Source organism: Tachypleus tridentatus, chromosome 2 (assembly GCF_004210375.1).
Source record: "Tachypleus tridentatus isolate NWPU-2018 chromosome 2, ASM421037v1, whole genome shotgun sequence".
Lineage (NCBI taxonomy): Eukaryota > Metazoa > Arthropoda > Merostomata > Xiphosura > Limulidae > Tachypleus > Tachypleus tridentatus.
Window position 1 is genome coordinate 105,444,174 of NC_134826.1, and position 144,179 is coordinate 105,588,352.

Below are 144,179 nucleotides of genomic sequence, written 5' to 3' on the forward strand. Positions count from 1 at the left end.
ACTATCAGTTAAAGATACTTACAGAATACTTAGAAAGCCTGTAAGTTATGATAGTAATTTATATATGTAAAAACGGCTCGCTTGGGTTGATTTTTTTTTTTAACGTAGATGAGCGAGCAACGTTTCGACCTTCTTCGGTCATCGTCAGGTTCACAAAGAAAGAAAGAGGCTACTGACCGAAAGCTGATTACATGTTTGAAGGGGGTCAGTTACCTCTTTCTTTCTTTGTGAACCTGACGATGACCGAAGAAGGTTGAAACGGTGTTCGCTTCTCTACGTAAAAATAAAAAAATAAAAAAACTCAACCCGAACGAGCCGTTTTTAGATATATATTTTTCTCTACAAGTGTTTGTTTGTTTTTGGAATTTCGCACAAAGCTACTCGAGGGCTATCTGTGCTAGCCGTCCCCAATTTTGCAGTGTAAGACTAGAGAGAAGACAACTGGACATCACCACCAGTTACTGCCAGCTCCTGGGCTACTCTTTTACCAATGAATAGTGGGATTGACCGTCACATTATACGCCCCCACGGCTGGGAGGGCGAGCATGTTTAACGAGACGCGGGCGCGAACCCGCGACCTTCGGATTACGAGTCGCACGCCTTACGCGCTTGGCCATGCCGGGCCTTTCTCTACAAGTGAGTTTTCTAGACATCACTGATTATGATAGTAATTGTTGTTTATTCTCCATGTTATTATTTTGTGTTCTAGCCTGATAGACTTATTTCCAGCATAAATACTGGAACTGGCACTGACTCAATATACTGTTGCTAATTTTTCTTAATGATTTAACTAAAAAGTAAATCGATATATATATGTAAAAACGGCTTGTTTGGGTTGAAAAAATATTTTACTTAGAGGAGCGAACAACGTTTCGACCTTCTTCAGTCATCGTCAAGGAATGAGCATCAGTTATCTTTATAATACTACTTTTCAGGTGAATTACTGTGTGGTAATTAGGTGGTTTATTCTGTTGAAACTGAAGTATAGCCAATCTAATACTTTGGTGGTTGCGTGGGTTATGGAATCGGCCGTGTACAGAAAGAAATAATCTGCACTAAGTCGGCTCTCAATTTCGAACGGTTATTAAGCTAAGTATCTTAAAGAGTAAGTAATTAAATTTAAAATATGTATATATAAATTTTGTTTTATTTACTATTTCTGTCACAAAAATCGCGGACGTTAGCGTGCTTGTTCAAGTGTATGAACAACAGGATTTTTGACAATATAATTTGTTAAATTTAAGATATAGGCTTATAAAACTATGTATAAAGTAAAATGGGAGGCAATTCGGCTTATGCATATAATTTACATTTTAAATTAAAATAAATGATAAAATGAATGTGAACATTTTGTTGATTTCCTGTAGATACCGAGATGGTCGATTGTATTAATGTTCGTATTTTACATATATATATATATATATATACGTGTGTGTGTGTAGTTTAGGTTTCAAACATATTGATCTTTTAATTTTAAGCTTGGAACATCTATAAACAGTCACGAACTTCTTTATTTTATATTTTTATTTGTGATGTTTACAAATAAGAGCAAAACTTAATAAGGACACGGTTCATGCGATTTGCTTAGATTTAAAAGTTTTTCATTCAGCGAAGTTGAGATAGCTCTATTGGTGATACAGGATTATATTGATCCCTTTGAACTACTTATTTACGTGAATCAGTTAGTTTTCACAAAAGGACAAGGTGTTTAGGTACATGAGAAAAGTAGTAACTGGCAATGTTCCCGACCCTTTGCATTGTGTGAGAAATACTGGATTGAACTATACTGAAATTAAAATTTTGATGTTAATTTAAGTAGAATGAAAGATTAAAAGTAGATAAAGTACCAGCAGCAGACCATTTATTTTGGCGGGGTTTTATAGAAAGTCAAAGATCAGATACTCAAGTCTCAATATTGGTAGGTCAGTCAGTATATACATCTGGGAGAGAGTTGGTTTTGTTAGTTCTATTTTTAAAGAGGAGTTATAAGAGGTACCATGAAAATATAGGTCATTCAATTGTCCATATGTAATGAGAAAAATTCTAAAACACGATTAAAGAAGCTGTACAAATTAATGTAGCCAACATTTATCATACTAATCTGTTATTTTTCTCTATGGTTTTACTTATTTTCTAGACTTGTATATTTAGATTATCAAAAATCTTGGCTGGGGAAGGACTGGTTAATTATGTTTTAATATAGTAGTTGGATAGGAGAAAGGTTTTTGTTAATCCTCATCAGGATTTAATGTTTAGGGCTTTGCTCTTTCATATTTGCATTAATAATGACAGAGACATAATTAGGCAAATAGTAACAGTACAGTTTGCTGATAACTTTATACTCTTAGGTATTCCTAGCTGTACAGAGGATGATTACAAAAAATTACAAAATGAATTAAATAGTAAGTTGTACAAATATTTAGCAAAGAATTAATTGTAGTGAGTGCATATTGTCTGTCAAAAATAATAGGGAAGGTACTACCATCCCCACTCCATAGTATACCCTAACCTCACATTTCATAGCTAACTGAAATAAATACATTTTGCAAAATTAAACCTGACATGCAAAGAGGAAGAAAAGTGTAGTTGAGGCATCCAAAGATTGGTGAATTTTTTTTTGTGTGTGTTAATAAAAATTAAGATTATTTATGAAATGAATTTGTGACCTATTCATAGAATAATTATTGGTAAAAATCATTGATAATTATTACTAACTTTTAATGTATAGAAAAGCCCGTGCATTTTCATAACTCTACATTCCAACAATGGCTTTTATGTCATGTTGCTAAGCAAGAAAAGTGTAGCCAAATATTGTTTGTCTGTTCACTGAAAGTATAAAATGAACTGTTCAGACAAACAGTACTGGAAAAATATTTGTTGATTTCTTAATTTTGAATCTTGGTTGATTAAAGAGGTTTGTTTTTGTTAACAATGGCATTGTAACAGAAAATCGCTCAATTCAGAAATGATTTAGGTTTAATATTGAATTATTATTTTTACCTTCTTGATAAATTTTATGAACTTTGCTATAGATTTCCCACACTTTGCCTGAATTTAGGCTTATCATTATCAACACTCACTACACTTACAAGGTTTCCTGGCATATCCCTGCTCTCATGGTCTCTTTTCACCTGTGTCACTAATATTGTAATGGGCTGACAGTAATCAAACTGTTTTAGTTGGATAAATGTATTTTGGCTTTTATAACTCCTCCTATTTAAAGAAATCAAGCATGATGTGACACACGCTAAATTTTATATAGGTTGGATACCATTGGTGGGAATGTATTTGTATTGTGTGTAAAGAAAATCTTGTTATAGTGGTGGATAAGCCATTGAATTCTTGTTGTGCTGCTTGTAATAATGTTATTATGTCTTTTCTGAGAGAGATATTGTTTCTTCTTCCGAACAATTTTCAATTGACATTCATTTTTTGCAGATTGACTTGAAACTTGATAGAGCTATACAGTGGTCAAGTATGTCCAGATGTCTTTTTAATTTAGATCTTTTTAAGGGTTTTATGGGGTGAAAGGTCAAACAACCCAAAATGTATATTTTTGGCTCTTGTATGATCATATTTACAGCAATCAAGATGAAAATTTTCAAAAATATACATTTTCATGGGCCTAAAATCTTGACTTACAAAACATTTGATTTGTCCATTTAAGAATTTTTAGGGAGTCAGAGTTTACAAAAAAAGAAAAATTGAGGATTTTGATCAATTTTTAGGCCATACATTGACCAATTAACATGGGATTTGGTATAAAGATACTTTTCTACAGATCCCACACATTGGCAAACAAAAATGATGGGCTTACCCATTTTTTATTAATTATACAGAGGTCAATATACCAATGGGTGACCTTACCCAATTTAGTAATTATAGGGGGTCAAGATACCATATAAAGTATAACGTTAGGATTTTTTTGACAATTACTCTGCTATATTTTTGCCAATTTATATGGAAATTGTAACAAAGGTACCTTCTTGCTGGTCTCAACTTTTCAATTTTTGATTTTCACAATTTTTCTAGTGTCAAATTGGCCATGTTGTAATCACCTGTGAATGTAAGCCTCTTTAAAATTTAATTTCTGTAATACATATTGGAGTATAAAAGACATTAATTCTAGAAATAAATGACTTTCTAACAGCTGTTTAGCTTGTTTATTTATTTAATTGGACACAAAACATTTCACTTTACAGCTTCTTTTGGAGAGTTTTTTCTAAAACACAAGTTTTAAAGCTTTTTACTATGAGTGACAATTTGCATTTTAGAAGAACACCTTTGAAGAAACTGTAAAGCAAAACATTTAGTGTTTAATTAAATAAGAATAAATAAATTTGTTATATGGTCATTTATTTATATAATTAATTGTAAAGTATTAGGATTTTATAATGTACATTTAGACATGATCTGATTACAAGTCAAAGGAGATAGTTTTCTTTACACAAGTCATAAGTTAAGCCTCATGTGAATACTATATGCAGTTTAGTCTCCTTATTTAAGAAAAGATACTAACTTATTTGAAAGGATTCAGAGGAGAGCTATTACAATGATTTAATTCCTGGAATGAAAGGGTTGGCTTACAGGACTAGTGTATGATTTTAACTTATTTACTCCTGAGAAAAGAATGGTCATGAGTGATCTTATGGAAGCTTACAATATTTTGTGGGTAACTGATAGAATAAATGCCCAAATTTATTTACTATATCCTGAAGGTAATAGGATGAGAGAGTATAAGTTGAAGATATGGAAGGGACAGGCTAGACTCCATTCAATAGTTTTATCATTGTAGTAATTAATAGTAGAGGTTGTGATGAAACAAAAAGGCAGCTATAAACATTTACCATTTTAAAACCACTTATAAAATGCCTGAATATTAACAGTGACTCTTTCACAGTGTTGACTAAGCACTATTTCAATGAATTTTCATCTAAGTAAGTGTCTTTTCCAGATAAGCTCTAAGTTTTTCTGATAACTTTTTTATCTGGGGTCCCAGTTGTTTTAAAAAGGAATACTAGTATGTATATGTATCTATACAAGATGGATGTTGTGCTGCTTTGGGCATATAATTAGATTTGAAGGCAGATTTGAAAAGATCTGGACAAGTAGTGTAAATGAATTTGGTATACTTATTATCCAAGGTTGGTATTGCTGGTGCAAGAAGTATATATCCAAATGAAAGGAAACAAGTATAATAAAAACCTTTTAAATTTTGTAAAGATTTAGGGATCAATATATATGTAACCTGGCTAGATATATTAAAGTAGAGGGTTTTAATGCTATGAAAACTGAGTTACTTAGAATTAAAAAAAAAAATGTTATCCCTACTTTGGCTCAAATTTATATAATTACAGTGGTTTGCAAAAGTGAGGATACACATTTTAAATCTTAAGTAACTTAGTTTTTATAGTTTTGACTCTCATGTTTCAGTTCTTTTTGTATCATTAATATACTTTTCTATATTACTATAGCTAACTAGGTTATGGATATCTTATTCCCTACTTATGTTTACAAAATTTAAAATTTTTCATTATACTTTTTTTTTTTATAATAGGATGAGTGATTATGGAATGAGATGCTGTAAGAACTTGTGGAAGTCTGTACTTTATAGTAGTTTTTGAGGAGAGATAATTTCCTGAAAAGTAAAGGGTGAGCTTAAAATGTTAATTTTAATAAAGGTGGGTGTAAAAGGATGGCTATAAAGGGCCAAACAATCCCTTGTTGTTCATAGGTTACATTTTGTTATGAAGTAATTTTTCTGGCTGTTATAACAAAAATAAAGTGATAGAAGTTTTTATTAATAATGTTTTGCTAGTTGCACTGTATATTTGAATAATAATTTATTTAAGTATAGTTTAGTCATGTGAATTCATTCATTCTTATGTTACTAAATTCTTGAATATGTATATCTGTTTCTACTCTAGGTTGCACAGTGTAGGTGCCCACCTAACCAATGCCCACATTCTTCCAGTGCCAGTGTTTTATGACTAATAACATATATCTTCAAACTTATAATGTTCATGTAGACTACAGAGACAGTGAACAGTTTTGGAAAGATTATGGTCAAGTAAGTTGATAATGTGTCCAAAAATCACTTGAAGAGATACAAGCAATACAGTGGGACATATCTATCAAGGTCCCAGTACACTTTACAAGGATATTTTATGGAAAGGATAGTGTTAAGTGAAGGAAGTGGCATGGGGAGGATGTTAACACTATCATTTCTAAGATTACACTAAAGGATTCTTGCTGTATTATAGTTAAATTATGAGCATATGTATTTTGAAGAAATTCATTCTCTGCTGGAATTATAAGTATGGAGAATTTCTCTCACTGCTGGTGTTCAGTGGGGAATGACAAGTAGTCTTTGTTAGGCTCCAGAAAGTAGGGAATCTTGGCTGACTTGCCCTATTTATCAGAGCAACCTTTCCTCCATACTTGTCCAGCTTCATTTCAGATGGAAGATTGTCATGATTTGTGAACTTTTTTTTTTTCCTCACAGATTCCAGTTTATGTTCTCCCACAATCTGAACCATATGGCAACATGAATCACTACAAAAAGAAAGGCTTAGTTCTGTAAAAAAAATGGATTATAATTAGTGTTAATAGATGTACTTTTGTGCTTTGGTTTTGTACAGTAATGACTCTTAAACCCAAATATTCTTTTGCCCAGTTTTATTAGGGTAGAAATGTATTTCATATTCTTTACTCCATGAATGGGAGATATAATGTGGTTATTTTAGCTTGAATATATTTGGTGGAAGATATAATAAAAATGCATCACACTCACACCTAAGTGTAAATAATAGATTGTCAACCAGAAGGTATAGGGATGAATCAGTCTTAGATAGGAAAACATATATATGCAATTTGTAGAAAGGGAGATTCTGTGATTAAACAGGTTTGGGAAGATAATTTATTTTTGAGCAGGAGCTGGTTTAGAAAATAAGGGGATCCTAGTGAAAATTAGGGGAGTGACATGTATGTTGGGGTAACAAAGCCCTGTGAGCACTTTGCCTATATATAAAGCAAATAAACTTGAATTGGTTTAAATGGAGAAAATCATTATAAATTATAAGAAAAATTAGCTGTTATTGGGATGTGGTTTGTTTGGGTGTATAATACAATTAAAATCTACACAAGCTTTTGTAGTTGATAGAGAAATTTCATTGAGTTGTTTGTAAAGAAGAAAATAGCTGGTGTTTTAAAAATACTTTTATTATAAGGTTTCAAAAGAAAGTTTAAAACAATGCAGTAGTTATCATTTTAAATTTTCAGCAAAAGAAGCTACTATGTTTACTTCAGATGTTAAAGTTTTGTTTAACATTGGTTCTTCAAATGTGGATGATTTGAATTTCAGATTATGCTTCTGTGTCACCATAAATTTTGATTTTGATAAAAACAAGACAACCTTGGTATTAGATAAAAGTGTATTAACTAAAGAGATTTAAATCTTAATAATTCTTATGAATGATACATTATACTTTCTGTCTATTCTAAATGTGAGGTATATTTTACAGTCTTTAAAGAGCATGGGATGCCGCTCTGAAACTGACAAAAGAAAACTTATAGAAGAGGTAAGTTGTGATACAAAGTGTTATAAAATAGAACTGTTCATAGAGAAAAATTTTAAGATAATAAAGAAAATTAAAGAGCATTAGAAAATACAAGTAAAAAATTGGATTTAGAAGAAGTAGATCAAGTGAAGAAATTTGACACAAAATTAAGGGTATAAACATTGTAAGGAAAATATTGGACACCACTGTTACTTTTAGTCAGGAATTAAAACTACTTTTGTAATCAATTTTCAGGTTTAGTTAGATTAGGTAATGAATTATCTTTGAAGAAGATAATTTTTACTGAAAATATATATTTTTTTGAAAGTTGTGGTAAATAATCTGTTAGAGGTGATTATATTAATCCTTAAACAGTAGGAATGTTGTAGGCAGCAGCATCAATTGATAATGGTTGCTGTTTAAGAGTTACTCTTGGGAGGTTCACCTACATTTAGAAAGTATTAAGGAACAGTTTAGTTGTCTTGGGAACATCATGCAACATATTATGTTTGTGATGCAGTTTTAGTTTATAGGTGTAACATTCTTTATGTAAAACTAAACTTTGTGTATATTTACCTGTTGACCACACTCATCAGTAAATATTTATAGTCATTGTGAAATGGACTGGTGACCAGACGTATGTATGATGTTTAACATAAGTGGATATTTGTGTACTTTTTTTAAACTATACATATATATGTGAACAAACAATTATATTGTAAGGTTTTGACAGAAAGTTGAAAACAGTGCAGAAGTTGTACTTCTGAGTCACAACAATTTTTGGTTATGATGAAAAGGTGACAACCACAGTATTTAGTTAAAAGTGTAATAACTAAAAAAAATTTAAATCCTAATAATTCTTATGATACTATATAGTTTCTGTTTATTCTGAACATGAGATATCTTTAATAAAAACATTATAGATTTTAAAGAGTATTGGATGCTGCTTTGAAACTGATAGAAATAAAATTACAAAAGTAAATAAGTTGTGACACAAGTAAAATATTGTTTATAGAGAAATAGTTAAAGAAAAGAAAGCTGTTAAATAAAGTAGGATTGGTTAGAGAGAAACAGCTACTGATGAAGTATGTTGATATAAATTAGAACTGTATACAGAGGTTAATAAAGAAATAAGTTTTGATAAAATTTAGGACTGTTCACAAATAAGTAATTACTGAATACTAAGGAAGCAATGAGACTATGAATATTATGACAGGATTTTTTATTCTCAGTGTTTTAAGTACAAGTATTTTTCACAAGATTATGACTGTTATGTCTTACAAGGGTATTTATATAAATTTGTCCAAGTTAAATTCCTGGTTGCTTTATCTTTTTGCCCTGAGATTGGTCCACTGTTGCTGTCTGTTTACCACCACCTGACAAATGGGCATTCTGCTCTCATTTCACCAGGCATACTCTTAAAGCTAAAGCAGAAAGCGAGGAACATCATGGAAAGAAACAACGACAGCAGACTGGATGAGAGAAACAAGAAGGTCATAGTGGTACCCAATGCCCAGATGCAGAGGAGATAACAAAAACAGGAGTAAAAATAGGAGTGGTGGTACAGGACAGAAATACACAGCATACAGCAGCATAGCATAATAATTCATTCCACGTGGTGGATCCAATAAAATCTACATTGGTGAAAGTGTTATGGGCCTGGCAACAAGACTAAATTAATGCAAAGCAGATGTCAGAAGACACAACAAAACCAACATAATAGCATCACATACAGAGGAAGCAGGGAATCTGTCTAAACTAATGAAACAAAAATCATCAACAAAAGAATAGACAAATAATAGAGGAAAACAATGATGGCTGTTTACATCTTATTAGAAAAGAACTTATGCATCACAGTGGTAGTCTACAAGTTGGTGGAAGCAGCTGCAAGCCTGGCAAAATCAGAGCAGAATGGTGGTTGGTAAGGTGGTAGTTGACAGATGGCAATATTGGATTAAGGCAAAGTGACCAAAAACTTAATCCAGGGAAATCTGTGTAAATACTGTTGTAAGGCACCATAGTATCATAATTTTCTGAAGAAGATTTGTAGTTGAAACATTGATAATTAAAGATCCTGTAATAGCATTCAGTCTCCTTGCTACCTTTGTATCCATTTGTCAACATAAAATAGTTATTGCCTTAAGAGAAAAAAGATAATTAAAGCAAACAAATGGGTGGAGGTAAAGGAACACTTCATGCAGCAAAAACTAACAAAATTAAAATGTTTAAGAAGTGTTAAAAGTTTTAAGATAATTATTTGGCAATGCTGTTCTATCCGTCTTACTTTTAGTTAGGAGTGAAAATTATTACTTTAACTTTTGTTTGTAGGTTCTGTAACACTTTAAGAAGAAATGTATTACTTGACTGAAAATATTACATGCTCTTATTAAAATTGTGAGGAGTAATTTGACGAAGATGATCAGACCAGTATTTGGAAAGTCTTAAGGCACAGTGTAATTAATTTTCTTGGGAACATTGTGCAACAAGTTAAATTTGGACTCGAGTTTGTCTGGCAAATCGAACTGAGATACATTGTTCTAGTTTGTAGGTGTTCTTTTATTATAATGATTTACTATAATCATCAGTAAATATCTGTAGTCACTGTGAAATAAACTGTAGTAAGAGATATGTGTATTAGCATAAACTATGTTGGGTGAAGTTTTTTTTAGTGTTTTCATAAATGGTAGAGAGAAATATATGCTACAGATTTTGTGTACAGTTATTTTTGTTGTAAATATATGTGGATAAGGAGTAGTGGTAGGGTTATATGTTGGAAATATGTGAACTTAATGGTTTTATTCTTTATTTAAATAGACAAGTTTCATAGTTCATGAGCTAAAGATAACAAACTATATTATTTAAGTAAAAGTAATTTTAAGCTAGATGTGATGAAATTTGTCTGGTTTTTAACATTTTGTGGTTGTTCCATTATATTCTGCTTTTCTTTTAAGATTCATAATGAATTACAAAGGCGTTCAACATTTGACTTTGATTGCCATAAAAGGAAACAAATAATTAAAGAAAACTACATACCTCTTCATCCTTATCTATATCAATTAAAGGTAAGCTAGAGAACAGAGGAAGTAATTCATGTTTATTGTTCCAGATTTATGAACTTTATGTGTAATAAATTGTGCTAAAACTAAATTTTGAACTTTGTGGCAAATGGCATTTGATTAGTGTTTTTAATTAACCCTTTTGTGTTGGGTCATGCATCAAAGGCCATGTCATCGTATTTGTTAACTTGTATTCAAAACTTTATTGAACTACTATTTTATGAACTTATGTCTAAGTTTGGAATCAAATTGTAGATTATAATTCAAACTTATAAATTATTATATACAAGTTAATTTTTAATTTAAAAGTAAATATTAAAATAATACACCTAAATATAGATTTACTGAGTCATGTGGTATGTTGAATACAGCACTGTTTATGTATAGTTCCTTACAAATTACTAATATTAACAAGGTAGAATATAAAATAACAACCCAATATCTTTTTTATTTTGCTGAGATGTGGCTTATGTAGTGAATCAAACACAGTGGCCCTGTTCAACTCTTTCCATTTTTTTGAAATGATTCCTCATATACTCTTACTTCAATATATGATGTGAATAATTAGTCAACAGCTTAGAATATCTCCAGACTGATTTTTTTCAACCATTTTAATCTGTGAAGAGTCTGCCACTTTCTTTCAATCCAAGTTTTCTTTAGTCTGCTTGAAGTTTCACATTTCATTAAACCTAAGTACATCTTAAATTACTAAATTTAATAAATTATAATGGAATTCATTGGTATCAGTATAGGTTGTAGCTAGAAGAGATAATTGTTTGCTTTATTTCTTGATTTAAAATAATATATATATTAGTGAAAATAATTGAAGTGTGACAATATTAGAAAGTACTAGTCCACTAAAACACAGTCAAGACAGGGAAGACTAAAGGTTAGTTTTATATTACTCAATACATACCATGAGCACATGTACTGTGTCAGTGCATGTTATGTAATGTTATCTAGACATGACTGGAAGGTCAATATAGTAAATAATAATAAATATATAACATTATAAGACTTCAGCTACTTAGACTGAACATTTGTATTTTTTTCTTTATAATATGTAGTCATTCTAGCATGAAAAAACTTAATTTGTATTTATTTCCTAATATTTGTTTTTATGATTACCAGGTTAAGTGACAGACCCCACAAAGATAGAGTATATAAAATACCATTATATATAAATTTTACTGAAAACAAACGTTTGAAATGTATTTTGAATGTTTTTGAGATTTTTGGGATGAAAAATAGTTTTTTTTAATTATAACATGAAATCACTTTCCCCTCAAGACCAGTAACGAAACACTATTTTCACAAAAGTCTTTTAGCAAAAGTATTTCATTAAAAAAACACCTGATTTTTTGTATACAAAATCATGTAATCTTTACTAAAATCTACTAAATTACATGCTATATCAAAAGTTAGAGTGCAACTACTTACTGTACAAATGTGTAGATGAACTCATGTATGTTACACCAAAATCCTAGTGAAAAGGTTAATAACAAAAATTTGCTTAGTGTTCCTTTCAATTAAGACATTTTACTGTGTTTTGTTTCTTCTTTCAGGAAGACTTTCTCCATATGGAGTTTCTCCATTTAGTTGACCAATGTAAAACTAGCCAGACCTTGATGTCTGTGAAGCAGTATTTTCACACTATTTCTGAAGGTTCGTTAGGTATAAAGTTAGTCTAAGGTGTTGTATTTAGTGTTTCAGTGGTAGTTTATTATTAAATTAGGTTTCTATACCATTTGTAGGAATTAATTTATTCTTAAGTTGTATATCTCAACAACATATGGGTTTCTTTAATTTACTGAATTAAGTGATAAACATTTTATATGTAAAATATTCTGGATAATTTGATGGGTTACAAATAGTTAGAGAATGATTATTTTTAGAATATTTTAGTAGTAATAACACAATTCAACTGAACTAGTCAGATTTCACAAAATGTGAATTACATTTAAAAAAAAATAATGTAATCTCTTAACTGTGTTTTATATTATGTGATTTGTTTTCATTATCTGTCTAACATTTTAAGTTCATTTTCAGGTTATTAAATTCAGTAATAAACTGAAAACCAGAGTTCAAGTTTTGAACCAATATGTTGGTTTTACATATAAAAGTAAACATTTATGGATAACTGTGTATCAAATATCATATAATGTTTGTCATAGCAATTTGGTAGAAAACCTGCTTAACTAGTACATTAAAAAATATGCATTAGTTTAATTTTTAGAAGGCATGCATCACTGAGTATACATAATTTTAAGCTGATTGCAATATTAACCCCTACTATTACAAACAAATTCTTTTTCAGTTTCTCACGTCGATTGCATGAAAATGTTTTTGTGAAATACATTTTGATAAGTTATAAATGTGTACCTTAACTAGAAGTAACATTAAATGAATAATTAACACAACTAATTATATTGTTTATTCAGAGTATTACCTGGAAGTAAGTGTATTTATGTTTTTTAAGCATCAAAAATGGATTTATCTGTATATTACAATGTGGAATAGAGAATTAATTACACATATTACCATGCTTTGTTTGGTTTTTAGTATTTACTATAAATATGAGGAAAATTAAAATGAGTTTTAAAATGTCAGCAATGGTAATTCTGGAAAGTCTTGATCTTTGAAAAGTCCAGTAATTCTTTGTGAAGTAACCAGTTTAGTTTTCAAAACAGTGTTAGTAAACAAGGTTTATTTAAATCATATGCTTTGTATAACTCAAGACTGATAAACAAAAATGCAGGTTTAATCCATAATGGCAAAAGTTAAGAATCATCTTTTTGAAAAGTCTGTATGAATCCTAGCAATGTATTCTTTTATTTCCATGTTGTACTAGGTTTTATTGTTCCTTTACATTTTACTGGCACTTACACTAAAGCATAATTAGACTACTTCTGCTTTTTTACATACAACAGTTTCATTACAGTACACTGAAAGGATATTGTAAAAGCATATAATTGTCAGTTGATGTTTTACAAGTTTCTTTGATCCATTTGTGTTAATCCTTATTGCAGTGGAAGTTCCTTTAAACACTTTTCTTTGCAAATCACTGTTACATTCAAAATTTAATTAAAAACTTTAATATTAGTGCATGTGAATGAAATTAGTATTATAAAGTTTGCTATAATTCCAAGTTTTAACACATTTATTTCAAAATAAATTACTTAAAACTTCAGATATATTGTGACATACCAGCAAGCTATGAAAATTATCTACTTTGACACTGTATCTTCAATGAGATGCTGTAGATAACCTTTTGGCTCCTTCATTTCAAAAGATTTTCTGAATGAATACAGTTAAAACAAAAATTTTCAATTCTTCACAGCTGTTATGCCAATATTCAACAGATGTGTTTGAGCTTTATAGTCTCCATAAGTGTTCATTTTATATATAATTTAACAATGGTTATTTTAAAACTGACTGATTAGATATAGCACTTACAGTTGTTTTGTACCTAAATATGTTGGTTCTATGGAATTTCACAGCTGCAATTTCGCACCCAACTCTTGGCAGCCAACATCACAACAGAACTTAGGTGTTCATTTCCTTCATTTTTACATGTTCAAAATTTTTAACTTTTAACAATATATTTTAATTTCATTTCTATCATTATGTATTTTCACAAATGTTTAAACGACAAGATACATCTTACGGAGTAATAGTGAGTTTATCAGAATACCCGAGTTGATGAGAAAGAAACAGAGAGGCTAGTAATTATCCTCCAAACATAACATGATCTCAAGGTATCATCTAACCTGCCCTAAGTAGTTCACTGGTAAATCTTAGTGCTCATACTACTAATAATCAGGTTCAACAATGGCAGTGGACCCACCATAAATAGCCCATTCAGTAGCTTTGTGCTAAATAAACACACAAAACAACCAAGCTTATATATTGAGGTTCGATATAAGTGGTGTAGCTATCACAGCCCATTCATCCACAAACAAAAATACAAACATTCATCGACATTTTCGTAAACATAATTGTTTTAAACAGTGTGTTAACAACAAATTATAGAAACAATGGATTGATTATAAATTATGTAGCATGAAAACTATAATACGAATAACATTATCGAGAGATAAACTATGATATTAATAGCATTATCGAGTGATGAAAACTATGACATTAATAGCATTATTAATATCATAGTTTTCATCATTAGATAATGTTATTAGTATCATAGTTGATGTAAATACTTGGCTGGGTAATCATCCACTGCCAATTTTCCTAGGTGTGAAATTGTGGCTGTAAAATCTCGGGATACCAAATATGTTATAGTCACATTTTAAATATATGTTATACCCTGCCATATTACATGGTGAAGGAAAATTTGCCAAAGTTGCACGTTTCACAAAGAAACTGTAATATGCCTTGAGAGCACCATTATCTTCTGTCAAAGTGAATAATAAGGACAAGAACAGAAAATAAAAATTAGAAATTAACTACATGTGAAAGCTAATAGACCTGAAATTACAAGTATAACTAAACAATATCAATAAAGATAATGTACTAAAAACTGAAAAAGTATGTTTTTTTATTTCCTAATTTTAATTATTTCATTGCATTGCAGTTAATAATAGCTAGAGTTAGTAATATAAAGAAAATGAAAAATAAAATAAGCATTTACTTTAAAAAACTTTAGAACTTTCTAAAATGACATCAAGTGGTTATGCAAATGAAATATGAAAATTACGAGTATTTTATACTGATAATGATAATCACTTTTCACTCAATTTTTAATAGTTTGAATGTAAGTACGTACAATAGAAAAATAACATTTTACTATAAAAACGTAAAGTACAAAGCTGTCATTATTTGTAGACAAAATACTTATGATCCTTAAAATGCTAAAGGTTTTTGAAAGAGTATGTTATGAAATCTTAGATTTATTGTGCATATTGTTGTACAATTGAAATTTCCAACTCAGTAACTACAAGTTATATTGGACACAGCTTAATTTCTTTTTAGAATTATTTTACGATGGAAATAAAAGATGAGTTATGGTATAAAAGTTGTAATTATGAGAAATGTCTTCTCTTGACAGAGAAGTCAATCTTCATGTTTCCAGTCTTCACAGAGGAATTTTGTACACAATTTCTTGAAGAGTTGGCCAATTTTGAACATTCACTTCTACCTAGAGGTAGACCCAATACAATGAACAATTATGGAGTAAGTATTAAATGACACATTTCATTTAGAACTGTTTTTATCAGGTGATATAAGAGCACAGAGCTCTCCTAGAATGAGATGTGTTTTATAGCACTTGTAACTCATACAGCTGAAGTATTATTGTGGAGGAGTTGTTTAAATTGTTTCTTCACTGAACCTCAACATTTCAAAATATTAAAATGAAGTAGCAATTTGACTTTCTACTTGTATGTGGTAACAAAAACATAGTAAGGTATATAGTTATTCAGTACACCTCCCATTTTGGAATGTCGTTTGCTAGACCAAATGATATCTGGAACTGATTGTGTTCATGTGTTATTTGAATTGAGAGGCTGAAATATCAACTCAGTTTTTCAAAAAATTATCAGCTGGTACTTTTTGGTTTTACCATTTCTTAGAAAAGTCGCACATCTTTCTAAAATTTGATAAATACCTTTCACCTTGAACATACAAAACTGTGTTTACTGAGGAACAGCAATGTAATTTTTGTTTTCTTGTATGAATTAACATAATCTCTTATAAACAGGTTTTGCTGAATGAATTGGGATTTTATGAAGATTTTCTTAACCCGTTGAGAATCCACTATTTACAACCAATAATCAAACTTTTGTTCCCAAAAGAAGGTGGTGGTAACCTTGACTCGCAGAAGGGCTTCACTGTCAAGTACAAGGTTGAAGAAGATGTTGATCTTGGTTATCACTATGATAATGCTGAGGTATGTATTATATTTTATGTACATAAAACGTAACAGAATTTTAAGAAAAACTTTTTTTATGAAGGCATAGTGGAGTTAAGAACCATTATGGCAGCATAAAGATTAAATGTTAGATTAGTCATAAAGCTGTCTTGAATATCTTGTTTTTGCTAAAATACAAACAGGTCACCCTGAATGTTTGCTTAGGAACCCACTTCACAGGTGGAGAGTTGTACTTTGGTGACATGAAGACTGTTCCTCTTTGGAAGAGCACCTGTTCTGTTGTGGAACAGCAACCTAAATTTGGAATCTTGCACAGAGGCCAACAACTTCACGGGGCACTTCCAGTTACCAGTGGAGAGAGACATAATTTAGTAATCTGGATGAGATCTTCTTCAGTTCGGAATTCCTTGTGTCCAATGTGTGACCAGATTCCTGTTCTTGTGTCTTCTGAGGACTATGGTGATGGTTTTACCCAGGAAAAGCAAACAGTGGATGTTTGTGGTGTTTTGTAAAACAAATGTGTCTGTAATGGTACTAGTTAGAGAAGAGTTTTTAAAATAATAATGTTTCAAGTTGTAAACAATTTAACTTGAATTATTTCTTTCATGCAAAACAGGGCCTTAGTTAACTACTCTGCCAAATGTTTGAATAATGCAAATGTGCAGAACTAGCTTTTAATTTTAGTTTGTGGTAATTTGACACACATTGTTATCTGGTACCTCATTTTTTAAATAAAAACATGAAATATACACATCTATTAATTAAATTTTGAAAAAAAAATTAACACAGTACCAGATATAAGACACTTTATGTAACAAGCAAGCTCACAAGTATTTAGAATAAGTATTCTACTGGATCTGTGTAATAAGTATCTTATTTAGATCTTTAGTCTTCTTCTCCACTGCTAATCCCTTCTTCTTCTAGTTCAGGCATTGGAAACCTAAGGATGGCTGCCACACCTGTTAACTGCTCTAGTTCTGTAAAAACAAAATTGACTGTGAACAAAAACTTGCCAAAAAATCTAGAATAATTTCAAAAATTTCACAGCAATAACATAGCTGGTTAAATGAACAATTACCTTTCTTTTGGTAGCAGAATCTTCATAATAAAATATTACGGAGTAAGCATATTTGAATACAAAATTTATTAAGTGTAGAGGCAGAACTGTGTTTTTAAAGTAATTAAAACAGTTAAGTGACCTGCCTAGACTACTTGCTTATGAATTAGATAGTTGTGTGGGGCACTTCAATGACTGCAAGATTAAATCTATTTTAACATGATATCTATCAGTCAAACAAAATGGTCTGATAAACATAAGAGACACCAGATCTAGCAGTGTTTTCAAACCTAGAGTAGCTGGGGGTAAGTATTAAAACTCAGCTTTTAAGTGACTATAAAGAAATGAAGAGATTCACACACAAAACCTTAACTTATAAGCACGGTTGTCTAAGAGAAGGCTCTAAGGGGTGATAAATCCATTCCTTTCGCAATGCTTAGTGTTATCAAAACCTCTCTGTCATACAGCGTGAGGTCATTTGTACTTTTCTACTTTAATGAAGTTGAAAAAGATTTCCTCCTCCATGCACACAGTATATTTTTTTAATTATTTAGATTTTTGGCAGTAGGTTTATTTATGAAGCAAAAGTAAAAACTCACGTTCTCCCGATATGTGTAGGCTTGAAAATAGTTTTACATCCCCTCCACTCTCTTTGACACTGTCCACAAGATTCACATAGCACTTTCTCTGGGCCACATCCTGACATCTGGTAGAAAAATAACTTTTTTAAACATTATTTAAAACGTTTAATCTCAATTACAATAAAACCAAGACATTTTGAAACTGTATCTAGTTACAGAATTGTTATACTCAGTCCACCTTAATTAGTGAATGAAAGAACAAGCTTCTCTCTGTTTTAACTTACCTAAATAAATTATCAGAAATAAGAAGTGTTTCTATGGCTTGAGCTTTACAAGCTTTCTCTACATGTTTTATACCATAGAAAGCTCTGTCTGGCTCTGTCTGTAATATAGTGTAGAAACATTCAAGAACCTTTACTTCCCCTGCAGCTTTGGTATCAGAAAGCTTATTTTGGACAACTGGATCCTGAAGAATTTCTACAGAAAAAAAACAACAACACTCTACTAATGTTTTATGGAAGAAGAAATCAATCATATAGAACTAATTTATATGTAATTTTATTTATTCAGTCACCTGACATTTTCCATTTCAGTTACTCTACCTCAATTGTTTTGGAAGACACATAAAAGGCCACCCTATCACTGATACACAAGGACGTTAATGCTCTATCTGTTTAGTAATAGAGTTTTGATAGTTCAGTCATTCTGTCTTACCTTTAAGTGAATGTTTGAAACCAGAAGAGGAATGCACTAGCACAAACATGCTTTTGTTTTCAAGCAGGACTTTGTTCTCCAGTTTAATGGCTTGTTGAAAAACATAGTCATAAAATTGGTCCTACAAAGATTGATGGTAAGTTTAGTTCAGATTACCCACCATTTGATGTAAGTATACACTTTTGTCATGAAAAAGATTAATGTCAATTACTACCACAGTATGAGCAATGTGAAATAGTGACACATTAACAGAGTAGTGTGACAAAGGTATATACTAGTTTACTTAAAAAAAAATTCTCAAATACTTACTGATGTAAGTAAGTATATCATTTCTTATATGAAATAACCATAGAAATTGTAATGTTACAGAGATTAGTACTTTTTAAAAACTGAGCTTTACTGTAGTTCAATTTAAACATTTTGTAGCCCTAGTCAGATATAATTATTTAAAAAGATAAAACTACATGCACAAATGTTATATTTTTATTATGTATCATTGTTAGCATTAAAAGCACAAACATATTCTAACAATTTACCAACATTAGCACTATAAACAAATTTGGTATTCTGACGTTGCTGCAATGTTAGCACTATATAGTACTTATTACCTTCACAAATCCTGGACTTGCAATAAGAACACACTTCACAACTAGAAAAATAAGAAACTTAGTATCAAGAAAGAATATTCACAGCAATCAAATCCTTGATGTGTAAATGTCAATAAAAAGTTCCAGACTCAAAATTTGCATAGTATGTATAAGGCAGAAATACCAGAAACTGCACAATATCTTTGAAAATATGATTAAAAATTAGTGTTCTCAAACATGCTTTCAAAAGATGGGTTTAATTTACAAAAGGGGAAAAAAAAGGTTCCTTTATATTAAAGAAATGCATATAATGTACGTTTAGATGATAAACTGTTAAAATTCATATTAATGGTTAAGTCCTACAGTTCTTACAATGATCCCCATTGCTCTTGTTGAATAATGTTAGCATGACCTTTATCTTTGCGACTTCTTTCATTTATTGGTATTCACGTGGCAACTGATTCATGTTTCAATTCCTCTGGATTTAAAAAAAATACAGGCAATCCCTACCAGAAGGTCAGATCAAATGCAGAGAGTGGTCACAGCTGTACTGTTTTTTTATACATGAAAAAAAACCTTTGAGAAGGAAAATAAAATGACTAAGACAAAGGAAATCCTAGCTGATCACATAGAGCACTTGATTTCCAAGTTTTGCCCACTATATGAGAGAGAGCCCAGAAATATTTTCACCATGTTCACTATCTCCTCATATGGTGTTGAAGCAAGAGGTACAAATCCAAAAATGCTTTAATGATGTTCACCATCTCCTAACACGTTGCTGAAACAGTTGGTAGGAGTTTAGAAACACATTTATAATGTTTACCAAGCTCTACAATTATACGTTTTATGGTGTGGCAGGTAGTAGAAGCCCAGAAATGCTTTCACATTGTTCTCCAGGCTCATGGATAGCTACTATAGGAAAGTTTTAACAAAAATAGCAAACCATGCATATTTCATTAACCCTTTCACTTCAGGTTGTGGGCCATGTCATTGCATTTGTTGACTTGCATTCAAAATTTTATTGAACTACTGTTTTATGAACTTATGTCAGTAAGTTTGGAATCAAATTGTAGATTATAATTCAAACTTTAATGTTATACATGAGTTAATTTTTTAATTCAAAAGTAAGTATTAAAAGAACACACCTAAATAACGATTTTACTGAGCAATGTGGTATGTTGAATGCAGCACTGTTTAAAATTAGATGTTTGTAATTTTTTTCAAAATAGTAAGTCTACAGTTTCATACAAATTAGTAAATCAAGTTACCAATAACAAAAAGCTAGAATATAAAAGAACCTAATGTTTTTCTATTTTGCTGAGATAAGTCTTATATATTGAATGAAACACAGTGGCCCCATTCACCTCTTTCCATTTTTGGTAACAGTCCCCCTAGTGGTTTTCTCGATTTTAATCTGTGAAAAAGCTACCACTTTGTTTTAAACTAAGATTTCAAGAAGGTAGGTTGTGTCTTTAGTCTCCTCGAAGTTTCATATTTTTTAAACTTATATACAGCTTAGTTTCTAAGCTTGATAAATTTTATTGTATCAGTATAGTTATTTATGATTTTTTGATTATTCAGCTGTATATTTAAATCCTAAAATTTTTTTTTAATATCCTCCACATGCAAAATTTTAAAAGGCTTAGCAACCTATGTCCAGTAGAAACTGAATTCAAAGGTTGTAGCTAGAAGAGATAATTGATTGCTTTACTTCTTTATTTCTTCTTCTATATTTTAAGAAAAATAAGTTTCATAACTTATTTTTAAATAGTAATAATCTATGTACACATGTATAATAATTGAAATGTAACTGAATATCACAAAATTACTAGTCCACTGAAACACAGGGAAGATTAAAGGTCAGTTTTATACTATTGGATACAGTAATATGCATAAATGTACATTATGTAATGTTAGTTAGGCACAACTGGAAGATAAATATAAGAAAGAATAATAAATATACATGTAAATATATAGTGTTATGAGATTTACGCTACTTACTCTAAACATTTATATTTTTGTTATAATATGTAGTCTTTCTAACATTAGAAAATAAATATAAATTATATTTTCCCATTTTTTTTTATGGTGGTTATGAGATTTGTCTTTTGACAGACCCCATGTAGTTAAGGTATAGAAAATAACATGGTATATGAAGTCTTACTGAAATGGGTTTAGGAGATATTAGATATTACAGAAATAGTATTCGAAAATTTGGGATAAATAAGTTTTTATTTTAATCATAACATGAAACCTCTTTGCACTCGGACTAGTACTGAAAAAGATTCTATTTTCACAAACAAATCTTTAGTGAAAGTATTTTATTAAAAAATATCTGATTTTTTTTATATACAAAATACTTGTAATCTTTACTAAAAGTCTTCCAAATTTTGTGAGGGTACACGTGCTGTATCAAAAGTTATAATGAAAATAGTTAAAGTGTAGATGAACTTGTGTATATTATACCAAGCCAATTGTGAAATGATTTATTGTGTGAAAATCAACTAACTCTGGTGCATGGAAAAACACAGAGAAGTTGTGTTTTGATCCCACATCTTTAACAGTGTTGATATTTACAGTGACGTCAAAATCTTTTCTAACCAACAGAAGTTAATAATACCCTAAACAGACAGTAGAATAACTATAGAACTTAGTGGAAATCCTGTTGGCTGCAATAAAAACAAGCATGTGTTTTAATATATAAAAAAGTAACAGTACTACCTATGCTTAAAAGTGAAATGATCACAGTATATTGGCCAGTATTGTGTTCTTTTAATATAAAATTCAAACCATTTTTTTATTAATTTATATTCATTAAGGTTGTGAGAAGTCTTTCTTCAAGTACTGATGATGAAATGACAGTGTGATGGAAGTTTGTGTAAAGTAGTCTAAACAATTATATCTATTGAAGAAAAATATATGTTTAATATTTAAAACAGTTTGTGTGCTTCATTATTCACACTGTAGCCTGTTCTGGTTTTTAGTTCAATATTGAGAAAACCCAAGCATTTTATTTGTTTAAAATGTGTTGGGCCTGCTTCTACAGTATTTTGCTGGTTTGTAAGCTATGCATTAGATGAATGCTACTCATGTAATGAAGTGTTAAAAACATTTAACTGTAATTTGAGTTAAATAGCAATAACTACATTGGCTAAATGTGATAGGCATGGTGTATGAAGTTTCACATGTAACAATACTGCTTTGGTGTTTGGAATTTTCAGGCTCAACTTCATCAGTTTTTTTCAGTTGAGGACCAAACATATCACTAAGAGCAAGGATACACAACAGGTGATCTTGGGAAGAGTGGTAACAGAAGCTTTTTGTAATTTACCTGTTACTCATAATTGAGAAATTTTATTATTCAAAAAGCATCCATACTTATCACAGTTTTTGAGAGAAGAGGACCCACTTAAAGAATTGCCAAATGCTGCCCTAAATGGTTGTGATAGAGGTTATTACATGATTACCTACTTTACCTTGCTATAACTTGGGTTAAACCAGCTTCACTTGTCCGAGAATCCAAGCTAGGTTTTACTTATATAGCTATGATGCAAGTTAAACAATAACATGAAGTAAACTCACTTTACCTAGCTGTAATGAGTAAGAAAGCTGCATGGAGCTTTGATTTTAGTTACTTCTAGTTCACCTTCCCATAGCCATAAAATATGTTTATTTCATTTAGTGACAAGGTAATACTTGTTTACTTTATTTGAATATAATGCAGATGTGAAGACTCCACTAAAAAAGTAGTAATATTGTTGTGCATCTTACTAGAAATAACTACACAAACTAATTTATCTTTTACTGAAAATGATTGTGTCAGAATATTAATACTTTATTGAAAGTAGTTGATGTTCAATTTGAAGTTCATCATTTGCACACATTACATGTTATTTCATGAAAGGGTTATTCTAAAACTCTTCTGCAAAAATCAAGTTTTACTTTTAGTTTAGACAAAGGAAAAATACTCACTTTCAAAATTAACGTGGCGTAGAAGAGCTTGCATAACCGATTCAAAAAATTTGTTCAGACCCTGAAAAAAAAGATCAAAATTCATATAATTAGAAAACAAGCATTAGTTTTTTTGAGATATTTGTTTAAAGCTATATGAGGGCTAGATGAAAATATCCATCTCTAATTTTGAAGTGACCCACCAAAATGAAGGTAAGTAGTCAACAGTATCCACCATCAAGTTAAGGGCTATTTTTATTTAACCAATCCTACAGGGCCACCACCCAGTGGCATTGTGAAGGTGTCTAGTACCCATGAGCAAAACATAGTTTCATACCCCTCCTCCAACATCCTTTACATTTTTACTTTCTAACTGTACATGGCAATCCTATGTACCATGGTACTGTATTTTATTATATCGTCATGATCATCTGGTTTTTGATAGGCAGTTGCTGGTTGAATAAGTAATAGTGGCACAGAATACAAAAAACACTTAATCCCATGGAAATGGCATTGGGGGATTTCATGGTTAAAGGGGGTATTTTTCATATGATTATTTAATTAAAGATTTTTATTAGCTTAAAGTTTTATTTTGACTATTTCATGCTTCAATATGGTGACATATTAGTGTGAATTATTTAGACATAGGGAAAGTAGCATGTTTATAACACTTCAGTTCATTGACCATTCACTTAAGTGCTTAACTCCATTCAATACAGTATACTAAATCAAAGATGAAAGGACACTAAATGCCACTTCACAATACAGTCAACAGTCATATAATATGACTGTTGTAAGTAATGTATTAATCATACATTAATACGAAAATGCACCACAGCTCTTCAGATTGGCATTATTATAGAATGAATAAATCTGAGATAGGATCATTTGGGCTGCTTCAAATATTGCTTCATCTTGTTAGGTATTCATAAAACTGCTAAATTTCCTATCAACTACAAACTGTCAGTGTTTTAATAAAAAACATGGACTTTTCTTATGCATAACATATCTATTGATACGTAATATTTGATGTAAATCATAAAAACATTTTAATGAGCTTCAATCTTATGAAAATAGGTAAACTGTTTGTTTCCTTGGTACTCCAAAATCCAGTGCCTGGGGACAAATGTCTCCACCTTCAATATGCCACTGCCACCACCATCCTAATAGCATGGAGATAATAACTGCAGAAATGAGATGCAAACCATGAATCCTCAGATTCACAGTCTAGCAACATCTTCAAAAGTTAATCTGCACTACGGAAAAATAACTTAGAGAAAATACATTTAAAAGTGTAGATATATATATAGTGAAATTAAATAAATACATTTAAATGAGTAAAGCAGTAAATAAAATTGTGAGGAAGGACTGCAATAGAAACAACAAATCCCAACCTCTGATTAATTATATTATAACCATAGTTTTTAAAGCCAAGACAAAACACGTTAAAATTAAAGTACACTGCATATTTTAAAAAAAGATTTTAGGGTACAAGCTGCCCTGTGGGATTGTAAAATGTATCCTAGGTTTTGCAGGTGACTTTGAAATTAAGACCCACATTGCTGTGGGGATGCACAGTCTATCAGTCTTAACCTCCAATTTACTACTCTCACATAAGATTAGAAATTTGGAAAGTGAGATGCGGGTGCTCAAGCCCAGAACGTTCCACATCTATATCACCCTTCACTACCTGCAGAAATTTGTGGGAGGGTGACTGCTCTTTCAACTTAAAATAATAAATAAAGATAAAAATAACAAATAAGGAAATAAGATACTACAATTTGGGGGTAAATAAGATGAAACTTACCTCTTGAAGTTAGCATTCTTGCCCCCAATATGGGAGAGGCACTAACTGACACGACATTGAACCATATCAGTACACTAAGTTTATTGTAATTGTCATGCTTTTATATGCGACTCAAGGCGTACATCTGCATAAAGTAGTGCCAAGTTCTTAAATTAACTTATTTTTTAAAAATGCAGCATATTTTGTTTAATTTTTTGTGTGTTTTGTTTTGGCTTAAAAATTATGGTTATAATATAATATATATATATATAAAGTTCTCATCTGAATCATATTTACAACTTTACCACCACTACTAAAGTAAGATTTAAAGTTTTTATGGAACATCAAAAAAGTGTCCATTACAAGTAAAAAGTAGTTCTGTTTTAGTGAATTTATTCAAACTTATCTTTTTGAGGAAAGTGATAAATTTGCCAAAACTTTAATGAAAGTTTTGTTGCATCGTTTGTATAGTGCAAGTCTTAATATAAATTTTTTTACAATAAAGGACACTTATTACATGTTCAAATTTAAAAATCTTATTTGGTCTGTTGTTTTCTTTATGTACAAACACTGATAGACAATTTTAATTTAATTTTAAATAATAACAGCTGTGTTTTTTATTATAACTTGTAAAAATTCACCTTTTCATGTTGGGAGCATTGTCCTTTCCGTTTACGAGGAATATTCACATCAATCTTGGCCTTTACTAATGTCATACTAGCTGTAACCAAACACACATTTGCTAGGCCTTCCTGCATAATGATTGCAGCTAGATCAGCATGTTGAGTAGGGTCACACGCCATATCTTAAGAAAATTATAGCTTATGTACATTCAGAAGCCATGTTTAAAAAAAACATTATGTAGGACCATAAGCTATGTCTCAAAAATAATATGCATTTTGAAGAAAAAATACATTAGGAAAAATTATGTGGTATATCTTAAGGAAACAATACTTCCATTCACTTAAGAAAAAAATACATGACATGCTGTAATAAAACAATTGTGTTTATATTGGGGAACATAACAGATATCTTAAGAAAAAAACACTTGAGTTTATGTACAGAAAAACTGTATAGCATACCTTATGGAACTAATACTTCTATTTATGTTAGAAAGAATTACAAGGCATACCTTAAGAAAACAAAGCTTGTATTCATGTCAGGAAGTAGTGTTAGGATGTGACTTGTAAGTGAAAATTTAGTAGAAAATTGTAAAAACTGAAGAGTTAAAATTGAACTAAAGTACAAGTTCAACTACTGTATTATTTTATGAAACAGGATGCACAAAATAATGAAATTAATCAAGAAACACCACTAGTGCCACCTTAATAAGCCATGCCATCAATTATAACAACAAACTAACAGAACTATGTTTGTCTTGAGAATGCATCAGTTATCTTCTTGATCTACTGGCTGTCACACAAATAAAATTTTGTTAAATGGATTACAACTGTTTATTAAACACAAGTACAGAGGACGTCAATCTATCAAAGTATAAGTAAAGTACAATTTTCACTGAATATATCAGGCTTATTATGAGGATTTAATCAGGCATCACAGTAGGTGCCTTTGACTTTATTGATAAATTTAAACAATAAATAAGTAGCATAAATTCACTTGTTTCAAAATAATTATATATATTAACAAATATGTGCCACATTGTTGGTTATCACTTGTATCCAGAGCTTTAAAGAATTGTCTTTTTCTTCAAAGTTTACACAGGTTGGTTCAGTTGCTTTAGAATTTACTTTGAAAAGACAAACTATTTTTTCTTCTCTGTAATTACAATGCAATCTGTGATGATTTCACCTTAAAAAGCCCTATTATCTATTCTTTATGGCTAAACTCACAATCATGTAGTCTACATCTATCTATATTGAACTAAATTTTCATTGCCTATTTATACTCCAGCAAAGGTCTAAAAATTATATGCACAACATATATAATGTGCCATATCACATCAGATCTGTTGAAGGGGGAAAAGTCGTAAAAGCCAAAAACCTATTTATCCAGATAGAAGAGTTTCATTACTGTCTGACCATTATGATTACATGAGATCTTTATAAGTGTAGTGAGTGTTGGTGTAATAAGTTTTAAGAAATGACATAGTGTGGGATTACCTAGCTAAATACATGAAATTTATCATGAAAGTAAAAATATTTATTCAAACTATTATGGGATGCCATATCATCATCAGTTAATTGAGTATTATTGTATCACTAGCATACAGCCCATAAAGAGTGGCTCACAATGGAACTTACTGATGTTTTACTGCATCGACTGCACTTTTCTGCCTCTTTGTTAGTCAAGCTTGATTTCACAAAATTTATTTTAGTTATATGTGAAATGTGTGGTTAGGGTATACAATAGGGTGAGGGTGGTAGTATTTGTGTGTTTTCTTATTGCAAAGCCACATTGGGCTATCTACTGAGCTCAACGAGGGGAATCAAACCCCTAATTTTAGCATTGTAAATCCGTAGACATACTGCTGTACTAGCGGGGGGCTTGTAGTACTTGCCCTATCACTTTTAACAGCTATATACTAATGATGCAACAATACTCAAATAGAACAATGAGAAAATCTTGAAGGGTTCTAGTAACATGACACAATAGTATAACAATCACCAATTCATAACTATTTAACTACAGAATGTATGATTCATAAACAACTTCTGATAAACTAAATTTATACCTGTTACATTAAATGTAAACTACAACAGTCATGTATATTTAACAACCGTTTTGTCAATGGTAGGTCTAATGGCTTTAAAAACTAAATAAATCATATTCTCTAGTGTGTGCAGTTAAACTAGAAAGTCACTGTAATAAGTTCTTCATTAAGTTAAGCAAGCCCAGATCTGTTTCTCAAAGCTACTGCAAGGCATAGTGCTATTTCAAACATCTTTACTGCAGGAATATAGAAACACAACTGCCAGTACAGGCAGATACTGCAACAAGATTTGCACTGAGGAGTCCTAATAACAGTAGCATTACTGTTAAGTACTCTATGTTTGCAGGAAAATTCCAAATTCTACTCTTTAAATACAAAGTTTACTGTGATGTGTGCTTCAAAAGCACTAAGCATTATGAAGACAATGATGGTTGCAACAATGTATCATCTTATATGAGCAGTATTCAGTAGTATTTGGTATTAACAGTGAAAACAGCCTTAAATGACAACTCAAAAAGTATTTGTAACATAAAAAGGACTTCTACCACACCACAGTTTAATGTAATCAGATGGTTTTATCTGTCAGTTTTGTTTGTTCATGTTATTTGGTTGGTTGGTTGATTTAGCATTTTATGGCACAAAGCAGCTGGGCTATCTGTGCCAAACATCCAGTAAAAAGTTAAAATTAAATTAAAATTAGGAAATTTATAAAAGGAATTTAAGGTAAAATAAAACAAAGCATAAAGCCTCTGTTTACATCTAGTTTTCAGCATTAAGAGAAAAACTACAGTAATATAAGTGGTAGAGGACTTTTTGTAGCATAATTGTATTATCTGAACTCGCCTGAAGGCTAACAGGTAAGTACAAAAACCACCATCAGTCACCTGAAGTTGGTTTTTTCAGTCCTGGTTCTGAGTTATTTCATATTATGGCCATTTTCAAAAAGTAAAATAAATTTTAAAACACTTGTAGCAAAATTTTAATAATAAATTGCCAGGATGTCTAACAGGTAATTTGAAAAGCAGCGTTATTCACCTGAAGTTGGCCTTTCCAGTCCTGGTTTTAGAGTTATTTGACTTTACAGCAATTTTCTAATTTCAAATCAAACTAGATGGACTGTGATTCTTAAAAGGGAATCTCATTAAAAAAGGTCTAATGTATAAATTAAAAAACTTAAATAGTATTAAAAAGATTGATGGTTTTAAAAAAAAAAAAAATTTCCAAGGTGGACAGTGTCACCATCACCAAAACCACATCTAACATTATGGACAAACCTTTGACAGAATATGGTGAAAACAGCACTGTCATTGAGAGTCATAATGATGTCAAGAAAATAAAATGTGGTTCACTGTGACCTGAGTGTTACACAGACTACACACTGGTGCATCAGTTACAGATAAAAGAAAATGATGAGTTAAAAAACTGTGACCAATGCGCAGTCTAGTTAGAACAACTTCCTTTTTCCAATCCTTATGGAAGCAAGACAGCCAAAGTCCAATAGAGGGTTTTATTTGGAAAAGCTTGTTGTCATGTTGCTCATTCCAAGTCAACTGCCAATTGGCACAGGGCTGAGGCCTTGAATACAGTGACCATAGTCCATAGTATGGAACTGGCACAGTGGTGATAGTGCCAGAGCAGATAGATTTAGCTGTGGTGTCAGCAAGCTCGTTTTCACAAATACCAATGTGGCCTGGTATCCAGAAAAACTGGATAGAAGTAGATGGTAAAGATAATTGGGCCAGTCGGTTTTGAACATCAGTGAGAATAGGGTGTAAAGTAATGTGAAGCAATTCCAGGGCCAGTAGAGAACTAAACAAGTCAGTATAAATAGTGCAGTTTGAATACAGCTTAGCTTCTATGTGATCCAGGGCAAGAGAAATGTCATACAGTTCAGCAGTGAACACGAAAGCTGCAGAGGGGATTCTGCGTGCAACCACCAAACCATGGCAGAGCCCACACAGTCACCTGATTTTGAACCATCTGTATCAATAGGAGTGGAAGGATGGTTTGAAAGATGATTAGCAAATAGCAGACAGTATTTGCAATCAGGAATATCTACTTTTCTCAGATGACTTAAAGATAGGTCACATTTGCAGACTGTAATAAGCCATGGTGGGATGGGCCAACCAGTGGATACAGCAATGTTATCCAAAAACAGACCCAATTCATCCAACTGCATCTGGATATGAAGGCCAAAAGGAGCAATGGCAGATCATCTATTCTGAAAAAATATGTCCCACCGAGGAAGGAAAACACAATCCCAGGTGGGATGCTTTGGTAAGGAACAAAGTTTTGAAGCATATAGTAAAGACAGTTGTAAACATTGGAGGTGCAAAGAAGATTCATGAGACTATGTATAAGCTCTAAGCTAAAGATATATTGTGCTCTTATTTGGTTGAAACTTGATTAAGGATCACTGGAATATGGGTCTGCCAAATAAGAGCACAATATATCTTTCTGCATCGATCAGTTCAGGTGGTGGAAGAGAGGACACAGAGAATTTTCAGTGCTTTTGTACATTTGACTTGTAACTGCTTAATGTGTGGTGTAAAGGTCAGCTTATGTCAAAGATAAGCCCCAAGAACTTTGTCTCAGGGACCACAGGCAGCACAACTTTCCCTATACATAGTTTAAGATCAGGGTGAATGCCCCGTCAGTGGCAAAAGTGCATGCAAACAGTTTTAGAGAGAGAGAGAAGTTAAAGCCATTTGCTGTGGTCCACTTCAGTAAACAACTGAGGGCAGGCTGTAGCTGCTACTCAATATACCTCATGTTCGACGACTGACAGGAAGTGTGAAAGTCATCGACATACAGGCCATTTGCAACAGTAAGAGGGAGTTGTTCAGTGATGGCATTAATCTTTATACTGAAAAGTGTGACACTCAAAACACAGCCCTGAGGGACTCCAAGCTCTTGTGGAAAAAAACAGGAAAGTGCTGAACCCACACGAACTTTTAATAAAAATGGGCAAATGGCCATGTAACCCATACATATGGTGGTCTCGCAAAATGCCATAAACTCCAAGTTGTGTAATAAGCCTTCTCAATGTCAAAAAATACTGATACAAGATGATGTTGTTTGAGAAAAGATTCTCTGATGGACATTTCAAGTCGAATCAGATGGTCCATGGTGGAGCGTTGTCATCGGAATCCACACTGAGTGGGTAAGAGGAGGTTGTTTGATTTGAGGAAACAGTTGAGATGAGCATTAACCATCCTCTCTAAGGTCTTAGAAAGACAGCTTGTCAAAGCAATTGGACGGAAGTTTGAAGGAATCTTGGGATCCTTCCCAGGCTAAGAGAAAGGTAGGGCAGTAGCCTGGTGACAAGCATCAGGAAAGACATTCTCCTGCCAGATTCGGTTAAAAACAAGCAGAAGAAAGATGGCACAACATTTCATAGTGTACATCACCAGGTCCAACTGATGTACTGCCAGTTTATGTTCCACCAGTATAAAGGGACAATTATAGCCAGAGAGACAATTAGCTTGAAAGGTTATCACTTTGCCTGAGTCTTGATGGCTAAGAAGGTGGAGGAAGAAGCAGAAGTGCTAGATACCTGGCAAAAGCTTTCACCTAGAGTATCAGCGATGCTCCGGGTATCAGCTAAATCCTGGCCAACACAGAGCAAAATCAAGAGGGGGACAAAATTATACTGCCCACTCACCTTTCGAATCTTGTCCTATGTGACTTTGGAGCTGATGGTAGAAAATATGCTGGTTGTGAACTTAATCCAAGATTCCTTCTGGCTTTGATGTCATACTCACCGAGCAGATGCACAGGCCTGCTGGAAAGTGATGTGGTTTGATACTGTGGGACATCTACAGAAAATATCCCAGACCACTTTTTGAGCCTTCCATGCCACGTGGTAGGCAGAATTCCAACATGGACAAGGATATCATGGAAAATGTGTCGAGGTTTTAGGAATACACTGAGCAGCTGACTGTATAATAGTTAGTTACCACTAACACAGTTGTCTATTGATGGCTGACAGACAATGGCAGGATCACATTCTGCAAGAGCAGTGAAAGAGGGCCAGTTTGCTTGATCCAGCTTCCACCTGGGCATGTGGGTCGAATGGTGCTGACCACAGCCAATCTCTCTCAAAATTATAGGAAAATGATCACTGCCTTGTGGATTATTGTCAACACTCCAAAAAAAATGGGAGAATAGTGAAGGGGAGCCAATTGAGAGGTCAATAGCAGTAAAGGACTGATTAGGTGCATAAAAATAAGTAGAAGAACCAGTATTGAAAGAAAAAGGTTGTGATCAGAAAGCATATGCTCTATCAACATGAGGGGATGATGTCCATTAAAGTCCCCCAGGATTAAAAAGGAAGACGGCAACTGTTCAATGAGAGCATCATGGTCTGATTGATCATAGGTCACTCCAGGTGACAGGTAGAGAGAAGAAATAGTAATGATACGACCCAAGAAAACATGGATGGCTACAGCTTCCAAGGGTGTGTTGAGTGGCAAAGACAGGGTGGGCAAATGCTGATCAACCAACAATGCCACCCCTCTATGCTTTCGTCTATCACACAGCTTGTCATTTCTGTACAAAGAAAACTGCTGAAAGATAACTGTATCAGCAGGTTTCAGAAATGTTTCCTGTGAGGAGAGGCATACAGGATGGAAGGAAGCAATCAGTGTTTTGATGTCATCCAGATTATAACGTAAACCTCAACAGTTCCATTGTATGAAGGTGGCCAATTTTATTTATGTGTAGGTAAATTGGGTGGAGAACCCTTCTTGTCTTTTTTCTTTATTCGAGGGAGGTCAATTGACCTTCATGGATCCTGCCCTAGGTTGACTGGACAGGTCTTTGCTGTTGAAAGAGGATTCCAGTGACTGAGGACATTAACAAATGATCATTTTGCATTGTGAGGTGGGAGGAAACGATGTACCCAAGGAGACACCTGTAACCAAAACCAAAGGAAAGGAATCTTGGGATTTGTTGGAATGTATGGAAGGGACAGAGATGGATGTTGAAGTTGATTCATCAACCTTTTTAACCATGGAGGTCAAAAGACTTTTCATTTGTTTTGTAAACGATTCTTTTGGAGGTACAGAGAGATCCATCTGCATTCCTACTGTAGTAGTGGAACAGAATGCAGCAGGCATATGTCTGAGATGAAGTGGTGGACAGCAACTTTTGAGTTTCAGGGTAAGTTATGTTTTGAATCATCTTCAAGTGCTGCACCTCTTTTTCTTCCAACCATTTAGAGCAAGAACAAAGGTAGGATGACTGAGAGCCATTGCAACTGATGCAATGAGGGTCCATTTCACACTCACAGGCATCATGGTCCTTGCCACCTCAAAGAGCACACGTCAAGGAACCACGATATGATGTCTGAGTGACCAAACTGCTGACACTGGAAGCATCAGAGAGGATTTGGAATGTATGGCCATACTCTGCAATTAAAATAACCTGCCTTGATGGTGGCAGGTGGACATGGTGATGTACATGTGAGAATGAGGACATTGGTTGGCATCATAATTCCATCTTTGCGAGTGGATATACATATCACTGCAGAAACTCCTTGGGTGGAGAAACCAGTAAGAATCTCTGACTCTGGGATGTTCTTCAAATTCCTCTCAACAATAACTCCTCATGATGAATTCAAAGTAGCATGAGGTGTAACCTCAATAGGTATATCCCCAATTGCCTTTGAATGCAAGATGAGTTCACTGTGCTGAGACATGGATGTTTTCACCAATATGTCACTAGATCGAAGCTTCTTTACTGACTTTGGAGAGGTAACAAGTCTCTCTAGTCCCCTCTGAATAAAAAAGGGAGACATTTGCCCTAACGGTTTGTCTGAAAGTGAATGCAGTAAAAGAAAATGAGGTACAACAGGTGGTACACATGGTGAGGATTCCTGCTCAGAATCTTCAAGGCATGGCCATTTAACTATAGGCTGTTTTTTCAGTATTTTATTAAGATTTTTAATTGGAGTATCCATGATAAAGAAAGGGAAATTTCAGTGCCCACTGACCCCACCCACCATGGAGCCCTATGAGGGGACACACTACAATGTCAAACAAGGACATTGCAGCAATGCCAGGGTTTTGTGAGCACTATACCCAAACACCAGCATCAGATACAATACTCACAACACCTGATGAGAACATCCAACACTGGTACTTGGTTGACCCTAGCCTGAGTGGACCAGCTAAATGACCCAGGAATTCAAGGCCAAAGTGGTGTGTTAGGGTTGGACCCCTCAACCACCAGGACCCTCACCTCCCCTTCACGGGTTGCCATGCACGGTAAACACGTGGGTGGATGTTTAGATCTCAGAGGAGTTAAACTGAAAGAACAGAACCTTTCCTGGGAGGTCCCCTCATTATGTACAGGAATCCACACTGAGGGGATATGTTATTCATGGTAAGGACACTGAATCTAGTAAGCCTAGTGCCTACTCTCTTAATATAGATCTACACCTAATGTAGCAATTCTGTAAAGTGTTTACTAAGTATATATTAATATAAATCTGTTGGACCTAGATAGAGCCACATAAGATCTGATTTTTCAGACAGATAGAGGTATATATCAATATAATTATAATATGTGTCATAAACTTAATAAATTAGTCAAGTTTTAATATCAGGGGTGTAAAATAAACAACAACCAAAAATGAATACGTAGACCCACAAGTGATAGTAATGTTTGAACGTTCACATGTTGTTTTAGTGGTATATCAGTGCAATCTGTGAATGTTAAGGTTTGTTTAGTTTTAGTTTGTTGTTTTCAATACAGGTGTGATAAGTTATCTCATGTTAATACACTTTTTAAGTTAGTAGTACCATACTAGTATTAAGGTTACACACATTAATAAACCATCACATAAAAATGATTAAACCCATTATGCATATTCACATTTTTTGTAACCCACATGCTATTGCTGCTATGAATAGCTTGCTAAAGAGAGGACAAGGTAATTTAAGCTCTCCCCAAAAAAATCACTGTAATTTTTACTTAAGATTATTGTTAGGGTTTTTTGTTATTTCTTTCATCAACCCACAACTGCTAACTTTGGTAAATATAGGCCTAGATTTACTTCAGCAAAAGCCACAAAGAAGCTGTTTGAGGATTTCTTGACTTGGTTTGTTGTTGATATGAACCTTTCATGACAATTGAAAAGTCAAAATTCAGTTACTTCTTTGCAAAGAATTTCCCATTGCAAGGTACCTTCAGATGTATCCTCAAAAAATACACTTAACAAAGTAATCAAAGTAAAAATCACCTGTCATTGAAGAACTGGAACAACTAAAATATTGTTGTTGGATGGGTGGAGTGACAAATATATTGGTACACTATTACATTATGTAGGTCTGTTTATTTGTTATAACAGTAGTGACTTGAGATAAGAATTGGGAAAATATTTCACCAACATTAAGGACAAGCAGTATTTTTGGCATTCATGATGTGGTACTAGTAAAGAAGACAAGTAGAACTATGAAGTCCCAGTGAAACAACTGCAGTGCAAATACATTATATTTTTTCCCTATAATTGATGGTATCCCAAAAGTATCCAATCTGAAGGAACTTTTGAAAAAGTGTTAGGAGTTTTTTATGTTTTTCATTATAAAGGGCAATTGTTGCAGGAAGTAGTTCGAAAATTCTTGTCTAACTTTCAAAACAAGCATAGGATAGGTAAGAGGAAAGCCTCACAGTTAAGTACCTGGATGAAGTTATAAGTGTATATGGAATTTTTGATAGTCCTAAGAACTGACTTTCCAGACCAAATATAACATGAAATAAATCATATAATCCATAATAACTGTTTATTATATGTATATTATACAAAAGTATATACACATATGACTACACATAATGGGATATAGATTTACAATTCTTGTCTTTCCATCTTTGCAATTTCTTCATTAAAATTTTTAATTTGAAAGACTTTTATCATTGGATTGAAACTGATTTTGTGAAATCAGTCATATTGCCTCGTATTTTGTCCTCTTCAATAAGATCAGCAGCAGTCTCAACTAAGGATGCTATATTTTTTTCAAATCTTTTGCATTTAGCCTTAGGTTTTGCAATATCTTTAAGGATAAGTTTCTTTTTCTTGTCTTTCATTAATCTTAGCCAACTTCCTCTGATGGTCAAGGTATTGGTTATATTTCTGTCTACCACTATGAGTAGCAGTGAGCAGTTCCTTTGACAAAGGAACCTCCAGATTGATTGTATGTAATCATAGATTAACTGCTGACCAACAAGTGAAACATCATTCATGTTTCAAAGGGTTAATCCTTCATTCACAGAAAAGCCCTTTTCAATACTTGCTTGGCCAAGATAATGTATCAAAATGAGAACTTGTAATCCATATCTTGGTCCACGTGTTTGAACAAAAAGCAGTTCAGCCTATTAGTTTTAAGGTCAAAATCACTGAAGGTGCAGGAATTTGGCTTCACAACCTGAGACAAAAACAAGTCACACTGTCTGATTAAATGATCACATCCAGAGATGTTTCAAATTCACAAGTGAAAATGAGTCTTACTATTCATTGCACCCGAGGCCAGTTTAGAGAAAGAAAGATGAAATTATTCCAATGGACATTTTACTAGTAATTTCTCAATTACACAGATCAAAACAGAAAAACACACTACAAACAATCTTGGAGTTGCCTTTTTTGTGGCAATCAATACTTTCATATTTTCTGTTTCACAAAACCAATACTGACATGCTTAGCCTATATGATGTTTTCAGCATTACTTAAGTACATTTTCAACAACTTAAATGCAGCATGTATTTTGGATAGCATTTGAAATTATGAGAAGATAGTGGATCCTCTTCCATGAACAATTTAATAAGTCTATATTTATCAAACAGAATGGCTATGCACACCTCAACTGGATAGTGGAGCATCAAGCCTGAACCAGTATTATGAGTAAGTTCCTGCATAGGCTGGAACCACTCCTACTGAAATCTGGGGAAAACATCCAGCAACCTAAGTAGAAGAACTTCAAACTTGCCTTTTTTCCCAAAAGTGGAGGAATTCACTCTAACACTCTGGAAGGAAAGCCTATGTTCACCATCCCAGTGACTGGAAAGCAGTTGTGGTAGGGACTACCTAGCTCCAATAGTAGAATTTGGGAGATAATGTGCACTAGGGAGTTCTGTTGCAACATGTATAAAGTATATTGAATTAGTGACTGATAGGACAGAATTGGTTTAATAAAAACACACTAGTCTGAGCAAAACTTGCCAGAGAGTAGGATCCTATGAAAACAAGTTAAAGAATTCTGAAAAGTAGTAATGAAAAGACTAATCCCTCTGCATACTCTACCAGAAATGTTTAAGGTAGCTACAAGGGGGTTGGGAAAAAATCCTCTGATGAAGAGACTGCCATATCAGGCAAATAATGCATGTTAAAATTATTGGATCCACATAAAGTTTGTACAAGTAAACTCCAGCAAGCAAAAATGACCAGGCCACTAAATCTAATTAGATCTGACTTGCAGAAAATCCTTGCTTTTAAAGAGAGCACAGAAGAAAAGTCATTGTCTAGCACCTCTAAAGGCATTAGAGCAGACAACAAAACCCTCACTGAACACGACCACGATTGAAATCTGACTGGACAAAGAAATAAGAAATAGTGATTAGATGTGAAAAGGACTTCAGCCCCTTTCCTGATTTTCAATGTGTTAGGGAACAAGAACTGGTCTGAGGATGCACAGAAAATGACAAAATAGCCTGTGGACAAATATTGCAAATCACTCTGAATGGTGATGTTAGTAGGTCAGCAGCCACAAAAGTAAAGAGGATACATGACATACAAGAGTCAGGACACAAACAGATGTCAAGAGAGACCATGTACTGTAGTCTTAATATACCTGTTAGGTAGCTGGAATGTTCACTTGGGACCTAGGACACAAAGCTACTTGTAGAATATGAAAAGTACTGAGGACTCAAAAGTTATGTTATCATGATAACTGAATGGTGGTCAATAAGGCCACCTTAAACAGAAAAACTGTAAAAGATGCAAAAACCTTTGCCAAAGAGCCAGGCCAAAAATGAGTTATGGTTGGTACTTCTGCTCAAAATAGGTTCAACCTCCTCTCAATACCTCATTGCTGATATGAGCATCATTTCTGTTGACAAATGTTGATCTTGGTGGTGTTGATCCATGATTAAGATTACCACATGTCCAGAATTATTTGAGCCATATTCTCACAGACCCTGAATGTATACAATAATAACCAAACACTGCCAGTTATCCAACCAAGCAGCAGAATCTATTTTGGGTAACAATGTACCATGAGGCTGATGTCAGGGATTGGGACCCATGAACAGGGGTAGAACTATGACCCCTGTAGGAGCCAATGAAATTCTAGACTTCAGCAACATCAAGGAGAAATGAAAGGTAGAAGCCAAAAACTGAACCAACAAGCACACTAACAAGGAATCCATCTCCTTAGCAATGAAGTTGGTGATCATGAGGGTCTTCCAATAAGTGAAGTAAAAGGGAAACAAAATGGTGGATTTTAGAGTGGGAAGACTGTAGACTTACCCCATCTCATCTGGGGACATAGATTTACTCAGGTTAATTATAAACTCTGCCACAGAACCACAAAAATTGACAAGTTGGAAAATGCATCCATTTGGTGGTGGTAGGCTAAAATTACAAAGTTCCAGAAATGTGTCAGATAAGGCACAACTGTCCTTTCATGTAACTGAGAAGTAAACCTTTCAGCATGAACCACAATATTTGTGGATGGAGAGAAAAATTGAAAATGTGCTCCTAGACCTTTCAGCCATCAAGTAAAGAGGCAGGATTTAAAGCAACTGGGAAGAAGCTCAAAACATCACACTCAAAAAACCAACAAAATAAAACCTTTTTGTTCTTTTTCATTTTCATTATAGACTGTTTTAATTACCAATGATTGGAATAACATTCTGTGAGGTAATGTTTTCTTAGTGCACAGAAACATTGGGTCATCTTCCACATCTGCCCGAGGAAGTTGAACCCTGAACTCCAGCACTACGAGTCAGCAAACTCACCACTGTCCCATAAGGGGACTGAAAAGCCATCAGACTAAAAAAGTGACAAGGAAAAGCAAAATTTTCACAGAGTTAAAAGATTGCCCTTAAATGCAGATTAAAAATTCCCTGAATGACCACCACAGATCCAAATATATGTCACCTTATCATTACGTACAAATAGGATCATCCCCCCCACCAACCTGAGTGTTATGTGATGCTAGATATCAGAGGTGGGGATAGGATAGACCTTATTTTCATCTGTATTGGAAATAATAATCTTGGAATGAATGCCTTAAATTGGCTTGCCAATTGGAATTTAAAAAAAAAAAAAAAAAATTAAACATTCATTATAAATTACTATTATGAAAATCAATTAGATAACACTGTTAATGGTAACTATATCTCTGAATGACCATAATAGTAGGAAAACATTAGTGATACTTTGTTGAGAAAAAGTGGTAACACCTGAATGAGGTGCTGCTCATATACAGTACCTAGACAGAGGGTACACTGACACAGGTGGAGAGTGTCATGAGGCAAATACTGTCAAGGGCAATAAAGTCAGGTATGAAAGATTGGAGCAAGTGAGAATAAATATGACTAATGCTTACATGGGCAAAGGAAGAAACCCTGGCAATTTAGTAACATAAGTGGGAGAAGTGGTATGAATGTATTGAAATAAAATCACAGGCTTGAGAACTGCTTTCCTTTGGGTAATCAAATGAAATTAGCTTCACATTTTTTGCTAATATAAAGGGCTATATTAACAGTTTCCTAAAACAGACGTGATACCTTGGAGTCTAAGGAAACAAATAAGCAAATAATCATTTCCTCCATCTGATGAACATCAGCCTAAAGCTTGGGATTCCACAATCATATCAATGTTGGCTTCATCTAGCTGCCACAAACTAAAATGATGGAAGAGAAACTTTCATTTGATATACAGTCTCACTTTTTTTCAGAGGAACATGGAACAAGTTTGCTCTACTGGAAAAATATAGCAATTCAGGAACTACTGGTGCTGTTAGGTGAATGTCACATAATACACCTTTTGTACCATTTGAGGCCATGTTTTCCAAAACCAATTTCATGGTTACTAGCAGTATATCATTATATCTTTGATAAACTGAAACACAGTTCTTTTCACACATGACAATTAAACACTATTTTGACATGTGTAAAATAAAAACTTGTTTTGAGTAAGCCATCATCATTTTTCTTTATGATAAATTGAGAACTTTAATCTTTTTTTTTTTAATGGTGAAATAAAAATCTATTGATCTGTTTGGTATTTGACTATGTTGTTCACCAGTTTCACAAGCATGAATCTTATCTAGAGCAACACTTAATTTCTGAAAACATAATGCTGTCTTTACTTACTGAGTAATACCCATTACAAGGATAGAAACATCCCTCTGCTGTAATGGTATATGCACATTTATCATGCAATCACCAATCAGTCCCCATTTGTTAATGGAGTTGTCATATATATCTATTTTAATAATGTCATTAATACTTCTTCATTAACCCTATCTGCTGAGCATCATTTACTGTGCATGTTGCAAGGTTTTATTGGCTTACATTCAACATTTTATTAAATACTTTATGTTACACAAGTTAGTATGGCATAAATTATAGCCAATAATAAATATTTTAATACTTTTTACATTTTAAATTCTTAATTTTATAAGGAAATATTTTTTAAAAAATCCTAAACTTCCCCTAATGTGAGAAGTGTGATACATTTTCTTTTAGCATCCCATATTAACCACCCCTCCTGTAAGTACAATATTTAACGTAAATTACTCACTATAAAATTATCATTGTCCAGATAAACCACAACTTTTATAGGTTTTAATTTTGTTCAGTTACAGAGCCATCAAACAGAATATTAGACTCCTCTTTCCACACCTAATTGTCACATCCTCTCTTTCAGGTTTTGTTAATACAGGGTGTTCGGAAAGTCACTGTGCACTTACATATTTATTAACAACATGTTTCTATATAGAATACAGGTGGTAAATACGAATGACAATTATAAACAATGTTGAAAGTGACCCCAGTTGGCATCAATACAGGCTTGGATCCTTCTTATTTTGTTTCTAAACACTGCTAACAGTTGCTGGCTTGAAATAGACTGAATGAATGCTGTTATTGCTGCTTTCAAAACTGCACAGTGACTTTCTGAACACCCTGTAGTTCTTTCTTGTATTTAATTCTATATTATCTATAACCAATTGGAATCCAAGGTTTTTAATCTGTCAAGTGACATATTGTATTACATTGCCAAATTCTCTTTTAGTACAAGCTTATTATCATGGAAAAGATAAAGACAAGCTTGGATGAATTTTTGACAGCTGTTGTTGCATAATTATTAAGCCATAACTGTGATAGTTAGAGGAACTTGTATGCTTTTTGCATTTTATTATTTTGTGTTCTTTGGTTCACTATTTAATTAAATGAATATTATTTTGTCATTATTACTATTAGTATGAAAATATAGAATTAAGTACCATTGACAGTCAACAGCAGAAAAAAAAAAGACAGGTAAGTACTTTATGTATTGTTTGTTATATTTATTCCTTATATATTATCAAGTCTTCCCACAAGTAATGTCCAAAAATTTAATACAGCAAGTGCATCATAATTTGTCTTTGTATAAGGCTTTAATGACTAAAATATGTAGTATGATGTGCATAAAAATGTTCAGACAAATAAAAGAAACTAACCAAACTCCACTTTTTCAAATCATTAATCAAATAAACCCTTATGAAGATGGATGCATCTGAGGAGCACATTAGGCATATAATGCTTTATGTGTTTAAAAAGGCAATAGTGCAGCAGAAACTATACGAAACATTCATGGTGTGGAGTCTCTCAATGAAAGAAAATGTCGAAGATGGTTTCAGATGTTCAGATTAGGTGGCTACAGCTTAAGTGATGAGCAACATTCAGGTCGTCCTGTTGATTTTAATGATTACTTGCTGCTGACTGCACTTGACAAAGATTGTACTGTAACAGTTGAAGAACTATCACAGAAGCTTAATTCAACAGTTTAACGTCATCTGCAACAGCTTAGAGAGGTGTCAAAACTTGGAAAATGGATCCCCCATGATTTGACAGAATCCAACACTAAAGCAAGAGTGGACTTTCATGAATGTAACTCACCTTTTTTGGGCAGGTTAGTGACTGGAGATGAAAAATGGCTCAGTACAGGTAAAATGGCTAAAGCACAGCCCAAAATGGACCTCTACCCTAGGAATGTCTTTTTAAGCACTTGGTGGGATATTGTTGGTGTGATCCATTTTGAGTTGCTGCCACTCAATGTAAAGATTACATAAGACTTCTATTGTCAACAGTTAGAGTACTTGAATATTGTACTGATAGAAAAGAGGCCTACTTTAATCAATCGTAAAGGTGTTGCATTACACCAGGATAATGCACAGCCCCATACAGCAAGGATCACATCTGCAAAGATTGAAGAGCTAGACTGGGAAAAACTTCCACATCCTCCTTATTCTCCAGACCTTGCCCCATCTGATTATTATTTGTTCTGAAGTTTGAAGAACTATCTTGATGGAAAAGAGTTTGGAACACATGAATATTTCAAAACTTTCCTTTCTACATTCTTTTCCTCCAAACCCCAAGAATTTTATAGAAGTGGCATTCAGAAGCTTGTGAATCATTGGCAGGAAATAATTAACAATAATGGAATTTACATTATTGATTAAATAACATTAAAAGCATTTGAAATCATTTCTCTTTTCCTGAACCTAAAATCGGACATTACTTAAGGGATGACCTGATATTATAAAAGTAACTAAAATGTAAAAGTAGGGATTTCTTTAAGTTAGTTATGGTTGGATTAGGTAAAATTAATAATAATAACAATGAAAATATTTCACAAGGCATACATACTAGCAGCTCACAGTTGCTCTTCAGTAATGTAATTCAAAAGCTTAACATGAGCTGTTAGCTCCCCTGGTGATTTACGACTTGTAATGGCACCAATAGTAGTTAGACAGGGTCAAAGGCCAATAAAACAATAAAGTGTAATTATAAATAGATGTACACTGTTACAAGTTTCAAGTTACTCAAGATCAATGAATGTAGTTTGATGTCACAATTTGAAGTCATTCTAGAAAGAAAAAAGAGGTAATTTAGATTTATTTCAATTTTCATTTTATTTTTTTGTGGTTATGAAGTTAGTCAAACTAACTAACCTTGTACAGAGTTAGGGTAGAGAAAATAACAGATAAAATAAGTTTCTCAAAAATCAATATTTAAAATGTATTTAAAAGGTTTTAGAGATTACACAAATGAAATTTGAGATTTTTGAGGTGAAGAAAAATATTGTTAATCTTAACCTGAAAATCATTTTGCACAAAGACCATTCGAAACAAATACTAAATATATCCAATGGACAGGGCAAATCTTTCTTTTGTTTATTAAAAATGCTTCACAAATTTTTTTTTTTTGTATCTGAAAGACTGACACATTTTATGAAGATATACCTGCTATTTTTAAGTTAGTAGTATCAAATCTATAAAGGTTTGACTGACTATAAAGAAGTCACATGGTTGTTGAAATTGATCAAGCTTGTACAAAGAGAACTAATACTCCCATTGCTTCCCTACTATTGAATGCTTTCAACTTCTGAAAATAGAAACCCAACATCTTGTGGCATATCCTGCTCAACAAGTAATGGATGAGAGATGAAAAAAATTGACTCAGATGGAATGAAGTGAGTCAGAAATACACTTGTGACTGATTTCAGGAACTATTAAAAAGAATTACATATTATATCTTAAGAACACTATTAGTTTAGGAAGAATTACATAGCATACCTTAAGGAAACAATACTTATGTTTATGTTAGGAACAGTTACATGGTGTTTATGTTGGGAAAAATCATATGGTACACCTTATGAAAATAATACTTATCAAGGTTCACAGGTTGATATAAAATAATTGCTATTTATATCAAGGAAATGCATATTAAATTTCTAAATTTTTAAAAATTTTCTCTGGAGTCAATTCTGAGTCCTTTTGAAATATTTTAAACTATTTTTCACATCTGAAAGCCGAATAATTGAATTTAAGTTTTTTCTTTGTAATTAAATATATAGTCACAGTATTTGTTTTTTACTTTTCCTTCATAGTCCAAAACTTGGTCAATGTATTATGTGTTTCTTTAATTACTATTCTCTACAGTGAAATACTGAGTCCCATTTTTGTATGTATCTTTTATGTCAAATATTGAGGTGTGATGTTATCTTACATTAATTTTACAAAGTGTGCTTATGAATTTGAGTCCAGGAACTCTTCAAATTTCAAAGAAAGGAAGAGCAAAGTTGGTAGATGTACTCAGAATAGGTTTGCAGGGTCACTGAATCTAAATCTAGAATCAAAGTTTATATTCCTGGCCGTTATGTGTGAAACTTATGTTCATAACCTCGCTCACAAGTTACTGGACCCAAACACTGTTAACAGTTCTTTCTTATATTTAATTTTGTTATCTATAAGCATTTGGAATCCAAGGTTTTTATCTATCAAGTGGCATATTGTATTACATTGTGTTCTGAACAGAGAAGTCTCAAATTCTCTTCTAGTACAAGCTTCATTCTCATGGGAAAAATAAAGATAAGCTTGGATGAATTTGTGACAGCTGTTGTTGCATAATTACTAAACCATAAAAACTGTGACAGTTATAGGAAATTGTCTGCTTTTTGCATTTTATTATTTTATGTTCTTTGGTGCATTAAGGTGTCCTTACAATGATTGCTTTTTTGGTATGGATGCTTTCCCCTCCATGAATTGTAAGAGTACCTTCAAATCCCACAGAAGAACATGCGTACTTTCATCTTGCCTTTTTATTTCTTTTCTCTTATCAAATATTAAGTCATTATAGCATTTTTGTTACTTCTTCTTTCTGATCTAATTGTGAGTTACAATACTGTTTCACATTATTGTTTTTTTCTGTCCAGTAAAATATTAAGCCATTATTATGTTACTGTAATTTCTTCTCTGTAGTCTAACAGTGAGTCACAATACTACATATCTTTAGTTAATTCTATTTAGTCAAATACTGAGTAACTGTAGTTTTTATAACCTGACTACCAGCTGATTTACTTGTAAAGTGAAAATTTCTTACCTAGTCTGTCTAAAGCAACACTATCCCAATGAGCTTTCACCAATGTAAACTTTCTGTTTAGTTCCAAATCAATCGTATGGTAGGCTCCCATCTGCAAATTTTCTTATAATATAAACACTACACTTTTGAATTTTTCTACTTACATCACCTCACACTTTACTTTCAAAAATTAACATTAGAAAAAAAATAATACAGATAACTACTATTTTTGCCAGTTAGTGTGATAAAATTGTTAGTTTTTTTTTTTAATTTTCATATAACAATCTCCATCCCATGTCTAAGTGAGGATAGCTTACAAGATTTCAGTCATAAACAGCTAGGGTAACAGCAGATATATTTTTAAATTTAGTATCTGTGTCTGACACACTAGTTTAGTTATACACAATCAATAAATTTTTGAGGCACAATGAAGAACACAATAGGCAAATTAAAGTGTAATGTTTTTGATTGGAATGTAAGTCTTCAAATCAAAGTATCAACTATAACATGTGAATGAAAGTTGTAATATTTTATTTTCCTCTTGAAATATAAAATAACCTAATAATAGTGTACCCAGCTAAGAGAAGCCTCAGAAGATTATTTAACAGTAAGTGTAGTTGTAGAGATGTTTATGCTGTGTTTTACTATCCAAAAGGAATCTAAGATCAACTAACAGCAAACAGTAGTTGCCGAGATGATACTTACATAAAGCAAAGCAACACACAAAACCATTAAAATTAATGATAAACAAAAATGCATTATTGGAACATCTTTTTTGGAATTTGTTGGATTTAGTTTAATGAGTATTATTGCTTCTACATATTAATTAACTCTATAATAAAACAAAACAAAACAACAAACTTAAAATATCATTTGAAAGACATGAACATAAATGAGTATGAACCTATTTAGATAATCATAACATATAAGTAGCTCATTTAACATTCATCTACTATACCTTAACATACTATTATTTTGAAACAGAAACCCTTCTCTGTCATCCTAACAAATAAATATGATATTAAACACTTATTTACTACATCTTAACATTAAAATTTTCCTTATCTGAAAATTTATTTCTAATAGATAAACTCTTCACACAAAATAACCTGATTCCTAATGCATCTGCCTATGAGACTTGAATGTTAATAGCCTTGAACTAACTCCCCCATAAAAATCATCATATAACAATAGAAGGGCAACACAACTTCCTTGAGCACTAACTACTCTTAACCCTTAAAACAGTAGGAATGTTGTTGGTAGCAACATCAACTGATGATGGCTGCCATTTAAGGGTTAAGCACTTGTACTAAAAATGACTTCATTCCTAAGTAAGGCAAGAAGAAAACACACCAGAAGTGGGTGGAAAGGTGTAAACAGGCAATTATTATTAAAAATACATTTTCAGGTAGGAAAAATGTTAATTTCAGAGACAATACTTCACCTCCACATGCAGAATAGCTGGAATACCACATTGAAATGGTTGAGTGGCCAGTGCAAGCATTAAACTTAGATAAGCTCTTATCTAAAAGCCCAAGGAATATGGCTCTTATTGGCAGTGTCATCATAGAACACCTACAAAAGATCACACCTTATCTCAACCAGGGTGTACTATTTGACTGGAAGGATAAATTGGAAAGACACAAGAGTCCCAAGTATCACAGCAATAGGGAAATTTGTGCATGACCAAATGAGCACCCACAAGCAAATGTTTGGCAAGTCTAGAAGTGTAGTGTGGCTAGGGCAAGATCAGACTGTGTTGGGTGTGCTAGACGATGAATTTAATGCAGCAAAACGTGAAAAAGACTGCAAGCATTAATATTTAGTAAAAATAAGAGACTCACCAAGTAAGGATATGAGGCAACAGATCCCTGGATGAAAAAGGGATTCTGAAAGGGATACACTTGCAAGAAATAAAGCTGTACAGCTTGAATCACACACAGAACACAACTTGGGTATGAATAAGGATACAGGTAACAGGTAGAAGGGAAGGATATAAAAGAGAAAGAATGATCTTCTTCCTGAGCAGCTAAGATCTTGGAAAGAAAAGCCTGGTCTCAGTAGATGAGTACACAAGTACAGTGGAAGAGAGTACAGGACACACTAATTGCATATAGATCTGAATGGCAATGTGTGCACAACCTAAGAGAATGAGTGGTTCTAGAGAAACCAGTTTCCAAAAGCAAAAGAATCTTGCATGAAAAGCATAAATGAGAAGTGCAATCCTGGTGATATAACATTTAAGCACAGATAGCTACATTGCTTTGCCATATAATACTAAAGAAAGAAAACCCCAACAACAAATAAAACATTCCATTGCTCACAGACAAGGAGTAAAATGATTAGCCCAATTTAAATGAAAATTGGAGAACATGCCCAGAAGTACAAAATATTGGGCAGGTGTAAGAAAAACTTGGAATGCTTGACTAGCCAATCTAAAAGCCCTTCTGAATAAGGAACAAGGAGAAGCCAGTTGTCCATGTAATAATGTAACCTTGGCCCAAATCTATGAATATGGCAGGTTAATGCTTCCATGACTTGACTGAAAGGGTAAGTGGTGGATACAATGCCAAAGAAAAGAGAACAAAACTGGAATATTGAATTCTGATGGATTAAATGGGGAAATTGTCTGGAAGAAAAGGCATTTTGGAACATATAAAAAAATCATCAACATGTCACCCTTGGTTATCTATAGACCAGGTGAAAAGGACCACCAGAAAGAAAAGAAATCCCCCATTCAGAACAGACAACGAATTTACAGTAGTCACAAAATCTACATTAGTAGCATTGTCCTCCTTAGAAGTTACTTTCACTTGAGAATTCATAACAGAAGGAAGCACTTTTTCTTGTTTTTTAGTAAAAAAAAAAGAAACAGTTAAACTTGAATGAAGTTCACACCCTATAGATTATTATGAATCATATTTAAGTAATAAGTTTAAAGCATGTCTGTTTTAGATAACACTAATGAAAATAATGAAGTTATTTCAAGTAAGTGCTTAAGGGAACTTAAAGCACAAGGATGTCATGTCACCCTTTGATGGATGGATAGTGCATTTCATGTAAAACACATGATTTTATGTGGGAATTAGTACAAATCTAGTGGCATCCAACTCTCAAAGGCAGATGCGTGTGGAGGTATTTCCTCAGAAATACTGGTCTTCTTGAACAAGAACTAATCTAGTTCTTAACAAATAATAATCCCATTTATTTAGTATACTTTAACACACAAGTATGCTTGTACAAGAACTGGTCTACATCAACAAACAAAGTAACAATTACCTACTATACTTAAACATACTAGTTTTCTTGAACAATAACCTGCTGAGATCATCATAATACGTACAAATCCTATTTAATGTTTATCTACTGTACCTTAACATATTGGTTTTCTTGTATGTTCCTGCCTTTTACCCGCAAAACACATGCTTGGGTGTCAAAGTCTACATTTTCTACTCTAACAGTAAGTGTTGTCCGAACACGGTTGCTGCCCACACTACCTGTTGAGGATTCTGTTGTCACCTTTCTGTAATGTTGAAAATTACACATGTGAAAGCTATTATTTTATACAGAGATAAGCAATCAGATAATACAATTAATGATGTATCTGAAGATGCTGGTATTGGTATTAAAACTTTTATTAACATAAAGTAAAGAACATTGCTTTGACCTCTTCAGGCTATCTTCACAATTCCTTGCAGCATGAGCTGTTGTTTTGTGTCTGTGGGTGGGGATATATCAAATTATGTTTAAAATCAGTTAATTCTATACAAGACATAATTATAAATAAAATTGCACTTAACTAATAAATTATAGTGGCTTTTCACCAAATAGATATACCTCATAAAATTTTATGTGTTGTTATTCTTAAAATAGAAAGAAAATTTATTTATATAAAGACTGAGAATTAAACTTATTTTAAAATAATGCAGGTATTGAAAGTATTATTTCAATGACAGTAAAGAAAGATATGTTGCACGAAAAGTTTCATCACACAAACCCAAAGATAACTAAAACTTCGGTAAGTGTTTAAGATATAAATAAACTTGAGAATTCTATTATGTATATGAAACTGTAGAAAGAGAAAGGAAATTTACTTGTAGTAGTAAAATGATTAACCCAGTGTTTATTACATGGAAAAAATTGAAAACTGCAATAGCTTTCATATATCAGCTTTAAACAGAAGTTAAAATGAAAAGGTATGAATATTTTAATGGATATAGATTGTTACTACTATCTTACTAGTCACCTTATAAAAATGTTATTATTAATATAAACAGATTATTGCTTTTATGAAATGAGTTACTTAAAATTAAGTTACATGCTTTTTAATAATTTAACAACAGTATAACCAAAACAAAGAGAAAAAATAAAACTTTAAATTTTATTTTAATTATGTTATAGCGATATAAGTTGCCACAGCTTTAAATTTTACCTTAATTATGTTACAATGACATAAATTGATACAAATTGAAATTCAATATTGAGTATGTTATAGTGATAAAATATAAATTGTAGTTTCATATCTTGAATTACTGATAGGGTCCATATAAATACCCACCAAGCTTTTATACATTTTTGTACACTATTTAGGGAGTCTGTTGCTTGTGGGCCCATGAATTTATTGCTACAGAATTTATAAAAATAGAAAGTCACATAAATATTAGCATTTCAGTTAATCCCTCTTATATTTTTTTCACAGTTTTTTACACTAAGAGTTGTTAAAATAAACATACAAAATATATTTAATATGATATAATAGGTTAAATCCTTCAGTACAAACAAATCTCTTTAATTGATTATTTAAATATCTATATGAAAGTTTCTATAATAAAATGTATTACATGGATCGGATTAAACAATAAAACTTCTATATGATCTTTTAATGAACATTTGATCAATGATTTATTTCTTCAGCTGTGATGAGTCCACCACTGAGTGAAACTTACTAATATCTAGAATCATATGTATGTACCACTGTGGAACACTTATCTCTACAGTGAGTATTATAGGGCAATCAATAGATGGTGCAGCTTTGAGACAAAACTTATCTGATCAGGTAACACCTGCCCCTGAGTGAGATCCCATTATCAGTGGCAAAAAAAGAGGCTACCAGAAAAGAAACATAAATGAAAGTGATAAGACACACTTCAGTCAAAGGTGAATGAATGTGTGTAGAGTCATCATGGATGAAAGAAAATATCTACCTGAGGAAGACATGGCCAGACTGTACAGGTAATGAGCAACAAATGTGTTGGAAAGAATCCATATTTACACCCTGAATGATCTTCTCCAATGGACGGTGAAGATGAGAAGCCATGATGAGATGACAAATTTGATGAGAAAAACAGTGTGGAGATTATGATTTTCCGTGGATAAGTCTAAATATGCAAGCTTAACGAGTTGACAAACACAACCAGTGAGTACGATAGACGATAGAGTATGGGAAGAGGAGGAATTCCAGGGAATAAAAAGTCATGAACTCACAATGGAGGCAGTACATGCCACATAATACAGAACAAACCAAGCAAAGAAGCCAATATTAATTGAAATGGGATTACAGGTATGAGATGGAAGGTAAAACAATAGGTGTAAAATCCAAACCACTTTTATCACAGGCAGCACAGATCATAGGAAAAAAGGACCAATTGGGATATATGATGACAAAAGAGGAACAATAAAAGATGTAGTCAATGTTAATGGCATAAATATCTGATCAACAAGTCCATAAGAAAGAAAAGGAAATAGGTTTTTGAGGAAGAGATGGTGCATGAAACATGTAGACCAAGGCACAAATGGAGGACAGAAAAGGGCATAAAGAATTACAATGAAACTTCAACCAGGTATATCAAAGGATCATGGAGGATGCACAACTCAAAAGGAGCAGAAAAGAAGGGAAATGACTGGGAAAAACAAACCCTTATGAAACTAAAAGAAACAGATAGTGTGTGACAAAGCTGTCAGCTAGTCTGACACAGTGAAAGAAGAAAAGCCTCTGACAAATATCCAGGTAAAGAATCTGGTAAGAAGAGAAGCAGAAGGATGGAAACCACACTGAATATACCAAAAGGCTGAAGTAATGGACTTGATAAAAGACATGTGTGAATATGGAGTGTGGTTAGGTCTGAATGAACAATGTTTGATTGAGGTTGACAGTGTAAAGACTGAGACAGACGTAAGGGTAGAGGACATTGTACAAGGACATTCGAAAAATAAAATTGGTGAATAAATTGTTTAAAATTTGACAAGAATCCTCTTAAAAGTACATAGTTTTAGAAAAAAAACCCATTTGATTTGGATTTTTCTTCTATTTATAATAAACAATTTACTTAATATAGTTATATGCACACACACTTTGAATAGCTCACCTGCAAGATGATTTTCATGTGAAGTATAAAAATGACATTTCTTTATCTTACAAGTTTCTCATTTTATTTGTATAATCTCTAGAAGCTTATAAATTAATATCAAAACTTTTTAAGGTAAATGTTTACATTTCATTTTCCATTTTCTCTACTATAACACTAACTATATCTATTATCACCAGCATACAGTGCAATGAAATACTTAAAATAAATAAATGGAAATATGTACATACCTTTCAACTCTTCATAAAATCCACTAGAATATTTTTTTCTTATATGTGTAATTTCAAGTCTTTATCTTTTCTCATAAACTTTACTTTTTTTTTTCATTTCACCCATATAACATTTATGCCCATATATTAACTGATTTTTATGACAGTATTTCAATTGGAAATACTTGTTGAAACTTGTTGTTGAAACAAGATGGCACTTACACAAGCCATATGGTTTATAAACTTAAAATTCAGGCAACAAGTTAAACTTATAAAAATCATATACCCATTTAAATACAATTTTTAAAACATGTATAACACATAATTAAGTTAAATATAAATATAAGACCTTAAGACAATTTAACTGTCTCTCTAACCACAACACATTTAGGTTACAAACTACCTTATGTGTTGTAGTTGATCAAGCAGCAACAATACAAGTTGTAGTTTCATGTACATTGTAACTAAAAATGCTCACTAATTTGAAGCTAACCATTAATAGAGTAGAGTATAAATTCAGCTCTCTCTAATGACTATATACACTTGTGTCAACTAACGAGATGGATATTGTAGATCTCAAAGCAAAATATAGAAGGTTGTTGTGATAACAGTTGAGGGCTTGAAAATTTATATGTTTCTCGAACAATCCAGCTTGCAGAGTTAGATTTCAGATGACAATTAAGTCAAACATCTACATTTAGTGCATAAAAATTCCATATATAACAGTTTGTGTGTCTATGAAAGAAACTGTGCTGAAGTTGAGTTTTTCAAAGCTTGTGGATCATGTGACATGACAACTGCAGTTTTATTTTTAAAAGCTTCCTTTAAAGCAAATTAATTAAAAGTTAGATAACATGCAATTCAATTTAATTTTCATATATTTATATTATAGTAAAGTAGTTTAATTAAATTGAATTTAATGAAGTATCACATGCAGAAAAGTCTTGAAACAGTGTTAGGAGCCATAGAGTTAACTGTAAACATTTGTTCTATGGTTACATAAATGTGTAAAAGTTGTTCTGTAGCTGTAGAAATGTGTCAAAGGACTTTGAAAATGGTGACAAAAGTCATAGGGATAAATTTGAAAATTTGGTCTAAGGTTACATAAGTGATTATGCATTGTTCTGTGACAGCAGAAGTATGTTGAATGTCAGTACTTCTTTATCTGAAAATGTTTTTCCAACAGAAGTGAGAGATCAACAAGGAGGAAAGAAGCAAAGCTGTACACTAGAAAGTTAAGCTCAAGGTGCTCAGACAATCTCATGTGACGATGAATCGATGTTTTGACATAAAAATGTGTGTGGTTGTACCAGAAGGGATAGAACTGAATGGAGTGGAAAGGGGGCTTGGTAAAAAAAAAAATGAAGTAGTGGCAACCAAGGTTGAGTTTGTCAGAATACAGTCATCAACAGTACATGGGGAAAAAGATGAAAAGGAGGATAAACTCAGTGAAAGTGATCAGACTAGTCCTGGCTGAAAGCAATCACAGACCAAGGATGACTAAAGAACAACAAAGCAGTAAATAGGATGTTTGACATTAATGTAGGGTAGGGGTCAATGGACATGTCATCATGTTTGTGAACTTATATTCAAAATTTTATTAATCTACTATTTTATGAAAGTATATCAATAAACTTGATATTAAACTGTAGTTTATAATTCAAATTTTAGCATTATATATTATTTAATTTCTTAATTCAAAAGTATGTAATAAAATTGCTAAATATCTACAGCTTTTATGAATTAGAAACTCAAATTACCTGTATTGACATGCTAACACTTAAAATAAGAATCTCCTGCCATTTCTATTTGCTCAAATATTGTAATATTTAGTAAATCCAGTACAGTGGCTCTACTCACCTCTTCCTTTTTTAGAAATACTTGTTTACCTATGCCCAATTTTCTCAATTACATGTTTGTAACTAAATGAAAGTACTCATTTTGAACTATGTAATTCTGCCAGTCTTTATAAAGAACTTATGCAGATAAAGCTGTCTTTTCCATTGCAAGTTTGAAGAGTAGTATCAAGGTGATTAGAAATGAGATTTTCTAGACCCAAATACGGCTTACTTAGGAAGCCTGATATATTACAATGAGATTTAATGGTAGTGGTTAATGTTTTATTTCCAAAAAACATATGTAAAACCTAAAACAATTATTATTTTTTACATCTTTATGTGCAAAATTTCATAAGGCTTAAACAAGTATGATATGCGAGTACAAAGAAATTCATAACATTGTTAGTAGAAGAGATAATTATTTTCATTTTTTACTGTTCTATGTTTTAAGAAGAATCACTGAAATTTAAGAATTTATTTGTAACTAGTAATAACTGTAATATATGATAACTGAAATGTGATTGTATTTTACAAAATATTGGAACACACTACTACAACGTTATGACATTTGTACTTTATAAATGCCAATTTATGCTATTCAGTACAGTAACATAAGTTGCATGTGCATTCCATGATATACAACTTATATGGTGGTATTAACAAAGATAATTTAAATGCTAATAAAGCAAAAATTAATAAATATAAATAGATGTATACTCTTATGCAATTTATGTTACTTGGAATAAACATTTGAGGTTTCCAGTTACAATTTTAGTGATTCTAGAACAAAACAGGGTAAGTTAGATCTAGTTCATAACTTTTATGGTAGTTAAAAGGTTAGACAAATTGACTAAGCCCATCAAGAGTTAAGATAAAGAAAACAACAATCCTAACTGAGGGCATACACAACCCAAAAATGGTTGAGGAACAGGAGAGCAGAAAAGAGAAATTTGCCATTAAGGAAAACAAACAAAATGTAATTGTACCAGAAGGAATAAAATAGTGCAAAATGGAAGGTGGACAATGCCAGTTGTGAGGAGAAGAATGGGAATGGTGAAGCACTTTTGTCTTAAGGTCATAATGTTTGGAATGTGTTGGATAGTAAAGATTCTAAAAAAGAAAATTCATGAGCAAATCTTTAATTAAAAAATCTTAATACTTAATTAAAAATTGATATTTAGTGAATGAAAACCTTGTAATATTTACTGATAATCTACATAATTTCCTGAACATATGTTTACATAATAAAACGTTATAGTATGATTACTCTTATGGTTACTTTGGCAGTTATGTTGTGGGTAAAATGCATTCAGGCCATAGTCAAAGAATAAGGTGAAGGAACCAGTCTGGAAGAAGGATATGGTCCAATCAAGAAAAATGATTTCCTGTGAAGTTTAAAGCACCTAGAATTTGGCAGGCAATTAAATTTACCTGACAAGATAGGGCTCAATAAATGAGTCTGGTAGCAGAGGGTCCTGGAATAGGCACTTCCTTATTGATTGATGTGCAATATACGAAGTTGTTCATGTGAACTGTAACTAAAAGATGTATCAGAATGGGAAAAAAATGGAACAGCACACAGTTCTAAGGCTTTAATATATTGAGCAAAACTCCTTTGATAAGGCAAGTGAATGCCAGAAGTGTTTTGGAGTAACCCAGCCACCAAGCAAGATCCTCGAGGAAAAGCATAGGAAGGAGGATCCCTGGATAAGTCCTGTTGGCTATGGTATATATATATATATGTGTGTGTGGCAAATTGGAAGAATGGGATCCAGAGAAGCCGCAGTCCTCAAAAGACAGAAATTTTTGCATGCAAGAAGAAATGGCATAGACTTTGGTGACTAGATACTTGAGCACTGCCTAATAAGTGAAAGTTCAGTAGAATTAAATAAGAGGGAGTCATGAGCATCAGGATTGTGTGTCACACTACTATTAGGGAAGGATTGTCACATAATGATTTATGTGTGAGACACAGTTGAACCAAGAAGATTGTGGAGTATGTGGAAATGTAGGGCTTGTGGCATGTGAAATGTTTACACAGATAAACTCTGATATGGTACAGTACCTCTATGACTTTTGAAATGTGTCCAAGTTTTTCTGTTACTATGGAAGTATTTTTAGATTATTCTGTGATTGTGCATATGTCTTGCAACCACTACCTTAGAAAACATTTTCATTAAAAATTAAGAATAATTAGCTTGATGAAAAGACAATATATTTACTCCATTCTGTATAACAACAGTAAAACACTACCAACAGTAAGTTACTTAATGGTTGAGGCTTTGGGATGGTCTCCTTCTGGTACAAGATTATGAATTTTATATACCAGCCACATCAAGTTTTGAATAGCAAGAAGTACTTAATGTTCGAGGCTCTGAGACAGTCTGCTTCTACTATGAAATTACCTGTATTCTATGCAATAACAGTATCAAACTTTGAATAGCAAAAACTGTCTAACAATTGAGACACTGAGTGTCTTCTCCTGCTACAAGATTATATATATTCTCTGTACCAACAACAATATCAAATGTTCAATAATAAGAGTTACCTAAAAGCCAAGGCTCTTAGACTGTCTGCTTCTGCAAAAGAATTATATACATACTTTATACCAACAATATCAAACTTTCAACAGAAAGACTTACCTAATGGTTGAGGCTCTGAGACTGTCTCCTTCTGCTACAAGATTGTATGCATGCCACATATCTTCGGATTCTTCAGGAATAATGGTTACATTTCTAAAACAATGAAGAACATTTTAAGTGTCAGAAACTTATTACACCAGAGCATTTAAAATAAAAATAAATTTTGATAAACCCACAATTCAAAACCCTGTAAAGCAAACAGAATAATTCATATAAATGCATTTAATTAAATAAGGATACCAAAAAGATAAATTATTCTGTAAGAAAAGCCAAAACAAAATAAATATAATCAATAAATTTCCATAATGAAACTACCATGCATAGTATGAGAAGACTGTCAAGTGTATGTTAGACAGTTGTACATTGTCTTCTATCACACCACTTTATACATACTTCAAATGGTAAGCCTACTCTGAAGACAATACGAAAGAAACATCGCTCAAAATCATACTATCTACTATTGATAACTCATGTAAAATTATTTTTCTAATGATTTATGAAGTGTGACTGATGATACCACAGAAGTAAAGCTTAATATTGTGTAAGTAAACTATAAACTAGTACTGGTGTTCTTAAGCTTTGGGTTGTGAATAAGTTGAAAGGTCACAACCATTTTTTTAGAAATTAGAAGTTTTCTTTTTTGTAACTACTAATATGATGAAAAAATTTCTTTTTGTTCTTGCTGTCTGGTTATACCCTAGGGCAAGTATTACATTTAAGAGTTTCACATATTTATTTATTTATTATTTACTAGAGTTGGAAAATTAGTGGATATATATAATTAATTAATCACTTGTTTTCACGTGTGACTTAGAGTTGTAATAATTTCTTTTTGCTTGTTTAGAATTAAACACAAAACTATACAATGAACCATCTGTGCTCTACCCATCATGGAAATCAAAACCCAGTTTCTGGCAGTGTGAATCTGCAGACATACTGCTGTGCCACTGGAAAGCACTGGAATAACTAAAAATAGTAATAATCAAAAACATCGATCTTGATTAAATTGAACAGACTTAAAATAAAAAAAATAAAAAATAAGAATGAGAAATCATATTAACAATGATATTTCAGTTAGTCATATGTATGATTTTCATCAATTAATTGTAATCTTGATTAGTCTACTATATTACATCATATTACTTGATGTAATTAAATTTCATAGGTAATTAATTATATCAATAAACTGAGTTACTTACCCAGTTTTAATATACACACATATAAGCCATTTACTTAATCTACTTTGCATCACAATACTTGTTTACGAAAACTGATTACACAAAGAGCAGGAAGATCACCACTGATAGGACATGATATTGAGTAAAGGGCCTTACTGATGCTGGATATAGTAGATATAGTGTGGTTGACATATTATTGTATATTCTTCTTTGCTTTCATACATAAACTTCTATAATAGAACAGCTATTCCTGATTTTGAACTAGACTAGGGAGAAAGCTGCTTGTCAACAACCTCCACTGCCAATGTTTGGACTACTCTTGTGTGACTGTATAACAAAATATGGCATCAGTTTTATAATATACTCATAAAACCAAAGTTTCTACAGCAATGGGATGCAAAGTCGTGAATTCATAAAATCATATTCCATGCACAATAACAACCAGGCAATGTTTGATCCTTATTTCCAGTACTCTTAATATATATTTTATTTATTTATTTTATTTAAACTTATAGTGCAATTTAAAAAAAAATACATTAGAGCAATCAGCCTTGTTATCTATTAGCATAAATTACATTGGTTAATATTATCAAATAACAGAAATGAAATATTGCCATTATGATTTCTGTTACTTTTGATTGTTTCACAGTTATTCAACTTAACTGACTAGTTTCACAACTCAAGACAATAAGGAGCTAATACTGAGATTAGTATTTCCATTAATTATATATTAGATTGTTCCAACTATCCAAGCCATATGTAAAAAATCAATTAACTGAAGCCATTAACGAATCCAACAATTAATAATTTATCAGTTTCCACTTATCATCCAGTTCTAACTAATGCCTTCTTTTTCATATGGTCATTATTTTCACTTAACAAAGATAGGGATCTTGAATATTTACATATCTCACACTGACAACATTATACCTATTAATGAAAATGCCAAGGTGTTTTGTTTTTCAGTTTCCTAAATAACATCTGTAGTTTAAGTCTGATCACATATATTAGGCTTTTTGGATTCCAGTACTTCATCAGCTTTCAACATTCAAACCATAAGTTACTTTCTTCAACTGCATATACAAATAGCAGTTCACATAAACTTTTGTCTGATCATTCATTAAGCTGAAGAGTTCTTTTGTTTGCTTGTATGTTAAGTATAAAGCAATACAATGGTCTATCTGTGAAGTGTTCACCACGAGTATTGAAACTTGGCATTTTGGTGCTGTATGTCTGCAGACTTACTTCTGAACCAAGTGGGAACTGGAAGAATTTTAATACTGAAAAAAAACAAAACCCTCCTATACAATGACACATGAGAGAGAAGATATAGGTTTGAAGTGCCAGTTTTAAAAATCTTTAGTTTGAATGTCGTTAGGGAAAAGTTTCTAAAAATGTGCAAAAACACTGCAGTTTAAAATATCTCTATTACAAATATTAGACTTACAAACTTATAAAGATGTTCAAGACAAAAATATGTATACTTCACAACACTAACTACCTGTATTATAGTGATGCCAAAAAAGCTTACTTGTAGAGAAAAATATATATGTAAAAACAGCTGGTTTGGGTTGAGAAAAAAAAATTTCTCAACCCAAACCAGCTGTTTTTACATATATATTTATCTGTACTACACATATACCTTCAAGATGTAGCAGAATTATTTACTTGCACTAAAATGTATAACCAAGCTTTAACAGAATGACTATCTGCACTACACAAAGATATCTTAGCTGTAACTGAATGATATATTTGTACCACACATATTCCTACACTTGAACAGCAGTATGGACCACACACAAACATTCAGGTTTTTACAGTAGAACATTATATCCAAGACTCTAACTCATTGATACGCATTCCCAGGAACAAATTAGCAACCCTTATAGAATTCTCTACCACCAAAACTAACTTTATGTTCATTAATCAAAACTACTTACAAATAAATGGTGTAAGTATGGAGAATCCTGTGTCACCGGTTCTAGCCAACATTTTTATGACAGAGATTGAATTACAAGTGATCAATTCAGCCTTACACCCATCACTATACTAGTACAGATATGCTGAAAATACAATTGCTGGATTCACATCTACAGAGCACACACTTAGTTTTTTCAGCCATGTTAACTCCATACACCCCAAAATTACGTCCACCTGTGAACAGGAAAAAACTAACCATATAGCATTTCTTAACTTCAGGATCACTAGAACTGATACACAATTCAGAACAGAAATCCACAAAAAATCACCCAGATTGGACTACATATCCCCTAGGACTCAGCAAATGAAACAAAACAAAAACTCAACATATTAAGAAACCAAATAAACATAGCCACAAAACCATGTTCAACTGATAAAATTAACAATAAAATCAACAAAATAAAACAACACTTCATCAACATCAACAAGTTTTCTCCAAGATACCATTTAAAAAATTATATGCACACACCAAGATCAACAACACAATTAATAACAAACCAACAATAATAAATTCCAAAATACAATAAACTACAAAAACCTTACAATGATGCGTACCATATATACCCAACATCAGCAAAAAAACAAAACAAAACTTATAACAAAACACAACATTCCAGTAAACACCAAATTTATTCAAAAACCAGGTACAAAACTAAAGTCCATACTATGTAAAAACTACACTGACAAACACAACACCAACATTATTTATAAAATATAATGCAACAACTGCCACAACTAATTATATTGGAGAAACAAGCAGACAAATGGAAACCAGATTCAAAGAACACAAAAAAAACACCTTCACACATTTTTGAACACTTCAAATCAAATAAACACAACTTAATGATAGAAAACACTCAAATACTAAGTAGGGAAACAAATATAAACAAATGCAAAATCAAAGAAGCCCTATGTATACAACAACTAAAACCAAAATTAAACCAATATAAAAGAAAATCTTTATACCTATATTAATTAATAACCTAACATTTAACTACAATGCTACCTACAATCCCGTATATATTTACACTCTTATCCCTAAGAAGTACTCATGAACGGTCAGTTGCAAACTCTCTCTTTGTGAACCTGAAGATAACCTAAGAAGGTTGAAACATTTTTCTCTACTTTATTTTAATAAAAGTTTTAATACCCATATCAGCAATCTTGAGAAACATTAAGGTTTTTAAAGAATGTCTAATGCATCTTATTATAGCTAATACCAAACAGTGACCAATGTTAGTATATATGTGATGAAAATGATTTATTGGTGTGTATGCATACAATATACAAGTAGTAGTAACTGCCTATATCTAAAGCTTTCACACAAAATGTGCATATTTCTTTACATTATCTCAGTTTTCCATAATTCAACAATTACTTCACTCTTTGTTCAACTGTCTTAGCATCTGTCCTCTTTTTGCAAAATAAAGACCCAACCAAGATTCAGAATGAAATCTAAAATGTTATTTTAACTCAAGAAGATAAGCAGAAAACCTCGGTGAACCTAGCATACATAATGAACACTGTCTAACTTTATTTTTAAAAAACTACATTATTTCTGTCTGAAATGTATGGTATGGCCTATAATAATTAAAGGTATAGCAATACAGCAATACCATACAAATATCATACCATGAAGCTGTGATATGATTGTACTCGTACATCACCAAATAAATTAAGGTTTATGTATTTTCACAAAATTTGGCACACTTTCAGTAAGCATTAAAAATTTTTATACAGAAAAATTAGAATTACCAATAAAATTATTTTTACTGAAAATTAATGTTTCAAAAAAGAAAAATGGATATTTTTGTATTCATTTATCAAAAACATTAACATGTTAAATAACATACAGATATTTATTTTAGTTAATATGTTATGTTACTAAACACAAAATATGTATCTACCATGAGAGGGAGCATTATGTGTTGTAGCTAGTCAGGACTGAGGCTACATACATGACCTGCATGTATAAGTTAAATGAAAATAACACACAGTGTATTATGCAGACAATTTATAGTTTTGACATTGTACCTATCTTCTCTGGAACATTATGTATTATTAAGTAATACAAGTTAGCTTATCATAATCTAACCTTGATGATATACAAAATATTGCATTGATATTTCTGACAATCATAGTTCTTTTAAATCCATAAAACATTTTGTCTCAAACAAACACAAAAACATATAACAAAGAAACCTGCTCAAGGTAAGAAAATCAGTTGTTTCATGTTAGATTTGAATGTCAGCATTTAGTATCTTAGAGCTATGCCTCTTACTATACCAAACTCGTGTAGCACCATATGCAAATACTTATGAACAGAGCAATCAGTGTAGACATGTACAAATTACTACAATATTTACAAGTATTTGTACAACCCTTATCTGTATACAGTTTTGAACAACAGATGCATATAGTCTCTACCATCTGTTGGCATAATTCGTGAACAGTAAATTTCCAATACTTTATTACGCTATTATTATGAAATAGATACTTTTACAATCTAAATACTGCATATACCAATACAATTTCTAACTCTTTAAGAACTCTTTATTTTAAAACTAATTTCAATGAATAAATCTCAACAATGACGATGATAAAACTAAAAGGCGACTGATAAATGATTAGTGCTAACAACGCTATATTATTAATTTTTATTATTTCAGTTTGAAAATTAAAAACTAGGGCCAAGCTACGATTTATATATTTACTACTAGTAGTAGTCATGCGTACTATTGAGAACTGTGCGATTCAGCTAAATAAGTCTAATTCCAAGGATAAAGATAACAACTGCAAATCCTGGACGTCAAATCCCTTTAGTTAGTTTTGAAACTATATATACATTTTTTCTCACCCTGTTCCATCCTTATCGATTTCTTTGGAGAGTAATTTCATCGCAGAAAAGATTTGTACGGGCAAATTAATATCTTCACTCTTCTTACTCTGTTACATCAAAAGTAACCATTGCGACCCCTGACTAAATTATATTTTAACATGTACAATAAGACTAATATTTTTATTATGAATATTAGGCCTAGGACTATGAACGCGTATTTCCTTTGCTGGACAGCGGTATGTAGTAGATCCGGCGCTCGAGTTACTTTGATGGATAAAGTAGATAACCCATTGTAGGCTTTTAATAGAAACAAACAAAGAAGCGGTAAACACGTATACTCACAAAAAAAATCAGATCATATATTCGCCCTTGATTTTTATGGATTTGCAAAGTGTTACGGCCCGGCATGACCAGGTGGGTTAAGGCGTTCGACTCGTAATCTGAGGATCGCAGGTTCGAATCCCCGTCGCACCAAACATGCTCGCCCTTTCAGCCGTAAAGGCTTTATAATGTGACGGTCAATCTTACTATTCGTTGGTAAAAGAGTAGCCCAAGAGTTGGCGGTGGGTGGTGATCACTAGCTGCCTTCCCTCTAGCCGTACATTGCTAAATTAGATAGCTCTCGAGTAGCTTTGCGCGAAATTAAAAAACAAACAAAAACAAAGTGTTACTTATAAACATACAGGGATCCAACAAGATACGTTATTGCTTTGTATATCGTAATATAAAATAAGTAAAATTTATTAATAATTTTAGGTAAACTTTGCTCGTATTTGGAATTATTTGTCGTAAAATTCTGTTGGTAGTTGTGGGAGCTCATAATATTAAAAATCAGGTTTCGACATTTACGGTGGACAGAGTACAGGTAGTCATTGTATAACTACATTTAACAACAAACAAACATCCTTGTAAAATGCCTTTCCACACATTATGGCGCGGGCCTGGCATGGCCAAACGCGTAAGGCGTGCGACTCGTAATCCGAGGGTCGCGGGTTCGCGCCCGCGTCGCGTTAAACATGCTCGCCCTCCCAACCGTGGGGGCGTTATAATGTCACGGTCAATCCCACTTTTCGTTGGTAAAGAGTAGCCCAAGAGTTGGCGGTGGGTGGTAATGACTAGCTGCCTTCCCTCTAGTCTTACACTGCTAAATTAGGGACGGCTAGCACAGATAGCCCTCGAGTACCTTTGTGCGAAATTCCAAAACAAACAAACACATTATGGCTCAGCGGTAAGTATGAGGGCTTATACTGTCCAAACTCAGGTTTTGATACTCGCGGTGGGCACATCACAAATAGCACATTGTTTATTTATGTAGCTTTGTGCTTAACAAACATACAAACCTCGTAAAATTGATTCTTTCAAACTTTACCTTACTCGAAGCTAGTTACACAAGGGAAGTAAAGAATTATCAAAACCTAAATTTTTCATGGGAGGAAACTACGTAGGCTTGAAGTAGTCATTAGGAACTATATGACATAAATTATAACAATGGATGATTTCTTTTGGACTATTTCATTGAAAATAATGTCATGTCTACACCAAGTGAAGATAAAGAATTAACTTATTTTTTCATTAAAAGTTTTCTACAGCTATTTTCACTTGTAGAACTACTTTAATAAATAAACTTTTCTACAAAAGGTATGAAACTAATTTCAAATACACTGTTTAAACAGAAATTTCAAAAATGAAGATACGCCTAAATTACTTATTACAGTTATGAATTTGCTTATAAAATTCTTCACCAATTAATCTGAAATACGATGCTTCACCAATTAATCTACTAAAACGATCATGAATGATAAATGCGCTATATTTCATTGAATTTAATAACCTTTTGATATTGTCTATTTTTATACATATTCGTATTTCTAAATACTATCTCAAACTTGTCGATTCTTAACTTTCAGTTTTCTAACTTTCTGTTGCTTTCTATGTTATGAACAAACATCTACATTGAAATACTTTGTAAATGAAGCTCAGAAAACTGTTATTTTCTATTCTGTGAACACTTTCGAACAGTTCTAATATACACATAAAACAACCATTCACCAAGTCGTTATGGTGTTGTTTTTCTTTATTGAAACGGGATGGCTTCCCGTAATTTATGCCACTGCCAGTCATTGAGAAAGTTATCATAAGTTATCTAGCAAATCCACTGGTTAACCTGTCTTGGGCAATCTTCTGGAAAGCGTTTTTACAGGAACCCTGAGCTCTTTGACAGGGTGACTTTCCACTGGAAATTTCTTCTCTGATTATATTTACCTGGCCATTCTATCACTGAGATGCTTTCAAAGATGATCATGGTAGATGAGCTTTGGTTCAGACCGCCTGTTCTTCTGCAACCATGATACTGACTATATTTTCAGTACAATAAATGTCCCTTTCAAAAAACAGCTTACATATGAGGTTCATTGTTTCTTTTGACAAGGATTATATAGCCGTTAAATGCCATCTTAACGGAAGACAGTTTTATCAAAATTAACATCAAAATGACTTTTTAGTTTAAAACTAGCTCATTTAATTTTTTTCAAGTAAAGTAATGTATAACATCAATAATGTTCTTTATTCCCTATGCCTATTTAATGCAATACTGTGAATCAAATATTATCTGGAAATAAGTATAGAAGGTCTATTTTCACTTTAAATTATCTCTGAAACATCGGTAATCATGATGCGTTGCCTCTAATTTCACGTATTTCTCTTCGATAACTCAAAAATAGCAGTGGAAGATCTTGATCTCACATTTTTTCGTGTTCATCCATATAAATTGTTAATTGATTAAATTAAAATTGTATAATTGTGTCTTTGTATCATGCTATTAAGGACATTCTAAGGATCTGAGACATTTCTACAAACAGTGCTGATTCAAAGTTTTGTTTCTGATCTCAATGTGAAGTTCAAGATTAGGGAATCTTGAAAAAAATTGTTGAAGAGTTTTTGCTTTCATGTTAAAAGCAGCGTATCCTTTTGCCATTTTGTAAAATAGTCCATGACAATCATGATGTATGCATTCATACTGTTTCTTTATGACAGAAGACTAAGCACATTGCCAACAACTCTCTCAAGTATTTCAACTCAATACTTTGTAGCTGACCATGTATTTCGTTTGTGGATCATTTCGCTCACAATATAGCTGATATACTTTATTTTTACATTCCCAGCATCTAACCCAACAGAAGAAGTTTCTTTCGCGTTCAGCTGTTGATACGTTATGGAAATAGCAGAACACTTCAAATGTAAAGATCACGAAATTACCAACTGGCATTATTGTTTCTGTAGGTTGGTATCTTCCCATTTCCGACACAATGATTGTTTGCCATAAACGGATTTGCATTGTTCTTGATTCACTGAAAGATTCTTTTCAAACTCGCATCTTTTATCCAAGCATCTTTCAGATGTTTGTTGAATCACATCATTGCGTCATCATAACTTATAGACGCTACACTTTGAATTCTACTTTGCTGTTTTTAGCCTGATCATATTTATTATTTGTGTTTTCATCTTTTTTGTGTGTCTTCACTTCAATACTGCACGATCTGTCTGGAACGTAAAAACTCTATTTATACAAATAACGATATAAATGATTTAGGGCTCGAATAAAGTACCTGTTTTCAAGTTAAACAATACCTCCTTCCTGTGACTTTCATTGCTTGCTACAGAAAGCAATCACGTATTCTTTTCCATGTTGTACTTGTGTTAGCAGTTCCAACCACTGCAAAATCACTAGCATCTGTATGTGAAATTGGTATATCTTCAATATTTGGGTGTGCTAATACAGAAGTAGTTAATATTTCTTTCTTTAATTTGTTGAATTCTTATTCGCAATCATTAATCCAAGAAAACATTTGTTTATTTTTCAAGTAATTTGTGTTGGGATAAACTATGTGAAAACATTATTTTACAAAACAACAAGAGTAAGATCATAGTTTGAGAAATCCTCTTACCTTATGCAAGTTACTTGCATTAGATAATTCTGAAAATATTAAATTTTAGATAAGTATGATCTTGAGGTTCTTTTTTCCCTCAGCTGATCCAAAACTTTCCTTGGTCCGTCATAAGCACTATTAAAGTAGTATTGTGTTATCCCAGCAGATGAATAAAGCGTTACAAATTAAATCAAAGAGCGTAACTACGGAAATCATTGAAATGTAGCATGTATATTACAGAATCCAACTATTGAGACAACACGTCTGGAGTCCATTCTTGCAGTAAAGAATACCCTCTTTCTACCTGCTTAATTGATTCACACTTTCCAATAATTACTCTTATGATCCAATATCGTAAACAATTTTTATTCAGATAAAGAAGTTAAAGTAGAATCAAACCTAATTTGTTATTTTATTTATCTTCTGATAGTTCATGTGAAACGTTGTGGATACACACTTCTTTGTCACAAGTACAATAGGTGATGTTGCTGGGCCAGTGCTCCTATTACTTCTTATTATTTCATGGTTTCTATCTCTTTGAAATATTCAACTTATTTAACAAGTGGAAGTTGTCTGGCTAACATATATCTTGGAGCTGAATCTTTATGTGTTATATTTGTTCATCCTAAGTGATGAGGTCTGCTAGACAAGGTATTTTAATGTTTCGTGAACAACTCATGTAATCTAAGATGCTGAACATTTTAAGACCTCCGTAGCTTTAGTCATACAGCTCTTGTAAGTGAGACGGTAATTTGTCCATATGTAAGAATTCTGCAGGAAACCTACACGTCCTGCTTGAAAGATGAGTTATTTTGATTTTCTTCGGCATAAAACTGCTACTTGTATTACAGACTCACATCTTACAATGTTCCATTCAGTCTTAACTCGAAATTTATATTTTTCTGTGTTTGTGGCCCTAATGAAGACAACTTTATTCTCATATCTATGAGAGATCTTTCAACTAATGTTAAAAATAATTTTGATTTAGATAAATAATACATAGTTAATGGACAGTGCTTTGTTTGATTATGCCCTAGGTTTTACATGTGTATTTATTCCTAATAGATCGTGATATGAGTATTTCTCTTCTCGCTGGAACAATAACAGCCCTCTTTGTTAATACTGGAATTTCAATCTCTGGTGTAGTAATTATCATGTATTGCATAGAAACCTCGTGGTCAAAGATTGTGAAGTTGTCTAAATGGAATATAAACTTAAGTTCAGTATTTTTTATAATTTAAATTTATTGTATTTCTTTGGCTTAGCTTCGTACATCAGATGAGTGTTCTACCAAATGAGCTGAAAGATTAACCAATCACCAAAAACTTAACTGAAACAATACATAACGTGAATAACACTCTTATTTTTCACTTAAATATTTGTTGGCATATGTGTAGATGAACGTTTTACATAATCTAATGTCATAATGGGAACCTTGACGCCAAGGACGGCATGTTTAACACCGACACAGGCTTAATTCACAACAAATTATTGACAATTCAATAGAGCTATGCCCATTATGTTAATGGTTTCCTAATTCTATCATTCAAACACCATTGTTTGTCATAAAATACCAGAAATATTTATGGCTCATCGATGTGTAATTATTAAACAATAAACAATTATAAATTGTAAGTTATATAGTGTTGTAGTTTCTTAATATTAATAATAAAAGACAAAAGTAAACTATTATCAATAGTCTCATCAGCTTCTACTTGTGCGACATTTCAAACATGAACTTTCTTTAATTTCAGAGACTTGGCAGTCTACACAGATTTATGATGGTAACATTTCTTTTTGTAAAATGTACCATAATCAGTGGTTACTAAAACTCCCTTAACAGGAATTTATCAAAATAGGTCTTTTTAACTGAAACGTTACTATCAGAAATTTCTAAGTCCAGAAGTTAGTTGATCGAAAAATTCCTGACCTTCAAGCTTTATAGCTATATCAGATAGACCTACTAGAAAGCAAGAGATTTACTGAAGGTATTAATTACAAACTAATACTGAATCTTTTATTAACTGAGTCAGTGTGAAATATAGCATTAAGATTAAACAAAATAGTGTAACAACAATTAACAGTCTTTATCAAAACATTAAACACAAATAAAGTGTGTGTTCTTCCTTGAATAAACACGATATATTGCTACCCCGGCTAGATATTTTCAGCTGATGGCTCTTCAGGACCCCATTCCAGACGTTCGTTAGCATATAAGATATCTAAAATTAATCTAGGGCTACCTTCACAATCTATATGATTGATCATTCTTATTACAACAGAGGTGGGGCCATAACAAACATTTTACTTCCATTTGGTGCCCCCAGTGGCACAGCAGAATGCCTACGAACTTACAGCGCTGGAAACCGGGTTTCGATACCCGTACTAGGTAGAGCACAGACAGCCCTTTGTGTAGGATTTTGCTTAACTACAAACAAACCCGTTTGGTGTCCAGGATCAGAACATTATACAATTGGACAATGTGTTATTGTTAAGCGATATGGCAGTCAACTGTTTCCATGTTGTAGTCCAAGAAGATGATGCACTATAACAAATTACGTTTAATCTAGATAGTGAATTTTCTATTACACAAACTGCGGCGATATTGTTTTATAAAGAACACAACTTCAAGCAGTGATTTATTTGTGTATAGTATGCGAATTCTAAAGTCATGAGCAACATGACTAGCATATATACAATTACACTTTCTTCTACTCTTCAATTACAATATCACGATTCCATTGGCACTGGTATTGGTGTCCCATGGGAACTCACTGTTCTATTGTGAATAATGTCAGTGTTAAGGCATCTACTAACTGCATTTCGGTTTTAATGAAAACAGACAGTGTTGCAGCTACCTTGTAGAAGCTAATCACAAAACATTAGTATTGTTACAAAAATGTGGACTTTTCGCTTAAAAATGCGATCTTAACATGGTTTGTAGAGATACTTCTCCCTGAAGAATAACCAATAAATTTCATTTTTTTCCCATGTGCAAAATTTTTGAGATTTTAATTTCAAGTGTTTTATTCATTCACTTGAATATTATTTTCAGTTTCTCAAAAAGAGACTCGAATGTATACAAAATACCAAAACATCGTAATGTAGACCAGGCATTGAAACCTCTTCAGAGTAAACTGCATCAAGTCAAATGACACGATGAAGAACTTATGAAAACGATTTTTCACTATGAAAACACTTTTAGGTTTGTTCTAGTAATCCTGTTTTGGTTTTATTATTATTCTAATGCGATATACACTCATTTTTTCGTGGTAAACTTAATGTCAGTTATCACAGCCACGCATCTAAAGTCAACTGAGAAACTTGACATATTTCCTTTCTTCGTGAAATCACTACTGGTGGCAATCAAGCACATTCTCAAGATTCTATGACTTTTGTTCTTCAATAAACACAGTAGATCAGTGGTGGGAAGTCTACAGTGCTCTAAAAAACTAGTTTTTATTGGTGCTTTATGAGATTTGAGTCACCATTATTTGAGCTAATCATCCATCTACTGCAGGAAATACAACCAACAAGTTACTGACTTTGCTTTCTAGATTTTTTGCACAATGCTCAACTTGTGATACTAAACTGTTTTGGTATCCTAGTATGCTTTAAGCTGTCGTGTGACAGTTGTTATTACTGCTAGCCTTAATTCACTTACCATCCCTTATGGGTATTCCAGCTTAAAATTGAATAGCCGATAATCAACAATTTTAGACATAAAAATGCACTTCAGAATATTTATATGCGTAAAACAGAAAAATAACAAGATTTAAAACTATTCTACGTGCATGAACATTGTTACAGATAGAGGCTAGAATGACAAGCTATTAACATTATGGAGAAATTTTTACCTTTTAGGAGGAAATATTAGTATCACTATTAAAAATATTTTAAAACTGGGCTAGAGTAACGAGTCATTATTATTAAAATTAAGGTTAAACACAGACAGACTGGAGTAGCAAATCTATAACATCGCTATCAAGTTTAAACAGACACAGATTAAAGTAATAAACCGTTATTGTCAGCGACAAACTATTGTGTCAAGTCACCGTCATGATTGATAACATTTGAAAGAGACTGGCTACAGTAAAAAGTGTTCTATCGTGTTTTAAAAGAGACAAACTAGAGTTACTAGTACAGTCTCGGTCAAAATAAATGCATATTTTGTAATAAATGAGATCATTATTATTAAGATGGAATACAAATATGTTTAGCTAGCACTGTTAAACAAGAAATGCATGTTATTGTAAATATATATATCTGTCATTTGTAAAATGAGACAAGTTCTATGGAAATCAGCAACAATTTTTTAGAAGAGCAAACGGTTTTATCGGACACTCGTAAAAAGATGAGCAATTCAATATTTCACCTACTATAACAAAATCTTATAAATTACATATAGCGACAAAATATAACAATGTATTAATATAAATAATGTCTGTAACCTTATATTACTTCATATTAAACATTCAGTACTTATTTTTCCTCTATGATATTTTAGTTACTTCCACAAAACGACATGACATGCTTTCATTGAGATTATTGATGTAATTTTAACTTGTCATTAGAAGACGCTGGAACTCATCTGCAATAGTTGGTTTAAGATCGTAGCTACTAATATTCTGGTTTAGTTGTGCCCCACGATTCTCAACAGGATTACAACATGGAAACTTCTCTGGCCATGGCAATCTTGTAACGTCCTTTTGGTCGAGATAGTCCTATACAATACGAACAATGTGAGCAGTAGCCTCTATGAGGCACCATTGACGTTTTCTTGTAGGATATGAAGAGCAGTTTTTCTACCATGATGAAGAGCTGTCTAAATATGTACTACACTACCTCTTGTGTGTTCCCTGTGAGAAAGGCAGTATTCCATCTTCTGTTTTCCAAGTAATTGAAGAACGTGGATCCTACCACCACATTTAATAAACCGGAAACAGAACTCATCTGAAAAGATGACATGTTACCAGTGTCCTAGTTGTATGTTACTATGCTGCCTTGCCCAGGAAACACAGTGAAGGCGGAATTTTAGTTAATGTCGGTTTGCAAACAGCCCATCTTGTAAAATAATCTTGTTTGGTCAGTCTCCTATTTACCATTCTTCTGGATACCCTAAAATGAAAATGTTCATGCCATTCCTGTCGTAAGGTGTTGTAAGACCTCTTTCTACCTTCACGTGTTAACTTGAAAACACATCATCATCTCGGGCAGTAGTTTTTCCGCGCTTATCAGTAGACTTTCATGGAACAATGTTTCCTGTAGTCCGATGATATCTCAGGATTCTAGATACAGCACACTAGAGATATCTTACTGTTCTGGTATTGTTCAGGCATTTCGTACCATTTATTGACAGTCGAAAATATTTACACCTTATAAATTTTAGCGTTCAACAAGGCATGACTCTACACCAAGTACGGAGAAACTGACTGAAGAAAACGTTGATATGTTTCGAAAAATATTATACCGAAAGCACATCCCTTTATATAAAACAGATGTTTATGTGTGTTTTGATGAACAAATGCTCAAAACAGTTTATACAGTTTAGAAAAACAAATCGTAAATGTTTGTCAGTAGTCTGTCTCTTTCTTCTTCTAGCATTTTGTGTGCTATTTATATAGAACGTTTTTTGTCTCAGAAAAATCGAATAGTTTGTTAAAATTAGTTTTTATTAGAATATTGAGATTATTTAGCAAGCTTTTGGGTACTTGCAAGTACTTGGATTGTTTAATTCACTGCTTATATTGGGTAGTACTTTAATAATAGCTGATTTACAAGTAGAGATATAGTAGCCAGATATAAGAGAGAAGCTATACATTGCGGATAGGTGGGATAGGGCTTACTTAGTCCGAAAGGTTTTTTACTATATTGCTCTTAGTTCTATCTTCCTTGAGTGTAGTGCGTTTTAGTTTTTGAGCGTTGATTTTAATACCTGTTAGTGAAATAAGTCATGTGATAATATTGTCAGGGTATAGGTTGTTAAGCAGTGTAACTAGAAACTTGGAAGTTTATATGTGTTTGTTAGTGTTGACGTGTTTATCCATGTATGCAAAGTGTTGTGGGTCAAATGAATATAGATTGAGAGTTGTGAAAGCAGTTTTGTAGTAGAGGGCGAACAGACTAATAGATCTTTAAAAAGAAACAAACATGGAGCAGTAATTTAAGTTGAAGGGAGAGAAAGCAAGCTTGTGTGTCGCCTGCTGTTTCCAACTGTTACTCTTCTTGAAACCCACATATGAGATTCCATTGCTTTTGTGATTCTAGTTTTAACTTGTGCTTATTACTGTAGTAATAAAGAAGAGCTGTAGGAAAGCTGTGAAGAAAGTCGGAGAAGACTTTAAAGCTGGGTTTAGTAGTTGTACAAAATGTTGTTTGCTTAATCCAGTCCTAAAGCTATCGTTGCTGGGAAATAGTTTGTTAATACAGATTTTAATAATTTCATTTACAGAGAAGTGTTAGCGAAAACATTCCATTACATATTAGTCACCATCAGGATATTGAGAAATTTCACGAGCGAAAGGAAAGGAATTTTTGACAACATATGCGTTAGCTGTAAGAGCATTTTAGCAAGTTTGTAGGTATGTGTGTCTATGTTGGAAAAGATGTGTCTGAGTGGGAAATTGTGTATATGAATTTTGGTAAGGCCAAAGATAATTCCAGTGAAAGAACCTAAAGGATGAAGCTTAGTAAAAGTGTTATCGGAGTTTGTTTGTTTTTTTAATTTCTAAGTGCACTTTTCAGTTTTTCTTCCCGTTAAATGGTTAAGTTAATTAAGTTTGTGTTTAAAAGTTTTAACTAATTGGTTTCTTGGAGGGTTTGTTTAATTTTGTCAATGCTCCCCAGTGACACAGCAAAATGTCTACAGACTTAGAACGCTAGAAAACGGGTTTCGAGAAACGTGCTGGAGCGAGCACAGCTGCACATTGCTTAGCTTTGTGCTTAATTCCAAATCAACAATTAGTTTAAAATTACAATTTAGGTACTCTTGTCGGGTGTGATAACAATAATATTTTTATCGTTAGCTAGTTCTTTATGAGCTAAAAATTATTCTCTGGACAGACGAGAGAGAGTCCTGTGAAAATCAAAGTCGTAGAAAGACGATAAGGCAATGTTCTGTATTCCATTTTTAATTATATTACTATAATCAAGAGCGTTAGCACTTTTAAAAACATATTCAGATTATAATTACCTGTATGTAGTCTCAATGGGATAATAAGATACTTAGGTATTTCTACATGTAACTGTACATTCATCTACCTGGGCAAGACTTCTCACTATTTACAAAGCAGACTTAGTACAGAATATAAATGAACTCCTGATAAACGAAAGTTTACGCATTATAAATGAAAATCCAAGCCTCAGTAGAAATTCTAACTCTTTTCCCCCTGATTTATTCAAATAGCTTTTACTCTTTTCTTAAAAATTGAATATTTCATAATTTCTTAAGATTATTCATTGCAATATATATTAGTAATTATACTAAAGATTGTTCAGTTGGTTGTTATCATAGATTTGCTAAAGATAGAATATATGTAATTCCGCAAAGTTTGTTAAAGATGTTTACAGTTATTGCTGGGCTTTATTGTTTATTATCAGACATCATTTTTTACTGCACAAATCTTAGCTGTCAGGTTTTACAGCGACTGACTGATTAGAATAAGAAGTCGTTTTAATAACTATCAAATTTCTACCGAGACAGTCTATAACTCCTAGCCGTTATGATCACTATAGAAATTCAACAAAAACAGTGTAGTATAACAACTCGTTATCACTACTGTAAAATTTAACACAGACAAGCTGGTGTTAAGCGTGGTTATTATTACAGTCCCATTTTAAAAAGAACAGCTTAGAGCAACAAATCTTTATCATCACTCTCAACTTTTAACAAAGATAGATTATAAGGTAAAAAGTTATTTTCATCACTATCGAGTTTCAACACAGTCAGGCTAGAATAACATTGTTATCATTGTGGAGTTTCAACAAAGAGAAGATAGAGAAATAAGTAATTTTTATCATTATCAAATTTCAACAGGGAAATACTACAGTAAAAGTTCATTATCTTCACTGACGAGTGCCAACAGGATAGAGTTGAGAAATAAATGTGTCATTAGAGTTATTATCAAGTTTCAAAAAAGACAGCGAAGTGTAAAACAATTATTTTATCTATTAAACTTGATGAAAGAGGATTAAAATTAAAGAAATACATCGTTATCAACTTTTAAAGAGACAGGCTAGATTTAAAAATTGTTATCACAATCACTGTGAAGTTTCAACACAGATAGGCTAGAGCAGGATTCTTTATCATCACTGTCAATTGTTAAGTTTTTAAAGGACATTCTAGAGAAATAAATCATTTTGATCACTATCAGGTTTCAACAGAGACAGTCTAGAATTTTGAGTCATTATCACAACTTACAAATTTTAACAGATGCAGACTGGAATAACAAGTCATTATCTTCACTGTAAAATCTAAACAGAGCCAGAGCTTTAAGTCTTTATATAAATTTTAAGTTTCAACATAGATAAACTAGCTTATCAATTCTTTATCATCACTGTCAAGTTTTAACTGAGACTCTTTTTGATTGCAAGTCGTTATCATTACTGTTAAGTTTAAACTTCTGGGTTCTCCTCAGCAACATCATCCTTAGATGAAACAATGATCGGCTCTCTACCCATTTTGGGTTCAACAATAACTTTTCCCTCATCTAAATATTCAGCAATAATGATACACCCTTAACTGGCAGATTATATCTTACTCCAATCACAACTGGTCCCTAAACTAGGCTGATACTAAACAAATGTTATAAAGAGGAAAATTAATAAAATCACCCTCAATATCTTTAGCCATAACAGACTCACCAGTGGCAGAACTCAAATCCAAAGGCAATACACCTTCTAACAAAAATTATTGAGTCGCTCCTGTATCACGTCATACATATCATTATGTGATTAGCAGTGCCATTCGTCAAAGACAGAACCAACAGACACAAAAGGTCTAAATTTCTCCCTAACTACATCAAACTTTTTATCGGTGATCAAATCAACAGCATAGGGTGATCTGGTGAAACCACGTCCATACGCGGACACTAATGCATTGGGTGATGTCTCCTTTTCATTCTTCTTTTTCAAGCTCCAACGATTGGGCATAACATGCCCAGGCTTTTTACAAAAATAACAGATAAACTTTGATGGTTTTGATAAAGTTTCATCATGACTGTCTGAATATTTCGAACACCAAGAGCTGGATTTTCTCTAAGAATCCCAACTTTAGTGGATTGGAAAGAAATTAGGGTTTTGCTGAGATGGCGAGAATTTCTTTTTATAAAAATTGGTTTTATGTGATGAAGGGTAATCATCAAAAAGAGTCACTGCTTCCTGTAGTGTTTCAATTTTATTTTCATCCAAATGGGTTTTATGTTTATGTTGTACAGCGTTGAAATGTTAATGTATATCAAATTTATTTGCCAAGGAGATCGATACATACAATTTCCTTTTTTAGCACAAATATATTCTAATATACAAACATAAAAATAATGAAATTTATAATAATTGTTATTACTAATAGTTATTACTAATGATGGTTTATATACAAGAGTTTTACAAACTTACAAACTATTCTGAGTCTCGTATCTGGTCTAGAACTAAATATTTTATCGACGATCCAAGCATACCACGACCAAATTAATTCTTCTGAGTTGATATTGTTGCATCTTGCTCAAGCTAACGACATCTTTTCATGACTAGCCTCACACTAGCCTATTAATTTTCCGATTAATAGACGCTAATCACAATTACAGCTTCCTAAGCGTATAGCACACCGGCTGTAGCTGTCCAATAATATTCTCCTTCACTGTCTCTCGGCTGATTGCTTTTTATACAAATCACGCAAGACTCCAGAACCTTCACCAAAGTTCGCTTTCAACAATACTGTCAATTTCTAGTATTGTATACACACATAGTATATTGTTCATCTTTACTCAAGAATTCTCTACAAGTTTCGAGAACAGGCGAGACTTGCACAATTCATATTCAATATACTTCACGTGCAAAACCTAAACAGAAACATGCGTAAGCACTAAAATAAATGTACAATGATAAATCCGTTACAACTGTCATGTTTCAACAGAGACAGGCCAGTATTACAATTCGTTTTTGTCATTGTCAAGTTTCAATGAAAACAGTCTAGATTGTAGAGTATGACCAGTTTAACAGGATAGCTGTTAACGTTTAAGGCATGCGTTACATGTCGTTTACATCATATGCATAGATAGGCAAACGGTTGTCGAGTATTACTTGTTATAGTCATTGTACAGCACACAATTGTTATCATCACTATCGAGTTTCGACAGTGACGCTTAAAGAATTAACTTGTCATCACTGTCGAGTTTGAACAGTAACAGGCTAGAATTGCTTGTCGTACGTGTAAAGAAAACTTAATAGCTCTGTATTAGTTGCGATGGCCACCAGTATATCCTGTTCCAGCTTCGCTCGCAGGATTTATGGATGTGATATGGGACATTTGTAGCGATCATAACATAAATTTTATTATGGACTGAACTAATATAAAAACTGAGATTTGAAAAAATTAACCAAAATAAGAAAATATACTAACAGGTATAAGTGTTTATTTCTAAGTTTTCCCTCGTACTAGGTTTCAGATTGCAGATATTTATTTCTATTGGTGTATAACCTTGGAAGTATTTGATTTAGTTTTTCACATAATATTTCAGTTTTTATATTAAAATAATACTAAGACTCCAAGTATTAATTGGGAACCTGAAAGCCCCTATCACGTCAGAACTACTTATTAGCTTGATAGTCGTCTCACGTTCCAGTAAACCTGTTCCACGTTAAATCTTTTATCTTGCGTCATGACTCAATATGCATTGAAACAAACAAACAGTCTCCTGTCCTGTTATATGTATTTTTTTTATAATTAATGTACTCATGACGTGTGTATAGTTAGAATATATTTAGTGAAAGAAAATACGTGCGTGTGTGTTATAGCATAAAAATAAACATCAAGTAAGGTATGTTTACATGAAATAGAAAAAAAAAAAGCTTGCTTAACAAAGGAAACACCTGTTGGAAATGACGTAGCACAACGACTAGCGTTACTATTGGTCTACATAGTCTATAGTGCTCAAAGAACTTGCAACTGACTGAGAACCTTTATATTAAACAGAGCTTAAGGTCACTCAACATGGAAACGTAAAACACTTCGTTAATCACTTAAGTCACCTCGAAATAAAGTATATTTTTAAAGCCACGACAAAAGTTTACTAGGCGTCAGTAGAAACTACCGATGTTGAAGTTCATTAATACAGCTTGCGCACAAGTTGCTGCGTCCTGGAAGTTAGTCCTTTTCTTCCTGACCCCTGTTATCCTGCTGGCTGTTCCTTTACACGTCCAAAATAACGTAAGTATGAACTAGATATTTCGTTAGTAATTGTAAGACATTAGAACTTCGCTACGCGTTACTACAACGCAAAAGTACGGTAAAATATGATTAGTATAGAAGACCGTACTAACTTACCAAGCTTTGTTGAAATATATAACACAGAAAGTCGTTTACATGGTAGACGGTATTGCTTTAACATCAATAACTAAATATTTTTAGGAAACATAGCTCAAAACATGATTTATACAGTGCACAGCATAAGTTTACTATATGTTCCAATAGTTTCTTAGAATACGTAGCAAAAGCATGGTTTATTTAGCAGACGACATTGATTTACTGAGGGTTTACCAAGTATTTTAAAACAAATAACACAAAACATGGTTTCCATAGCAGACTGTATTGATAAATCAAGGGTTACTAAATTTTGTTAGAAATCATAAGACAAAACATGATTTACATAATTAATGGCATTGATTTACCACGTTACCAAATTTTCTAAGAATACATAATACTAAACTTGCTTTATATAACAGATTGAATTGCTTTACCATCGACCATAAAACTTTGTTAGACTACATATTGGCCCGGCATGGCCAAGCGTGTTAAGACGTGCGACTCGTAATCTGAGGGTCGCGGGTTCGCATCCCGGTCGCGCCAAACATGCTCGCCCTCCCAACCGTGGGGGCGTTATAATGTGACGGTCAATCCTACTATTCGTTGGTAAAAGAGTATCCCAAGAGTTGGCGATGGGTAGTGATGACTAGCTGCCTTCCCTCTGGTCTTACACTGCTAAATTAGGGACGGCTAGCACAGATAGCCCTCGAGTAGCTTTGTGCGAAATTCAAAAACAAAAGACTACATATTACAAATCATAATTTATGTAGTAGACTGTTTGCCTTAATACCGGTTACTAAAATTTGTCACAATACTTAACACAAAACATGGTTTGGGTAGCAGAAAGAATCGATTTAACGCTGGTTCCCAAATGTTACGACTGTTTGTCAAATAATATTAGAATACATTTTGTTAGAATACTTACGCAACATAAAACATGCTTTTTATAATTGAATGTACTGGTTTACCATCAGTTGTCATACTTTATTAGAAAGAATAACACAAAACATTGTTTATATAGCAGACAGCATTAAGACAGCTGTTAGTAATGTTTATTACAGTACATAACACAAAACATTCTGTATACAGTAGATAGTATTAGTTTTGTACGGATTACCAAACTTTAATAGAACACATAATACAAAACACGGTTTATATAGTAGACGTTAATGCTTCACCGACTGTTGCGAAATTCTATTAGAACAAATAACACAAAGCGTAATTTATATAGAAAATGCTATAGCTTTACCATCGATTACCAAACGCTGCTAGAGTATATAACCACAACAACAAATTGGTTTGTATAATAGACGATATTTCTTTATCTTCGGTTGCCAAACTTTGTTAGAATACGTAGCACAAAATTTCGTTTGTATCGTAAACGGAATTAATTTACCATTCGTTTCCAAACTTGATTTCTGCACACAACACAAAACGTGATTTATGCTGTAGATGGCATTGCTTTGCCACGGGTTACCTAATGTTTTTAGGATACACAACACACAAAACATTTAATATAGTTTTTTTTTTTTTTAATTTTGTGCTGTACAAGGCGTTGCCTTAGCACGGGTTACCAAATTTGTTAAAATGCTTTGTTTGTTTGTTTTGAATTTCGTACAAAGCTACTCGAGGACTATCTGTGCTAGCCGTCCCTAATTTAGCAGTGTAAGACTAGAGGGAAGGCAGCTAGTCATCATCACCGACCGCCAACTCTTGGGCTACTCTTTTACCAACGAATAGTGGGATTGACCATCACATTATAGCGCCTCCAGGCTGAAAGGGCGAGCATGTTTGGTGCGACTGGGATTCGAACCCGCGACCCTCGGATTACGAGTCCAACACCTTAACACACTTGGCCAAGCCGGGCCCATGTTAGAATGCATAACACCACACATGTTTCATATAGTGTGATCTACCATCATTATCAAACTGTTAGAATACATAACATAAAACATTACTTATATAGACGGCACTGCTTTACCACCTTTGGTAGAATATGTAACACGAAACATGATTTATATAGTAGACAGTATATCTTTACCTCCGGTTACCAAGTCTTATTATAATAAAGAACAAAAAACTTTGTTTATGTGGTAAATTGTATTGTTATACGACGGGTTATCAAACACATCATTCAAAATATGCTTTGTATAATAGAAGGAACTGCTTTACCATGTGATAACAAAACATGATTTATAGAGTAGACGGTACTGGTTGCTAAACTTTCTTAGAATTTACAGCATAAAACGTGATTTCTGTAAGAGACGGTATTGCTTTACTACAGATTACAAACTTGTTAGAACACATAACACAAAACATGACTTGTATAATAAATGGTATTGTTTTTCCATCTCATATCAAACTTTGTTAGAATACATAGCACAAAATATCATTTGCATATTAAGTGGTGTTGGTTGTTAAACATTATAATTATATGTACGTATGTATACACCACTGTGCATAAGTGATAGGAGAGGAAAATATTTTATAATTTCTTCCATTTTATGGGGCTAACTGTTTCATGCCATTACAGAACGTAAATTTCAACACCATGCTAATGATCGTTCTTTAGAATACCTATATACTTGTACCAAGGGCATGTCCTATGAGTTCTGCTCGAATGAACATGCAGATTAAATTTAGGGTGTGAAATAACTCTCATGGTACCCCATACAGTGTCTTAATTACATAAAAAGGAGCTAGCAAATGTTACTGATATCTGCTAAAATAAATCAATTTAATAGCACTCCACAAGTAAATCTTGATAAAAAAACAAACAATCTTTAACACTATGTATTAAGTTTTGTTGTCATGTTACGGCACGAAAATCATAGATATTTGCCAGTAGAGCAGATAATTTTGTGAATAGGAAAAGTAGAGGTAGAATATGTAAATTCAATGATTCAGATGTTAAGTATCTTCGTTTATGCAGTCTTTGGAACAGAAAGAAGACTGCCACTGATCTCTAACGTGAGATAAACGACCATGTACCAAATGACAAAAGATTTCCAGATCTATGGTTTCAAGAGGATTTAACTAGAGTAGAATATTTGGTCCTGAAACTAAAAACCTTTACTTTGATCTCCAAATATTGTGAAGAGTCTGAAATTTGTAAAATGTACAAAAACTGGACTGTTGATGATTGGAAAATGGTGTTATGGACGGATGAGGCCAAGTTTGATATATTTGGTTCAAAGCATAGGTTGTATGTCTGGGGGAAGAAAGGTGAAAGATACATACCATAACATAGCACCTACCATGAAGCAGGGCCCATGGTTTTAATGGAGGCCCATTGATAATTTTATTCCATGTAAAATTACACGGAATATAGGGATACATGATTATCCCTGGTCCCACACAATCTTAAATCTGGCACTACCTGAAAAACTGCCTGCAGTTATTAAAGCAAAAAATGGACACAAAATATAAACTGTTTGCTAAACGCAAGCACTTCCACTGCATAGCATAGCAACAAAAACGCTGAGTTGTTCCTGTTATACTAAATATGATTATTAATAAAATGTTAACGTTTCACCTGTGATCTACTTTCTATTGTTTTTTTGAAAGTAACCTGAAATCTAAGTTTTGAGTTTGTCCTAACACGGCACGGTACTGTAGATTTGAAGCTGAAAAATAGATTGATTTCTTTTCTTAAAATTTACATTTTATCCCGGTTCTGACTTTTTGTGAGACAACAACGAAGTAGTTAATAAATCGTATTTAGAAGTGTTCTTTGTGTATCTTAACACGAACCAGCATTCCCAATGATATAAATTACCGGCTTGTTACAGTTTGGTAATTTCGTCCTTAAGAAAAAAAAAAGTGATGACGCATATATAGTAGGAATGATATATCACGTGAAAGTACGAGAACTCAGCTTTATTTCACTGTTTGTAACTTCAAAAAAGATTAGTTGTACCTTTGCGTCTTCAGAATGGTTGGTTGCAAACAATCCACAGGATGAAACAACAAAAAGTAAACTGTTTAGTTTTCTTAAATACAGCCAGTGGACTGAAAGTGAAAAAAAAGGAAGAAGAGAAAGTTATCGGTATTACGTGACAAATATGCTTAAGATAGAATTAAAATATTAGTGTGTTTACTGTTTAACCTGAAGACACTTAATATAAATGTTTAAGATATTGTGTTAGTGTAAAAGTATTTATTTTTACATCAACCCCTCTAACAATAATGATTAAAATATAATAACAGTAATTATGTTGTCATGAATTTCTTCAAAAAGGTTAACAACAGTGTTAACAGTCATGACAGTGTTAATTAGTTTACTGTTCTGCCTCAACATACTTAACAACAGTGGTTAAGATATAATGTTAAAATGTTTGTTCTTTTATATCACTACCCAGTTTGGTAAAGTTTAAAATGTAATAACAATGCTAACGCGTCTATTAGTTTACTTCAAGATAATTAAAAACGATATTTAAGATATAATAAAAGTATTAATATATTTATTGCTTTCTCTCAACATACTTCCCGACAGTTCTAAACATATAATGTCCACCTCAATGTATCTACTTTTTATTTGACAATACTCGACACTGCTTAAGATATAATGACATTATTAATGTGCTTTTTTTGTTTTATCTCAACATATTTATAAAATTGCTTAAGAGTTAATATTAGTTAATTTATTTAATTTTATATAAACATACTTAAGAACAATACTTAAAATATATTGACAATTTTTACGTGTTTAATGTTTTATCTCATTACACTAAAGAACACTGGGAGCGTTAGAATGTGACGATCAATCCCACTATTCTTTGGTAAAAGAGTAGCCCAAGAGTTGGCGGTGAGTGGTGATGACTAGCTGTCCTTCCTCTACTCTTACACTGCTAAACTAGGAACGGCTAGCGCAGATAGCCCTTGTGCAGCTTTGCACGAAATTCAAAACAAACAAACAAACAAAACGATCAAGGCAAGCAACCGACTTGGAGAGGAAATCAAAATTCAGTCTTGTAATGGCGTAGATAATTAAATATAAATTTCTTAAATTCTTGTTTAAAACGATTAGACTGTGTTCTTTCATCAGCTTAATATCTTTGGTGTTAACGATATTTTCGGCCACAGACCCAATAATATCTCATGATATTCGGTTACCATAGAAGATTTAGGTTTGTCCTTAGTACATCTATTAAGACAAGAATGAAAAAAATAATCTATATAACAAACGTATAATAACAAATATAAAAAACATTGAAATTAGTCATATTAAACGTTCGAATCATTTTTGCTAATGAATGTTACAATAAAGAAATAAACCTTCTTCAAGAAACACACTAACACTAGATGTTGGCTTGAAGTATTTAGTAAATTTAATATTTGTTAAACGATGCAGATTAATATACATATTGCATAAGCAAAACGTTACGCATTTCTCTCTAAAAAGGCTTTGGAACTAATGAAAACTCATTAAACATCTCTGATAGTGTAACTTGAGAGGGCGTGACGACTGAGCACAGTTACTACGACACATTTAATAATAACATGTGAGGTCGAGGCGTAGGACTGCACCAAGAGGCAGCAAAAACTAGTGTTTATTAAAATAATAAATTAAATTTAAGCCAAAATAATCAATAAGTAACAAGAATACTACCTCGGTAATTGAAATATATCAATGCTAACTTTAATAATAAAATGTTAAACATACTATGAGGTGTGTCTAATATAGCTACTCTCATTTTATTATAATATAATCGTATTTTTCTATCATGTTTGACTTTAAGTATGGTTATTTTTAACATTGTCAGTTATTTGAATATGATTTAAAGTTATTACTCTTTAATATTTTGTTTATTGGCCAAAACACAAACACTAAGGTCCTAGATAAAATACTAAGGAAAAATAACTTTACAATCACATATGAATATCCTAATACCATTAAAATAACATTATTCTTACTTTTCATAACCTCTGTCATCTAACAAGCGACATGAAGCAGAAAATAATAAATAACTTTAATTTTTTGTAAGTCAAAAAGAAAACAAAGTAAGTGTCTAGAAGTTGAGTATTAAGATTTAGAAGGGGAAGTTACAACAACTGTACACTTGTAAAAAAAAAATTAAGAATAACCAATGCGACTAAGCTAATGACGTAATGTTATACTATATACACAGTTGTTATATAGCTAATATTAACTATATGTAATAAGAGTTTAATAAACAGGAGGTAATATCATTAGTGGTCAATAGAGTCAAGTGGTTCGTCATTACCATAAATGACTTCCGCAGAAATTAAAGTGTAAACGTGAAAGTTTTTAAAAAGTTGTGATATTTTGTAAAACTATGAAAGTTGTAAACAGTGAGAAGACAATTACTGAATTTTTCATGTAGTTGAATGAATTTTGTGATTAAATGTGATAGCAGAAAGCTCTTTCATGAAAAATACGAATGGCTTTACAATCTCTTTTGAAAACATCTTGTTGCATTTAATAATCTCTGAAAAGTAAACACTTTTCATAACTAATTTGTAAAAAGAAAGTTTATGAGTTTGAATTTGAATGTTTGACTAATGATGAAGATCGTTCGAGAATGAACAGCTTTTGTCTCTCTCAGGCACTATAGTAAATATCCTTTTGGACTGAGAATGTTAATATTTCTTTTCTTTTCCACTAAAGGTAAAATTGTAAAGAGAAGCTATTGCATAGAGGCCATACCTTCTATCGCGAACTGCAGATTTGCTTATTCAAACTTAACCAGAACAGTGTAGGTCAGAAAACCAAAATGTCATCATGTCTCTTACAATGGTGAAGTGTATATAATATGCACATGAGGTTTTTGAGTTCTTTTTAACTTGCCGGATAGTGGAAAATAATAAAAATCTTTGTTTAATATAGTTATATAATCATCAAACATTTGATCTGCTGTATAATAGCGAATAATGAATTAGATAAATTGCCATAACGTTACATACCTAAACTAATTTAGGTTACTGTATGGTGAATTTAAAAAGAGAAAAATACACGAAATGTATTAAAACAAACAGCTTTACTCTCACACAATTACTATATTAAATATCCTTTTTGACTGATAATTAAAGCTTTACTTTAGCAGAGATATTATATATACCTACACCGTCTGCTTAATTAATTTTTGTAAAGTTTTGTGTTGCAGTCTCCAAAATATAGTCTCTAATGAGAGCTTTCAACGTACTAGTTGGTATAGAAGTTGTGTGCAGTGGATTACTGATAACCCAAGACTACTAATATTATATTATGGTTTTGACATCTGTGGAAATATTTCACTTTCCAGAAAACACGTTTAGTACGTTAAACGTATGGAATTTAGAAAACCGTAAAAAACCAGAGTAAGCGATGAATCGAATTAAAGATTACGGGAGCTATAGTAGATGACAACTTGTTTATTATGAGGTTTATTAAGAACTATTTTTTTAGCATATAGTTGTTTCAGCACTGAAGCTATTTGAACGTACAGATGATAGATAAGGACGTCCTGATTAAGCAAAACAGTTGACAAGCATATGTTAAATATTAGCTACGGAGGTTACTAAGGAACAATCTGGGAAAATTGGTGAAAAGTCGTTACACGTTCAAAGAATACAGAACACTTATATAGTTTTTTTTTGTTACACATCATATTCTTGATGACAAGAAATCTACTTGAAATAAAAATGAATCTCAAAACGGCTGGTATGGGTATTAACACTTTTATTGATAAGCAGAGAACAGCGTTTCGACGTTCCTTTAGGTTAACAAAAAAACAACACATACACCTGAAGATGACCTAGGAAGGTCGAAACGTTGTTCTCTTTTATCAATAAAAGTTTTAATACCCACACCAGCCGTTCTGAGATATATACACAACATATATTAGTATTTTTTGCACTCTGAAACTTTAAACAATACATTACTCACTGTTACTGTACATATACAACACATATTACTCATTGTTACATACGCAAATAAAACAGAAGTATCACTTATTGCAGTTACTTATTAGTTTTGATCAGCAAACCAAAATATGTCATTCGGTCTCTAATAATGGTAAAGTACATATATTATACATATTACATATCTTATTGTTTCACATTGATATTCTACATAACACAGAGCATATATCTTTTTTTTTTACATGCTGAAACACGTGTTGCATATATCACTGTTTTATTTTTTTTGCTTTAAGAACAGATAACATAATCGTTATACTATTTTCACCAGTGTCTTTTATACCAAACGTTTTTTTTTTTTTTTAACCAATGGAAGAGACAGGCTGTGAAAAACCTACATGGATAACGATACTGCAAATCGTGATGTAACTGACATTCATTAGAAGGTGCTGAATGAGTTCTTCAGTTAAGCATGTCAAAAGATCAGATTCGGTGGTAATATGACGTTCTAGGAATTTTAACACATTCTTCCTTTTCTCCAGCTAAGCTGTAATCGTAACTCATTCTACGTCAGGAAAAATGGTGTCCGACAAAACATCTCGATTTGCTCGCTTAAGATTGCCAGCTTCTCTATGGAAACCTATATGGACGGTTCTTTTTCCAAGCGTACTGTTTCCACTATTAGTTTTTAACAACACTCAGGTAGGAGAATTAAAACTCTGCTTAGTTTGTAACAACACTCAAGTAGATGGTTGAAATTTAGTTTATTTTGTAACAACACTCAAGTAGATGGTTGAAATTTAGTTTATTTTGTAACAAACACATAGGTAGACAATTGAAATTCTGCTTAGATATAACAATAACTAGATAGAACAGCTGAAATCCTGCTTAGCTTGAAGCAGCACCAAGACAAAACAGTTGAAATTATATTTAGTTTGTCAACAATGCTAAGTAGGATAGTTGAAATTCTACTTAAATTGTAACAATACATAGATGGAAAAGATGAAATACTGCTTAGTATATAAAAACAACTAGCTATGACAGTTTGTAACAGCTACCAGGCGACACAGTTAAAATTATATTTAGTTTCTAAATACTGCCAGGTAAGAAAGTTGAAATCCTATTTTGTTTGTAACAAACTTTGTGTAGAATAAGTGAAATTCTTAGTTTGTAACAAGTGACAGGTAAGACAGTTGAAATTATATTTAGTTCGTAGGACAATTGAATTTTTCTTAATTTGTAACAGCACCCAGGTTAGACAGTTGAAATTTTGATTAGCTTATAAGAACATTCAGGTGAATTGGTTGTTTTGATTTAAGCACAAAGCTACACAATGAGCTATCTGTGTTTTGCCCACCACGGGTGTCGAAACCCGGTTTTAGCGTTGTAAGTCCGCAGACATACAGCTGAGCCACTTGGGGGCCATTTAGGTGAAACAGTTGAAACTACTTTAGTTTGTAACAGTACAAATCGTGGAAAGATAACTTTCGATTTTTGTAACAAAAGTATTTGGGGTGTCAACATTATATTTAGTTTGTAACAACACTGAATTTGAAAAGATGACTTTATGTTTTGATGAGTCGACAGCATATTTTGTAAAAAATACTTATTTAGGATAGTTAAAATTATAAGTTTGTTATAGTAATTAATTTGGAAAATTGATATAATATTTAGTTTGTAAGACACTGAAATTAGGAATTAGACATTACCTTTAATTTGTTGCAACAGTGAATTTTGGTATTTGAAATTTGACACAGTTTGGGGGGCTGACATTACGGATAGAGAAATACTTCCATTTGGGGCTGAGATCAGGTCCAGTTTCACTCCTCTGCATGTTTTCATAATGCTAAGTCTCCAAACATACTCAATAATGAAATGAAATATCACTTCATCTCCAAAGTTTCCAATTAGTAGTGGACGTAGAACAATACTGTAATGTGAAGTATTAATTATATTTCTTAAACTATTGGGTTGAGGAATAATTCGTGAGCGTTTTTCAAGTTAAAAAAAATATATTCATAAATGAAACGCTTTCGCAAAATATACTCTTCAAAACAAGAAACGCAAAAGGGATATTTTTGTTATTTTAAAGAGAAATACAGTATACCCTCACCTGTTCGCGGTTCCCCATTCGCGGCCCCGCATATTCGCGGGTTAGGCTCTTAACCCTATCGCATCGTATGCCGGTATACCGGGCTAGCGTCATAACATCATAAAAACGAATGCTCGGTAAACCGGGTTTTTGCAGGTCATAGAGACTAAAAGCGCTTTTCGAGGGTATGTCTGTATTTACTCTCTCAAGCAGTTTTATCGATTGACGTCTTTATCGAACAATTATTACTGAATTGTACTGTACTGTATTATTATTACCTGAACTGTGCGTACTGTATTTATCTGTCTAAGTTTGCCTTTAAATTTGTTCCACTTTCTGTCAATTCTAATACATGTGTTGTACGCATAGAAAATAACTTTACGGTACAGCAATACAGTATGGGTAACTATACTATGCGGTGTTACTGTCCTCCTGTACTTACGTTTCTTTTTGATTAAAATATTGTTGCAGTACAAAATTAAAATGTGTTTACATTATCATTACTACATTAGTGAAATACATGACTGCATGCAATATTACTACATTGTTACTGTATTAATGAGTAAGAGTGTCTTTAGAAAGTGTCTGGGAAGCATTTAGTACCGTATATAATCTCATACATAGAAGTTTTAAAACTGCATCCAATATTCGCGGTTTTTCGCTATTCGCGGGGGGGGGGGTAAGAACGTAACCCCCGCGAATAGCGAGGGAATACTGTATATGTAATAACGTTACAAGCTCAGAGTATGTGATGTTACACGTGTTAAGGCACTGATTGTCAGACCAAAATGACAATAAAAGTTGTGCACTTTGAAAACGGAGGAAAACATCGGATTTTTCGCCAAAACGCATGCATGTCTAATAAATTTGTTTAAGAGATCTGCATGTTCTGCAAGTGCAACATGTGCAAAATCCCTATAAAAGTGACGGGTTCTCGGTTTCCATAGCTCAGTGTTAAGCCACCGACACGCAATACAGTTACGCCAAGACTGACTGAAGCACAACGCAACAACGCCATTGGTCGCTTGGAAGCAGGCGAATTTTGATCAGATGTTGCCAGAGCTTTGAATGTCCACCCAAGCACCATCACAAGGCTATGGAATCGTCACCAACAACATGGATCAACTCGTGACCGTCCACGATCTGGCAGACATCGTGTGACCACGCCCGCATAAGATCGCAACATCCGGTTACGTCACCTTCGGGATAGGACCACCACTGCGACGTCTACTGCCTCAACCATACCAGGGCTGCGTAAGATTTCCGATCAGACCGTACGCAGCCGTCGACGAGATTCTTAGGCCCCATGTGCAACCCATCATGGTGAACGTCAACGACGTTTTTCAACATGACAACGCCCGTCCTCACACAGCCCGACTCACCACTGTCTTCTTGAGACACCACAACATCAACGTTCTTCCCTGGCCCTCCAGATCACCAGATTTAAACCCCATCGAACATCTTTGGAACGAGTTGGACCGACGTCTGCAACGGCGACAACCTCAACCGCAGACTCTACCTCAGCTTGCAGCAGCTTTGCAGGCTGAGTGGACAGCCATTCCACAGGATGTGATTCGTTATCTCATCGCTTCTATGGGCAGGAGATACCAAGCAGTTATTGATGCTCACGGGAGGCATACTCGTTATTGACATTGAGTGACGTTAAACTTCACCTAGTGAGCATGGACTTCGCCTTTGCAGACTTTGGATGTTCAGCAGTGAATGTGCAAAGTTTCACACATGTCATACAGAACTACCCGGAATAAACTTGTTAACAATTTGTCTCATATTTTGCCTTTTGCGTTTCTTTTTTTGAAGAGTATATTTCATGTCTTTTGGTAGATAAATTTTTGCTCTAATAGATGGTGTGTTTGATTTTCATATGTCTTTAATTTTTGCTTTCATTTTCAGCTCATTAAATGAAATGTCAAGTGGACAAAATCGAGCATTTTCGACACCATCTGCTTTTCGCATTTAATTTCTTGCAATTTCGTTTAAAACAATGCATACTATATACCTAGGTATTACATGAAATAAAGTATCATAATAAATGTTTTGGGTGTAATGTGTTCATGCATTGAAGTATTGTATAGTCTTGCATGTAATGCTTGAATGAAATTATTTAAAAACGCTCACGAATTATTCCTCAACCTAATACATTAGTATTAGAATAGTTTGAAAAAGATGCTTATGGTATTTAATATTGTTAACCATTGTCAAAGGTGATTTAATTTCTTTATATTGCTTCAAGCTCCACAATGCTTGTGTCTATAAAAAATTTTCAAACATGATAAATATGTATAGTTTTTTGTAAAAAAACAACAACACACACACACGTATACAAGCTACCTTTCAAAATAAAGGTATTTCATCGGCTTTATTGATGGCCCAGTAAACTCCAAATCATCGTTACACAGCGTTGACTGTATGCAGTCTTCAAAAAATAAGAAAATATATTTATCGCTATCAAAGAACAACAGCCTTTTTAGTCAGGAAAATGAGGAATAGCAATCAACATATGTTCACCAACTTTTATCAAAATCCGATCATTTTTTACTGTTATAGAGCAAGTAATGATTTTTTAGATTTTTGTGACCTTCAACTCCCAAAGCTAATGACTTCTAACTGGGGTCATAATCCAAATGTATACCAACTTTCGTCGAAATCCATTCAGCTGTTTTCGAAAAGTTCATCTGCCACACGCAAATACACTTTGAAATTAAATACAGAATACCCCTCTCCTTAAAATACAGAATACCCCTCTCCTTAAAATACAGAATACCCCTCTCCTTAAAATACAGAATACCCCTCTCCTTAAAATACAGAATACCCCTCTCCTTAAAATACAGAATACCCCTCTCCTTAAAATACAGAATACCCCTCTCCTTAAAATACAGAATACCCCTCTCCTTAAAATACAGAATACCCCTCTCCTTAAAATACAGAATACCCCTCTCCTTAAAATATTGACTGTACCTACAGATGGTGCTATTATTATCCAGGTCATTCAAGTACAGTGGATTGTTTTAACACCTTGAAGTCGAAATTTCTATTTAAAAAACACAAATATTCTTTGCTTTTTTGTACTTCTTCTCCTCAACCAAGGGCCAATAGAGAGGAATTTTTAATTTTTAAAGATTATAATGTAAAATCTAGTATGTTTTAGGAATATTTATTTGTTCCCGATAATTTCCTGTGTTACTTAATTTTCATTCGAAAAGCACAAACTATACGTTATAAACATATGTGTGTGTTTGTATTATTCCCGAAATAAACAGTTGATATTAAGCTCCGGGTACGGCGTGAAAACCTCTCTTCTTTTCTCATCTGAATGGCGATCGTGGTCAATACTTAAAACATATAATAATCTAGGTACTCTCTTTAAAAGGAAGCCAAATGTGCCTACGTTATCATCGTGATGGCGGTGTTCTGGATGACAGAACCAGTTCCTCTTCCTGTTACAGCTCTGATACCCATAGTCTTATTTCCATTGCTTGGGGTAGCCAATACTAAATTAGTATCACAAGCTTACGCAAACGTAAGTTGTTGTTTTTTTGCTATTTTATAGTTTTTCATAATATGGAGATTATGTAGATGCTAATTAATAACATATAGACATAGCTTTATGTAGACTATATAAGTCAAGTAATTTACAAAATGATATCTCGTATTAAAAAGAATACGATGGTGGTAATGAGTATTTGCATTCTAATAATAAAAAATATGCATTTCTCTGCAGAAGTGGTTAGAGTTCTGTAAACCTAAAAAAGACAAACTTTATTATAGCTTAAAATCAGACTTTTAACTATCATTGAAATAAAATTAATTTATTCCTTTTTATCAAAACAAATAAGTTTTTATATAGATATTGAAACAAACTAATTCACTAATGTTTATTCAAACAGATAGGTTTTTTAATAATCATTAAACCAATTGAATGTTAAATTATTATAAGTTGTCAATTATTATTCAAGAAACCAATTTTAGGATACTACATCAAGTTAAAAGTATTCCAGTTACGATCTATACCTGATGATCCATGTTAATAGTGGTAATGAAATTATATATCTACAAAAAGATATTGAAGCAAGTTAAAGTAATTTAAGTTGAAATTTATACCTTAATTATTTACTGTAACTGTATGTAGAAACTTCAAGAAAACAATTTTCAATCTGTGATATTTCATTTGCACAAGTAAATAACTCTCGCTTATGAACTTTTAAATTTATTGCAGAAAACATTGATGATGTTCCTCGGAGGACTACTCTTAGCTATAGCAGTGGAACAGTGCAACCTGCACAAGAGGATAGCACTACGAGTGTTAATGTGCATTGGTACAGGCGTCAGATGGTAACCACTCACTGTATTTACAATGCTAAAGTTATTTTTGTCTCTTACGATACGTTTACTTCTGGATGATACTTGACGGACATGTGTTATAAATTGGTTCGTGCTTATAATTCTGTTCGTATTGTGTTTTCAGGTTAATGATGAGGTTCATGCTGTCCTTTATATTCATGTTGTATTTACAGGTTAAAACTGAAGTTGGTGTTAACAGTCGTATTCATACTGTACTTGCAATTAATGGCAGGTGCCGGGTTCATGTTAACCATTATGTTCGTGTCGTTATTGCAGGTTTAGGTTCATGTTGGCGTTGTACAGGTCCACAATCCCGTATCCAAAGCTCCGAAAACCGAAGTTTTTTTCGTGAAGTGTGGAGCGTCAGTATAACAGCTGGCCGAACTCCACACCCACTTGATCCACGCCATTCAGGTGTGACGTGGCAGCGTGACCTAGCCGCTCAGCAGTCTGACAGGCGCGTCAATTATATCTCAGCGCTCTTACTGGTCACATGTGTGTCTGCTGTTCGCTGATATTTTTTCTTGATTTTTATTTTGTGACTTTGTGTTTAATTTCACTGTGAAAATTATTATGGGGTGCTGCCCTGGACCCTACTGGGGTGATACATTTGTTCTAAAATCAGAAATATTCCGAAACACAACTGGCCCCAAGGGTTTCGGAAAAGGAATTGTGGACCTGTATTTTCAGTTTAATATTGACCATTATGATTCGTATTGTAATTGCGGGTTAAGGTTCGTGTTATCCATTATGTTGGTTATGAACTCTCAGAATAATAATGAGGTTCGTATTGGCCATTACCTTTATATTGAGCTTGAAGGTTAATATTGGGATTGAGTTATGCTCGTATTGTACTTGCGAATTAATGTTGGACTTCGAATTCATACTAACCATCATATTTATATTTATAGGCCAATTTTGCAGTTCATATGCTGACCATCATGTTGATTTTGTACTTGCAGGTTAATATTAAGGCTTATTCTGACCATTACGTTAGTCTTGTAGTTTTATATTAATACTAAAGCTCATGTTAATCTTAGTTCATGTTTGTATTGTATTTACAGGTTAATGTTAGGGTTCATGTTAACCACCATGTTTTTGTCCATGTGGATCAGTAACACAGCTGCTACAGCCATGATGGTCCCTATTGTTGAAGCTGTACTTGGAGAACTTGCACGTGAACAAGAATTCAGGGAAGAAATATCAATTGACAATATCAATGGTGGTTTATCTTTCTATCTGTAACATTGCTGATAAAGAGTATGAGAAAGAGACAGAAGAATGAATATATTATTAATTTGTGGCTTTAATTAATAACGTGATATTAGATCTAACTCATTTAAATTAACTTTGACTAAATGTTGGGTTATCTTAGGTGAGATAAGTCATACTTAACTGTTGCATTATGCAAATGAGAATAATCATGGTCAGTTATTGTTTTTTTTTAGGTGAGATTAACTTTTTTAATAATTATATTGTATTAAGTGAGATTGATCGTGGCTAATTGTTGAATAGTATTGGGTGAGATTAACCATGAGTAATCATCGAATTATTTTTGGAGAGAGATTAAATGTGTCTAATTTTTGAGTTACGTTGTATGAGGTTTACTGTAACTCTTGAGATACTGTAGATGAGGTTAGCTTTGACTAATCGCTGAGTTACTTTAAGATGAATAACTGTTAGTTATTTTAGTTTATAGTAACTGTGAATAATATTTTAGGTCAGATTAACTGAGAGTAATTATGTGAGATTAACTGTAATTGTTGGGGCTAATTTTTTATGAGTTTGACTCTGATTATTTATCTGATAATTTTAAGTAGGATTAACTAAAATTGTTTCAATATTTTAAATAATTTTGACTATGGCTAATTGTTAAATAGTTCTTGATGGAATTAACTTTGACTAATTGCTGAGTGAAAGTGAATAAGATTAACTGTGAGTGATCGCTGAGTTTCTTCGGATTAAATTAACAGTAACTGTTGATTTACTTTGAGTGACCTTAAATGTGACTAACTGCTAATTTGAGCGATATTAACTGTAATCAATGTTTTAATTTCTTTAAGTTATATTAACTGTGAGTAAATACGTTCTTTGGTTTGTCCGATCTTTTGCCTTGGCCTACAGTTTCGTCTCTTCGAGGCTCAACAGCATAATTTTGATCGACAAAACCAAAAATATGCAGTTAAGTATTTTATAGAGGCGATCTGTATATTAACATGGGTGTTTTTGAGACCTACCTAATTGACATTATAGCAGCCGAAATAAATTCACACAATAATAAGTTAGGTTACTATATGGTGAGTTAAATAGTACTGGAAAATCCCACACATATATTTAAATATATCTGTCATAAAACAGCAGTCCTACGCTTATTATATTAATGGTATTGCAACCACTCTCTCTTACGGAGAAAAATCTAAGGAATCGAATAAAGAATATAGTGTTTAAACTGTATAACGAGTTTAAACTGTTGTCATATAACAGATGTAATATATGATTATTTATTTTAGAGCAAAACCGCGTTGGGCAATCTGTTGTGTCAATTGAGAGGAATATAATCCCGGATTTTGGCGTAAGAAGTTTCTAAAATTATCACTGTCCCGCCGGGGAACAATTGAGAATTATAATCATACTCTGGCAACAATGGCGTTAACACAATAAATGTACATTTATGTTCTTCAATACGCTTGATGACCAGTCCAGAAGTTGTTCAAAACCTAAATCCAGCAGAATGTTTTGAATTACATGTATATAGGTGTGGAAAAACATTTTAAAAATAATTTTCATTGTGGCTTACAACTTAATCGATTAGCCTTCTCAAGTGTGAAAACGAATTATCATTCTTAAGAATAAAAAGCTGCAATAAACGAACCAAATGGTATATGTGAAACTGTTTAAACAATGTAAAAATTTTAGTTTTTAATGTTGCCGTTTTATATTTGTTTAGCAAATGCACCATCAGAAAGTCTCACAATCGAAAGTCAGGAGAAAATACCATGCGATGTAACAAATGCATCGAAAGACGCTGTAGAGAGGTAAAATTAAATCTAGTATTCTGGTTTTTTTCTTGGGTGTACAAGTCGTAAAAGACAAGCCTGTGCTAATTACCCTGGAAACACATATGTGCGTTTTTAATTTATGAAATTAATAAATGTTTGAGTTAGGTCCATAGGGTTTGAAACTCAACTCACTGTTAATTTTATTTGGTTTATTAGTGGTCTTGTTCAAAAAATATTTTGGCCCGGCATGGCCAAGCGTGTTAAGGCGTGAGACTCATAATCTGAGGGTCGCGGGTTCGCATCCCCGTCGCGTCAAACATGCTCGCCCTTTCAGCCATGGGAGCGTTATAATGTGACGGTCATTACCACTATTCGGTGGTGAAAGAGTAGCCCAAGAGTTGGCGGTGGGTGGTGATGACTAACTGCCTTCCTTCTAGTCTTACACGACTAAATTAGGGACGGCTAGCAAAGATAGCCCTCGAGTAGCTTTGTGCGAAATTCAAAAACAAACACTGTTAATTCGTTCTTGAAGGGGATCAAACTTTACTATCGTTCAACAGTTTAAGTAATTCGTTTATTACTGCTAAGTGCTTTGTATATTTCGTTACGTTTTACAATTTCAAATAGCCTAAACTGAGTTAAATTGTAATTTAAAGTTCTTCTTCTTCTTCATGTGTCAAATCTGCGGCAGACATCGACGACCATGGCATGCCAGACTTCTCTGTTGTCAATCCTCCTTATCAACTCGATGTTGCTCATTGAGTTCTTGGTGACATAGTTATTGAGGCTGTCGATATATTTAGTTCTTTGACACCCTCTGCTTTTCCTCCATTCTATTTTTCCACATAGCATCTGTTTCTCTATCCCATTCTTCCTACAGATGGATCCTAGAAATTCCATTTGTCTCTTTCTTATAGTTTTCATGAGGGACCTTTTGTATCCTGCCAGTTCCATGACTTCCACATTTGTTTTTCTTTCAGTCCATGATATTTTTAGCATCTTTCTAAGGAACCACATTTCAGCAGCTTCTAATCTCTTCTCTGTATCCTTGTTCAGTGTCCAGATCTCACAGCCATATAAGAGAACAGACCATACATATGATTTCAAGGTGTTAATTTTAGTGACATTTGTTATGTTCCTGTTTGTGAATATGGACTTCATTTTATTGAAAGTATCCTTGGACATTGCAATTCTTTTCTTTATATCTGTGTCACTCTTTGCATTTGATGTTATAGTATATCCAAGATATTTGAAGCTTTCGACTTGTTTTATTCTCACGTCCTTGCCGGTTATGCTACATGTGGATGTAATTTATTGTTTTGAGATAACCATGCACTCTGTTTTCTTTGCGTTTAACTGCAAGCCTTTTTCTTCACTCTCGTCTACTGTTGTTGTGAGAAGAGTCTGTAGATTTCGTTCGGAGTCTGCAATGAGGACTGTGTCATCAGCGTAGCGCAAGTTGTTGATATTGCATCCGCCTACGGTTAGAAGTTAAATAAATGTCGTTATATATCGAATTTATGATACTTGCCAATAAGATTGATACATATAGTTGTTTATACATATATATTTTAATATACAAACAACAATACAATTTACAATAACGGTTGTTAAAAATATTGATTTATGTACAAAAGTTTTACAAACTTACAAATAATATTGAGTCTTCTTTTCAGTCTGGAACTTTCTTCATGCCTTATCGTTGTTCACGATATGCAAATTAATTTTGAGTTGATGTAAGTATGATTCATACTAATGTCCGATGTGAATCCGCTGAAGTTAAACGGTTTGTAATGTTCGAAATTCATAAATGTTCCTGGTCAAAAATCTGAAGTTTCTCGAATAATAAGCGTGAATAACAGTTATAGCTTCTGAAGCTGATAGGTAATATACCAACTATAACAGATCAATAATATTTACTCTCTTGGCACGTCGAGTTGGTTAAATTTAAAAGCATCTGGAAAATATCTAGAAATTTCAGCTTGCAAAATAGCTGATTCTTACACTCGAGAATTTTCTACAACTTTAGTGAATAGGCGGGAATTTCGCAGTTCAGATTTAACAGTACAAATTATGTACATTTCAAAATATAAATTAAATTTAATAAACTTCGATATTAAAATAGAAATAGGCAGTAAATCCGTCACAGTTTGGAATAAATTAGGAAGTAGAACTCTGTATCTAGATATTAAACGAAACTTCTTAACCATATTTTTATTTTAGCAGCCACGTAAGCAATGAAGATAACAATACAAAAATATCGCAGTCTACACTGCGTGTTGCCTTATTACTCAGTGTGGCCTACGCAGCTAACTGTGGAGGAACGGGAACGTTGACCGGTACAGGGCCTAACCTCGTTCTCAAGGGTCTCTATGAAAGGTAGGTGTCGTTGTCGGTAGACTGGGAATTTATACCCACAGAAATGATAAAGAAGTGTTATGTTCACAACTGTTGTTTTTCATTTACCATTTGTCTTGTGGTATAATCATTTTCCCTATTTTTTTAATGGTAGTATCCTTGACTGTAAGAAATCACTTTACCAAAATATGCCAAAATATTATAATACATTATGACTATTAAGATGTGAAAATATATATATGTCATCTAAAATTATAACTCCAATATATTGAAAAATACTATAAGTTTACATAGATATATATTTACTTTTGAATGCACCCACATACACTCAAAACAACAACAACAAAAATAGCCACTGCCTTTTATATGTGCCTTCTGCCACTGCTTTCTTTTAGTTTTTGGGTCCCCCGCTAGTACATCGGTAAGTCTACGGATTTACAACGCTAAAATCAGGGGTTCGATTCCCCCTCGGTGGGCTCAGCAGATAGCCCGTTTTGTCTTTGCTAAAAGAAAAACACACATTCTTTAAGTTTAAATTTTATTAATTTAAATATTTACTCTCCCAACATTTTACTTAATTACACAGAAACAGGTTAACAAACATTATTAGAACTAGTTACAACACAAGTAATTGCAAGTTTCTCGAAAAATACTTAAACAATCACAAATATATACTCTTCAAAAAAAGAAATGCAAAAGGCAAAATATGAGACAAATTGTTAACAAGTTTATTCCGGGTAGTTCTGTATGACATGTATGAAACTTTGCACATTCACTGCTGAACATCCAAAGTCTGCAAAGGCGAAGTCCACGCTCACTAGTTGAAGTTTAACGTCACTCAACGTCAATAACGAGTATGCCCCCTGTAAGCATCAATAACTGCTTGGCATCTCCTGCCCATGGAAGCGATGAGATGACGAATCACATCCTGTGGAATGGCTGTCCACTTAGCCTGCAAAGCTGCTGCAAGCTGAGGTAGAGTCTGCGGTTGAGGTTGTCGCCGTCTCAGACGTCGGTCCAACTCGTCCCAAAGATGTTCGATGGGGTTTAAATCTGGTGATCTGGAGGGCCAGGGAAGAACGTTGATGTTGTGGTGTCTCAAGAAGACAGTGGTGAGTCGGGCTGTGTGAGGACGGGCGTTGTCATGTTGAAAAACGTCGTTGACGTTCACCATGATGGGTTGCACATGATGCCTAAGAATCTCGTCGACGTATCGTTGAGCTGTAAGATACCCTTGAATGTGCAAAATGTCTGTTCTGGCACTGTAGGCGATGGCAGCCCACATCATGACGCTGCCACCAACAAATCTGTCAACTTCCTGCACACAGTTTGCTGCAAAACGTTCACCTCGGCGACGGTAAACACGGGTCCTTTCATCCTGCCTACGAAGCATAAAACGTGATTCATCGCTGAACCAAACATGCCTCCATCGTCGATGAGGACATACCCGATGTGCCCGAGTCCACTGCAACCGTGCTTGACGATGTTGCTGGGTGAGGATGACGCCTCTGACTGGACGTCGAGGTCGGATTCCTGCATCTCGTAGACGGTTGCGTACGGTCTGATCGGAAATCCTACGCAGCCCTGGTATGATTGAGGCAGTAGACGTCGCAGTGGTTTTGAAGTGTATATTATATTCCTGTTAAAGCTCATCAAAAGGCAAACATGTTGTGATATAATGTCCATAAGCACATCTTTTAAATAAAAACACCTAAACAAAAACTAGTAATATAATTCGAGTAGAGGTTTCAGGCCGTTGAAATAGCTCCTTTTGTGTTTTAATTATACAAGAAAATGCAATAAAACCGGCTAGACATGCATAAGAACAAATGGCGTAGGAAAACTGCACAATATACACATGAGATTGATGCAGCTACAAGCTACAAATGACCTGCCAGATCTAGATCACAGTAGTTTACGCTTGGGAGTAATATTTTCGAATTTCATGCTTTGTTCAATCTGTTGTGATGAAAATTTTACTTAATCTTACACTATGTACAAGATGTAGGTAGATTCTGTGATAGTACTTGCAAGCCTTGCATGTATACTTAGGCCTACTGACTGATACTTACGAACTATCGCTTAGATCGAAAAGCTTAGAATCACGCCTATATTAAAGATGTACATTTCGGCTACTGAAAAGCCTACATCTAGGCCTAATTACGTAATTCGATTGGTCAGAACACGGAATCACAAGAACAAACACGCAATTTGTAGGCCTGTGATGCAATAAAACAATTCAACAGACCAAACTGTAGGGAAGATGATTGTATGCAACATACCCCCCACCTAAAATGAAAGGGGGATGTATCCCAATCCCCCCAGGATCTACGCCCCTGCTCTCCGACCATTGTTCATTGCTTTCCCTTTCCTCGCGATACTGACGGTTTACATTGTGCTGTCTTAGGCTGTATGACCTAACTCTTATAGATTTTCGTTCACCTTTACTTGGCACTTTGAAGTTTGAATAAACTACAATTTTATCTGTTTTTGTATTATTAAAACACATTTTCTTTTTCGAATTCCGGAATCGATGTTTATATAAAATATAACAATATATCACAAAAGCAAACTACACAACATAAAAAGAAATTACAAACTACATCTAGAAACTGAATTAAATTCTTAGAATATACAAAATAAAATATGATTTGTATAATAGATGCGACTGCTTTACTACGGGTTGCAAAACAGTGAGAATACATAACGCTAAACATGGCTTGTATAGTGGATGATATTGCTTTTCCACCTCTTACCAAACTTTCTCACTAGTTACATATTAAATTGTACTGGTTATCACACATTCTATACACTGTTTTTAATAAGATAGCTGCACTATGCGTCACTATAATAGCTGCAGAAATAACAAAGAACAGAATCTATAGACAATATATGTTTTAAGCTGACAAATATTTGCTTAATATATGATGACAGTGTTCATATGTTTGATCTATATTTATATGACATCAGTCATTGTATTTATTATTTTACATCAACACACTTAATAACAGTAATTAAGCTTTAAGTGTTAATGTGTTTATTGTTTTAGCTCATTACACTTAACAATAACTGTTTAAAATATAACGACAGTGTTAATATGCTCATTATTTGACTTCAGCATAGATAACAACAGTTTTTTAATAACAGTGTTAATATGTTTGTTTGTTTTACCCGCAACACCCATAACAACAGCGTTCTTTTTAATAACAGGGCTACACTGTTGAACATTATAATAATTACAAGAATAACTAACTGAAGTGTCTATAGACAGTATACATTTCAAGCTGAAAAATAGATTGATTTTTTTTTAAATTTAGATTTTATCCTGGTTCACTCTTTTTGTGAGACAACAACAAAGTAGTTAAGAACTAGTATTTTGAAATGTTCTTCGTGTATCTTAACACGAACCAAAATTCTCAAGGATAAAACAAATGAAATTACTCTTACGTCTTGTCACGGTTCAGTTGTTTCATCAATAACACGTTGGCTCCCAAGCCTATTTTGCTAATACTTCCCAGGGTCCCACTAGTAATTTTAAAATTACATTTTTTTTGGAAGAGCGTATATGTTACTGTTGTGTCCAAGCCAGTAAGTGGTCTTTAAAAAGAAAATAGAACACGACTCACCGGTGGGTCTTAACCAACGTGTTAAGAAGAAAAAATGAAAAAGAAGAAGAAAGAAGTGAGTGACCTCAGGGGAAACATGCGCTAAAACTGAATTGCAAAGACATTAGAGCCAGCTAGACACTAGTTGAGGGCATCTGCTCTATGTGCTGCTCTCCGGAGGCGGGTGTTCCTCAAGGAGGAATACTTCGTTCTTCATGTCAATGACATGCTTCACGAAAACCTAAACAACACATTTTGCTCACAGTTCGCAGATGTTGGTGCAATCTGGAAGAGTGCCTCAAAACCAACAACAGCAGCGTACGATATACAATCAATACAAAACAAAGTAGAATTGTTCTACAATAATTGGAGAATTAAAATTAATGCGCACAAAATACAAGTCATAGTACTTACAAAATCTAGAAAACAGTTATATTTAAACGGGGCTCTCTTAAAGGGAGTAACATTAACAAAATTATTATGGATACCATTAAACTGGATACCTCACATTAATAGCATTAAACCAGAATTTGGAAAAGAGAGAGTTACCTTAGGAACCTGACTGGCAACAAACAAGGAGCTTCACTAGAAAACATATTAAAAATTTACAGAGTTTACATGTTTTCAGTCTTAAAATTCGCCCGCATAACATGAATAAATGTATTAAAAATAAATATCACTAAACTATTGCTAATACAAAACTATTTTTAACGAAAATATATAGAGTTACACGACCAACAAATTCAGGATTTCTACACCACTATTCAAATATGCCAACTCTTTAACACAGATTTCTGAATAATTCGTTTCAATATTGTAAGAAAAAATACTAATAAAATTGACTTATGAGGAAATTATAGGTTTACATAATACACAAGAACATAGCCCTAAGTATATCTCCTCTAAATACATCATAAATAAAAATCTTACAGGCCAAACAGTGCTAGGTTAACTGAATCCTAGACACAGACGGAGCACTGTATTAAAAAGGTTTTGTATGTGAAAATAGGATTATGTAAGTATGACTACGAAGTGGAATGGTATTGTGAGTACGGACTAATATCGTAATCACACATAAGTGAAGCTAGTGAAAATGTACCAGTTAATATTTCTCATAAACTGAACATGAGACGTAAATGAAATGGATTCGGTAAGAGTACAAACAAATTAACGATTCCAGAGAGAGAGACGAAGAAGCCTCTCTGGTCCAAAACATGGAACTGAATCCTGATAAAGATAAAGAAGAAATGTGTTTCTTTTTTATAGAGGCAGAGAATTTTCTTTTAATTTTGCAGCACTATAGGATTTTATCATGTGTTTTATTTTTATTTTTTACCGCTGTATAATACCAGAATATTTTTCCTACCTGTATGCATACAGTCACATAGAGACACATTTTAATCACTGAAAAATACAAAAGTAATTTTTGGATTTGAAAACGTTTATTATAACAGTCACCTAATATTTGACTTATTAATTTAAAATAATATTTTAAATGCTGAATTAGCTGCTTTAATTTACCAAATTTTATGAAGGAGTTTCATAATACGTATCCTTCGCTGAATTTACAAAAAATTACAAAAATATCAAAATAATTTTGCACTATATCAAATTTTATTATTAACAGTCGAAATGTGGTTCAAAACAAGTAGAAAATGAAAATAGGATATTATGTTTGATGCGTTAGCTGGTGTGTAAAAGAATTTCACCACAATATTTGCATTAATTATGATATTCATAAATATGTCAAAATTTCATGTGCTGACCATATTATAGAAAACATACCTGCTTAAATTATTTAAGAAAATAAACAAGATGAGAATTAATTAACACAAGCTGTTAGAAATAACAGTAAATTGTTAATGTTCGCTAATACTGTTAGATACTAAGAATGATGTGTTTATATTCGATCAATGTATAGAAACTAAAAATAATGCATTAATATTCACTTATGTTGCTAGAAAGCAAGAATAATGTATTAATGTTAATTGATATTTTAGAAACAGATGAATGAAACTAATAAAAATGTGTTAATATTTACTGTGAATGATGTATTTATTAATACATAGATTTAGAAGGTACAAGCAGCGTGATACTGTTTGCTAAGTTAACTTGAAAAAGTTGTTTGATTTTTATTATCTGTTATTTCTGCATATTAATTTCTCCAATATTACTTGTTAAATCACATTTCATTTGTGTTCCTTTACATAGAAAAATATTTTTCATCTTTGTGCTATTTTCGAACAAATGTAACAAACAACAGTTGTTTGTTTGAATATATAAAGTTTCTATGTCATGTTACAGCTATTTTCCTCACGCTAAAGATGTTACATATGGGTCCTGGATGGCGTATAACGTGCCTAGTATGTTGCTGTGTGTTCTGATAGCTTGGGTCTTTTTGCAGTTTTTCTTTTTTTGTGTATGGTAAGTTTCTGTGGTCAGTAATTGTTGTTTGTTTTTAAGCGTAAAGCTACACAAAGGACTATCTGTACTCTGCCCACTGCGGGTCTAGAAACCCGATTTATAACGGTATAAGTCCGTGGACATATCGCTAAGCCGCTGTTGGGGGATTGTTTTCAGTAACACAACATTCTTATATTATTTTATAAAATATTAGAAATGTTCTGTACTTGTTATCTGTGTTTCGCGGGATTAAAATCCATCCCTGAACATTGTCTCTTTTTTAGTATGAGAGCATTACATTTCGATCGAGTGGCTCTAGTCTATCACTTCAAATTAGGGACAGCTAACTCAGATAACCTTCGAGTAACATTGCTCGAAATAAAGAAAAACAAGCAAACAATAAAAAATATTTCTGTGTAAGTAGTCCACACGTTTATAAAAAGTTGTGTATCTACCATTGGTAAAATATTGTTAAACTACAATTACTGGAGAATAATTCACTGCCGTAAGATTAAGTTGGATAATTCGCTAAGAAACATCAATGAAAGCCATAGTGGCAGTCAATCTTTTGAGAAGTAAGTGATGATCTATTTTGCTTATGTGTGTGATAAGAGTATGTCACTTAAAAATGGCCACAGTGGAAAATTGATATATCAACGGACTTATAAAAGTATATACCAGATTTCAATACTCATGATGGGCACAGCAGAGATTGCCCATTGTGTAGCTTTATGCTTGACTAAGAATAAACACTTTAAAAATAAATAACATACACATTTCTTTGTTTGTTATCAAAAGTAAGGAAACTGGTGTTTTAGTGAAAGATGAACTCAAAATTTAATCATAATGTTATGTATATGTATGTATGTGTTAAATTTCGCGCAAAACTACTTGAGGGTTATCTACTCTAGCTGTCTCAAATTTATAAGTGATAAACTGGATGAGCGGCAGCTAGTTTTCACCACCTATTGGCAACTTCTGGGTTACTCTTTACCAATAAACAGTGGGATTGAACGTCACTTTATAACACCTACACGGCTGAAAGAGTGGACCTTTTTGGTGGTCATATTCGAACCCACGATCCACATGTTGCGAGTCGAGTTTCCTAACCATTCGGCTTTCCCACAGAAGACAAACATATGATATCTTTCAGGAATTTCTACTAAAGTGATTATCGAAATATTTAATGGGCAAAATCTTAACCGAAATAACAAAAATGTTATTTGCATTTATTGAATTCTATGGTGGTTAATATCATGAATTAAATAAGTACTAGCATATTTTTGAGGATAGTTAAAATGTTTGTTTTTTTACTTTATTTGTTCAAGATATTAAATATCAACATTAAATTTATTTTAACTTTCTTTTAGTTGTAGATCAATAGAAGACAGTAAAAAGCAAAATGCCATTAAGCAGATTATTGTTTGCAAATACAAAGAGCTAGGCTTAATAAGGTAAGTTAATATGTTCGTATTTCGACTTGATTAAGAGATGTGGTTGAAAATGTAATCACTGGGTTAATAAATAATAATACAGTTTTTGATAATTTGAAACTTATTTATTAATGTTGTTTTATGTACTGCTGTGGTTATTTTATACATCAAATTTTAAGTATTTATTTTTTTTAGAGTAGGCTTTGTGTTTATTTTTAGACATTTTTACAGCACTTTGAAATACGCTAGTTACAAATTGAACTTGTTATACAATGAATGTGAATAACAACAATAGTACATGATTATTAGGTCCAGTTGGGCAAAAACTTTGAAAAATAAAAGTAGAACAGTAAATTCTAGTAACAGTTGACACGTGTAACACTCCATATAAAAGCGTAATATACACGAGATTTGAACGAACTTATCAATACAAATTACGTAGTATAGTTTGGTTCACAAAAAAAAAAAAACGTATAGAACGTGTATTTTGTAGTGAGAAAGAAATTCTCGCATCAGCATGAGATAGACCTTGAATGCAATTGCAGATATTTGGAAGCTCAGAAAGTTTGCACTTGATTTGCAAGCTTTCAGTGGTAATGAAACAACACTTTATTTATCACCCACGTCCGTTCTGTTGGTGATAGCATTGAAATTCAAATCTTTAAAAGTATTCTTGGCGTCAAATTAGTATAGTTGCTGATTAATATTGACGTAGTTCCTTGACATTAGTGAGTTAATAATAATAACACTATGCAACAACATTTTTACTTTTTCTTGTTCCTAGGCAAAAAGTGTTATTTCCCAATTGCTTATGCCCAAAGTAAATGGAAAAAGACCTATTTTTCTCTTCAAACTTTGCTTTTGTGACCTGGGTAATGAAATTTTTAAATTTACCCATTTTCCAGAACATTCCAGGTAGATTCAATGCTGAGTAGCTGACAGAGAATTTTCTCGAACTTACTAGAATTTTCAAGAACTTTCTAGAATGCTGTAGATCTTACAAAAATGTTCTAGAATGATGTAGAATTTACGATAATTTTAAGAACCTTTTATAATTTTCTAGAACTTTCCATAGTAATACATATACAGGGGCTCACCAATCACCACTTCAGTTTATTTCTAACTGCCTAAGTGAACACATAGACCTATCTGATTTTATCAGAGATGGCATCAGAAAGCTGCAAGCATTCTCCAGACGCATTCTGCTATGTACGTGGCCAGTTTATCAAGACAAGAGCGAAAAAGTACTCTGTGATAGCATCTGCTAAAATGTGTGAAGCCTACAAGGCATATTTCGGCATGACTGTCGGGGATCAAGACAAACCCTGGGCACCTCATTTTACCTGTGAGCGCTGCAAAAAAACTATAGCAGGTAAGACGGACAATGTTTGCTTGCTTGAATAGTAAGGTTTTATATTATACAGATTTTAGACCTTTCAAAATTTAAATTTCTTTTAATTTACTTTTTAATTTCCAATAGTATAGAAAAAATATCACATATAAAATATTTTATATGAACCTCTTACACATTAGTGTAAGGGTGAAATAAATTTATTCTTCATAATAACAATTTTATTTTGCTCTTTTGCAGGATGGTACAAAGGGGAAAAGAAAGCCATGAAGTTCGCTATTTCAAGAATTTGGCGTGAAACCACTGACCACTCAAGCAATTACTACTTCTGCGTGGTAAACCCTTCCAAACGTCGGGTTGGCAAGAATGTATACGGACCTTCCATCATCCATCGCTCCATTGCCACACTGCCCTCAGCTCTCTGAATGCACTCCGCAAGAGAGAAAGCAACCATCCTCAGAAGAGAGCAGCAAATGACAAGAGGAGGTAGATGTTGAAGATCCAGATTACAATTTCAGAGGTGCAGCTGGTGAGAGAAACCCATACTATCCCCAACCAAAGAGACTTCAATGACTTGATCAGAGATCTTGGTCTAAAAAAGTCGAATGCCGAGACTATATTTGGAGGATGATACGTGAAAGTGATTTACATTTCAGTCGCAAATCTCGAAAACCACTCACTTTCAAACATTTTTGCTCATTTTTGTATGACTTTAGTATAAATACATGTAAATCTTGATTCATATATTGTTTTATTTAGACCTTATGTAAATGAAAATGTGCAGATTTGCCCGCTTTTACATAAAAAATAGGTTAATTTCTAAATTTCATTATCCAAGTCACAAAAGCAAAGCTTGAAGGGAATAATGGCCATTTTCTGTACTTTTACGACATAAGAAATTAAGAAATAACACATAATATCCAGGAACAAAATTTGTGTTACATAATGTAATACAAGCAAAGTACAACTGACTTCAGAGGTTCACAACAGTATAAGAGACATTGTGCCATAATGTCGAAATTTCATCATACAGGTTTTATAATTTGAGCCTTTCTTCTCCTTCTAGTTTCCATGAAGCAGCTGTATTGATTCTATTTATAACACTGATATTACTGTGGCTTCTGAGAGATCCCGAGTTTATGCCCGGCTGGGCTTCTCTTTTCAATTCTGATGTGTGAGTTTATACTGTCTATGCTTTTAACAAAATAAATCAATAATAAAATTTTAACTTTCGCAGAATAACTTAGACATCACTAGGCACTTTTTCACTTTTACCATATTCTTAAACGTGGAAACATACCTAACAGCATATTTTTAACATTATGTTTAATTAGTTATCCCTGTTATAAGCGATAGTTGATTCCTTCATGTCAATGACTTGTGACAGGCAAAGGGATACATAAAAGGCATTTGAAATAAAAAGTTATCATTTCATTCACGTGATTTATTAGTTACATTCATCCTATTTGTCTCATACTTGTTGTAAAAGATCGATAAACGAAAAACCTTTGACCACCAGAATGCCTTTCACTTTCTGTAGAATGTCTTTTACCATATTTTTCAGAGTTGGCTTGCTATAAGTAATGTGTTAGGTTTCAGTAATTAATAATTATTTAGGAACTGTAGGAGCCATGATTTAATTGCTGCTTACTTGATATAAAACACAATGTTTTATATTTCCACTCAGAAAAATTGATGACGCTACCCCAGCCATTGCTATCAGTATATTGTTGTTTATAATACCTGCTAAACCTCGGCAGTTCAGGTCAAGCCCTCCATTATTGGACTGGAAAACAGCACAGGATAAGATGCCTTGGGGAATTTTATTACTGCTTGGAGGAGGATTTGCTTTAGCTAAATCAGCGGAGGTAAGACATCACTAATAAAACAAACATTATTATACATCCGTACCTGGTACATTCTGTATCCTGAAGGTACAATGCCCCTGGAATAGTCTGTATTTCGAAGGTAATTTGTTCACAGTTGCATTATATTTCAAATGTTCAGTGTTCCCGAAAGCACGTTTTCTATAATTTTATCATAATGAACATTAGGTGCATTTAAGGTACGTTGTCCACAGCTGTTGTACGTGACGAGCCCTGTAATCTGAAAACAAGATATCTACAGTTCTAACTTATTTAGTATTTGTGCTGGAAGTTTGCGGAACTGCATCTCATGATAATGAAAGTTTTTGTTTATTAATTCAGTGTTAAGATGTACCATTAGGATTTATCATCCAGTGTTTAAAGTTTTACTTCGTGTAACACAGTTAATGCCTAATCTATATCAGAATATCATGGTAATATTCATATGTTGGGTTTATTTTCATGTTAGGAATCAGGTTTATCAGTATGGATCGGTAACCAACTGACGTATCTAGATTCACTGTCCCCAGTAGCCATCGTATTCTTACTGTGTGTCATGACAGCAGCCTTGACGGAAATAGCGAGCAACACAGCAACTGCGACGGTGCTGCTACCTGTTATCAAACAACTTGTAAGTCTGGAGTAGTCGGTATACATATGCTAAATTGGTAAAAGAAAGAGTGCTAGTATACACCCGAGACTGTAATAGCAGTTCAGGGGTACTACTATGTATAACAATAAATTAATAAAACAGCAGGCGTTACTATACACAGAGGGCTGTGTCTGTGGTGATAGATTAGGAAGTGTTAGTATGCACGGGACTGTAATAGATGGTAGGTTAGTGGTGCTCGAATACCTCAGGAACTGTAATGGTAGGTCAGAGGGCTATTATATACACGAAACTGTGATAGATAGGTAGGTTTGGGAGATACAAACATTGATAGCAAGTCAGTATATATATATATAAGGGGTGCTAGTGTAAGTATGCCATTGGGACTATGCTAATAGATCAAAGGGTACTTACTAGTCAAAGGCGTCTAGAGCCAACTCAAGCTCCGTGATCAGTAATATCATCGGGCTCCCCTTTCATTTTGTTTATCAATTTCTGATTATTTTTAATAATAGAAATTTAGGTAAGAAATTTCTTCATGAAGCCGTGAAAAAGCAATAGCCATTTTAGCTCATCAAGTAGTATGCTCCCCTCTCATCAGCCCTGGTACTAGTATATAAACGGATATATATTTGTAGTTCAGAGGGTGATACTATTCCCATAGTTATGTGATAGTAAGTCAGGAGGTAAAACCATACACACTAGACTGTGAGTGCTAGTGTGCACCCTGTAGTCTGGTAGTGGGTGAAAAAGTTCCGGCATACACCAATAAATTGGTTAATGGATTAGATAGTGTTGGTATACACCAATAACTTGGTTAATGGATTAGAGAATGTTGGTATACACCAATAAATTGGTTAATGGATTAGATAATGTTGGTTTACACCAATAAGTTGGTAATTGGATTAGAGAGTGTCGGTATGTATTATAAATGGGTTGATAGATTGGAGAGTGTTGGTGTACATTAATAAATGAATCAGTAGATTAGACACTGTTGGTAAAAATCAATAAATGGGTTAATAGATTAGACTGGGTTGGTATACATCCGTTATTGTGTTAGTAGGTCATGGAACTATAAAAAAAAGTGTTTGCTTATTCAATATTTGAGTTATCACATTGTGATATGAATATATACTAAGAAAATTTATTGCTCTGATTATTTGTATTTTGAAGAGTTTGGCTTTGGATGTTCATCCTTTGTACATGATGTTACCAGTCACAGTTACGTGCTCCTTTGCCTTCATGTTGCCTGTTGCTACACCGCCTAACGCAATAGCGTTTGAAAGTGCAGGGATGAAAACAATAGACATGGTGAGCTTATTTTGATTTCTTTTGTTAAATATTTTTGTATATTATATATATTTTTTAATATATTATCCACCTTTAAATATTGTTTTGAAGTTTTCAAACCCGGTGTTTACATGTACACAAAACTATATCGTCATTTTAATCCTTGTCTTAATTACATTTAGCTGAAAATGTTAAGCCTAATTATAAATTTATCTTTCTTATAACAAAAAACAGAAAATTCAGCAAGTAAAAACTTTGAATCTTTCTTTCACATGATAATTGAAATCAATTTTCTCTTTTGTAGGTGAAACCGGGTGTAGTCATGAACATTATCTGTGTTTGTGTTCAAGTTTTATTGATCAATACTTTTGGAATGGTGGTTTTCGACTTCAGTGTGCTCCCTGCTAAATCTAACAGCACCTTTGAAACGACAAACAAAACCGCTCTTTCTTCACTTTCAAGTTCCTTGCAAGCAATATTTAATTTTACAAACATGTCATAGGTAGACGAAGCCTATATTCGTTAGTATTAGTTTTAGTTATCTCTTCGAACCGTAATTATATAGGTTTACAATTTGTGTTGGTTTGAAAACTTTTGATTCCCTGGTAACTCAGTTTACCTTTAGCTATGACACTTACTTCAGTTAAAATTAACGACAATCATTAGATTCAATATAACTATCATTTTGTCTGTCAAAATTCTCGAGCTATTTATCATTAACAACAGAACATTTTCCGTTATTGTTCGTTACCGTTACAAGTATTTTCAACATATTTTATTATTATTAACCGTATCTCCAATGTATTCGCATATTGTTAACGGTATAATCATACAATCTTTTATTGCTAACAGTGTCACCAACTTCTTCAAAAGTGGCTTCGACATCTTCAGATGTAAAAATGATCACCAATACCTTCTGTTATTGTTAAAGGTACAAGCAGTTTACACACACAGAGAAATATATGCAAAACAAAAAGGTCATATGAACTGAGATTGCTTACTAGCCTGGTCAAGGTATTTTGGTGCCGTGGGTTTTTGGTTTAGAATAGCAGTTTGTTCAATTAAGATTGCTTCCTTTATATTGCATTTCTCTTTTATTTTATAATTACAGTGATACTGAGTTTTTTTTTAGTTACAATGGTGATAAACGTGAGAAGTTTTTTATTGTTTTTGGAAAATATGATTTCCAATTTGGCACGGCATGGCCAAGTGGTTAAGGCACTCGACTCGTAATCCGAGAATCGCGGGTTTGAATCCCCATCGCACCAAACATTCTTGCCCTTTCAGCCGTGGGGGCGTAATAATGTGACAATCAATCCCACTATTCGTTGGTAAAAGAGTAGCCCAAGAGTTGGTGGTGGGTGGTGATGACTAGCTTCCTTCCCTCTTGAACTGACGCTACCATTGCAGTGGTATCGTAAACAACTTATGCATCAAATCTAGTAATGTATAAGTACTGTTATACCTGTACACCTCGAGATTACAGTTTACATATATATATATATATAGTCTATGCATTGTTTACTCAATCGAAAGTAAAAAAGTACTCCTATCACCTGTTGAATACTTTTTCATCACATTTAATCCCTGTGTCGTTTTATAAAATGACATTGAAAATTATGAAAGATATGACAAAGAAACGCAGTTTGTTTTTGTTTGTTTGCTTTTGAATTTCGCGCAAAGCTACTTGAGGGCTATCTGTGCTGGCCGTCCCTAATTTAACAGTGTAAGACTAGAAAAAAGGCAGCTAGTCATCACCAACCACCGCCAACTCTTGGGCTACTCTTTCACCAACGAATAGTGGGATTGACCGTCACATTATAGCGCCTCCAGGCTGAAAGGGCGAGCATGTTTGGCGCGACGGGGATGCGAACCCGTGACCCTCATAATACGAGTCGGACGCCTTAACACGCTTGGCCATGCCGGGTCAAAACGCAATGAGAAAAACGGCATTGAAATTTGTAAACAACTAATAGATAAATGTCTAGAATAGACGTCATGCTGTCTGTAACCTAAAGATATGCGTGTAAAGCTGCCAAAGTAGGAGTTAAATTTTATAAATGTGTGATTGTGGTTTTAATTCGTGTTTCATTATTTTTTTATAGCGAAATCTCTATTTCGTTTTAAAGTTATTAATTTTTAACACCCTTTGCTTTTTTACTTTTTATGCTATACATGTATAACATTCATAACCTGAATACTTTGATAAACCGCGGAGTGTTTATCCATTAATATGTATTGCCCTCTGTTGGGTTGAAAATATATTTAACAACAAACATGATATGTTGACATTTATTTTATATTGTATGGGAATATCATAAACGGACATTCAAAGACGAGTCAAGTAAGCTGAAGAAATATTGTAGTTGAAATGCTAGTGTATTATTATTTGCGTATTATCTTTTATGAAAAGTAATGAAAGTATTGTGATTAACATACAAGATAATCAAGGTTAACAGATTTTGTTGAAAGTATTAATCAGTTGTACATTAGTATTATGTATTGTAAAAATGAGGCATGCACTGAAAGTCGAGAAAGTACCTTGTAAGTAGGAAGTACAGTGAATAACAAGACATTGAAAATGATTAAAAAGTATAATAACAAAGCATAGGGAGAACAACTATACTGAAAATTGTAAATAGTGTAATAAAGAGATGCATAAGACAGACGTTACGTTTCTTATAAATAAGATGCAAAGAACGTCAAGATCACATACGTGGAGGTGAATTCTAGATATGTGCCTCAACATATCATCAATATGAAACAAATCACAAAATACTTTGATACGAAATTCTTCCGATACTCCAACCTAAAACTAAAAAACAGAAAAAGATACTGTTTATAAACTCTAGATATAATCAAAGCAAATGATACCTCACTAAACTGTGATAATGGCTCTTGCAACGTCAGCTGTATTTGATAAGGTCTATTCACTAGCCTTTCTTTTGATCTCTAACTACACCTTGTCACTTGATACACAATATATAAACTATGTTTTGCTTAATACAGATCATACTTGAAGAAGACAGACCAATGTTCTGTTGAAACATGAAGTATGTTCCATCATCTCCTTGTGCTTATAAATCTTTGTTTTCCTACCTATTATTATATTAGCATAATGGGCTTCCTTACTCAAGTATCAATGCTCTCAAATGGCCAAGAAACAAATGTGTTTACTAAACCCACACTAAAACACCGACAGAACCTAGAGTGTCTATGCTTCCTGCTAAATTGTAAAAATCTCCAAAATTATCCTTAGTTTTATTCAAAACAAGTGTTGTACAACATCTCTATGAGGTGAAAACTTGATCCGAAAAACTAAATTTATAATTTTAAGAACCATCATAAAAGACATGCGATAAAACATTTTTATGTTAGAAAGCATTTAAAACATTCTAACAATTCAGCTCCCGAAGACTGGAACAAACTCGACCAGCTAAATTGGATCAACCATCACAGTAATAAAGAAGAAAGGTAACACAGAAAACCCGAAAGAAAAAGTGAAAAAATATCAGTTGAAAATAGCACTGGCTTGAGGTTTAAGATTTAAAAGTTTCAGTTTTAAATATCTCAAGTGAGCCATTAAATGATAACACTGGGAAACACTCATTTTGTTGAATTTAAAAAAAGACCTTTCTTTTGTCAATTTGAGTGTGTTGATTTCAAATCTGAAGTCGGGTTTTGTCTGCAAGCTACAGATTTTATGCAATTTGAAAAATTTATTTATTTTTAAGGCAGACCATTGCGTTTTCCTTTGGTCCAGTTTCGAAGCATTTCCTCACAATTGTGGCACACAACATGAGGAGTCCATTGCTTGTCTTGATCACCAAGATGAACTTCAAAATATGCCTTGTAGGCACGCTTGACGAACGAGGATATGTTACGTCTCTGACGATTGAGTGTGTAGCATCCACATATGTAGCAGAAGGCATCAGGCTTGTTTCTGCAATGATATCTATTTTTGGAAGCAATGTTTGATCTGAAACAAAAGAAGAATGATCAAAATATTAGAAGCTATCTATATATATGGACGTGAAAATGCTTATACATGGTTTACGCAAATTCACATTTGTACAATTTCATTAACCTCAAATTGCATACAAACTAAAGCTTGTAGAGAAAAACTAATTTCAGATTTGAAATCAGCGCCTAAAACTCCTTCAGAATCAGTTAAAATATCCAATGCAACTCAAAGTTACTGAAAAAGTGTTCCCCAGTGTAATCAGATTTTTATTCAGTAAAACCTGTCTAAGCCGGAAATATAAAATTTTTGCAGCATTATCTTAAGATTTCTCTCACAAAAGTCCCTCTATATGGCAGAACCTGTGTAACGCGGACGGAAAGCTTTCACCTACCTCATCTACCAACAAGTAGGATTAGAACTTGAATATAACGGAAAAATGTTTTTGATTAAATATAAATTTCTTATTTAATCAATAATTTCTTTAAATATTAACAAATTCTTGTTTGATTAATATTTTGTTTAAATATTAATATATTCTCAGACAATTTGTTATAATAAGTATTGGTTAAGGCCCGGCATGGCCAGGTGGGTTAAGGCGTGCGACTCGTAATCTGAGGGTCGCAGGTTCGCATCCCCGTCGTGCCAAACATGGTCGCCCTTTTAACTGTGGTGGCGTTATAATGTGACGGTCAATCCTAATATTCGTTGGTAAAAGAGTAGCCCAAGAGTTGGCGTTGGGTGGTGATGACTAGCTGCCTTTCCTCTGGTCTTACACTGCTAAATAAGGGACGGCTAGCGCAGATAGCCCTCATGTAGCTTTGCGCGAAATTCAAAAACAACAACAATGCAAGTATTGATTAAATATATTCCGTTCTTTTTTCTGCGTTATTATTCCGCAGGTCGCTATTCGAAGCCCCCCGCTAGTACAGCGGAATGTATACGGATTTACAACGATAAAATTAGGGGTTCGATTCCCCTTGGTGATCTCGGCTGATAGCCTCATGTGGCTTTGCTATAAGAAAACACACACATACACGCTATTCGAAAGAATGACTGACTGCAGTTTTGGTCGCATTTGCTGATGGAAAACTAGAGAAACCATGGGTATAGGAAAAAGTAAAATTCCGCGCTGTTTCAAAAATTTACGGAAAAATCAATTTTGTGTGGAATGGAAAGCGAACAATAAAATGTGAATAACAAGTGCTATATTCGAGGAATTTTTGATCAAATTAACCAAAAGAATGGGACAAAAATAGGAATATTCTACCTTTCCCAGATAATGCAACTTGTGACTGAAAAGTTCAACTCTCAAATGTTTGTTTTGTCTTTCTACCTCCATATCAAACATCAGTTTTAGAGACACTAGATAATGGAATTATACAGTGTATAAAATTGAAATGCAGGAAACTGATGCTTCGGTATATTATTGCAAACATGGACGACTGTAAGAGAGTATCTGAAATGACTATGAAAATTGACGTGTTAAATGCAATTGCATTTTTAAGTCATTCAGTCAAATGCGTAAAAGATGAATGCGTAATAAAGTGCTTTCGAGACTGTGGATTTATTCTTGATAATGGCGGAGATTGTGGAGAAGTTTGTTATGACGTTTCTAATGAAATCCACACTCTGATTGAGAAGATTGATGCAGATGCTTCTGTGGACGTGGAAAGTTTTGTGACGTTGAGAAGAATGTTTTAACTTAAACTGATGAAAATGATTTAAAATCTATGATAGAATCGCAAGATGGTAGCAGTGTGAGAGATTCAGAAGATGAACAAAATGCGAAAGATAGTGAGGAAATAGAAACTCCTACTTCATCACAAGTGTTAAGTTATATTAACGCTATCAAATTGTATGCAAAAATGAAGGAGGAAAATGAACTTCATGAAAAGGCTGTAGAATTGTCGTTCTCTTTTAACCTCATGCGAATCCCATTAAAAAACGAAACAGTTCAAATTGGACAATTTCTTCAATTAAATTTGATTCAGATTTTGTGTACTTATGTATATTTTGCATGTCTATTTTTGTAATTATGCTAATAAATATATTATAAACAGTATAATAACTTTATTCACAATCGTCTTACTTTCCTTGAGCCAAGCAAGTATGACGTTCCACTCAAAAATTATATCTAATTAAGGAAATGCTTGTTCTCTAGGTCTAAGCCATAAAACCTGCTTAAGCCGGAAATTTTATTCGGTCAGGTGCGACTCCGCCTCAGACAGGTTTTACTGTATTAAATTTATTTCTAAACTTTACTGTTAAAGTTATCGTACAAATTATTACTTCTATATAATCTAACATCAACTCATTAAATTTGAATTTCAAGAAAGCTGGAAAAAATCAGAGTTAACTTAGAGCAAATAAAGACAAAACATTGAAACCTAACTTTTACAAAAATGAAGACAACTCCCTAAAAAAATTAACTCTAACAAGATATGCATACCAACAACTGGCAAAGGTGGTTGCAGTGTAATAGTAGATAAATCATACTATAAAGCAGGCGACATCATCGCATTAAATGACGGATCTTGCACCGTACTTAAAATTGATCCTATCAACGAAGTTTTTTCAGATATTAAAATCGAGAAGTTGTCTTACCTTCACTGCTGAAGGAAAAATTTCCCATTTTCCCAACTATTATTATCCTCACCGTTTTTACTTCTTCTCAACAATACCCAAAGACAACATTCCTTACAGGCCTGTATTATCTAGCATAGGATTAGCATATACAAAACGATGCTAAATTCTTAGTTGAGAGATTAAACCTTCTACTTGAAACCAACCTTTATTATTTCAAAACTTTGGCGATAGAATCGAAAACTTAAAAGTAAGACAAGAAGATATATTAATATCTATTGACATAAACTCTTTATTTATCCTAATAACTATTGAATGAGTTTTGCACTGTCTAAACGAAAAACTAAAAGACAATCCTTTAGCAGAACTCCTTATCAATCTAACAATGTACTGTTTAAACAACACTAATGTTGGTTATTTTTTTGCTGATGTCGGGAATATATGGTTTGCAACAGTATATGGTTTTATGAGTTTTTAAATCGTGGAGTATATTTACTTTTGTTAGGTGTGTGCGTATAATGTTTTCTACGGTTTGTGGAGGAAACTTGTTGATGCTGATGAACTATTGTTTTATTTTGTCTAATTCATCGTTAATTTTATCTGGTGAGCATAGTTTTATGGCTGTGTTTATTTGGTTTCTTAGTATGTTGAGTTTTTGTTTTGTTTCATGTGCTGAGTCCCAAGGAATGTATAGTCCAGTATGGGTGATTTTTCGGTGGATTTCTGTTTGGAATTGTTTGTCGGTTCTTGGAATTTTGAGGTTAAGAAATGATATTTGATTGCTTTCTTCCTGTTCACATGTGAAGTTAATATTGGGATGTATAGAGTTAATGTGATTGAAAAAATTAAGTATGTGATCTGTAGATTTGAATCCCGCAACCGTGTCATCTACATATCTATACTAGTATAGTGGTGGATGTAATGCTGTGTTAATTGCTTGTGTTTCAACTCGTGTCATAAAAATATTGGCTAGAACTGGTGATACTGGGTTGTCCATGCTTAGGCCATTTGTTTGTACATAGTTGTGGTTGTTAAACATGAAGTTTGTCTTTATAGTGGTGAATTCTATGAGGGTTGCTAATTGATTGCTGGGAACGTCTATAGTTGGGTTAGGGTCTCCGATAAAGAGGATTAAGGCTTTATGATTAAGTTGATCAAGGTTAGATTTGAAATTAAAGGAGTCTTTGATGAATGAGCTGGCTGATATTACATATTTGGAGAATGCCTATGCTATGTATTTACCAAGATTGTAATTAAATGATTCATATGTGGACATTATTGGTCGTAGTGGACAATTTGGTTTGTGAGGCTTGGGGATGCGTGAGTCAGTCTTGCGTAGGTAGGAATAAAGTGTTTTTGAAAATGTGTTGGCTTTTTTTCATTTTTAGTAGTATTTTGTTTAGTTGCGTTTCGTGTGTCTTTTTTGGATTTGATCGTATTGGTTTAAATTTATTCGTGTCTGATAGAATGTTTTTCATTTTTTGGACTCGTGTTCATTATGACTATAACGTTTCCTTATACCATATATTCTCGACATCAACAAAAAAAAAAAAACCAACATTTGGCAAACACTAGTAACAAAATATGACATTCCAGTTAATACCATATTTATTTAAAAACCAGACACAAATCTAAGGTCTATACTATGTGAAAACTACACTGACAAACACCACACTAACATTATTTACAAAATACAATGTGATAACTGCCACGACTTCTATATTGGAGAAACAAGTAGAAAAATGGAAACCAGATTCAAAGAACACAAAACGCCACCTTCACCCATTTTCAAACACTGCAAATCAAATAAACACAACATAGCCATAGAAAACACCCAAATACAAAATAAAAACACAAATATAAACAAATGCAAAATTAAAGAAGCTCTACTTATACAACAACTCAAGCCCAAAATAAACCAATACAAAGGAACACTTTTATACCTATATTAATAAATATAATCCAACATCTAAGCCCGCCCTCTACATTCCTACACTCAGTTACACAACCACCTTCAAACATGTGGTCAGCTATCGGTCAGTTACCTCTTTCTTTCTTTGTGAATCTGACGATGACCGAAAAAAGCCGAAACGTTGTTCGCTCCTCTACTAGTGCTTTCTCTTCCAATACCAACCGTTTTAAAATATATAATTTTCTCTACAAGTGGATTTTTTCGTAATCACGGACATTAAAACCTAATGTCGTAATTTTTACACATGAAATAGAATCTAGAAGCTGCCTTCTCTTTTTAGATGTGCGTGTAAAAAGGGAAAATAATAAAGTTACCGCCAGTACATAGGAGAAGTCCCATTCTATCATCATTCAGCCACTCGTAAAATCTAATCTTCACCTATCAGAAATATGTAACGAAACTACTAGTATTTTTAATAATCTGATCATTGATCATTAGCACCTTACTACCTAAGCCGAAAGAATTCTTCCCATTAAAAAAAACAAACTATTCCTTAGTTAGATCTTCGACTTGAGAAACATTAGTTCAAACCTTTAAAACTCCAGTTTCGCATTAATTAACTTTTATACGAGCAATATAAAGCTTTAAAACTCAGGTTTCAGATGAATTATTTTAAACATTCTTTATAATGCTGGCTTAATATGAATTGCCTACACTTCTTTGAAACTTCGGATTCAGACGAATTAATCTAAATCTTTGAAACACTGACTTCAAATAAATTGATCTAAACTTCCAATAAGGCTACAGGTTCAGCTGAAATAGACTATATATTTTTTAACTCTTCAAACGAAATATTTTAACCTTTTGAACTTCAGCTTCAGTAATCTTTCACTAAACTGCGAATTTCAAATGAATTACTAAAATTTGAAATTTCCGATATCAAATGAATTACTGTAACGTTCTTTAATACCCTAACTTTAAATGAATTATTTAAACCTATGAAACGGTTTAACGTGAACTGATGCAAACATTCTTTAAAAAATACTAGTACCTGATGAATTATTTACACGTCCTGTAAAAATTCGGCTTCACAGGAATCTAAACATTCGAGAAAAATTCTAACTTCAGACGAATTGTCTAAAACGTATTTAAATTTTCAGTTTCAGATCAATTAGTTTAAACCTTTAAAATTCTGCCTTCAAATTAATCAATAAAACTTGTTTTAAAAAATCGGGCTTCACATGAATTAGTTTAAACATTCTTAATATCTCGGTTTGGGTTAAATTAGTCCAAACATTTTTTTAAAATTTCAGTTTCAGGGAAAATGGACTAAACCTTTAAATCTATTTTAAATTAAGTACACTGATCTTTGACACGTCTGTTTCAGAAGATTTATTGCAAACATTCTTTAGAATTCAAGATTAGCATAAAGTACTTAAACTTCTCTGAAACTTTGAACTCTTTGACATGTTTGTTTTGGAATTTCGCACAAAGCGATTCGAGGGCTATCTGTGCTAGCCGTCCGTAATTTAGCAGTGTAAGACTAGAGAGAAGGCAGCTAGTCATCACCACCCACCGCCAACTCTTGGGCTCCTCTTTTATCAACGAATAGTGGGGTTGACCGTAACATTATAACGCCCCCACGGCTAGAAGAGCGAGCGAGCATGTTTAGCGCGACGCGGGCGCGAACTCGCGACCCTCGGATTACGAGTCGCACTCCTTACGCGCTAGGCCATGCCGCGCCCTCTTTGACATACTGACTGCAGATGAATTAGTGTAAACTTCATTTGATATACTGGCTTCAGATGAATTAGAGTAAACCTTCGAAGGGTTTCAGATGAATTACTAATATAAAGGGTATATGAGATCCTCCCATATTAACTGATAAGAGGGGATCCTGTATGCATACAATAAACTGCATTAAAAGTTGTAAATAGTGATCTCAAGTACGAAACAGAGTAATGTTTTACAGAGGTAAAACGATATGTAAAATAGTAAAAAACCCTGACTAATATTAATTAGTGAATTATAAGAAAAACAATGTAATAAGAATGAGCAACGGAAAACAGTATAAGTTGTAATAAGGTGTAACAATGAAAAACGGTGAGGAAATACAACTAAACAAATGGTATCAGATGAATTGGTTTAAATATTCATTTAAAACCGTCTCTTTAAATGAAATATATATATGGGTTTTATCAAAACATTTGCAACTTCGGTTTCAGAATAAATGATCTAAAACATTCCAACTCGAAATGAATTATTTTAAACTAATAAAACTACTCTTTTTATGACCTTTCTATACTAACCCTTATTTAAAGCTGTGACTTTAGATTAATTAATTTAATTAATTACAATTCTACTCTCTCGTGGTTAATCAAACTTTTTTAAAGCTCGGACTTCGGATCAATTATCAAAACCTTCATAAAAACTCTGACTTAGATGGTTTAGTCTATATATTATTTAAACCTAATAATTAGTGTAAACTTTAAAATTACGGATTCTTATGAATTGTTTTAAACCTGTAAAACTTCAGAAGTTCTAATAGTGCAACAAGGAGGTACAATGAAAGCTGTAGTACATGCAATAAGGAAATACAAAGAAATAAACAGCAGTAAAAGGTGTAAACAGTGTAATGTGTAATAGGTGTCATCGTTTTAAACAGTGTTGTAATAATAAAGAAATATTAATAAGTTCAATATCAGTAAGGTGAATGACAACGAAAGTTAAACAATGTTATAAGGAAGAACAGTGAAAAAACGAAAGTGAAACTTGTAGTAGGGAATCATAGTGAGGAAAATGACAATCAAACTTATGAACAGTGTAATGTAGAAATATAGATAGAAAATGACATTGAAAGTTCTGTACACTGTAATGAAAAAGTACAATGAGAACAACAAAATTGAAAGTTGTAATGTGTTTAATAAATTAATAAAGTCAGAAAATGACTTGGAAAGTTTTAAACAGTGTTAAAATACAACTGTTTTGTAGTATTACTGTAAACAATCTTAAAATAGTCCCGCCATGGCCCAGTGGTTAAGGCGCTCGATTTGTAATCCGAGGTTCGCGGGGTCGAATTCCTGTTACACCAAATATGCTCGTCTTTTCAGCTGTGGGGGCGATATAATGTAACGGTTAATCCCACTATTCGTTGGTAAAATAATAACTCCAGCGGTGGGTGGTGATGACTAGCTGTCTTATATTATTCAATTAGGGACGGCTAGCGCACATAGCCCTCATGTAGCTTTGCGCGAAATTAAAAAACAAACAGTGTTAAAATAAAAAACTATAGCACGACAAATGATATTGAAACTTGTAATATGTGTAAAAAGGAAGTGTAATCAAATAAAAATGTAAACAGTCTAATAAACATCGTACAGTGTAAAAAAAATTAAAAATTCTAAACGATGTAATAAAGATATAAGGGTTAGAAAAACAAAATTGAAAGTTGTAAAGAGTGGGACAAGAAAATACGGTGAGGTAAACGACATTGGAAGCTATAACGAAAAATAGTGTCCAGTCTGTTGAGGGAAGACGGTCAGGTGTCCTCGGACATTACTAACATTTTCAACACGTGCCTTAACAACTATAGACGACTACATTCGGCTTTCTCCCTGGACGAGGATATTTGGTGGGACATCACTCAGTTATTGCCAACCCTCGATCCATCATGGTCTGACAACCTTTTGAAACCCGTTACACTGGATGAATGTTGGGCAGCTGTCCGAACCGGATGGCCTACCAGTGGAATTCTATCGCCACGTATGGCATGCTATCGGACCCCTTTTTGTTAGACTTTTTAACGATTATCTGACCCGTACGCTGAATGGGTTAATTACGCTAATCTGTAAGGATCCCACCCAGTCCGAAGATCTTTTCTCGTGGCGTCCCATATCGCTTCTGAATGTGGATGCAAAGATTGTTTCTAAGGTCTTGTGTGCCCGTTTGAGTGTTGTTATGCCCGATCTTATCCTTGGCACTCAAACGTGTGGAGTGTGGGGTAGTAGTATCCAACAAAACTTGGTGCTTCTAAGTGATCTGTTCCATTACATTACAAACAGGAACATCCCTGCGATTTTTGTGTCGCTCGATCAGAGTAAGGCCTTTGATCGAGTCCACTACACATTTTTGTGGTACGTTCTGTAGAGGTATGGTTTTCCTCTAGTTTTTGTGCACTATGATCGAACTTTCTATACGTCTTTGAGCAGGCTTTTAGTAAATAGATACGTGACGGCTCCCTTTAACATCTGTCAGAGTGTTCGTCAAGGATGTTCATTATCACCATCTCTTCAAACATTGGTAATTAAGTGCCCGCTCTCTTATCTGTATCACTCAGTTTTGGTGCACTGCCTACATTGTCCATTAAGTACGTTAGCCATGTAGATGTTGTGAACCTGTTTCTGGAAAACCAAACATCCTTGGGTTCAGCACTGGCGATTGTCAAGACGTACTCACAGGCCAGTGCAGCCCGGTACTACACTAAGCCTAGGGCTCATCTGTGGACACTCCACTTGGTTTGACATGGAATTCCTCTCAAGTCAAATGTTTTGGGACTTGCTTCCTTGCAAGTCCTGAGGCTGCCTGAGGGGAGGTGGTGCAACGTGTAAGTTCGGCAGTTCAAAATGATCGTTATAGCTCTGCTAACTTGTTTGGCAGGACAGAGGTAATGAAGAGGAGGATTCTCCCCTTGATATGGCATCTTGGTGTGATTCTTTCTCTGAACGACTGCTGTGTCTGGTGTGCGTGAGCTGTCGAGCGGCATGTCTACACCTTCCTGTGAAATGGTAAGACGGAGACAGTGTCTCGATTGTCTTTAGTTAAGCTGCTCCACAAGGGAGGACTGGGCATTCCATGTGTCCGGACCAAGTGTACTTCTCTTTTCTTGTCCACCACTATTTGTTGTCTCTCTTGGGAGGATAATCCCTATAGCCAATTGGCTCGTTTCCTGATTGGCACAGAGCTCAGGCGTTTTGGTATTTCATCAAGCCTAAGTAAACCAATATGTTTTGATCCTCCCACTTGGTATGCTGACGCTATTGCAGCGATCACACGCTGTCTCGCCATGTCACGTGATATTCCTGCAAACTCCAATTCTTTCTACCGTTCGATTGCCCCGGACTGCACTCACAGGATAGAGCAACACCACTCCGCTATTCCATGGGACGTTGTTTGGGATTGAGTATAGATGAACCATGTTGATAGTTACCTTCAGGCTTTCAACTGGTTCATCGTTCATAACATCCTATTGGTGAGAGAACGCTTATACTTTTCCAGTATCAGTATCACTGAGTCATGTCCATTGTGTCATACTCGGGTGGAGTCTGTTTTTCAGATTTTGGTCCTTTGCCCGACATCGAATGGAATATGGAAAAGGGTGACTCGCCTTTTCCGTGTACCATCGATCTCGGCTGAGATCATTTTGGCCTTTATGTTTCACTACACCCTTTCGGTGTTTAAGTACATCACCTGGTTTGTCCACAATTAAGTCGTTTTTGAGCGGGATTCAGTGTCGTACTTTAAGATACTGGCTACGGCCAGGTACAAACTGTTACTCCATCTTGATGCGGACTATCGATTACCGAGTCCGAGGGACTTTTATCACCGTTGGCGCTTAGACATCTTGCCGGTGTGCATGTTTGAGGGCAGCGGGGTCAGGCTGATTTTCTAGATTGTCTGTATCGAATGAAATTACTGGTTATTTGTATATTTTTTGTATATTATAATTTATACTTTTTAATTTTTGTGCGTATTATATATTACGTGTAATATTTATTTGTACTCTGTTATTTTGTAATTATATCCTAGATAATTTTTTCTTAAACCTTTGTATTTCATTTCTTTTTGTAATTCTCTTTAATCATTTGTAATTTTCCACTTTCATTTTTGTAGTCTGTTTTTGTTTTTGTATTTAATCACTTGTACATACATGTATATATTGTTCTTTTATGTACTGATTCATATATATATATATTTCAATTTCTCCTTTTGTAGTTCTCATGTTTATTTACACAGTTGTATATTTAATTTTTTTTTTTTTCTATTTCATTCCATATCATTGTTGTACATCTTTGCATATACTTAGTGTTTTGCTCTTTATACTGTTATTGTGTATAATAAATTCAAAATTGGGGCAGGAATGCTAATTTCAAGAAGTAAGTTTTATCTTACTTACCCCCAAATGGTAGTACCTTATTCTCATTATTTATTTATTTTATTTTATTTTGTCATCTTTTTATGCTATTACGTGAAGGGTGATATAGACGTAAAACGTTGTGGGCTCTAGCACCCACATCACGTTCTCCTAATTTCTATTTCAATTCTATTTCTAATTCTATAGCTATTGTTATTCTTTGTTTCTTACGTGAGACTGGCAAATGGAGGCTTAGACTGATAGACGGTGTATCACCACCACTATGTGGGTCCTACTTTGAAACAGTCTGTTTCGTATTATTATGAGGACCAAGCTTTTTGTGTTTCTTGACATCACGAAGGAAAACCAAAAAAAAAAAAAATGCAAAAATGCGAACATTATCGATTAGACGAGTGTTCTCGAATAAGGTTTTCGAATCTTTCTTAGTTTATTTGAAACTTCGTATAAGGATGCAATGTTTTACTGCGACAATTAAAGCAACTCTCATTTTCTCTTTGTTTATTTTTATCTCACGTTTTATGCTGTGTCTTTAATACAATCAGTTGATCTACACCTCACTTTTGTAAATCTGATCATTTGATCTGTATTTCACCTTTCTAACCCTGATCAGCTGATACCCACACTATCATTGTAACTAATAATTTGATCTCTAACTCTTCTAACTCTTACAAATTGATCCACATTTCACCTTTGTAACTTTGACAAGATTATTTTTACTTTGTAACTGTGATTATTATTCGCACGTCATCTTTATATCTCTGATAAGCTGATCCCAACTTCATCTTTGCAACTGCAATCAGCTGAAACTTTGTAGAATGGACGGCAACTGCCTGTTGTGGAGACACAAGTGTAGAGAACGACGTTTCGAAAATCTTGAAGACGAAAGGAGGAAGACTCGTGCCCACAACAGCAGTTGCCATCCATTCTACAAAGTTTCGTTATGAATACTCTTCCTAAACAATCTATCAAAAAATACAATCAGCTGGTCTTTATGTCATCGTTGGCTTTCTATAAAGATTATCTTGACTTTATCTAATATTTACTTCATTTCATTCTCTGTGTTCAAATGATCTTACCGTATTTTTACTTCTTTATTCAGTCGTTCCTTATCATATCTTTATATCACTTTGCTTATCTGATATTATATTATACTTACATGTATTTGTTCAACTGACTCTTACCTTATCATTATAACTCTTTGTTTAGCTGACCATCGATATCTTTACATGTCTCTTATTAGTTGATCTTAATCATTATATCTCAGTTCATCGAACCCTTACCTCGTCTTTATATTTTTATTTAGTTGATTTGTACTTCTCGGTTTCTGTCCTTGATCAGATGACTTTTTAGAGTAATATTCTATTTAATTAACACAAAAATTTGCAAAAGGCCAACAGACTTATTAAATCATGCAGATTATGTTTGAAACTCCTACTAGGCCTGTAGAGTGGTTGTATGAAACATTGTTACTTTTATATCTTTGGGAGAGTCGAGATGATAAAATAATCTCAAAAAGAAGGAAAGGCCAATGAGAGAGAATTACCTACCGGGAAAACAAGATTATTAAGTATGAACTTGCACTGAATCCTCGAAATGTGTTTCTGTACTGTTACATACTAAAGTAGGATTGTTGAAGAATTTAGTAAAAGGAATGAACCAAAATGATCATGGTTTCAGATATCTGTCTGACAAGCTTCCACAACTCAGTGAAGCAAGAATTAATTAGCGGGCTACAGATTCTGTAATTTTTGATAAATGATCACTTTGAAGTAGAACTTGCTACTCGGAAATCATTCAAACTAGCTGTCCAGTTTTTCTTAAGAAATCACAGCGATAAAAATTACGCCGTGATGATTGATAATGTGTTTGATAACTACAGGAAAGTAGGATATAGAATGTCAGTAAAGATTCACTTCATACACTGTCATTTGGACTTCCATTCAAATGATCTAGGTGCACTGAGTTTGTTTAATTTTCTGAATTTCGCGCAAAGCTATACAAAGGCTATTTGCGCTAGCCTTCACTAATTTAGCAGTGTAAGATTAGAGGGAAAGCAGTTAGTTACCATCAACCACCGCAACTCTTGGGGTACTCTTTTTCCAACGAATAGTGGGACTGACTGCATATAATAATGTCCCCGCAACTGAAAGGGTGAACATATTTGGTGTGACAGGGATTGGAACCCGCGACCCTCAGATTACGTGTCGAACGCTCTAACCGCCTGGCCATGCCGGTGCAATGAGAGACGAACATGGTGAGCACTTCCACCAAGATATTTCTACAATAGAACAGCGTTATCAAAGGCAATGGAATACTGTAATGATAAAGTTACTGTTGGTTCTTACAACGCGAGACTAAGAAGATATACAAAGGCGCGACAAGTCAAGCAAATACTTTGTAACAAAAAAATAATACCTTGACAAAGGTTTGAACATAGTCTTAATGTATTTTTAATATATATAATCTTATTAAACTCATTGCTTATTTCAACTGGTATTGCTATTATGTATTGTTTTTGAACATTCCTAAATATAATAAATACCCGGCATGGCCAGGTGGGTTAAGGCGTTCGATTCGTAATCCGAAGATCGCGGGTTTGAACCCCCGTCACACCAAACATACTTGTCCTTTCAGCCGTGGGGCGTTATAAAATTACAGTCAATTCCACTATTCATTGGTAAAAGAGTAGCCCAAGAGTTGGCAGTGTGTGGTGATGACTAGCTGCCTTCCCTCTAGTCTTACACTGTTAAATTAGGGACAGTTAGCGCAGATAGCTGTCGTGTAGCTTTGCACGAAATTCAAAACAAACCAAACCATCTATTCTTACACTGCTAAATTAGTGAAGGCTAGCGCAGGCGTGAAATTCAAAAACAAACAAACAAACCTAAAAGTATTTTTCAATGAATAAATAAAGTTATTAAATAAAAAGATATTTTACGATAAATAAGAATATTTGGAATAAATCTGTCATAACTAAAAAGCTAGAGGTTATTAGTTTCTGCGTTAGATTATTTTATAATCATATTACGTAGAAACAGTTGTATTTTTTAGTAGCAGAGAAATGTTTTTTGACGTTGCCCTGTGTAATCAGTACAAGCTGCTCGTGACTAAATTTATCATTTTTATCATGTTTGATAAAACTTGTAGGAAATGAATTATACCGGTTCAAGAGATGCTTCTAAGGAAGTTGTTTTCATATTTAACTCTCATGAAATCTCTAGTAGGAATAAAAAAATAAAAGATAATTTACTCAAATACTAATATAGTAACAAGGCTTCAAACATTTCATTTTTATGACGTAGTTGTTTCATAATAAAGAGTTATATCGTAAAGAGGGCGCTCTGATTATTGATGCTATAGGAGTCTCGTATAACCATGAGTATTATGTTAGGTAAGAGCTTGTAATAATTTTACTGTGTTTTATCGAATCCGTTAGGTTATATTTCACATCTGCTAATTTTTTCCGAGTTCATGTTCTGCTTCTTATTATAACAGCATGTATCCTTTTCTCTCTTGTTACGGGCCTGGCATGGCCTAACGTGTAAGGCGTGCGACTCGTAATCCGACAGTGGCGGGTTCGTGCCCGCGTCGCGCCAAACATGCTCGCCCTCCCAACCGTGGGGGCGTTATAAAGTGACGGTCAATTCCACTATTCGTTGGTCAAAGAGTAGCCCAAGAGTTGGCGGTGGGTGGTGATGACTAGCTGCCTTCCCTCTAGTCTTACACTGCTAAATTAGGGACGGCTAGCACAGATAGCTCTCGAGTAGCTTTGTGCGAAATTCAAAATCAAACAAACTCTCTTGTTAGATTGAACATTGTTCTTCTATAAACGTAATGACTGGAGTATTTTCAGACTGAAGAAGACACTCTAGTTAATGCGCCTGATACAAGCCAGACATGGCTAATTGCTGTGGTTTGTTCTATCATTTTGTTTGTTTAATTGGGATATTCAGATCGTACAGGATATTATAGCTAGAAATAATAACGACTTTTCAGACAACAAGAGAAAGAGCTTCCTGGCCACACACTCTTTGCGGAACCGTCTTCAATCTTATCGGTAAGAAGGTTAAAATATAATGTTTTACTACGTCTGACCAACCTCGTGAATAAATAGGTTAAATTTCGATATATTTTATTATGCTTTTAATAGCTTTTTGTTGTGGTACCATAGTTAATACTGATTCTGTAGGATTTCCATTTCTTTATAAAATGATTAAAAAGTTAATACAGGTGACAACTATATCACGTGGACAAATTCTTTTTTTTTTAATTTATCGTAACTGGCTAAGTATCACCTGGTTTTCAATGGAGTAATTATACTGAAATAATTTTAAAATCCACTTTTCAGCTGAGTTAGATGTATCGGGTATCATGCAAAGAATACATTGACCACAATAACAGAGCAGCATCGTTTATTAAAATGCCGTAGGACGAAAGAGAATGGAAGTGAAAACTTAAAATGATACAAAGTTCTATATTTCTTAAATACCACGGTATCGTATAGTCATTTACACATAAACATTTACTACTAAAGAAAAACTTTTAAAATCATTCATTTTTAATGGAGTCAAAATAGAGATTTACAATTTGAGAAAATAATGTAGACACTATTTTTAGCCCAGTTTATTTATTTCAGAGTCTCTAGTTGCAGGCTTGAAAATATATTTGCACTTTTATTCAATTTATTTCTGTACTTTTTGACGACCCCATTCCTCTCTTTAAATTAACAGTTGTTTCATTATCTTGTTTCTTAAGTTATGCCCATTCGTAGAGTATAAACGTGCATGTGCATTTAGTTGAATGTTAGTGTTTTCCAACAATTTACTGCTGCATTGGCTTTTAGTTTTTCCATCCAACCGTTATTTACTGAGTCAGGTGATTTTTTGTCTAAGGTTTCGTATAAACATGCGTTTAACAAACGAAATGTAAAAATCAGTAGAATAAATCACAAAGTACGACAGCAATCTCCAAAAACATTGAAACACACCGAATTTGAGAAATCATAAACTCTCATTTTGGTAATTTCTAACTAATGCACTGTAAAACGAGAAAACGAAGACGCTTGAATTAATTTTTGAGCTACTCTGACATCCCAAATACTGAATTTATTGTTACTGTCATGTTTCAGTGAAATATTCATAGCTTTTTTTTCTGTAGCAGCTTGTAAAAATATAATCAATAATAATAAGACTGGAGGCAGTGTTATAAATACGCACATTTCTTTACTCTAATAAAACGGGTCATTTTCAACGGTGTTTAAATAACTTCGAAATGCTTATATTGGTAGTGAAGAAGAATTTAGAAAATTTTAGAGGATGAAAATCTCGACTTTCATGAATCTGGTCAAAAAATAGCACTACCGCAGGAGTTTTAGTGGCTGTGCATAAATTTTGGCGTAGTATATCTAGCCAATTCTGTTATAGCTTTTGGTGTCTGAATGAGTCCAAAAGAAACTTTGGCTAGTAGCGATGAAAAACTGATAAAACTTCTCGTTCTGTTTCAAGAATTGACACGAAAATAGTCCTTTGACCCGTACAGGAATCTTTTAAGAGGTTTGCTCAAGTTTGAACAAATATTCATAGCTGTTTTAATATCAAGAACAAATCGAAGAATTTTGTCTAAGTCGGAAAATCAATTTTTTTGCTGTTATCAGTATTTTAGCATCTTAGCCATTGAGATAGGTCGAAAATGCATGCTTTTTTTTAAATATTTCTTGTCGGTATGTTGTATTTGAATTTTTATGAAATTCCCGGGTGAACCCTATTTTTAACCATTACGGTGGAATATGTTTATGCAAAAACGGCTCGTTTGGGTTGAGAAAATATTTTACGAAGAAGAACGAACAACGTTTCGACCTTCTTCGGTCATCGTCAGGTTCACAAAGAAAGAGGTAACTGACCGGAAGCTGACCACATGTTTGGAAGGGGTTGTGTAACTGAGTGTCGGAATGTAGAGGGCGGTGTTAGATGTTTGAATATATAATTTTATTTATTTTATTATATTAATATAGGTATAAAGGCGTTCATTTATATTGGTTTATTTTGGGTTTACGTTGTTGTATAAGTAAGGCTTCTTTAATTTTGCGTTAGTTTTTGTTTGTTTCTTTATTTAGTATTTGAGTGTTTTCTATTGTTATGTTGTGTTTATTTGACTTGCAGTGTTCGAAAACGTGTGAAGTTTTTATGTTATTTGAATCTGGTTTCCATTTTTCTACTTGTTTCTCTAATATAGAAGTCGTGGCAGTTATCACATTGTATTTTATAAATAATGTTGGTGTGGTGTTTGTCAGTGTAGTTTTTACATAGTATAAACCTCAGTTTTGTGCCTGGTTTTTAAATAAATTTGTTATTAACTGGAATGTCATATTTTGTTACTAGTTTTTGCCAAATGTTGGTTATTTGTCTGCTGATGTCAGGAATATATGGTATGCAGCAGTATATGGTTTCGTGATTTTTTGATTCGTGAGATACATTTACTTTTGTTGGTTGATTTTGCTTTCTGTCTAGGTGTGTGCGTAAAATTTTTTCTACGGTTTGTGGAGGAAACTTATTGATGTTGATGAAGTATTGTTTTATTTTGTCTAAGTCATCGTTAATTTTATCTGGTGAGCATAGTTTTATGGCTGTGTTTATTTGGTTTCTTAGTATGTTGAGTTTTTGTTTTGTTTCATGTGCTGAGTCCCAAGGAATGTATAGTCCAGTATGGGTGATTTTTCGGTGGATTTCTGTTTTGAATTGTTTGTCGGTTCTTGTAATTTTGAAGTTAAGAAATGATATTTGATTGCTTTCTTCCTGTTCACATGTGAAGTTAATATTGGGATGTATAGAGTTAATGTGATTGAAAAAATTAAGTATGTGTTCTGCAGATTTGAATCCCGCAACCGTGTCATCTACATATCTGTATCAGTATAGTGGTGGATGTAATGCTGTGTTAATTGCTTGTGTTTCAACTTGTGTCATAAAAATATTGGCTAGAACTGGTGATACTGGGTTGTCCATGCTTAGGCCATTTGTTTGTATATAGTTGTGGTTGTTAAACATGAAGTTTGTCTTCATCGTGGTGAATTCTATGAGGGTTGCTAATTGATTGCTGGGAACGTCTATAGTTGGGTTAGGGTCTCGGATAAAGAGTTCTAAGGCCATCTTGCAGGTTTCAATGGTTGGGACTTCTGTAAAGAGGGATATGACATCGAAACTGGCCATTAAGGCTTTATGATTAAGTTGATTAAGGTTAAATTTGAAATTAAAGGAGTCTTTGATGAATGAGCTGGCTGATGTTACATATTTGGAGAATGCCTATGCTATGTATTTACCAAGATTGTAATTAAACGATTCATGTGTGGACATTATTGGTCGTAATGGACAATCTGGTTTATGAAGTTTGGGGATGCCGTATATTTGTGGTGTGCGTGAGTCAGTCTTGCGTAGGTAGGAATAAAGTGTTTTTGAAAATGTGTTGGCTTTTTTTCATTTTTAGTAGTATTTTGTTTAGTTGCGTTTCGTGTGTCTTTTTTGGATTTGATCGTATTGGTTTAAATTTATTCGTGTCTGATAGGATGTTTTTCATTTTTTGGATGTATTCATCCGTGTCCATTATGACAATAACGTTACCTTTATCTGCTTTTAGAAGTTTTATGTTTTTGTCTTGTTTTAGGTTTTTAATGGAATTAATGTCTCTTTTCGTAAGATTGAGTTTTAGCTTTCTGTTTTGTGAAATTATGTTGATGGTTTTGTGAGAAAATTCTTTGAAAAAAATCGTTTAAGATGTTGTTTTTAGGTATTTCTGGAAAATATAAATTTTTAATTTTACTTGGGAAGTTTGGCTGTTGGATGTCAATAAAATTATCTAAGTTGTCTTCTTTCTGTTGGTTGTTTTCTTGTTTTTGTTTTCTGTAGAAAGTATCACAAGTCTCTTGGCTAGATCTTCTAAACATGTTTTGATTTCTATGGTTGAAATGTACCTAGGTGCTATTGCGAAGTTGAGTCCTTTGTTAAATAGATGTATTTCGTCTGTGTTTAATTGTCGGTCGGATCTATTAATTATGAGGTTAGTCAACGGTTTGTCGTGTTGGTGCCTTTTCTGTTGTTTGCATCTTTTCTAGTTTTTTGTTGCGGCAGATCTTTTTGTCTCTGTCGTTCTTAGTATTGATTTGGTTTATGTTTCGTTGTATAAGTCCGTAAATCTCTGGTTTAATGCAGCATGCCAGTTGATGGTCTAGGTTCATTTTTTGTTGTTTTAAGTCATGTAGTTCTTTGTATTTTGTGTTCAACATGGCTTTAAGTAGTTTTATCTGTAAATTTTGGATAATGTTTGTGTATTTATTAACATTTTTTGAAAGTTTTACCTTTACAAAATTAGGGATTAGTTGTTCCTTTATGCATTGTTGAATGAAATAGATGTCATTTCTTCTATTGATAATTCGTTGGTTTAAATTTCTTAGTTTCTTAACGATCGTGTGAGCGTGTACTGTTAATAGTGGTGTACGGTATGCTAGTTCAGACATAATGGTAACAGGTAAGTACAAATACACTTAGAAAAACACAAAAACTTGCACTTCTCGTACAATCGCCGTGATGAAATAATAATCAGTGGAATACGGTGGAATATGATTTAAGCCAGTAAAACTATCAAAGTCAGACTATGAGTTCAGCAATTAAAGAACCTGGGACAGCACATAACTTATCTAAAGCCTTATATCATTATACACATGGGCAAAATGTGTGTTTATTTGCACCATAACTCCTCCAAGTCTATTGAGCCAATCTCAAGTAAAATTTGTAAATAAATCCTGTGGAGTATAGAAAATGTTCTAAGAAGCTCGATACTGAACTTATTTTTGTTTCTATTTTGCAAAGTTTGGTTAATTACTCCTAGTCCATTCAGTCAATTTCAAACAGTTTGGGCATGTTGATGCGTTAGACAATGATGTATATTCTAAATGGATTCAAGGTCAAAGTATAAAAGTTGATGGATTGTTTTTAAAATAACCGTGCTTTTCTCATGGTCAATAAGATGCAGCGTGTTAAATAAAGGAAAACCCCAATATATGTATATTTTTGGTGTGTGGAAAGGAAACTGCAGATGTTTATGAAGAAGTTTGTTATAATTTTGAGATAGTTTGTTCAAGTTATTACTTTGAAATATATGATTACTGTCAAACGTACGTTGTTTTAATTAAGTTTAAACATCCCTCGTTTGGTTTGTTTTGAATTTCGCGCAAAGAGACACGAGGACTATCTGCGCTACCCGCCCCTAATTTAGTTGTGTAAGACTAGAGGGAAGGCAGCTAGTCATTACCACCAACTCTTGGGCTTTTCTTTTACCAACAAATAGTGAGATTTACCGTCACATTATAATGCCTCCACGGGTGAGAGGGCGAGCATGTTTGGTGTGACGGGGATTCGAACTCGCGACCCTCAGATTAGGAGTCGAGTGCCTTAACCACCTGGCCATGCCGGGCCTCATCCCTCGTTAGCTGCCAGCTATTTCAGCTTATATATAGATATATAATTAAGAGTGACGTGTTCTTGAGAAGATTTTTAGTTAAACTTAATTAAACTCTGCAGAAATGAAATTAGAAGTACGTATGTACGAAAGGCGTCAGAATATTCGTTAAAGTGTGAATAATACTATGAATTGCAGAGGGAAGGTATTTGTAGAATAAATGTCATTGCTGAGAGCTCTATATCAAACAGCAGTGATTATGTGCTAAGATTTTGCTTGTATTACTTTTTTCATCTGTTTATAGACATTTTGGAGTATCCTCTTGAATTTCAATACTTACCTCTGATACCCAGGTTTCGAAAATGCCACTTAATCTGTTTGGTATCTCTTACTGAGTAAGTCGATTGATTTATCATTTTTATCACACCATTCGAATAAAAGTATCTTTTGTACTTTTTGTACAAGATGTGATAAGTAGGTATCACCTGTTACAGAGTAAGTTTAACTTAAAATAATTCAGACGCCTATCGCAGCCATTAGGTTCATTCAGAACTCTACGTCTAACTTTTCACGTGAGTAGTGTATAGGCAAATTACTTAACTTGAGATACACAACAATGTGTTTAAATGTTATAAACTGTCCATTAAACTACAAAATGTCATAACCAAAAAATGAATTTACATTTAATGACAATAATATATTACTCATTCAGTTTTATTTGGTATAACTGCTGACTGGAAAAGAATTGTTACAACGGTAAGCTGGTCTCTATGTTCCCGGAATGGATTAACAAACCACGGCTTCAACAGGAAGAGGGCATGAATATAATTGTGTAGTAAAAACCTATAAAAATCAATTCGGTTAATGAATAGTCTTAATGATGAGTAATAGATAGTACATGTTATTAACGAGTATGTACCATAATATAATGGGAATACAATACGAAACGTCCAGATAATAGTGTTGTTGGCAGGAATGTCAACGTTATGAAAATGCGTGTTGTTCAAACGTTTATGAACGTCAAGATGACATTCTGACAACGTTACATCGTGGAATCTAAAGACCAAATATTACATTCGTTTAAAATATATAACCGAAAGTTGCGTACAATACACAGGGAAATGCTAGTACACTATTAATAGCAATTAAATTATTTTTAAACTATCAGTTCGAAAATGTATTGCATAAAAAGAAAGATGTGCAACCTAGAAACTGAAAAAAAAAAAAGATACATCAGAGTTGTAATACTACGATTAAATTTCTAGGGCTTAGAAGTATCTACATCAGATATTCTATACACAGTATTAAATTGTATCCGATGGAAAAAATTGACGTTTAACTGTGATGTTAGAACTTTGTGCTTTTGCTTAATTTCTTACTAGGTAAATTTTTCAGTTTTTTTTTTTTGACAGTTATCATTTTGACTTCTTGCTTCCAAATATAGGATTCATTGCTGGCCAACATCTTAAGGCCAGTGAACGTAAACATGCATTTTGCGTTGTTAGACAACCAATTATTTGAGTAGAGCTTCGAAAGAAGAAAATAAGAAAAAGTAAAATAAAAATAAACACTTTTTTAGCATTTAATAGGAAAAATGTTAACATTATGAAATTAGCCTAAAAACTAGCTGGTCAAAAGTTTAAGACCATGCTAAAAAGAAGTCCTAAACAGGATAGGAAATGCCCAACAAGAGGTTTCAGTAGTGAGTTGCACGACCGTCATAGCGAATAACTGCGAACATTCGCTTTGGCATGGTCGATATAAGCGTTTGCAGAAGGCTGGATGGAATGTTATTCCAAGTGGTAAAGATGGCTTTACGAAGATCATGCACTGTTTGGAATTAACGTCCATTTTTATAGAATTCCCTTGCCATCCACCCCCAAACATTTGCAATGGAGTTCCATTCGGGCGAACACGCTGGATGATCCAAAAGAATCACGTTATTCGCCATGAAAAAGTCCTTTGTTCTGCGGACATTTGGATTGCAGCGTTGTCCTGCTGAAAGATGCAGTCATTTCCACAAAAGCGAGGGCCTTCAATCAATAAGGATGCTCTCTCCAACATGCCAATGTAGCCAGCCACTGTTTGACGCCCCTGCATAACCTGAAGCTCCATTGTTCCATGGAAGGAGAAAGCACCCCAGATCATGATGGAACCTCCTCCGCTGTGTCATGTAGAAAATATCTCTGGTTGGATATCCTTATCGTGCCAGTAACGTTGGAAGCCATCTGGACCATCCAGGTTAATTTTTTTTTCTCATTAGAGAACAAAATCTTCGTCTATTTTTCCACGTCCCATGTTTGGTGCTTCTCAGCAAAGTTTAACCGAGCTGCTTCGTGATGTTGAAGGAGGCGTGGCCTTTGAAGACGTTTACGGTTTTTAAAGCCTTTCTCACATAGATGCCGTCTTATTGTTCTTGAGCTGCATTCTGCGTCCGTAAGAGCCTTAATCTGGTTCGATGATCGGCTGGTGTCTTGCCGGACAACCCTTCGAATCCTCCTGCTCAACGCCGGCGAAATTTTTTTGGGCCGACCACTTGAAATTCTCGTTTCGTATCCCACAGGGTCCTTTAAGAAATTTGCAACACCAGTTTTACTACGCCCAATCTCACCAGCGTGGGCACGTTGAGAGAAACCTTGCTTTTAAAGTTCGACAATTTTGCCACGTTCAAACTCTGTCAACTTTTTAGCCTTTTCCATATTTTTACCCAATGTAACACAGGAGATGTCAGTGAGAGATGTTGACAACGCTAATACTTGAACACAAATGACTAAATTTCGTTACGTGTTTATCGATTAACGCTTCGTTTGAGTATGATCTTAAACTTTTGACTAGCTGGTATTTAGGCTAATTTCATAGCGTTCACATTTTCCCTATTAAATGATAAAAAAGTTTATTTTCATTTTCCCTTTTCTTATTTTCATCTTTCGAAGTTCTACTGAAATAAATGGTTGAGCCTAACAACCCAAAATGCATATGTTTTCTTTATGTTCATTGGTCTTAAGATTTTTCAGTATTGTATCTAATGCCAGTTATAGCAGGCCTGACCTAGGCGGGAGTATGGGGGGTAAGTAAGAGAAGTTACCTTCCATTTGTTTCTGGGAGATATAGTATACACATGACATTTACGATAATTAAGTTAGGATTCCTCTCCTCACATAAATATATATAAATCCCGCTCATGAGGTCTGATATAAACGAAAAAAGTGTGAGGAAATCATGATAAATAACGTAATATTCGCTCAATATCGTGCAATATCTCAATCCAGTTAGCGGTAAAATGTATAAAACAGGGTAATTTTACGGTTAACTATCAAACTTATAATGAAAGTTAATATCTACCAAAACTCCAGGAAATTACTATAACTGTTAAAATTCTGGTAAATTGTTATTTGAGTGGGAAGAAGAACTCGTTTTAAAACAATTTAAAGTTAATCATTAGAACAGAGTTGTTTTAATAATAAACACATTAGTATAAAGAAGAGAACCTTTGCAAGAATATCACAGCAGTTAATCATTTTTTTATGTTAAGTTTTTACAAATATATTCATAATTGTCTAATTTGGGTGTTATTCTTTAGTTTAAACTCGGCCAGGCTACATTCATCATTTTTGTTAAGCATATGTTGTTCGAATCTTCTGTTTGGAGGACTGTTCAGTTCATCTGAAAAGCATCATTTCAGAATAAACATTCTTTGATTCATGATAATTCCATTTATACTTTATTGAAATTTAGTTATTACAATAAAAAATAAAAGAACTAACTTATTTTATGGAAATGAGCTTGTTAAAATGCTTGTATAATGTTTGTATAAACTTACAAAAGTGGAACATTGACCACATTTTATTTTTTTTAAATACCTTAGTCATTTTACTTTGGTACGTAAAGTCATCTTCTTTAGTGAATGTAATTTAGGTTTAACTCGTATTAAACGTATTTTGCTTTGGTTAATGCTGAGTTAGGTTTCCGTTTTTCATTTCCACAAACGCCTCTTAAAAGTTATTATTATTATTGCCAGGGATAGGCTCTCTTCGGAAGTTATAATTGATGTTAACATTAGTAGCAGACATTATGAATTACAGTTCTTGAGCTCATACTAGAACGATAACTATTACAGCGAAACTGTGATAATCAGGGTAGTTTTTGTAATGGTACATTGGCATAATAACTACCTTTTATTTTAAAACACTAATGTTCTACGATCGTTGCAAGAATACTTGCTGGATTTTTGAGTTATCATTTTTCTTATAGAAGTATTGTAACGTCAGGAATGTTCCTTTTAGCACTGTCAGCAAGCTTATGTTACTTCGCCCAAGTCTTGTTTCACCTGATCTTGTTTATAGGGGTTTTACAAGGTTAGTTTTCATTCTCTAATAGTATACACTGATTTACTAACTTATTTCCCAAATCTGTCTTTATTATTTTTTTTATAACTATGAGATTCAACGCTGTGTATAATCTCCAATATAAATTGTTTCAAACTTTCCTCACTGATTAAAATATTCAGAAGCAGGTATCGATTTTTTTTAAAATGCACATTTATTGTCTGTCGAGAAACTGTAACGGTGTTGAGTTATTCACTGACGTTGTTTGATAACTACGTGTATAGACTTGATTAAAATGCTATGAGATGTTGTGGCTGACTTCATATTATTGTCAGCGTTTCGCTAAAGGTAAATAAAAATATAATCTGCAACGTGAAGGCCTAACTTTCCGCACCCTCAAAACTCCCATAGATATTGCATTTATCAGTATTACAATTTTATCGCTATTTGAAAGCAGAACATAATACACCCTTCGTGACTTCTTTTTCCTACACGCAAAGAAATCTCAGAATCTCGCTACTCTGACTTTTGTTTTATATCTTTATTAAAGTACATAACAGCATGCGCTTTTGTTTCGTTGGTATTTTTCATATTCATATTGTGAGAACTGTTTCAAAATTTAAGTGAAGAAACGTTATATAATTACCACACTTGGTATTATGTATTTATTCTCACATCAATGTCAGTAATTACTAAGTATACAGTTGCCTTAAACTCTATGTGCAAAAACACTTGAATAAATAAAGATAAGTTATTAAGTTGCAGTTGAAAATTCAGTCATCGCTTCTGGCATGATAAGAATTTGAAATACCTACCAGTCATATTAGGTAAAGAAACCCTAGAATAGTATAACTTCGAAAAACAAATATCTTTTGTTCAATTATTATGTCACAGGTTTTTGTTTTCTTACACGACGGACTTAGAAACCTCAAATATTTTCCTCGCTTAAAATGAACCCACATTCTTGACACGGTTGACTAAAATTCCATTTATTTTCCCCAGATCACATTAACTCTCTCCATTTTTGTTTTGTGTGGATTTATATTTGGGAATGCTGGGGAAGAAGGGTGTCAGACTAGTATGTTCAAAACAACATAAATGGAATAATTTCATTTTCAAAATTACAGGCAATCGAACAAACTATTTGTTTTAAAATGTATAATATTATGTTATTTTAGGCTCATCATTAGGGGTTTCTATCTTGGAATTCCATTTGTTGATGAGGCTTTCCAAATCCTAGGATTTATAGAAATGAATCCCAGAATTTTCGCAATTGTGGTAACCTTTTCTGGGCTAGAGTGGTGCCATTGATATGCCAGGATTTATTTTTCCCACAGTGCCGATACATAATCATATAGATTGAACACATTTATTGAATGGGGTTTCTTATTTAGGCTTCATTAAAAACTAACAAAAAGCTGTTGTACTGAACTTTACGTTCAATCTGGATTCTGAATAATTTTTCTTGCTGGATAATGGTGATGCTGTCAGGCGTACAAACATAAAAACGAAATTAATCCGTTTCAAGTGTTCATAAGGTAAGATAACAGTCTTAATAACAAAGCTATTCGTGTGAATGCTTAGTTTCACCAACCTCCTGTGTTCCAATTATATTTTAGTCATTTTAGTTACACAAGGAATGGAAATTATTTAAGTTTGAAAAAGACAAAATAAATCGTAAATATACAATTGATAATCATGCTGGGATCCAAAGATTTGAGCCATTAAAATCGTGGAATTCAGAAAAAAGCCTTGGGATTACAAATACAACCTCAGATGTTCCAAAACATAGTTTCAAATAGATTCTGTCTTATGCGAATCTATTTATTATCTAGTCCTTCATATGGATCCCCTAGGTAGCTCAGCAGTAAGTTTACAACACTAAACATCAAGTCTCGATATTAGTAACTGGCACAAAACGGATAGCCTGTTATGTAATTGTGTGCTTTATAACAAACAAACATAGTTTGTAATGTAGCCGAAAAAGACGCAAGAGAGAGGGAGATTTTGCGTCAATATTTTTGCCCCGAAGTGTTAAGTTTCTTTGAACGATATGTATATGATATAATGTTGTAACTATTAAATTCGACAAAGCATACACGTTTTCATTTTTCACGTGTATGGACTATTTCCTTAAAAAGAAATGTACACAGGATGCCTTTCAAAATAGTTTTTCCACTGTTGTTATTGTTAATATAAGCTCCAAAAGGATGCACTAATGTGTCACTTATTTCTGTGATATTTAGATAATAACATTAATAGTTGTAAAATTTAGTTTCTTTTAAGTAGTTGGTAAAAAGGATAAACTGAACTAGTATAAACAGCGGCAAGTATTAGTGTTAGCATTCTGAATTAAAATATCAAATCCCACTATCTTTTAGCTGTATAACAACGAGGAGCATTTCCTGTCGACAGCAGTTTTTGCCCACGGTTCTTAGAGAATTTTCATTACAAAATTCCACGACACCTTCCTCCTCCAATATTTTCCGTTTATTTTCAAAATTATGGTATTAGTTTAGACAAAGACTGAAAAGGATGTATTTTTCTAATAATGTGTATGTGGTACGATAATATAAATTTGTATGTATAATTCGATGTGTACGCCCAACAATGAACACGTTCAAGTAATTCAACATGTACCCTCAATTAATAGGTTGTGCATGTCATTTAAGATGCAACCTAATCGTTAACTTAACCCAATAAACACGCAGTACGTGTTATTCAGCATTTATTTCCAAAAATGGATAAGTTAATTAATACATATAGTTCGACGTGTCTCTCTTTTGAAAGCGCAGTACGTGTAATTTTCTAACAATCGACACGCAGTAAATGATTCAGCATGAGCTACCATTAATGTGCCCTTCCAGTGACGCACTAATAAACCTGAAGACTTCTAACGATAAAATCCCTTTTTGGTAAAAGCATAGTCCATCGTGTAGTTTCACGCTTACCAACAAACTAAAATAAGCTTGTCAATGTAAAACTAATACACGTAATTCATCATGCACTTCCAACGATGAAAAAAAATATAATTCAAGGTGTATTTCCTACAGTGAACAAGTAGAACATGTAATTCAATGTATAGCTCCTACAATAAACAAACAGTAATTCAGTGTGTATCTCCCACAATGGACAGGCAGTACATTTAATTTGACGTGCACTCCAATCAGTCAGATCAATAATCAACCAGAATAAAAAAGCTTCAAGAATATGGCACAGAAATTATATACATAGTGAACGTACAAACAAATTAGATTTAATTATTTACAGGATCTGTAGGAGGATCGATCAGTCATTAACTACTGAGAAATTTAATCGATTGTAGCACCCATGCGGCAAATAGCAGGACGAAAGAGAAACCCAATTTCCAAACATACTTTTAAAATATTTTGACATATTTGAACGATTAGATATTCGAATTTATCGCGCCCAAAGGATGCGCTTAACGCTGATTATAATGCACAACAATTTTTTTTTGAAAAGTTTTGCTTCCTGAAAAGTTTTTGCTGATTGTGACAGGTATACCCAAATATAGTTTTGGTTTTGCTTCATCACGTAGGAACTCTGAGAAATAGACAGTTAACTGTTTACCGTCAATAACGTATTTAATTGCGTTTATGCTTCTAATACGCTATTAAGTTCAACATAATTAAAAGTGTTTTGCTACTGATTTTCCTTTGTATTCAGTGTCCGGTGCATCACGTTGCAGTGTCCAACAGTAGTCAGTAAGCATTGACAGATTCCAGTTGCTCTGATATCGTTTTTCCATTGTAGCAAAACTGAAGATTTCGATGAAACGGTACGTGATGGGCAAATCTGGATGTTATTTTCGTGATCAGCAGCCAAAAATCTATAAGAAACACCCAACGGTGTTCAAGAAGCAAATATTTTGCTGTGCAGTGTTAGCTGCCTCAGGAGGGGAAAAAGGAGAGGGAGTGATGTCTTTAAAGGTAACGAACTTGTAGTTTCAAAAGTTGCCATCGAAGGACACGTCGTTAGGGTCGCGTTATTTGTCCGCTATGATATTACATAACACTACCACAAAGTAATGAGCATGCCTTCAGGCCACCATGACCGGCGGCCATGATTAGTACATGTCGATAATTAATTAATTAAATCGTCCAAAAGATTACACTTTACACTAATTTATTAAATCAGTTATAATTAGTTCATCATATATAAGGAAATTTAACACTAATTCTTCAGTTTATTAGGTTTCATAGAAGGACTATCTAACTCAATCAAGTGATTCAAGATTTTCAGTGGTATAATAAAATTTTAAAAACGATATTTAACATAACTTGATCGCAATTATATACATTTTACCACGCACACAATATACTTCTGTAGGTTTGAACTGCCCGTAAAAAGGCAATATCATACAATAATGAAACTTTGACTTTATATAACGTTTTACGTTATTACTTTTATTATGCAAAACATTTGCCAGTAACGGTCAGCTGCAAAATCTTTTTGTTAACCTGAAGATGACCTAAGAAAATCGAAACGTTCTTCTGTACTGGCCTGGCATGGTCTAGCGCGTTAAGGCGTGCGACTCGTAATCTGAGGGTCGCGGATTCGCATCCCCGTCGTGCCAAACATGCTCGCTCATTCAGCCGTGGGGGTGTTATGATGTGACGGTCAATCCCACTATTCGTTGGTAAAAGAGTAGCCCAAGAGTTGGCGGTGGGTGGTGATGACTAGCTGCCTTCCCTCTAGTCTTACACTGCTAAATTAGGGACGGCTAGCACAGATATCCCTCGAGTAGCTTTGTGCGAAATTCCAAAACAATCTTCTGTAATTTATTTTAATTAAAGTCTTAATACCAATACCTGCTATCTTGAGAATAGAAAATTAGAAAAAAAAATTAAAATGACTTCACCTATTTTGAAATAACAGGATAGCTCACCCAAGTTTTTAGTAACATTTATTCACATACATTGTTATACATGCAAAACATCAGTTACTATAATCATCATTTAAATTCAATAAGTAAAATCTAAATAATATTCACCTTAACAACTCGCTAAACGTGTTCAGTTAGACTGTTAAACAATATCAATACACACAAAAATTTAACAATGAACTCTACATATGGACACAATACTTTCATTAGTTTTACTGAAATTTAAAAGTCAGCAAACTTGTTCATTACATAACATTTAATGATTTATAAAGAATAATGCACTTATATTACTGTATTACTGTACCGGAAAACTATCAGTGTTTATCCATTTTGAATAAAATGACTCTTTCTATTTAAACGTGTGACATTTACAATATATGTACGGAAACATTTAATAAAATAAAAATCAACTATAACACGTTGTTGCTATATTCGTATTTATGATATTTAATGTTTTACGAGAAACTATTTAATAAAATAAAGTCATTTATAATGCACTGTCGCTTTCTACGTATTTACGATATACTTAAAGTGATTCAGTTTAGAAAACTGTAAATATATAGTGAAGCATACAAGTTAAATACAATTTTTGTATTTAAGTAACTATACATTCCTAAAATGCAATTAACAATCTCAAAACATAGTCGCTATTTATGTAATGTCATACAAAACATTATGTACTCAGTATTTGACGGGTTAGCATACTACGCCCAAAATACACCAAAAGGTCATTGTTTCAGTCGGCTTAGAACAACTCTCTTCAAAATTAAAGGTCTATTCTACTTAAGGCAGCTAGTCATCACCACCCACCGCCAACTGTTGGGCTCCTCTTTCACCAACAAATAGTGAGATTGACCGTAACATTATAACGACCCTACGGTTGAAAGGGCGAGCGTGTTTGGTACGACGAGAATTGAAGCCCGCGACCCTCAGATTACGAGTCGAACGCCTTAATTTACCTGGCCATGCCGGGCCTTAAGTATTTGATATTTCGTTATTTTAAGTGTCTCATGTTTAGAAACATTGTTGTTATATGTTAAACAAAAATTTTAACTCATTGGACAATCCATAAAAAAATGTTTTGTTGTTTTAAATACTAGTAAATTAATTGTTTAAAGAATAATACTTGACGATTCCTAAAATAGTGATGCAATGTATTTTCTAACCATAGATGACGTTAAGATAATAATATCATCCTTCG

At 33.3% G+C, this 144,179-nt stretch overlaps 3 protein-coding genes across 22 annotated transcripts; 2 read left to right on the forward strand and 1 right to left on the reverse strand.

The window, feature by feature from the left end:
• The first annotated feature begins 615 nt into the window (after nt 1-615).
• On the forward strand, nt 616-17,082 carry LOC143244767 (2-oxoglutarate and iron-dependent oxygenase domain-containing protein 2-like). Of its 9 annotated transcripts, none has more exons than XM_076490052.1 (9): nt 875-1,105; nt 3,439-3,475; nt 5,928-6,070; nt 7,524-7,580; nt 10,511-10,621; nt 12,181-12,289; nt 15,678-15,802; nt 16,329-16,517; nt 16,682-17,082. In XM_076490052.1, exons 3-9 carry the CDS (start codon nt 5,957-5,959, stop codon nt 17,009-17,011), a joined length of 1,035 nt encoding a protein of 344 aa, XP_076346167.1. In that variant the 5' UTR covers nt 875-1,105; nt 3,439-3,475; nt 5,928-5,956; the 3' UTR covers nt 17,012-17,082. The 9 variants fall into 9 exon arrangements, with proteins under 9 accessions (XP_076346173.1, XP_076346167.1, XP_076346175.1 ...); XM_076490060.1 differs by having other exon boundaries at nt 12,181-12,280; XM_076490053.1 differs by lacking the exon at nt 875-1,105 and adding an exon at nt 1,200-1,393.
• Nucleotides 13,423-62,523, reverse strand: pelo (pelota mRNA surveillance and ribosome rescue factor). 9 transcript variants are annotated; one of them, XR_013025313.1, is made up of 12 exons: nt 62,043-62,271; nt 56,028-56,120; nt 48,346-48,496; nt 44,995-45,085; nt 25,817-25,980; nt 23,411-23,471; nt 19,460-19,500; nt 18,852-18,972; nt 18,422-18,614; nt 18,156-18,262; nt 17,328-17,476; nt 13,423-13,912 (listed from the first exon to the last, which is right to left on the reverse strand). XR_013025313.1 is itself a non-coding variant. In XM_076490048.1 (11 exons), the coding sequence occupies exons 2-11, from the start codon at nt 56,084-56,086 to the stop codon at nt 17,385-17,387; spliced, it is 1,080 nt and encodes a 359-aa protein (XP_076346163.1). In that variant the 5' UTR covers nt 56,087-56,120; nt 62,367-62,523; the 3' UTR covers nt 17,143-17,384. The 9 variants fall into 9 exon arrangements, 5 of the variants coding, with proteins under 5 accessions (XP_076346163.1, XP_076346162.1, XP_076346164.1 ...); XR_013025312.1 differs by having other exon boundaries at nt 13,423-15,767; XR_013025311.1 differs by lacking the exon at nt 62,043-62,271 and adding an exon at nt 57,362-57,444.
• A 14,499-nt stretch (nt 62,524-77,022) lies between these two features.
• On the forward strand, nt 77,023-112,359 carry LOC143244768 (Na(+)/citrate cotransporter-like). 4 transcript variants are annotated; one of them, XM_076490061.1, is made up of 14 exons: nt 77,023-77,372; nt 85,871-86,030; nt 90,809-90,958; nt 91,655-91,770; nt 92,844-93,001; nt 94,727-94,814; nt 97,002-97,157; nt 103,046-103,165; nt 104,515-104,598; nt 106,995-107,102; nt 107,616-107,796; nt 108,263-108,424; nt 109,577-109,714; nt 109,998-112,359. In XM_076490061.1, the coding sequence occupies exons 2-14, from the start codon at nt 85,908-85,910 to the stop codon at nt 110,193-110,195; spliced, it is 1,782 nt and encodes a 593-aa protein (XP_076346176.1). In that variant the 5' UTR covers nt 77,023-77,372; nt 85,871-85,907; the 3' UTR covers nt 110,196-112,359. The 4 variants fall into 4 exon arrangements, with proteins under 4 accessions (XP_076346176.1, XP_076346177.1, XP_076346178.1 ...); XM_076490062.1 differs by having other exon boundaries at nt 77,027-77,372; nt 97,005-97,157; XM_076490063.1 differs by lacking the exon at nt 85,871-86,030 and having other exon boundaries at nt 77,030-77,372.
• The last annotated feature ends 31,820 nt before the right edge of the window (nt 112,360-144,179 follow it).

Bases quoted from the DNA above. Each gene is read 5' to 3' on its own strand.
- LOC143244767 (XM_076490058.1), top strand. From the start codon at position 5,957: ATGCCCACATTCTTCCAGTGCCAGTGTTTTATGACTAATAACATATAT. The intron at 10,622-12,180 runs GTAAGCTAGAGA...TTCTTCTTTCAG, and splicing joins CTTATCTATATCAATTAAAG to GAAGACTTTCTCCATATGGA. The intron at 15,803-16,328 runs GTAAGTATTAAA...TCTTATAAACAG, and splicing joins ATACAATGAACAATTATGGA to GTTTTGCTGAATGAATTGGG.
- LOC143244768 (XM_076490061.1), top strand. From the start codon at position 85,908: ATGGTGTCCGACAAAACATCTCGATTTGCTCGCTTAAGATTGCCAGCT. The intron at 107,103-107,615 runs GTGAGTTTATAC...ATTTCCACTCAG, and splicing joins TCTCTTTTCAATTCTGATGT to AAAAATTGATGACGCTACCC. The intron at 108,425-109,576 runs GTAAGTCTGGAG...TGTATTTTGAAG, and splicing joins TACCTGTTATCAAACAACTT to AGTTTGGCTTTGGATGTTCA.
- pelo (XM_076490045.1), bottom strand. From the start codon at position 57,429: ATGTATGAAAGCAAAGAAGAATATACAATAATATGTCAACCACACTAT. The intron at 48,497-56,027 runs GTAAGTCTTTCT...TCAACATTACAG, and splicing joins CTCAGAGCCTCAACCATTAG to AAAGGTGACAACAGAATCCT. The intron at 19,501-23,410 runs GTGAGTATTTTT...TTATTTTTCTAG, and splicing joins ACGCCACGTTAATTTTGAAA to TTGTGAAGTGTGTTCTTATT.